Source organism: Dermochelys coriacea, chromosome 19 (assembly GCF_009764565.3).
Source record: "Dermochelys coriacea isolate rDerCor1 chromosome 19, rDerCor1.pri.v4, whole genome shotgun sequence".
NCBI lineage: Eukaryota > Metazoa > Chordata > Testudines > Dermochelyidae > Dermochelys > Dermochelys coriacea.
Genome location: NC_050086.2, coordinates 17563057 through 17704933, shown reverse-complemented (window position 1 = coordinate 17704933; position 141877 = coordinate 17563057). Strand labels below are relative to the sequence as shown.

Sequence of the window (141877 nt, the reverse complement as noted above, 5' to 3'; positions counted from 1 at the left end):
TCATCATGAATAGGTCGAAATATGAACAAGAGGCTGCTAGGCAGCTCTATAACACCGCTTTCTACAAAGCCATTACCCTCTGATCCCACTGAGGGTTACCAGAAGAAACTACAGCATTTGCTCAAGAAACTCCCTGAAAAAGCACAAGAACAAATCCGCACAGACACACCCCTGGAGCCCCGACCTGGGGTATTCTATCTGCTACCCAAGATCCATAAACCTGGAAATCCTGGACGCCCCATCATCTCAGGCATTGGCACCCTGACAGCAGGATTGTCTGGCTATGTAGACTCCCCCCTCAGGCCCTACGTTACCAGCACTCCCAGCTATCTTCGAGACACCACTGACTTTCTGAGGAAACTACAATCCATTGGTGATCTTCCTAAAAACACCATCCTGGCCACGATGGATGTAGAAGCCTCTACACCAACATTCCACACAAAGATGGGCTACAAGCCGTCAGGAACAGTATCCCCGATAACGTCACGGCTAACCTGGTGGCTGAACTTTGTGACTTTGTCCTCACCCATAACTATTTCACATTTGGGGACAATGTATACCTTCAAATCAGCGGCACTGCGATGGGTACCTGCATGGCCCCACAGGATGCCAACATTTTTATGGCTGACTTAGAACAACGCTTCCTCAGCTCTCGTCCCCTAATGCCCCTACTCTACTTGCGCTACATTGATGACAACTTCATCATCTGGACCCATGGAAAAGAAGCCCTTGAGGAATTCCACCAGGATTTCAACAATTTCCATCCCACCATCAACCTCAGCCTGGACCAGTCCACACAAGAGATCCACTTCCTGGACCCTACGATGCTAATAAGCGATGGTCACATAAACACCACCCTATACCGGAAACCTACTGACCGCTATTCCTACCTACATGCCTCCAGCTTTCACCCAGATCATACCACACGATCCATTGTCTACAGCCAAGCTCTACGATATAACCGCATTTGCTCCAACCCCTCAGACAGAGACAAACACCTACAAGATCTCTATCATGCATTCCTACAACTACAATACCCCCTGCTGAAGTGAAGAAACAGATTGACAGAGCCAGAAGAGTACCCAGAAGTCACCTACTACAGGACAGGCCCAACAAAGAAAATAACAGAACGCCACTAGCCATCACCTTCAGCCCCCAACTAAAACCTCTCCAACGCATCATCAAGGATCTACAACCTATCCTGAAGGACGACCCATCACTCTCACAGATCTTGGGAGACAGGCCAGTCCTTGCTTACAGACAGCCCCCCAACCTGAAGCAAATACTCACCAGCAACCACACACCACACAACAGAACCACTAACCCAGGAACCTATCCTTGCAACAAAGCCCGTTGCCAACTCTGTCCACATATCTATCAGGGGACACCATCATAGGGCCTAATCACATCAGCCACGCTATCAGAGGCTCGTTCACCTGCGCATCTACTAATGTGATATATGCCATCATGTGCCAGCAATGCCCCTCTGCCATGTACATTGGCCAGACTGGACAGTCTCTACGTAAAAGAATAAATGGACACAAATCAGACGTCAAGAATTATAACATTCAAAAACCAGTCGGAGAACACTTCAATCTCTCTGGTCACTCGATTACAAACTTAAGAGTGGCTATTCTTCAAAAAAAAACTTCAAAAACAGACTCCAACAAGAGACTGCTGAATTGGAATTAATTTGCAAACTGGATACAATTAATTTAGGCTTGAATAGAGACTGGGAGTGGATGGGTCATTACACAAAGTAAAACTATTTCCCCATGTTTATTTCCATCCCCCACTGTTCCTCAGACGTTCTTGTCAACTGCTGGAAATGGCCCACCTTGATTATCACTACAAAAGGTTCCCCCCTCGTCCCCCCGCTCTCCTGCTGGTAATAGCTCATCTTAAGTGATCACTCTCCTTACAGTGTGTATGGTAACACCCATTGTTTCAAGTTCTTTGTGTCTATAAATCTCCCCACTGTATCTTCCACCGAATGCATTCGATAAAGTGAGCTGTAGCTCACGAAAGCTTGTGCTCAAATAAATTTGTTAGTCTCTAAGGTGCCACAAGTACTCCTTTTCTTTTTGCGAATATAGACTAACACAGCTGCTACTCTGAAATCTGCAGTATTCTGCGCTCCTGGGTTAGCCTGACACTGAAACACCAGGCAGTGAGTGTGGTACTGCCTGTGGCTACCGGGCCACAGGCATCCTGAGCCTCAGCTCAGTTCAGCCTGCTCAGTCCTTGCAGCTGGCACGTGGGGATCCCCTGTGCGCTGTGCCATGTGAACGACCCGTGGTGCTGTGGGGTCCTGGAGTTCAGCGCTGCGCTAGCTGAGGGCTCTGCAGCAAGACGGGTATTTCCCATGGAACCTTTGCGGCTGCTTGGCTCTGCTCACTGCCCCTCCAGCCCTCCTCAGCCGTACCCAGTCCTCGCTTCACACCACTGCAGATGCTATGGAACGGGATGCTCCACGGAGGCGGGTGCACACGACAGACCTGTGCTTCTGTCTGGCTCCCCAGCTAACTGACCCAACCCATGCTGCCTAATGTCACCCCATAGGGACTCCCTAAAACCTGGCCTGGACACAATGCTCATGGGGGTCTGTTTAGTATGCTAGTCCCTTTTGCCCTGCCAGCAATGCAGTCTTCACCACTCCCTCTACTTCCTTCCCCACTTTCCCCTTTGCAGCTCCTTCCATGGCTGGAACAACTGCTGTACCCCAGTGCACCCCACCAATCTGCCATCCTCTCATCCCCCAAACTCCTCATGAAAAGCTGCTTCTCATGCGAGACAAGTTGTCACTAGCCGCATAAACCAACAGGACAGTCGCCTGCTGTGTCCCCTCCAGGTTTCTGACTGAACTTAGATTGCAAGATCCCTGGAGCCTGGACTGGGCCTGTATTAATTCTTGTTCAGTGCCAGCCCTTAATGAACAATAGTGACTCACCTCTGTCCTGAGAGAGCGCCCGTGCCCCTCAGAGCTGGCACTGAGGGATGGCCTAGCACACCCCCGGGGCCAGGGCTGGAATCCACTCTGGGCTCCTGGCTGGCCGTGGGTGGTGTGACCCTGTGGGATTAGCAAGCTCCATTGGCAGGTGGAAGATGACGTTCTTGGGCATGAGTGGAGTACCAAGACATGGGCTTCTTGCTCTGTAAGGCACATTGTGTGTGCCGACTACCTGGCTGAGCCATATTTTCCTCTGGGCAGGGTTTAGGTTCTTGCACTCAGCCCTAGTTCTATCAAACAAAGACTTGCTCTGTTTTCACAAAATCCAGAGCTCCTGGGCATTATTTCACGCACCAGAAAGTAGAAGCCCTCACAGGCAATGAGACCTGCTGTCTCTGATGGAAGCCAAGTCACCAGTAAAAAGGCTCTGCAAGAAACTGAAGGGGTAATTATTAGAATGAACCTGCTGGCTGCTGAGTGGTACCACGTTTACCCCCTCCCCTGCCGCCCATGCACTATCCAGCGGGCACAGGGCTCTGTCCTTCCCGAGGAAAGGCCAGGGATGGGCCTGCTCAGGTGGAGGGGACCTGACTCAGAGGAGCCAGAGGCTGCATGAGAGGAGGAGTAGCCGCCAGCCATGGAGGGAAGGCCAGGCAGCTCTCTGGGAGCTGGGAAAGGAAGGTTGAGAGCTGGGCCGGGCACACCCTTTGCAGGCAGGGTGGACAGCAGGAGGACACAACGCCGAGGGGTTGCAAGTCTCTGATATCCTTGTCCTGGGCTCCCCTATGGTTGTTTTGGTGGGTTTTGTCACTGTTACAGCCTTTACCTCTGGCAGTCCCAGGGAAGTATCCTGTGCTCTGTTCGGTGTGAGTGTGGCGCCGACCCCATGGGTGCTCCAAGGCTCAAGCACCCACCGGGAAAATAGTGGGTGCTTAGCACCTGCAAGGCTGGATTAATCTTTTGTGGGCCCCAACATCCAGACCAAGGCCCCGTCCCCCTCTCTGCCAGTGCTCTGCCCCAAGACCCCTGCCCCGCTTGGCCTCTTCCGCCCAAGGTCCTGCCCTCCACACAGTCCTGAAGCCCCACCCCTGCTCTGCCCTGAGGCCCAGCCCAGCATTCGCGCATGGGGGAGAGGAGCACCCACAGCAAAACCTGTCAGCGCCTGTGCTGTGTGCCCACAGTGCATGGCGCAGCTCCCAGCCGTCAGAGGGGACTGGTATCCCGGCCCTCGTGGCCACACCTTGCAGGAGAGCGGGACAGTCACATAAGTGGGTTGGCCTCGCAGGGTAGCCCCATTCCCAGGGGGTCAGGATAGCCATGAGGCCCTGCTGGAGGGACTACTCCTTCGTGAGCCGAGTGCATGCAGCATTGCATCTGACGAGGTACTGCATCAGCAGGCTCATAACGCTGGATTTGGGGTGAGAGAGGCCAGAGTGAAAGTGGGGGAATGGTCCTGCTCTTGTGGGGAACTTTCCTGGCTTATACACTACCCCAGTGGAAAAAGATCTGAGTCCTTGCTCCCACTCCCTTTACCCAGAAGTCTGCCTGACCTTGAGGGCTCCCCTTCCACTCTCCTGTCTGGCAGAGTCCTCGTAACCCCAAGAAGGCTGGCCCAGGATTCCTGGGGGGCTTGACCCCCAACCTTGTCGTGGTCACTTAGGGCAGGGGCTAGGGTGTCCCTACCCTGAGCTGCTCTCTCCACGCTACCCTGATCCACTGATCATTACATACAGTTCAAAGCAAATACAATTTATTAAACAGCAACCAATTTAAAAAATTAAGAAAAACTGGGAAAGGTGAAAGGAAAACCCGTCACCCCGCGCGGTGGCCCGGGGCCGCCACAACCAGCGTCTCTGGCACGTCAGGGCAGTTCAATCTGTTCCTCACACGTCCCCGGCCCCTGCCCAGGCCCTGGCTGTGCTGCAGGGAGGCTGCGGGTCGGACACTCGCTCTGGCGGTGGCCACACGCCCTCAGGCTCTAGGTGACAGGACCCTTCTTCCCAATGTCAGCCCTCTCCCCCCCCCACCCCCGTTGGGGTTACAATCCCTCCCCCCTGCCCAAGTCTGACCTGCCAGGCGTCTTGGCTGGGGCGTCTCCCTGTGCTGGGCCGGCTACCCAGGGTCCCCCCTCACTCTCCCCAGCTGCCCCCTGCACCCGGCTCCGGACTGCTCCAGTCCCAGCTCCACTCTACCCTAGCCCTGCGGCTCTGCCTCCCTCCCCCTGGGCTGCTTCTCTGGCCCCTCTGGCTCTGATTATTGCATGTCTGCGCCAAGCACAGGTCTGCTTCCTGGGCTCCTTCTCGGGCTCTCTGGCTGGCCCGGCTCTGCTCCCGCACTCAGCTCAGGCCCCGGCTCTCTCCTTAGTTCAGCCCCACTCTTTTCCAGGCAATTCCAGCTCACAGGAGGCTGGGGCCCCCCTGGCCTCCTGACTCCCTTATTAGCCTGCCCACCCTGTTAATCAGGCTGACCTGGAGCACTGGCCTCTCCCCATTGTTCCTGGGGACTGTCAGTCTCAGGGTCCTGATTTCCCATCCACCCTTCCCCTTTCTTTTGGGACTGGGAGCGAGCAACCAAAAAAATCCCCACTGAGTTTTAGTAAGGGGCCAACAGTTGCCTTACATTCCCCCTTGCTAAAATTCTGCAACAGCCACAATATTCACACCAGTACATCCGAGCCCATATTAACAACATGTTAATATATTTATATGACATGATGTGGGTACAATTAACAAAAGAACATTTAACATATTTAACATTCTATGTCTACTTCTTCATACTATACATGTTTCAGAGTAGCAGCCGTGTTAGTCTGTATTCGCAAAAAGAAAAGGAGGACTTGTGGCACCTTAGAGACTAACAAATTTATTTGAGCATAAGCTTTCATGAGCTACAGCTCACTTCATCGGAATGCATACGATGAAGTGAGCTGTAGCTCACGAAAGCTTACGCTCCTGTGCCACACGTCCCCAGGCTCTAGGTGGAGCCTTCTTCCCAGCATTGCCCCCATCTGGGTTACGATCCCCATCCAAGCCTGGCCAGCAGAGTCTCTTGGGTGGGGGCGTCTCCTTGTGCTGGGCCCACTGCCCAGGGTCCCCCCTCACTCTCCCCAGCTGCTCCCCGCACCCGGCTCTGGACGGCTCCAGCCCCAGCCCCAGCCCCAGCCCCAGGCCAGCCCCAGCCCCACGACTCTGCCCCAGCCCTGCTGCTGCTGCTGCTGCTCTGTCTCCAGCCCCCTGGGCTGCTTCTCTGGCCCCTCTGGCTGGCCTGGCCCTGCTCCCCGCTCAGCTCAGGCCCCTGCTCTCCCCTTAGCTTGGCCCCACTCAGTCTGACCCAGGCCATTCCAGCTCCCATGGAGGCTGGGACCCCCCTGGCCTCCTGACTCCCTCATTGCCTGCCTGCCCTGTCAATCAGGCTGACCTGGAGCATTGGCTTTTCCCCATTGTTCCTGGGGGCTGTCAGTCCTGATTTCCCATCCACCCTTCCCCTTCCTTTTGGTTCTGGGAGCTTGCAACCAACACCCCCACCCCGCCCGATGGAGTGTTAGTGAGGGGCCAACAGTCCCCAAACAAGAGCTGGGGCCGCATCGATGCTGCTGTGCTTTGTCTCAGCCTACGGCTCCGAACCCTGCCCTGCGGCCGCATGGCGGATCTGTACGCTGACTCGTGCAGCTGAGGCCTGCACTGGCCCAAGCGAAACTGTAGGGCCAGGGCTGCCTGTGGGTGAAAGGCAGTGAGTGAATTCGGTGAATTCCCATCCTCACAGGAGGTATCTAGTCCAACCCCGTGCTCAAAGCAGGACCAACCCCAACTAAATCATCCCAGCCAGGGCTTTGTCAAGCCGGGCCTTAAAAACCTCAAAGGAAGGAGATTCCACCATCTCCCCAGGGAACCCATTCCAGTGCTTCACCACCCTCCTGGTGAAAATGTTTTTCCTAATATCCAGCCTAAACCTCCCTCTCTGCAACTTGAAACCATTGCTCCTTGTTCTGTAACCTGGTACCACTGAGAACAGTCTAGATCCAACCTCTTTGGAACCCCCTTTCAGGTAGTTGAAAGCAGCTATCGAATCCCCCCTCACTCTTCTCTTCCGCAGACTAAACAATCCCAGTTCCCTCAGCCTCTCCTCATAAGTCATGTGTTCCTGTCCCCTAATCATTTTTGTTGCCCTCCAAGAATCGCTCCAGCCATGCCCCTCCTGTCCCAGCCACACCACTGCCATGCTGGTGTGCTAGGGGCTGCCTGCAGGACGGCATGGGGCTCGTGCTACCACCCCTACACTACCCAGGCCTGGGGTCCCTGCAGGTTCGCTGAGCTGGCTTTGCCACCCCTTTGCAGCAGCTCCATCCTATCGGGGGCTAAACTGGAGCCAAGAATTGAAACCTTTCTGCACCAGCGAGGAGTCAGATAGCGAACAGCTGCCCAACAGCTGACTGCACTGACAGCTTCGGGACACCCTGAACATGGTGCACCTAGAGCTTGCATTGCGGGCCAAGGTGCTGTGCCCCTGCACTGCTGAATCCAGTTCCATTTCCAGCCTGGGGTCCCCGGCAGAGGGGCTGAGCCCCAAGTACTGCAGTTCCCTGTATTCAGTATGGGCCTGATCCTTCCTGGTATAAATATGCTGAAGTCAGTGGCGCTGCTTGTGCCACTGACTGGACTTTTAACAGTGCTGACTGGAGCCGCCAGGGTCCCTTTTTGACCGGGCGTTCTGGTCGAAAACCGGACACCTGGCAACCCTATTGTGAAGGAAGGTGGGTCATTCCAGGGCTGGGGGCGTGATGCGGAGGAGGCAGGCAGGGAATGGAGAGGAAGGGAGGGAGAAGGAGGGTCTTGTGGGGCAGAAGGGTACTCAAAGGAAAGGATCAGATCCTGGGCCTGGGAGCAGGGGAAGGGCCAGGAGCCGGACTCTGATGCTGAAGGCATGGGGCAATCACTGCAGGGATTGTAGCAGGGGAGGGCCCTGGGGTAGCATGTTGGGAGCAAGGAGTGAGGCCACTGGGAGACTGCAGGTGCACTAGACTTTGCTCCTCTTCTCCCTGGAGCCCTTTTGGACTCTCTAGTTAAGCAGACCACCCCTCTCTGCAAGGTGCCAGGCGGAAACAGCTGCTGGGCTCCCCTCAGCAAGCACCGTCCTTCCAGCAGCTCCAAGCACTCACGGAGATGCCCTTTCCAGCTGGCCGTGCAGCCGCCTTGAGGGTTTATCTCCATGCGCTGGGCGCTGCATTTGCCACCTGCAGCTTCAAAATCTAGGTGATCGCTGTGATGGGGTTACGGCAGCGTGCCCCAGAAGCACCCACTTCCCTAATGTGTGAGAGCCCCAGCTGGGTGCAGGATGTCTCCCTGGCACGGCTAGCCCTAGGCTGAATCCTGTCTAACAGCCTCCTCTCCCTGGTGCCACCTCCTGCCTTCCTGCTAGCTCCACCCGGGCTGTGCCCCACCCAGCTCTCCCTCCTTGATGGGGCTCTTTTGACCTGCTCCCTGGGCTTTCCCAGGGCAGGTGGGGAATCTCTGCCTCAGCCACTTGGCACCAGTCAGTTGGGTGCTTGGTGGTGGGCGGCGGCTATGCTGGTGCCCGCATGTAATGGTCCAGGACCTAATGGCGCCTGTACGTAATGGTCCTGTGCGCCTTTGTTCAGCACTCAGAGCCAGGAGGGAAATGCTGAGCCCTGGTGCCTGCACTGCACAGGGAAGCAGGCTGGATTTGTGCTCCGAGGTGGCGTCTGCTGGGGCTGAGGGAGACGGGAGGCTGCAGAGAGGGATCCCCATTTCCCAAGGAGTGTGTGTGTGTCCTGGAGGGGATGTCCCTTCCCTGAAGCAGAGTCCCCACTGCACTGGCCAGTGCAGTGTCAGCTGACAGAGCGTTAATCTTCTCTGGTCCCTCAGCCGTCACCCCCGTGCCTCCACGCAGCCCTGCACGGCACACCCACCAGGCACTGCTAGAAACGTTCCCTGCCCCTTGGTATCCTGCAGCATGGCCTCCGAACTCTCCTCCGTCCCCACCACCTCCTGGCTTGGCTTCTTCACGGATGCAAAGGCAGCCAGATAGTGACGGAGCTGCCAGCTGTGCATGGCTGGAGCCTGGACGAATTGCCAGTCTGGCTCCTTGGGGGCAGCGTTTCACCTTCCTGCCTGGCCTGTCCCAGAGAAGCCGGTCCAGGATCCAGGTGCATGGAGCCCAGGGCGCAAGTGTCTGCGTGCAAAGAGCACAGTGTGAACCTACCAGAGTGATCTGGGAAGGGACGGAGAGGACAGGAGTCATGCCCCAGCCCCTGGCGGGACCACAGGAAAAGCCACAAAAAAGGAGTCTTGCTCCAACTCAGTTGCACCGAGCTGGCTGGGCTTCCTGCAGCAGCAGGGCCAAACTGTGATATGGGGCCTGCCCTAGCTTCATCAGATCCAAGCCTGGTGTGCAGAGCCACGTGTGCATGGGTGTACGCTGGGCCTGGGCTGCATACAGGGCACCACGCTAGACCCGTGGCTGTTGCGAGCAGCACTGCTCAGCTGAGGAAGGGCTGTGAAGCCTGCACCATGCAGAGGCTGGAAAGGGAGGGGTGTTTCCCACAGGCCTGGGAAGACCCAGCAGAGTTCTGCATTCCCCAAACCTTTTGGAGTCCTTCAAATCCCTTTTCTCCTCCCTTCAGGCTGGCGCGATGCATGCGATCCAGTTCTGTCCCACCAGGCACCCCAGACAAGCCGGGCTCTGCTTTCAGTTGGATGCTGCCCAGCTCTTAGGACGAACTGGGAATCAAACCAAAGCACGTGGCAGCCCAGAGCTCACCTTATGCCAGAGGCAAGTGGATCTAGAGCCTCCACAGCTTGGAGTTGGTGCAATTCTGGCTCTAGACCCTAGGATTTGTGTCCAGAGGAGCTTCTGCCAACAGAACCTTTCCAGCATGGGGAGTTGTGCTGTGCATGTGTGTGCATGTTCCTACTCACACAGTTCAGATTGTGAGTGTGTGTGTGTGCTGCATATGCCTGTAAGGGGGGTGTGTGTGTGTGTGTGTGTGAAGCCACGGGTGCCTCAGCTGCATGCACACCTACGCCTGCTAACTCCTCCCTATGTATGTGGGGTTTTTATGTGTGAAAATACGGGAATGTGTTGACTCCCTGTTCAATGACCTTCAAAAATGTCCAGCAAATTCGGCTTGGACAGTGAGCCCAACCAGATGGCCCTTCTCGAGCATGTTGGCCATGCAAACTGGGGTTTTGCTCTTGATTCCTGATCCAAGACAGGCTCATGAAACAACGTATTCAGTATGTGCTACTGGGAAGGCAGCCATGCACCCCAGCTTGCAGAAAGATGCTGGGAAGAGGCCAAGTCTGGGTGTGGAGCGGAGGGGGAGGAGGATGTTACAGAACATTCCAGCCAAGATTTTTTTCCCCGCATTGAAATGTGAAGCATGGAGCTAAGTCTGGAGAATGGAAATCGCAAGCCCTGGGGAGGAGGGGCAGGCGGGAATCCAGGGGCAAAATGGGAGCCAAACATGGAGCCGGCTCAGGCTGTCACCGCGGTGCGCCGTCTCCGAAGGTCTCCAGGAGCTGCTGCTGGAATGTGGGTGTCAGGAGACCCCTGCGACGCCCCTGGGAGCCTGGTACACAGGAACGTGGGGGTGGCCTAACTGCTCCCAGAGACCCAGGGAGAGTTTTACCAGTGGAAATAGAGCAAGGCTAGCACCGAGCTTTGCCCCACAGCCCTGTGTTGTAGGAGTAGCCTCTCAACAGGACAGAGTCAACACCCACCGCCACCAGTGGGCTCTACACAGTGACCATGGGCTGGATCCGCTCTCACTGACACGGGATAAATCAGCAGTAACTCCACTGAAGCCAATGGAGTCAGAGCTGTGCAAAGGAGAGGAGAATCAGGCCTTGCATTTTAAGAGTTCATCTCTCTTTCCCCCTCTCCCCATCTGATTTCTGTCCCCAAATGAAAATCTCAGAAACTGGGCTAACCCCTTCATCACCCCCCAAACTGTCCTCGGCTCTTCACTGGCAACTTTTCACCCCGGTCACTCTCTGTAAGTCATGTGGGACTGCATGCTGTGCTGTGTTTGTACAGCTCCTAGCACCCTGGGGTCCTGGTCTGTCCCTGGGGCACCGAGGTGCTGCCCCAACACAAACAATGAATCATAACAAGCACTGGATTTTTCAGCTGGCAAGGAAAGGCTGCCCTGGGTATTTACCCTTCCCTGCCCCAGGGAGGCCTGCTGCTTAGCCCTGCACTCCCCGCCCCCCGGGGTAAGCGGCCCCACTGAAATGTTGAGTAGGCCTAGGTGGAAGGAGGATGACAATGCAGCAGCTAGAGCATGTCCATGGCTGGCGTCTTGGAGAAATTCACAGCTCGAAGAGCCCGGAGCAACTCCTGCAATCCCAACAGCAGCGTCATACGCATTAACTAGGAATGTCCCGGTAGACCTAGAGCCCCCCACTGAGAGCAAGGCCCCTTGTGCTTGGTGCAGTTCAGCCATGCAGCCCTGAGGGGCCTGTAGCGTTAATAGAGGAGGAGGAGAAGGGACTTGCCAAGGTCACTGCCAGAGCTGGGTCTGGAACCCAGCCCTGCCAGGCCCCTGCCCTGCCTACTAGCCCACCGCTCTGCTCTGTGACTGGGCTGCTGGCCCCACCGCTGCCACTGTATCATTTCACCTGCTTTTTTCTTTTCCCCCTTTAACTCAAGTTCTAACTTTCAACCCCAAAACTGCTGGAGCAAATCATTTGCTGAGACCCATCCTGTGCAGTCCCCCAACGTTAGGGGGAAAGGAGCTCACCCCAGGATGGTTCTTGCTCTCCTGCCCCAAGTTAGGGGTGTAGGAGACTCATCCTGGAATCACTGCCCTGGAGCAGGGACTTGAATTCAATTCTCCCTGCCCCCCCAGCAGCAGTCCAGCCCCCCTGCTATAGGCTAGTCTGCAGTGGGCTGCTCTCAGTCTCTCCTCTTGGAGCTGCTCCCCTCCGTATAGATACTTCCATGTCCATCAGGCCCAGGAGAGGGATGACTCTGCCGCCTGGTGGATGAGGCACTCGATGGAGAGGTGATTTCAGAACCCTCCTCTGACTCGGGCCGAGGGAAGACTTGCAGCTAGCGAGTGCCCTGCTCACCAGGTGACAGTCATTCTCTCGCTCTGCCTCAGCGAGTATTGAAGTCTTTATACAAAGCAGAGCAGCTTCAAGAGGCGCTGCAGAGAGCAGCCCGCCGCAGCATAGCCTGCAGGTTAGGCCACTCTCCTGGGGAGTTTAAGTCCCTGCTCCAGAGTAAGCTTCAAAGGTGCAGATCCCAGGCCAGCACACTAAACACTGGGCTAAAGGACACCCTAGCCCTTGTGACCACAGCTTCCCATTCAGCTGATTAGCCCCTATAGCCCCAAGTCCTTTTCAGAGTCACTGCTTCCTGGGCTTTAGTCCCTCATCCTGTGAGCATCGCTGAGGTATCTTTGTTCCCAGATGTAGACATGACATTTGGCTTATAGTAAAACACATATTGTTAGTTTGTGCCCAGGGAACAAATAACTCTGAAAACCTTTGGGGTGGAGGTGGATAATCAGCTGAACATGAGCTCCCAGGGTGATGCTGTGGCCAAAAGGGCTAATGTGAGCCTTGGATGCACAAACGAGGGAATCTCAAATAGGAGCAGAGATGTTATTTTTCCTCTGTATTTGGCACTGGTGCGACTGTTGTGGGAATATTGTGTCTAGTTCTGGTGTCCACAATATAAGAAGGATGCTGAGAAATTAGAGTGGGTTCAGAGAAGAGCCACTAGAATGATTAGAGGATTAGAAAGGATGCCATATTGTGATAGACTCAGGGAGCTCAACCCAATTAGATTAACAAAGAGAAGGCTAAGGGGTGACTTGATCACAGTCGATAGGTACCTACATGGGGAACAAATATTTGATAGTGGGCTCTTCAATCTAGCAGAGAAAGGTGTAACATGATCCCATGGCTGAAAGTTGAAACTAGACAAATTCAGACTGGGAATAAGGTGTAATTTTATAGCAGCAAGGGTAATTAGTCGTGCAAACAATTTACCAAGGGTTGTGGTGGATTTTCCATCCCTGACAATTTTTAATTGAAGATGGGATGTTGACTAAAAGTTCAGCTCTAGGAGTGACTGTGGGGCAGATCTCAGCCTGTGCCATGCGGGGGTCAGACTAGATGCACGATGGCCATGCAAGTGGCCTTGCATTCTCTGAACAGGGGCATGCCAGAAGTAGCGCCAGGATGTGCTGGGGCAGGAAAGGGAGCAGCTGGAAGGTTCTGGTCTCTGGCAATCAATTCCGGACTGCCAAGAAGCCCATACACTGCCTTGGTAAGGCTGCCATGGGTCACAGCAGCCTCCAGGGCTGACTGAGTTGTTGGAGGCGCTGTATTGGCCCCCCTGATTCTGGGCGAGTGAAAGGGATGTAAAAGTACCTCCTCTCCCCACAGGCTGTGCCCTCTGAAAGCAGAATCACACCCCTTGTCTTTCAGTGGACAAATTGCTAAGTGAACAAATGTGGCTTTGGAGCCATTCTCCTTCAAGCCCCCTAAGGGGTTCCTAGCCTTCCCCACCAGATACTCAGCCCTTCTAGGACACAGAGCAGGCACTTTCCAGCCTGTAGTGGTGCAGGGAGCAGGGAGGCTATCCTACTAGAGCCTTCCATGGCTTTCAAAAGACAGCTGGAAGAAGGTGGCCATGGAAATAAGACACTTGCCCACTGGGCTTCCCAGCTCCTTAGACAACAATCCTAAGAATGCGTATAGCTCCATTGATTGGTGGATCTCAAAGTTCCTTACTAAAGGGGATGAGGAACATCATCCTCATTTTACAGATGGGGAAACTGGGGCACAAAGAGGGCAAGTGCTTCGATGGGTCTCAGGTGTTAGATCCTATTAAAATTACTCTATGGCGTTACCAGTATAATATTATCTGGTCTCTCCATAGAGTTTATTACTCAAAATAATAAGCTGCCAAAACTCCAGCAAACGCAACATAAAAGTACTAAAGTTCCCAACTGCACAAAGTCTAGTGCAGCCCTAAAATGTGCATAGCATGGGGAAATGAAATCTAGCTCCCATGCTGGTCTAGCCAATCGTCAATGCTCATAACTTTAGAGGTACTAAACCAATTTTCCTCAAGCTGGGGGTTATTGTCAAATTCTTGAAAATCAAGGCAAATTTGGTGACTGTATTGTATTGTGTTTGATGACTGTATTATTAACTCTTGGCAGTCTGGAACTTGCTGAGTGTGTGGTGGTTTTATAAGAAATTCTAAACATATGTTATTATTTATTAATTATATTATATATTATAACTACTGAGCACGTTATTTAGGTCAAAAATCCAAGCATTCAAAAGTTAGGAGATTCCAGCTTCCCAGTTGCCTGTGCAACCTTAATTCTTCCCCCTGTGCACTGAGTGTGTATGTGTGTGGGGGGGTTCCAGTGGAAGAACTGGTGTGCAGTTAACGACTATCATAATGTATACATACAAGGGGGCTGAATTCAGGTTACATGGTCAAATGTAAATCTGATATATAACTTTCAAATGCTTGACTTGTCAACCTAAATAGAATCCTAGCAATGTAGGCCTGGAAGGGATCTCGATAGGTTATCTAGTCCAGTGGTTTTCAAACTGCGGGTTGCTATCCAGTACTGGGTCGCAGAATGGAAGGCACTGGGTCGCAGTGGATCCTGTCAGCCCTGCCGACTGGGCCATTAAAAGTCCCATCGGCCGTGCTGCCCAGCTAAGGCACGCTAGTTCCTTCCTGTTCTGACACTGCGCTGTGCCCCGAAAGTGGCCAGCAGCAGGTCCAGCTCCTAGGTCGGGGGCCACTGGGCTCCGCACACTGCCCCTGCCCCAAGCACCGGCTCTGCACTCCCATTGGCTGGAAACCGGACAATGGGAGCTAGGGTGGGGGGGTGCCTGTGGGCAAGAGCCGCACCTCCGCCTAGGAGCCAAACCTGCTGCTGGCCACTTCCGGGACGCAGCGTGGTCTGCGGTGCCAGGACAGGCAGGAAGCCTACCTTAGCACCCCGCTGCGCTGCTGACCAGGTGCCGCCTGAGGTAAGCCCGTGCCCCAATCCCATGCCCCAGCCCTGAGCCCCCACAAACCTGGAGCCCCTTCCTGCAGCCCAAACCCCTCATCCCTGGTCCCATCCCAGAGCCTGCATCCCCAGCCCAGAGCCCTGACCCCCTCCCGTACCCTAATTCCCTGCCCCAGCCCAGAGCCCCCCCCACACCCTGAAACACTCATTCTCAGCCCCACCCCGCAGCCTTCAGCCCCACACCCCAACCCTCTGCCCCAGCCCTGAGCCCCTCCCACACCCCAAACCCCTCATCCCCAGCTCCGTCGGGTCGCGGGCATCAACAATTTTCTTCAACTGGGTCACCAGAAAAAAGTTTGAAAACCACTGATAGTCCACTCTCCTGCACTGAGGCAGAACTAAGTGTTATCTAGACCAGAAGTTCTCAGACTGTGGTCCGCGGATGAGCTCCATTCCAGGTGGTCTGCGGAGAGTTCCCCCTAAGGTGTGGCCCAGGGCGGCCGCACACACGAGGACGAAGGGCCACCCCCCTAATTAGTGGAACCGCGCAGGCGTGGCTCCACTAATTAGGTGCCTGGACCCTGGAGAAGATGCACATGTAAGGTGAGGTGGTGACCTTGGGGGGAATATGGGATAGGTGGGAGGGGGCAGTAGGGTGAGAAGACGGGGTGGGGGAATTTGGGACGTGCAGGGCTACAGCGGCCAGAGAAAGAGGCGACTTTCCCCAGCTCCAGGGCTGTGGATGCAAGGGAGAGATGGCCCTCCTTCCCAGCCTCAGCTTGGGGGCTGCCAGGGCAGGGGAGACCCCCCTCCTTCCAAGCCCCAGCTCGGGGGCTCCTGTGGTGTGAGAGAGAGGGCACATCCATCACATTAGAAAGGTAAGACTACTGATATTAAAATACAAGTTGTGTGTTTTTATTTGTAGAACAAAAAAAAGTAATAATTATTAATTTTTTTATATAGTGCTTTTATCCAAAGTGCTTTACAATAGTTAGCTAATGGTACAAACGACATTTGGAGAGATCATTAAGTGAGCCACCAAGACCCTCAGCAATTTTCAATTAGTCCATGAAAAAAAAAGTTTGAGAACCACTGATCTAGACCATCCCTATTTGTCTAACCAATTCTTAAAAACCTCCAATGATGGAAATTCCAGAACCTCCCTAGGTAATTTGCTTAACTATCCTTACAATTAGGAAGTTTTTTGTAATGTCTAACCTGAATCTCCTTTGCTGCAATTTAACCCTCTGATGTCTTGTCCTGTCCTCAGTGGTTAAGGAGAACAATGTATCACCTTCCTCTTATAACAACTTTTTCCATACTTGAAGATTGTTCAGTCTTCTCTTTTTCAAACTAAAGAAACCCAATTTTTTCAATCTTTCCCTGTAGGTCATGTTTTCTGGACTTTTAATATTTTTGTTGAGGACAGAAAACAAAAATGATTAAAGGTAGAAAATGACCTTGCATGGGTTTTCCTCAACAGGCTCATCTCTCATCTAGTGGATTTGGTGTGTCCAGCGTCACAGTGGGGCTTTCATGCAGGCTGTGGCACCAAGGACATGATTTTTGCAGGCCAACAAACACAAGAGAAGGCTCATGAACACAACGGAGTACATGGTGTTTGCTGACCTGCCCAAGGCCTTTGACAGGGTGAATCGTGAGAGCCTATGGAAATGTCTTCATAAATCTGGCTACCCAGAGAAGATGATTCCTATCATCTGCTCATTTCATGATAGCATGATGGCCAGGGTGATGGAGTGTGGTGACTCATCAGAAGCCTTCCCCTTCACCAAGGGCACCAAACAAGGATGCGTAATGGCTCCAGTTCTCTTTGCCATTGTCTTTCCAGCCATGCTCATTTGCATCCCAGGACTTTGACAGGGGCGCATACATCAGTTCAGATGGACGGGGCTCTAGTCAATCTACAGCGACTCAGGGCCTGTGCCAGGGAAATCAAACAACTATTAAAAGGGCTCCTGTGTGCTGATGATTGTGCCCTCATTGCACACACACACAAGGATATTCAGCTTATCGTGGGGCACTTTGCCTAGGCCTCAAAATGCTTCAGTTCCACACTCAGCCTGACAAAGACGCAGGGCACGTCCCAGCCAGCCCCAGACCGCTGGCCTCACGAGCACCTAATCCCATCATCACAGCTGACAACACTTGGGTGGGAAACCCTGCTGCCTGCGTAGCACATTCCCAGCGTTGCCGCACTGGATGGTGAGATCACTCAGTGCCTGGCACAGGACAGCTTGGCACTTGGCAGGCTCACCCACGGGCTCTGAAGGGAGCATGGAGTCTGCCTCAGAACCAAGATAAACAATCTGCCATGCTATTGTACTCACCGCACTCTACGGCTGTGAGACACGGACTCTTTTCCAGCACCACATCAAACAGCAGGAGAGCTTCCACCCTCACCGCCCAAGATCTATCTGCAGAATCAAGTGGCAGGACAGGATCCCCAACACTGAAATCCTTGACAGGTGCCAAATCCCTGGCACCAACAGCATGCTCATCAGGGCTCAGCTTCACTGGGTCGGACACATGGTCCGCAGGGAGGTTTCCTGTATGCCGAAAGCAGTGCTCTCCAGCCAACTGAGCAGAGGAACCCGCTCTGAGGGTTGACCCATCCTCAGATATAAAGACACCTTGAAATCCAACTCAAAGCATGCACGATGAACGTTAAAACCTGGGAATTTGTTGCAATGGACAGACTCAGATAGAGAGGTCAGTGCCATGAGGCCATGTCCACTTTTAAGGAATGGCATGTGAACTTTCTTGCAGCAAAAGAGAGCATGTCATAAGGTATTGACCATATGACCTTATGACTACCAATGACTACACTTGCAAGACAGACGGACACATTTGCAAATCCAGGATCAGATTCACTTCCCATAAAAACAAATAAACCCAGAACTTAAGTCAACACAAGTGGAATACTCATCCAATGAAGTGATGGGAGACTCCCAACAATCATTTTTGTTGCTCTCCTCTGGCCTCCTTTCTCCAATTTATCCACATCTTTCCTGAAATGTGGTGCCCAGAACTGGACACAGCGCTCCAGTTGAGGCTTTATCAGTGCTGAGGAGAATGGAAGAATTACTTCTCATGTCTTTCTTATGATACTCCTGCTAATACAGCCCAGAATGATGTTCGCTTTTTTTGCAACAGAATTTTATTGTTGACTCATATTTAACTTGTGATCCACTATGACCCCAGGTTTCAGAGTAGCAGCCGTGTTAGTCTGTATTCGCAAAAAGAAAAGAAGTACTTGTGGCACCTTAGAGACTAACAAATTTATTTGAGCATAAGCTTTCTCTAATAAATTTGTTAGTCTCTAAGGTGCCACAAGTACTCCTTTTCTTTTTACTATGACCCCAGATCTCTTTCTGCAATACTCCTTCCTAGGCAGCCATTTCCCATTTTGTATGTGTGCAACTGATTGTTTCTTCCTAAGTGGAGTACTTTGCATTTGTCTGTATTGAATTTCACTCCATTTATTTTAGACCATTTCCCCAGTTTGCCAAGATCATTTTGAATTTTAATCCTATCCTGCAAAGCACTTGTAACTCCTCCCAGCATGGTGTATTAAAATAATGGGCTTTTAGAGATTTTGGCATGTAAACTCCTAGGATTTATTTTTTTAAGAAACACATTTTCTAATATGTACAACTGTACCAGCACCCTTTGGCAGGATTTGACTCCTGAGTTTTCAGCATCTCAGCACACATTGCTACCACACAAGCCACAAGCCTAACTATAGCAGCTACTAGCAGGAGACGGCTATTATCCCAGAAGGGGGAGGGACTGCTACCAGGTGCTCGCTCCAGTGGGAAGCCCTGCTGTCTCTCACTCCCACAGTGCAAGCTGTATGTGGGGGTGGGTGGAGAGGTTCCTCCTCTGTGTGGTGGCTCCAGAGAGGGCCAGGTGTTGAATCTGATGGGTAGAAGCCTAGCTGGGATCTTTTCACCTCCCTCTGGCACCTCCCAGGTGTGTTTCCCATACAGTGTCTTCAGCTGCTTTGGAATCAGAACGTTCCTGTTCAGTTATTACTTTAGCAGGATAACAAAATGCCCCCGAGGAATACAAGCAAGGGAAGGCAAATGATGTTTAGTTCTTTATAGCTCAGCAAAAGCCAAAGGGAATATTAGGGGATAAAGAAAAGGCATTTGCTTTGCCCCTGACAAAGGCTTGCTGTAAACAATGGAAGTGTGAAAGTTTTGCAAAAGAAAGATTTCAAGAATCCTGTATAATGGCAAGTGTTAAGCAACCTAAATGTAGGTGGTCTCTCAGCTCCCCCGATGATATCATAGAATCATAGAAGATTAGGGTTGGCCGAGAACCTCAGGACGTATCTAGTCCAATCCCCTGCTCAAAGAAGGACCAACACCAACTAAATCATCCCAGCCAGGGCTGTGTCAAACCGGGCCTTAAAAACCTCTAAGGATGGAGATTCCACCACCTCCCTAGGGAACCCTTCCAGTGCTTCACCACCCTCCTACTGAAATAGTTTTTCCTAATATCCAACTTAGACCTCCCACACTGCAACTTGAGACCATTACTCCTTGTTCTGTCATCTGCCATCACTGAGAACAGTCTAGATCCATTCTCTGGAACCCCCCTTCAGGTAGTTGAAGGCTGCCATCAAATCCCCCCTCACTCTTCCCTTCTGCAGATTAAATAAGCCCACTTCCCTCAGCCTCTCTTCATAAGTCATGTGCCTCAGCCCCCTAATCATTGTCATTGCCCTCCACTGGACTCTCTCCAATTTGTCCACATCCTTTCTGTACTGGGGGGCCTGAAACTTGATGCAATATTCCAGATATGGCCTCACCAATGCCAAATAGAGAGTAATAATCACTTCCCTTGAGCTGCTGGCAATGCTCCTACTAATGCAGCCCAAAATGCCATTGGCCTTCTTGGCAACAAGGGCACACTGCTGACTCATATCCAACTTTTTGTATATTGGTCCACTGATATTACTCGTGCAAGCACAGGAAGGGTCTGCAAGTGGGTCAAGTGGATCACAGCATGAAGTGTGTGCATGGGTAACCCTACAAAGAGAGCCAAGCCCTTAGCTCAAGGTGTAGGTGCCTATGTTCAGAGATCTCAGGTTCAATCCCAGCAGCAATCTGGGGTATCATTTTAATGCAAATTATTATTTGTTCTTTGTGGTACTATAACACCTAATAGTTCATGATTAATGATATAAAGAGAGAGGCATAAACAAAAGGGGCAGTGTTAAGGTCAAGCTTTTGGCATTTCCTGACTACACCACATTTGATTTCCTCACCTCAATGCTGCTTTCCCACAGAATCTGTTTGGGTTTGTATTTAGTGCAGTGAATGTTCATTATGTGCGCAAATGCACCAGATTATTCACTGCCATTGTTCTTTAGCTCTCATCCATATAACCAGGCTGTGTGCTCCTCCCAGCACCAACTCCAGTCCACTGGCTGGGAAGGAAGGGAGAACGGCCAGGGCCTTGTGTGGTACAGGGCTGGGGAGAGGTGCGTGTGGCTGCAGAGGGGAGCACAGTACAGGGTTGGGGAGGGGGAACGTGGCTGCAGATGAACATGGTGTGCTGGGCTGGAGTGGTTTCTCTGACTCCCCTGGCCCACCTCAACCCCCGAAGGGAGCCCTGGTAGGGCATTTGAGGGCCTGCCATGATCTTTGCGGATCAGGTGTTGATCTAGTACAGGAACAAGTACACAGAACATCTTGAGTACATGCTCCAGCCTTTCCCAGTATTCTGTGGCATCTCCACTCTCCTTAAGCAGGGCTACTAACTGCACCTTGGCCTGGATTGCAGGTGTCTGCGTGAATTCCAGCAGCATATCATTCCAGTGAGCTCACCAGCGAGTTGCCAGCCCAGTTACACTGGGGAGCAGCCATGCCAACCCGGGAGCCCAGACAGACCTGTGTGTGCCGATGCCAGGAGGGAAGTGGATAAGGAGGAACCTTTGAAAGATTCAACCTTTGGAATCTGCTTCCCTGGAGCAGGGAGAGCGAGTAAATCAGGAAATCATCATCACCCAATGCCTACACGCTGATCCTGAGTGGGGCAAGTGCTGAAAGCTGAAGTTGGCTCAGCTGGTAGAATCCTCTGCAGTGTGCAGCTCTCCTGCCCCGTCCACATATGTGGGAAGCTTAGTGCTCACAACTCAAAGAATGAGCTGTTGAGACCCATCTCAGAAGCTAATCACACATAGGCTTCGTGAGCACAGCTGGGCCCTGAGCAGCAGATTCTGATCCTCGTTTTCCCCTTGTCGGGAGGGTGGGGGGTTGGAGATTTGGCCCATGCTCCCGAACAGGCACCAGTGCCATGGCAGCTCCTGTGAGCATGGAGTGTGGGTTCACAGACACACAAACTTTAAGGCCAGAAGGGACTATCATGGTCATCTAGTCTGACCTCCTGCACGTTACAGGGCCCAGAACCTCACTCACCCACAGCTGCAATAGGCCCAGAACCGCTGACTGCGTTACTGAAGTCCTAAAATCATGATTTAAAGATATCAAATTACAGAAAATCCACCGTTAACTCTAGTTCAAACTAGCAAATAACCCATGCCCCACGCTGCAGAGGAAGGCAGAAACATCCCAGGGTCTCAGTCAATCTGAACTGGGGCCAAATTCCTTTCCTTCCGCAAATATGGTGATCAGTTAGATGCTGAACATGGGGACAAGACTCACCAGCCAGACACCTGGGAAAGAATTCTCTGTAGTAACTCAGAGTCCTCCCCAGGTAGTGTCTCATCACTGGCCATTCAAAATATTTGCTAATAACAGTCGTGGATGGGCCATATGCCATTGTCAGCAATCTCATCATACCATACCATCCATAAATTTATCAAGCTCAGACTTAAACAAATTAGATTTTTTGCCCTCCACTATTCCCCCTTAGAAAGCTGTTCCAGAACTTCACTCTTTGGATGGTTATAAACCTTCATCTAATTTCAAGCCTATACTTGTTGATGGTCAGTTTATATGCATTTGTTCTCATGTCAACATTTGCCCTTAACTTAAATAACTCCCACCCCCGGTGTTTATCCCTCTGGTATATTTATTGAGAGCAGTAATATCTCCCCTCAGCCTTCATTCTGTTACACTAAATAAGCCAAACTCCCTAAGTCTCTTCTCGTAAGTTTTCCGTTCCTCTCATCAGTCTAGTAGCCACGTGTTCCAGTTTGAATTTATCCTTCTTAAACAGAGGAGACCAGAATCACACACACTCTTCCAGATGAGGTCTCACCAGTGCCTTGTATAATGGCAGGAACATTTCCCTGTCTCTACGGGATATGCCTCACCTAATGTATCCTAGAATTGTATCAGCCTTTTGCATCATACTGGCGGCTCGTAGTCATCCTGTGATCAACCAAAACACTGAGATCTTTCTCCTCCTCTGTCACTCCCAACTGATACATCCCAAGATTATAGCAAAAATTCTAATGGTTTAGTCCCTAAGTGCATGACTTTGCACTTTGCACTATTACATTTTATCCAATTCTATTACTCCAATTTTCAAGGTCAATCAAATCTTCTTGTACGATTTTCCGGTCCTCCTCTGTATTGGCAATACCTCCCAACTTTGTGTCATGTGCAAATTTTATTAGCTCACACCCAATTTTTGAGTCAAGGTCATTAATGAAAATGTTAATAAATTTAGTCCCAAAATGGATCCCTGAGGAATACCACTAGTAACCTCCCTCCAGCCTGGCCTTTCACCATGACCTGTTGTAATCTCCCCTTTAACCAGTTCTTTCCCCAACTTTCAGTTCTCATATTAATCCTCATCTTCTCCAATTTAAGTAATACTTGTCCATGTGGAACTGTATCAAACGCTTTACTGAAATTCAGGTAGATTAGATCTACTTAATTTCCTTTGTCTTGAAAATTAGTTATCTTCTCAAAGAGATCAGGCTGGTCTGGCACAATCTACCTTTTGTAAAATCAATATTGTTTTACCCCAATTCCCATTTACCTCTATGTCCTTAACTACTCCTTCTCAAATTTATTCTAAGATCTTGCATACAACTGAGGTCAAACGAACAGGCCTATAGTTTCCTGGATCACTTTCCCCCTTTTCTTAGATACAGTTACAGTATTTGCAATTCTCCAGTCATACGGCATGACCCCCGAGTTTACGGATTCATTAAAAATCCTTGCTATTGGACTTGCAATTTCTTGAGCCAGTTCCCTTAATATTCTTGGATGGAGATTATGTGTGTCCCTCAATTTGGTCCCATTAAACTGCTAGAGTTTGGCTTCTACCTCTGATGTGGTAATTTCTACTTCCATATCCTAGTTCCCATTAGCCACCGTGGCACTATCCCTATGCTCTTCATTACCCTTATTAAAAACTGAGGCAAAGTATTTGTTTAGGTGTTGGGCCATGCCTAGATTTTCTTTAATCTCCATTCTATCCTCAGTGCTGAGCTGTCCCACTTCGTCTTTCCTTATTTTCGTTTTATTTATATGGGTAAAGAGCCTTTTACTATTGGTTTGAATTTCTTTTGCAAGGTCCAACTCAGTTTGGCTTTTGGTAGTTCCATGTGTTTCCGTTTGTGCTTGCTTGGCTTCTTAGAGGCCCTGGCTCTGCTGGGAGTTTGGCCCTTCTCCAGTGCAGGTGCTTGGCATTCAAAAGGGCTGCCACTCCCTCTGTGTCCTCAACCCACCCCTACTTGGCAGCACAAAGGATCTGGAGCTGGATGGCTGTGAACAGGCAGGATTGCATGTGCAGAGCACACACCGTTCACACCTGGCTGGGGCCAGCCCTCCAGCTGTGCTGGCAAAAGGCCAGCCTGCAGCAACGAGCGGCTGAGCAGAGCGTCCCAGCAGCTCAAACACCTGGGTGCCCAGCTTTGATCCCGGCCCCTGGGAGCACACGCTTAGATGATAATATAAGAAAGGGCTCTGGAAGGAGCTGCATCCAGCTTCTTCTTGGGCTGGGGGAGGAAGCAATGGGGAAATAATGTACCTCCCCTACATTCCCCCAAATAAACCATGCACACTGTCATGCACTCATGTGTAAATGAGTAGAAACCCCATTGAAGCCAATGGAATTATGTGAGACTAATATCAGGCCTCCCCAGCATTGCAGCTCTTGCGATGTTTGTTTTAAAGTCTCAGCTCCATGACTACAGGAGACTTTCAGCTTCTATCTAAAAGACACGCAAGTTTCCAGCTCTCCTGGTTACAGAGAAAAGCTTGAAAACTTGACCCAATGTGACCGAGTGGCTCCAGAACTAGAAAGCAAATAGACCCCAAATGTATTAATTTTTAAGTCAATCTCCTCATTTTGGGGGCCTGGCTCATGATTTTTGAATGGCTGCATTTGGATGCCACAAGAAGCCAGACTGTTATTTGGGGTTACATGCAGCGTTGCTGTAGTCATGTTGTTTCCTGGATATTAGAGTGATAAGACAGGTGAGGTAGTTTATTTTATTTGGGGTTATGTTACTCAGGGCTTATCTACACTTGAAATGCTACAGCAAAACGGCTGCACTGCTGTAGCACTTCAGTATAGACACTACCTATCCTGACAGGAGGGGTTCTCCCATCAGTGTAGGTAATCCACATCCCAGGACGGTAGTATTTAGGTTGATGGAAGAATTCTTCCATCGACCTAGTGCTGTCTATGCTGGGGTTAGTTCTGCTTAATTATGCCACTCAGTGTAGACCAGGCCTCACAGACACTTCTCATTTGTGCAGCCAAAATAATGAGATCAAAACTTCCCAAGAGCTCCCTCAGAACAGAAATATGCATTTAGCCACATTAATGTGTTCTGGCCCTAGAAGCATTATGTAATCAGTCATGTGACCTTATAAAAATACAATCCCAGATGAGAGAGGCATCGAAGCTGCACAATTTGAATCCAGATCTGGGTTCCACCACCCCCAAAGGTTTGGGGGCATTCAGGTCTGGGGGTTTAGTTCACCCCATTATAAAAATATAGGTTTGTTTACACGATATGGCTCTGGGGCCAGGTTTCAAACATGCCCAAAGCTCAGGGGTGTTTCCTTTGGGCTGATCTGGAATACAGACACAAATGCCTGGCAGCATCACCATTGGTGCTGGGCAGTGCTCTGATCTGAGGTACAAACAGACAGCTTACAAATTCCACATGCTGTTAAACAAATGTAGGATCATTCCATCAGCAATTCAAAGTGGAGGGAGCAGATATTGTGTAGGGGGCTCTGAGGGGTAGAACCAGTAACAGAGACAAAGGTAAAAATTATGCTGAATATCAAGAAAACTTCCTAACACTGCAGTGCACTAGGTGGAACAGACTGTCTGATGGAAGTCGTGGAAACTCCATTGTTTGGGCTATTTAAAACTAGGTTGGACAGTGTCATGAGGAATATGCTCCAGAAATCAATCCTGCCCTGGTCTCTGGAGGCATGGATCTCTGCCTAAAGGACTTTTTAGTCTCTAGTTCTAAGATTCTGAGAAAATGCTGAGAGAGAAAACAATTAATTTTAGATTTCGGACAACAAAAAATATCACAAGGGATTATTCTTATAATAATAATTTATAATGAGCATCTATATAATAATACTATTGAGCTCTTACAGAGCACTTTCATTGGCAGGTCCCAGTATAAAGGGTCTTTCATCCCAAAAGATGCTACGGCACATTACAAACTACGTTCATCCAGCTGCAGTGAAATGCAGCCACCTGCTGCGTGGCCAGGCCTTTCGGCTAAGGTTGCTGAGCTAGTCTCATGGGTACAGGAAAAAGGCAAACGATTGATTTAATGGTTACAACGCAGTGGTCGGAGTCCCCCTTGGTGTGCCAGAGGTTGGTCCTGACAGGCACCACCAAGATTGGAGAGCTCCTGGACTACAACCAGGGGGACTGGGTGGATCCCGGGGTGGGGGATTGGCCAGCACATGGGGCTATCCACCCCTCGTACCCCACAGCACATACTCCAGGAGGTGAGGGCAGCTTTATCGTCTGCCTCTTGGGCCTTCCTTGAGCGGGTCCTGCAGGAGGGTGCTTCCTGCCCACCCCTCAGCCCTGGAGGGTTCTTCCGGATCTTGTCATTGGGCCCCCACCCCACAAGCCCCAGCTGCTCCTTCTACATAACCCAATCTGGCTGCGTGATTTGCAGCTGGTCCATTTTCAAACTGTGCCAAGGGAACAGCTGTACGCGCTCATGCTCCACATCTTTCATTTCCTCAGCCTGGTGTCCCGCCCCGACACCACGAGGCGGGACATGCTACCATCTGTGGGGGTGAGGAACCCTGGTGGGCCAGCCCGTACTCCACCTTGATCCCATGGCCCTCTGAAGATACTAGTTGGCAGCTCCTTCACGGAGCTGTGAGCATGGGAGTGTACGTGGCGCAGTTCACCCGTTCCCTGACACCTGCCCCTTCTGTGGCGTGAGGAGACCATGGCACTCATCTATCTTGAGTGTGCCAGGCTATAGCCCCTTTTCTGACTCTTTCAGAAGCTTCTCCTGAGATTCTGGCTGCACTTTTCCACACACTTCCTGATTTACACCCACTCCCCCATCCACGGCCCCATGAAGTCGAGAGGCCTCCTCCTGGCACTGACCAAGGTGGAAGGTGTTGCATGGGGAGGTGCTCTGCAACCGTGGGGCCTATTTCTGCTCCTCCCTTAGATCACGTATCCTGGCAGCATTCCTCCGCTGGGCCCTTGGGCGCTCTCGAGGAGCCGTGGGCACCGCCTGGGCTTTTCTGCTCGGCGTCCCACTCTGGCTCCCTGCGTTTGACCCTACAACCCTCACTCCTCTTCCTGCTCTGTCATTCGTTGCCCCCCCGACTTTATTTGAACCTTGGCTCTAGTGACGCCTCCCCTTCGGCTGGGGGAGGGGCCTCGCTCCCGGGACTTCGATGGGCGCAACCCAGCGGGTCCTTCGTGTCTCGCGGGCCAAGCCCCTGGGCCAGGCTGCCCTGTCCAGGGATTGCCCCGTCCCCAGACACGGACCCCTTATTACTGCCCCCAGGTACCCGCCCCCGCTGCGCCCCTCCCAGCCCGCTGCGGACCGCCTCTGGGAAAGGGGGAGGGGGCTCTCGCGTGTGGGCGGGGCTTGGTGGGGGAGGGCGGGGCTCCGAGAGTGGGCGGGGTCTGGGCGGCCGAGGGCGCTGCGAGGGGCGTGACTCTGTAGCAAGTGGGCGGGAGACTCTGGCGCGGGGCACTGGGCGGGTCCGCAGCGCGAGGGCGCGGTGGCCCCGCGCTGACTGGCTCCGTTGCCCTGGGTTACTCACCGGCCACCTGACGTCACTGGTGGGCGGAAACCCTGTGCGCGCCAGGCTCCTCTGCCCCGCCCCGTTAGGAGTCTTCCGACCGGGCCAATGGGAAGGCGCCATGGGCGGGGCCTGTGCCGCGTCCTTCCAATGAGAAGGGGGCGGTCGGTTCGGCGGCGGTAACAATGGGCGGCAGGGGGCAATAGCACGCGCCCGCCCGCTGCTCCCGTCAGCCCTGCCCAGGGGCGGGGCACTTCTGGGTGGGGCGGTTGTGGGGGGAAGGGGCAGGAGGTTGTGGGGGGGGAAGGGCAGGAGGCTGACGAGGGGTGGGGCGGCTGTGGGGGGGAAGGGCAGGTGGTTGGTGGGGGGGTTATGGGGGGGAAGGGCAGGTGGTTGGCGGGTGGTGGGGGGGAAGGGCAGGAGGCTGGCGGGGGGGTGGGGCGGCTGTGGGGGGGAAGGGCAGCTGGTTGGCGGGGGGTGGGGGCGGTTGTGGGGGGGAGGGCAGGAGGCTGTGGGGGGTGGGGTGGCTGTGGGGGGGAAGGGCAGGTGGTTGGCGGAGGGTGGGGGGGTTATGGGGGGGAAGGGCAGGTGGTTGGCGGGGGGTGGGGGGGTTATGGGGGGGAAGGGCAGGTGGTTGGCGGGGGGTTATGGGGGGGAAGGGCAGGTGGTTGGCGGGTGGTGGGGGGGAAGGGCAGGAGGCTGGCGGGGGGGGTGGGGCGGCTGTGGGGGGGAAGGGCAGCTGGTTGGCGGGGGGTGGGGCGGTTGTGGGGGGGAGGGCAGGAGGCTGTGGGGGGTGGGGTGGCTGTGGGGGGGAAGGGCAGGTGGTTGGCGGAGGGTGGGGGGGTTATGGGGGGGAAGGGCAGGTGGTTGGCGGGGGGTGGGGGGGTTATGGGGGGAAGGGCAGGTGGTTGGCGGGTGGTTATGGGGGGGAAGGGCAGGTGGTTGGCGGGTGGTGGGGGGGAAGGGCAGGAGGCTGGCGGGGGGGTGGGGCGGCTGTGGGGGGGAAGGGCAGCTGGTTGGCGGGGGGTGGGGCGGTTGTGGGGGGAGGGCAGGAGGCTGTGGGGGGTGGGATGGCTGTGGGGGGGAAGGGCAGGTGGTTGGCGGAGGGTGGGGGGTTATGGGGGGGAAGGGCAGGTGGTTGGCGGGGGGTGGGGGGGTTATGGGGGGGAAGGGCAGGTGGTTGGCGGGTGGTGGGGGGAAGGGCAGGATTCTGCCGGGGGGGTGGGGGGGTTATGGGGGGAAGGGCAGGTGGTTGGCGGGTGGTGGGGGGAGGGCAGGAGGCTGGCGGGGGGGTGAGTCGGCTGTGGGGGGAAGGGGCAGGAGGTTGGCGGGGGGGCGGTTGTGGGGGGGGAAGGGCAGGAGGCTGTGGGGGGTGGGGTGGCTGTGGGGGGAAGGGCAGGTGGTTGGCGGGGGGTGCGGGGGTTGTGGGGGGGAAGAGCAGGTGGTTGGCGGGTGGTGGGGGGGAAGGGCAGGAGGCTGGCGGGGGGGTGGGGCGGCTGTGTGGGGGAAGGGCAGGTGGTTGGCGGGGGGTGGGGGGGTTCATGGGGGGAAGGGCGGGGGGGTGGGGCGGCTGTGGGGGGGAAGGGCAGGTGGTTGGCGGGGGGTGGGGGGTTGTGGGGGGGAAGAGCAGGTGGTTGGCGGGTGGTGGGGGGGAAGGGCAGGAGGCTGGCGGGGGGGTGGGGCGGCTGTGTGGGGGAAGGGCAGGTGGTTGGCGGGGGGTGGGGGGGTTCATGGGGGGAAGGGCGGGGGGGTGGGGCGGCTGTGGGGGGGAAGGGCAGGTGGTTGGCGGGGGGTGGGGGGGTTCATGGGGGGAAGGGCGGGGGGGTGGGGCGGCTGTGGGGGGGAAGGGCAGGTGGTTGGCGGGGGGTGGGGGGTTGTGGGGGTAGGACAGGAGGCTGGCGGGGGGTGAGGGGGTTGTGGGGGGGGAGGGCAGGAGGCTGGCGGGGGGGTGGGGCGGCTGTGGGGGGGAAGGGCAGGAGGCTGGTGGGGGGTGGGGCGGCGGCTGTGGGGGGGAAGGGGCAGGTGGTTGGTGGGGGGAAGGGCAGGAGGCTGATGGGGGGTGGGGCGGCTGTGGGGGGGGAGGGCAGGAGGCTGGCGGGGGGGTGGGGTGCCTGTGGGGGGGGAGGGCAGGAGGCTGGCGGGGGGGTGGGGCGGCGGCTGTGGGGGGGAAGGGCAGGTGGTTGGCGGGGGGTGGGGGGTTATGGGGGGGAAGGGCAGGTGGTTGGCGGGTGGTGGGGGGAAGGGCAGGAGGCTGGCGGGGGGTGGGGCGGCTGTGGGGGGGAAGGGCAGGTGGTTGGCGGGGGGTGGGGGGGGTTATGGGGGGGAAGGGCAGGTGGTTGGCGGGTGGTGGGGGGAGGGCAGGAGGCTGGCGGGGGGGGTGGGGCGGCGGCTCTGGGGGGAAGGGCAGGTGGTTGGTGGGGGGGAGGACAGGAGGCTGGCGGGGGGGTGGGGCGGCGGCTGTGGGGGGGAAGGGGCAGGTGGTTGGTGGGGGGGAAGGGCAGGAGGCTGACGGGGGTGGGGCGGCTGTGGGGGGAAGGACAGGAGGCTGGCGGGGGGGTGGGGGGCTATGGGGGGGAAGGGCAGGTGGTTGGCGGGTGGTGGGGGGAAGGGCAGGAGGGTGGCGGGGGGGTGGGGCGGCTGTGGGGGGGGAGGGCAGGAGGCTGGCGGGGGGGGGCGGCGGCGGGGGGGGGGAAGGGCGGGTGGTTGGCGGGGGGTGGGGGGTTATGGGGGAAGGGCAGGTGGTTGGCAGGTGGGGGGGAAGGGCAGGAGGCTGGCGGGGGGGGTGGGGCGGCAGCTGTGGGGGGGAAGGGCGGGTGGTTGGCGGGGGGTGGGGGGGTTCATGGGGGGAAGGGCGGGGGGGTGGGGCGGCTGTGGGGGGGAAGGGCAGGTGGTTGGCGGGGGGTGGGGGGGTTCAGGGGGGGAAGGGCGGGGGGGTGGGGCGCCTGTGGGGGGGGAGGGCAGGAGGGGGGGGTTGTGGGGGTAGGACAGGAGGCTGGCGGGGGGTGAGGTGGTTGTGGGGGGGGAGGGCAGGAGGCTGGCGGGGGGGTGGGGCGGCTGTGGGGGGGAAGGGCAGGAGGCTGGTGGGGGGTGGGGCGGCGGCTGTGGGGGGGAAGGGGCAGGTGGTTGGTGGGGGGAAGGGCAGGAGGCTGATGGGGGGTGGGGCGCCTGTGGGGGGGGAGGGCAGGAGGCTGGCGGGGGGGTGGGGCGGCTGTGGGGGGGAAGGGCAGGTGGTTGGCGGGGGGTGGGGGGTTATGGGGGGGAAGGGCAGGTGGTTGGCGGGTGGTGGGGGGAAGGGCAGGAGGCTGGCGGGGGGGTGGGGCGGCTGTGGGGGGGAAGGGCAGGTGGTTGGCGGGGGGTGGGGGGGTTATGGGGGGGAAGGGCAGGTGGTTGGCGGGTGGTGGGGGGAGGGCAGGAGGCTGGCGGGGGGGTGGGGCGGCGGCTCTGGGGGGGAAGGGCAGGTGGTTGGCGGGGGGTGGGGGGGAGGACAGGAGGCTGGCGGGGGGGTGGGGCGGCTGTGGGGGGGAAGGGCAGGTGGTTGGTGGGGGGTGGGGGGAGGGCAGGAGGCTGGCGGGGGGGGCGGCGGCTCTGGGGGGGAAGGGCAGGTGGTTGGCGGGGGGTGGGGGGAGGACAGGAGGCTGGCGGGGGGGTGGGGCGGCGGCTGTGGGGGGGAAGGGGCAGGTGGTTGGTGGGGGGGAAGGGCAGGAGGCTGACGGGGGTGGGGCGGCTGTGGGGGGGAAGGACAGGAGGCTGGTGGGGGGGTGGGGGGCTATGGGGGGGAAGGGCAGGTGGTTGGCGGGTGGGGGGGAAGGGCAGGAGGCTGGCGGGGGGGTGGGGCGGCAGCTGTGGGGGGGAAGGGGCGGGTGGTTGGCGGGGGGTGGGGGGGTTATGGGGGGGAAGGGCAGGTGGTTGGCGGGTGGGGGGGGAGGGCAGGAGGCTGGCGGGGGGTGGGGGTTATGGGGGGGAAGGGCAGGTGGTTGGCGGGTGGTGGGGGGGAGGGCAGGGGGCTGGCGGGGGGGTGGGGCGGCGGCTGTGGGGGGGAAGGGTGGGTGGTTGGCGGGGGGTGGGGGGGAGGACAGGAGGCTGGCGGGGGGGTGGGGCGGCGGCTGTGGGGGGGAAGGGGCAGGTGGTTGGTGGGGGGGAAGGGCAGGAGGCTGACGGGGGTGGGGCGGCTGTGGGGGGGAAGGACAGGAGGCTGGCGGGGGGGTGGGGGGTTATGGGGGGGAAGGGCAGGTGGTTGGCGGGTGGTGGGGGGAAGGGCAGGAGGGTGGCGGGGGGGTGGGGCGGCTGTGGGGGGGGAGGGCAGGAGGCTGGCGGGGGGGTGGGGCGGCGGCTGTGGGGGGGAAGGGCGGGTTGTTGGCGGGGGGTGGGGGGGTTATGGGGGGAAGGGCAGGTGGTTGGCGGGTGGGGGGGAAGGGCAGGAGGCTGGCGGGGGGGTGGGGCGGCAGCTGTGGGGGGGAAGGGCGGGTGGTTGGTGGGGGGTGGGGGGGTTATGGGGGGGAAGGGCAGGTGGTTGGCGGGTGGGGGGGGAGGGCAGGAGGCTGGCGGGGGGTGGGGGTTATGGGGGGGAAGGGCAGGTGGTTGGCGGGTGGTGGGGGGGAGGGCAGGGGGCTGGCGGGGGGGTGGGGTGGCGGCTGTGGGGGGGAAGGGCGGGTGGTTGGCGGGGGGTGGGGGGGTTATGGGGGGAAGGGCAGGTGGTTGGCGGGTGGTGGGGGGGAGGGCAGGGGCTGTGGGGGGGGAGGGCAGGAGGCTGGCGGGGGGTGGGGGTTATGGGGGGGAAGGGCAGGTGGTTGGCGGGTGGTGGGGGGGAGGGCAGGGGGCTGGCGGGGGGGTGGGGTGGCGGCTGGTGGCGGGGGGGGGCGGGTCGCTGCCGGAGGCGGGAGTCCCCCGCAGCCCGCCCTCCCCGCCAAGGCGCTGGCCCGCGGGAGGGGCCGGGGGGCGGGGCCGGGCCGGCCGCTGGCCCCGCCCCCCGGAGGTGGTGCGGTGGCGGCGCTGCGGTGCGGCGCGGGGCAGGGCGCAGAGGAGCGGGGCAGCTGCCGCCTCAGCATGGGTCGGTCCGGCCCAGTCCCGGGAGAGAGGCGGCGCCAGCCCAGGGCGGCGGCCGCGGGGGAGGCGCAGCGCGGAGCGGGGGCCCGCGGCGCCGGCAGGTGCTAGGTGCGGGCGTCAGCCGCCGAGCCGCGCTGCCTGGCCGCTCTCGGGCTCGCCTGCGCTGGCCGCCGCTTCTGCCCAGGCGGCGGGATCCGCCAGTCCCGCGCCGGGAGCCGGCCGCTGCCCGGTGCGTGCGGCCGGAGCATGCCCGCCTGGGCTCCGCCGCCCTGCTGCCCACCTGCCGGGGAGCGGGTCGCCCAGCCCTGACCCCCGGCCGCCCCGCCGCGCCCTGCCCGCGCCGCCCCGCCCCGCCCCGCCCCCGGCGCCCTGCCCTCGCCGCCTCTCTCTGCCCCGGGCAGGCGGGAGCCGGGCTCAGCGCGCAGGCTGCCCTGTTACTTGCCCCGCTGACCGCTGGGATCCCCGGACTCGCCCGCAGCCTTCCCGTTGCCTGTGCGGGAGGGCTCGTCTCCCGCTCGCCGCCCGGCTCCGGAGCATCTGTTGCTGACTGAACCACCCCCCCGCTCCCCAGCCTGGCCCCGATGGATGCAGCCGCCCTCGCCAGCCCCCGCCCGCCATGCGCCTCTGGCTGAGCCCCCGGCGCTGGGGCCGTTCCGTGCGGGGGAGCTCCGCGCCCCTCCCTGCCTCGGGAGCCCCCCATCTGAGCTCTCGCGTTACACTGCTGCTGGCTGCTATGGGGCTGGGGCCAGCTGCCTCCTAGGTGCCGGCGCTCGGCTTCGGACTGCTCTGCGCCCTCCCCGCTGCCGGGGCCTCTTCTCCCCGCCCCGCCGCACTCCACGGTCGGCCCGGGGGCTGGCGATCGCCCCCGCCTCCGCCTCTGCCGTGAGCGCTCGCCCCGGTGCGTTCGCCGCCGTCTCTCCCTCTCCCCGCCGTGCGGAGCCCTGCAGTGACTCCGCGGGGGCGGCGGAGCGGGGGGAACATGGAAGAGAGGCGGCAGGCGCATCAGGTTGATATCGACCCGGATTTTGAACCCCAGAGCCGGCCTCGTTCCTGCACCTGGCCGCTGCCTCACCCCGACTTCCCCGGGGAGGAGGAGGACGGGGGCGCGGCGGCAGCCGGTGGCTCCCGCGCCCCCGCGGCCGGCGGAGCGGCAGAGGGCTCGGAGAACACGGGAGCCGTGGCGGATCGCAAAGCCGCTTCGGCGCTGCCTTCGCTGGGGGCGGATGTTGGACAGCTCCGCAAGGCGAAGAACTCGCGGCGCAATGCCTGGGGCAACCTGTCCTACGCGGACCTCATCACCAAGGCCATCGAGAGCTCCCCGGAGAAGCGGCTCACCTTGTCCCAGATCTACGACTGGATGGTCAGATACGTCCCCTACTTTAAGGATAAAGGAGACAGCAACAGCTCTGCCGGCTGGAAGGTACGTACAGCCCCCGCCTGGGGCCAGAACAGTGCCCGCGCCTCCCTGCCCCCAGGCGCCGGCCAAGTTTAATTTACATCTCTGTGTGCGACCGGAGAGGCTGCGTTGAATTAATCTGTGTGGTCAGGGGCTGCGCTTGCAGCTGCCCATTTCCATGCGGGGAGCGGACAAGTTTCTCTGTCTGTACCGTCAGAAATACCTGCTCGGTCCCTGCTTGTGAGCGGAGTTTCATTAAGGCGATGCATGTGGTCAGAGGCTGGGGCCATATCGGTGCATGTGCGGTTAGGGGACGGGCAGGCAGCTTGATCTATTTGTGTAATCAGAGCTCTCGTTTTACCTTGAGCTGGGATGGGGGAGATTTCCCCTCCACATTTGTGCATCTGCATATACGGGAGCAGCAAGTTTTCCCAGCTTCTCTAGGGTGGGGAGAGAGAAAAGGTTCCTGTTGCCTTGTTTGTGTTAGCAGGGAGATCCCTACCCGGCTAACTTGTCTACAGCAGCTCCCGTTCACCTGTTCACCCATTTTGAATGGCCCTCCCCCTTCCTGAAAGCTGGCCGAGGGGTCATTCTCGCACTGGGTTCTTGCTGCCGCTGTGTTATAACTGCCCATGCACCTGCCCACCTGGAAAGGACCCTGGGCAGCAGAAGCAGGGAGGTGCTTGTGTGTGCATGACTCTGTCTCCTGTTGGTGTTAATTGAAACCTGATTCAGATGAATGACACCAGAGACTTGCCCCTTCCCTCCCTTTTTTCCATGTGATTATGTTATAAATCTTTCTTCTTGGGTTGCATTTTAGAGGAAGGAGTCTGAGAACAAGAGGTCTGGGGGAGAGGGGAGAAATGCATGTGTACTTGATCGCATGAGAAGTGCCTGGCTCACCTCTGTCAGATGCTGGCAGGGCTAGTGGCCAGCAGAGCTGGAGTCAGACATGTGACAGCGGTCTTGGCTCCCGGTCTGTCAGGATAAAAATTGGTGCTGTGCTATAAGCGGTCTTTGCCTGCCATACGTGAGCATTGGAGCATTATTAATTACTGTGCTGCCAATCCCCAGCACTGTGGTGCGAGCGAGGGAGTATGGGGAGGTTACATGGACGATTGGGATTTGCCCAGCAGCATAATGTGCTTCTGTTGTGTGGTCAGCAAAGTGAGATCAGGGGAGTCCCGTCCTACAGTTGGAGAGCTAAATGTGCCTGGTTTGCCCAGAGAGATGTCGCCTTGCTAATTGTCTGACGGCACCGAGGCAGACTGCTCTCCAAAGACAGGTGTGCTCCCGAGAAATGGCTTTGTGAGGCTCCTTTCGCTGTACATGTGTGAGTCTTGGGCAGATCAGGATTCAACTCTTGCAGCACGGTGAGGGGAAAGTAGGCACAGAGGTCTTTCCCCTCAGAAGGTGCTGTGCTTCCCTCCCCTTATGTGCGCACACAGCCCTCTGCTCTCTGGATTTGGTTTCACTGGCAGGCTGTTGCCTTTGGTTTGTTAAATATTTCTGTCAGCAACCATCGATTCCCCTCTTACTGTGTTTTCCTGTGGAGCTGTGACACTGGCACTCCTGGAGCCAAGCGGTGGGGGAGAGGCTGTGCTGAGCTCCGTCGTACCTGCCAGCGGAGGCGTTGTCTCTGTCACAGCACCCTGCCCAGTAGGAAAGGGCACTTACAAAATGACTGCCACTTGGAGACACACCTCATGTTAGCAACACTTGGCAGAGCGGAACGATTGCCTTGTGTCTAGATGGTGTCAGTAAACTAGGAGGTGGTTTTCCTTAACCCCTCCCCTAAACCCTGTCACCTCCAGTACGATTAATGGGTAACAAGCAGTGTGTTCATTAATACCAAGGCTGCTGTGGGATATGGGCCAAACTCTGTCCTTGCATTAGCGAACCCAGCTCCTATTGGGGTCAGGAGAAGCTGTGCCCATTTCTGTCCTTGCTGAGCCTACCCCCCCCCCCGCTTCCCCCTAATGACTTGGAGGCTGGGCTGCTCCGTCCCCAGGGGATGTCCCTGGCTGCTCTGAGACCTTTGTGAAGAACTAACTCCAGCAGTGCAGGTGTGCAGATAATATGGAGGTCACTTGTATTAGTGTAGTCCCTGAGGTCCCCACTGAGAACATGCCCCATTGTGCTGGGGTTGTGTAGATGGGCTCTGCCCCAGAGAGCTTATGCTTTACATAGTTATGACAGACAAAAGGAGAATTGTTATCCCCACTCTCCAGAGAGAGGCAGTGACTTGCTCACGCTGACACACAGAGTGCGTAGCAGAGCCCGAAATCAAACTCGCATCTCCTGAGTCTCAGTCCAGTGCTTTAACCTCAAGGCCATCCTCATGGAGAAGGAGCCTAAATAGAACAGAGGAGAATGAGACCATTTTACAGACACGTGCCCAGTAGAAGTTTCCACTGTAAAAAAAGAAAACTGTAGATGAATTAGTATGTGGGGCACTCTGACCAAAGAACACATGAAATCAGCACTTGGGGACTGGTGGCAGACACACCCACTGAAGTATCCAGGGACTGGGAGGGGCCAGAGACAGCACAAGGTGGCTGGGAAAATGTGTCCCACACTGGAAAGGTCTCTGAGTGGTAGTCATTTAGAGAACCACAAAACTCCATCACTGGAGGATGAGAGTGCTTGGCTTCCTTGGGGAACTGAAATGTTATTGGGTGCTCGTAGGCAGCTGCCACGTTACGCCCCAGAGGTGGTTGCATTTCAGTAGTGGGTAAAGAGATTCCATTCCTATCCCTTGTCAGCTCTCTGGGATGTTGTGTTATTTAACGAGTGTAAAAAATGCTGTATGATCTCCAGATATATGGGCTCCTGGAAGGATAAAGGATTCTTGTTGTTGCTGTGGTGGGAGGGGAGAAGGGGGCTTGGGGAGGGTGGGATCAGTGGTGAGGGGTGGGCAAGTTTGCAAACTATGACCTCACTAGAAGGAGACTGAGAGGGTTGAGGATTCAGACGAGCACAGTGGAAGAGCCTTGGCAAGGGCACTCCACAAACCACCAGGGTGGAGCCAGTAATAGGGCTGGGCTTGCAATCGTGCAGTCGGGATGAGCAGCAGCTTTGGCCTTGCAGCAGTAAGGGCTTGAATGTGGCTGTTGCTTTCGCAGCCCAGCCTTGGACAGAGTGAGTGCTAAGGGGTTTCCTGTCTGGAGAGCAGGTGTGTCAGAATTGGGACTATCCCCAGCATTCCCTCTAGTGCACCTTGTTGTCTATACGTCATGGCCCCATTGCAGCCCACGGCTAAGAGACCAGACAACTTCGTAGCATGATGGGCTGTGCTGCTCTGAAGCATCCACTAGGGAGCACTTGTGCATGATGCAGCTTGCACTGCTGCTTCCGTTCCCCACCCGGAGACTGGAGAGCATCTCCTTATCTGCCCTTTGGGGCAGGGAGGGTCTCTCGCCTACCTTCTGGAGAGGGCCACGTACCCTCACAGCGCCGTGTGCACCTTAGTAGCAGCATGTGGAGCCAGGGAGCAAAGATTGTGTTGTGTAGCTGCCAGCCCTGAGGGGGATCGCTGTTTTTCATTTGCATGAAAGGGGCTTCATCTGCAGCACCACCTCCTTGTGGGACCATGTTCTCCCTGGGGAATGACACCCTGAGACAGGCATGCAAGCTGGGAAAGAGTGACTCACCTGGCCAGATGTGGCTGCTGGCAGCCCCTCCTCCCCCCACTGCTCCCCATTTGAGGTGGATGCTATGGCCACAGAGATGATGGGGAGAGGGGGGAATAACCCAGGCAAGGAGCCAGTGGAACCCAGAATGCTGCAGCGAAGCTGGGAGCATGGTTGGAGCCAGGATGGGATCTAGAGCCCCAGCACCTGCCTTGAGGGAGAAGAGAGGATCGTGCACTTGGAGAGGAGAAGTTCTGCTGGGGCCTCTCCCAGCTCTGCTCTGAGGAGCATAGGGCATGCCTGCAGGACTGTGGACTCCTGCTCGGGCCACTGCTGCTGCAGCTGGGGAAGGAGGCAGGAACAAAGGATCCATCAGGTGCTCAGCCATTATTGGACATTAGTAGGCATTTTGTCTGGGCAAACTTATCCGCCCTGCTTGGCCAAGGGATCCCAGGCAGCCGGATGCCTTCCATGTCCCAGAGGATTTGGTAAAGGGATTGAGAGGTGAGTGCAATTTGCTTCCAGGGCCCTGGCCAGAGGGGACCCGTCCCTGTGGATGGCAGGTGGTTCCCGCACTGGCTGATGGCGAGCGGCAATTCTGTTCCTCTTGCCTGGGCTGAAAGCAGAAGGGTTTGTCTGCAGTGTGGCACAGCTGCTGTTAGTAACGACTCGTCTCCTGCAGCCTCCCGATGACATTCAGACCGTGTCTGACACCTCCCACACAAGAACAGCTGTCGGCAAGTCGCCTGCCCAGTTCCCAGTGTTGCACACTTAGCGGGAAGGCTCCATAGTGAGCGTGAATGCAGCAGAGCACCTCTGTGCGGGCCCTGACAGCAGCATTCCCTGGGGCAGATGGCCCTTGTGAATTTGGGAAGAGAAGGGTTTCCAGTATCCCCGAGCCAGGAGCCCTGTGAGGGTACATGGCTCTCCGTCTGTCTGTATCAGGGCACTCTGGACCCACATTCCCTGCCTGTGCTTGCTGTTGGGGGGCCTGTAGCAGCCCCTGCGGGCTTTGGATTGATGTGCTAAGTACCCCTTTGGTCTCCCTGTCCTTCCCGTGGTGTTTGCTGAACCTCTGTCCTGTGCTCCCCCAGTGATCCCTGTGTGTAGCAGAGGGGACCGCTTTCTCCTTTTCTCCAGCAGCCAAAGAAGCAAGGCTGCCATGGAGCTAAGCCAGGCTGCTGGGCTTTCTTGGCTGGGGTCAATGAGCCCTGCGTGTCCAGCAGCAGCCACAACTGAACTGGGGGTAGGGGGTGTGTTGGTGTGCGATCCCTGTGAAGTGCCAGTGTGCCAAGGCTTTAATGCCAGACCTGCTGTCTCGCTTGCAGCACCCCATGTAGTGCAGCAGGGAGCCTGGCCCGGCCCGGTGCTTGGAGCTGGCACGGCGTTTCTCTCATCAGCCTTCTCCCTGAAATAAAGACGGGTTCTGCCCTTTTAATCTGTGGATGCGAGTGGGGGCTGGGAGGGAGCTGCTGAAAGGCTGAAGCATGCACCACACAGTGACAGCCTCTGTCTGCGTCCTGCTTTCTGGGCTTCGCCCCGCACACTGTCCTGTCTGGTCCCTATCCCCAACCTGCAGCACAGCTGCCTTCCTCCCCAACCTGCCCAGCAGAGCCAAGCCTGACTCCCTGGGAATGCCCTCCCCTCGATGCACAGCCCCCTCCACAGTGCTAGTGGTGCTAAGCTCCCCTGAATGCCCCCTCACCTGGCACCAGTGCTGGCAGCGGGTGCACCTGGAGTAGAGGGCAGACAAGCTTGTAGTAATGAGCTGCTCATTGCAGAGCCGCCGGAGGCTGCTCTTCTCCTCCTGCCCCATGCCTGGGAGAGGCATCCTGGCTTTAAAGCGTTTCATTACTGACTGGAGTGTTGGAGGGGGGTCTTGGATAACAGGGCTTTGCCTTTAATTAGCTCCTTGCGCAAGTGTCATGATCCCAGTGCATTGCCCTGAGCGAGGGAGAGGCTGCTGTGCAAAAGGGTAGCTCTGGCCTCATTTCCTGGGTGACTTGCCCCAGGCTACGCAGTGCTAGAACTGGGAGCCAAATCCTGACTCCTGACCGTCTCTGCCCACTGGACATCGCCCCCCACTCAGAGCCAGGAATAGAAGTGCAGGGCTCCTGCTCTAACCGCTAGACCGAACTTCCTCTCAGAGCCAAAAACCGAACCAGGAGCTCCTACTTTAACCCCTTTTGGAGCTAGCAACAGAGCACAGCAGACCTGATTCCTACTCTGCTCTCACCACTAGACATGCAGCATTTCTCCTCCCCATAACCACACACAGCCGTGCCTGGTGCTCGGCAGAGCTATTGTTCGGAAGGGGGCTCTCCAGGATTTGAATACGTCTTTCAGGGCCAGCCTCCTGCATATGGCGACAAAAGGGAAGGTGGCTATCTTTGGGAATCTCTCCTGCACACACAGCTCCTTGGTTGGCCCTGGGCATTCTTTAGCTAGGGTGACCAGATGTCCTGATTTTACAGGGACGGTCCGGATTTTGGGGTCTTTTCTTTATATAGGCTCCTATTACCCACCCCCCCACCCCCATCCTGATTTTTCACGCTTGCTGTCTGGTCACCCTATCTTTAGCATTCACAGCCTTTCCTCCTGCCCCATGCCTGGACCTGACGCATGGCTGTGCACAGCCTTCCCCAGCCCAGGGTGATCGTTTCCATGTTCTGCCCCTACCCGATCCTCAGGGCGGGAACAGCTGCTGGAGCAGCCAAATAATGAGAGCACATTTCCCCTCCCTTCCTGGAGCCCCTTTCATCCAGTGGGCTCACATCACTTTGCAATCATTAACATCCCCTCTAATGGAGGGGTGGCAGTAGCCCTGCCTTACATTTGGGGAAACCGAGGCACAGTGTTTAAATGACATGCCCACAGTCAAAGTTTGGAATGGGACAGAGGAGTCTTGGCTCCAGGTCTCCATTGTATTCAGACCTTTAGGCTGTGCTGCTTCCAGTGGCTAAAGGGGAGCTCTGCTCTGCAGGCCCGCTCAGGGGAACGTCCTGGGGACCCCTGGCGTGCAATGTGAGTGGCAGCACACCCCCTGTGCTGTTATGCCAGGCACGTGTGCTGAAAACTGCTGCTTTTTCTCTGTGCCGGGCAGCCAGTGCCTGTGACTGACAGTTCTGCTTAATTAGGGAGTTGTTATTTTATCAATTCCAAAGCGCTTGAAGTTTTCTGCTCCAGCTCATGCTTTCCACTTGTTAATGGGAAACCGACACCCTCCGTCAAAAGGCAGCAGGTCTGATGTATTCTAAGGCTCTGCCTGCTCCGGGTTGACGTCCAAAATAGAACACTCAGGCAATCAGCTGGTGGATGGCTGCTTGATGTAGCTCTGACAGTGCCAAAAGCCTTAATTTCTGTGTCCTCCCTGTCCCTTGGTGCACTTTGCACACAGCCTCAGCAGGACAGCGCTGCAGTCATAGGCAAGTGGGTGGTCAGGCCAGGGAAGGCTCGCGTAGGGGCAGGGTGGAAACCCCTTTGCTTGGGACATTTCCAATTTGGGCTGAGTAGTGTGGCCCCTCCTACCCTGCTCCAGGGCAAGAGCAAGGTGAGAAATGCAGGGGCCATTATAAAGTGATGGATTCATTTCTGGAGCACAGGGCCTCCTCCCAGGAGGAGGGTGGAGGAATGACAGATAGTCGCCAGCTGCAGCCATTGCCTGCTCCTCCCAGCACAAAGCATCAAGAGCTGATGCTGTGTGCAGAGAAGGAGCCTTTCACTTCTCTGCTTGCTTTGAGGGTGATTTTGGGGCCCTGGGGCTTGGTCCACATGCCACCATGCTGGGTTAAGGAGAGGTGTGATTTTAAACCCGTTCAGTTAAACTGCTGTAACCTCCTGGAAGCTGCTTTCAGGAACTGGTTAAGCCTTTGGAGGTCTGCATGGGGGTTAGCAAAATGGGCTGAAAAGTGCAGCATGGGAGCAGCTATCTCCTGCAGACTCTGCACTGCCAAGAAGTGGGAATGAGGGGCGGACTGGCTGGAGTGAGAGATGGGGCAGGGAGTGAGGGGGAGCTGGAGAGCTGCAGTGCCTGGACTGCCTGTCTCTTGTTGTACCTGTCGCTGAGCAGCCCTCGTGAACCCAGATATTCTCTCCCTCTGACCCCTCCTTGGGGAAACGCCCTCGCCTCTCAGGGGCTGCCAACTTGGACCCATGCTGCACCACCTGGGCCACTCACCAGGCTCCAGCATTGTTTCAACTTCCCATTAGCACCCGTGCAGCGGAGAGCAAAGTTACAGGTCTGGTCACTGTGGAGTCCCCGTGCCTCCCGTACTCCACTCCCCTTCCTCTCCATACGTGGAGATCGTTCCCCAGTGCTGCAGGACGTTAGAGTCCATGGAGAAGAAGGACTTGCAGGGAGCTCCTGGCCATGACTTCTCCAGGCTGTGATTTGGAGGGGAATGGACACTCACCCCCAAAGGGATGGGGTGACCAGAGCTCCTGGCCCCTGTCACTTGGAGGCTCTTCAGGAGCAGGTTTACACAATGCCCCCAGGCATGATCAGAAGGATGTTCCCTGCTCCTAGGACAAGGCTCGGCGGAAGCGGCAACTCCTATGTTTATGGGTCCGAGGCAAAGTGGGGCCATGAACCATCACCCATTTTGCTCCTGCTGGAGCAGGGACTGACAGGACCTAAGCAGTTCTCCTGAGCTCCCGGCGTGGAGTGGAGGCTGGAAGGGACCCAAGAAAACCCTCAATTTTTACTCCTCAAACACGAACCATAATTTGGCAAACAATCAACTCCCCAAATGACCTTCCCTAGATCCAGGGTCTCTCAGTGACTGTGATCCTGGGGGACCAGCAGTGAGCACGAGACCCTGTGGGCTCTGAATCCCTGCTCTGAGCTTTCCCCTCTCTTGCCATCTCCATCGCGGATGGGAATGCTGGGTTGAACCCTCCAGCCAGTCACCCAATTCCCTGGGGCTACTAAGGCATAGCAGATGGCTCTGATTGTTGTGGTGATGGGTCTGTGTCCCTCCCTGCAAGCTAGGACCAGGTTGAGGTGATTTGTTCCCATGTCCCACTGCTGACGTCAGGAGAAATGCTCCCTTCTGCAGCCCAGGAAGATCCAGGCTGGGAAGTTGCTGCCCTCTGCGGATCAGCTTTTGTCCTTTCTCCCTGGGGCAGTCACATCCCTTGGCCATCCCTTGGAGATATGTGTTGGTGACAATGTCTCTCGAAGTGTGGGGGAGGGATGGTGCCAGCTCTTCCTAGACCCTGGGGGTTTAGCTGTGTGTGTGGGAGGCCCTTAGCGGTGGCAGCTGGGGTATGAGCGCAAGGAATCCTTGCTGGTAGGGCTCCTTTCCTCCCCACAGCATTTTTCTGGGCTCTCGGAAAGAGGTTTTCATCCTCTTTTCCCTTCTGCGTTGCTTCTCATGCAGCGCTAACTGCTGAAGTAACACAAACCTGCTAAATGGTCCAGCTTTATGATAACATAAAAATGATACTACAGCAGTGAGTGGGGCTTTATTAACCCCCAGGGAGAGGCTCCAAATGAACAGCTTGCTCTGCTCTGAGCTCTTTTTTTCCTTTATTTTTAATAACCACTGGAATATAAACTACACTTCAGCTGCTGGGGACTAGAAGGAGCACTCCCAGGAGGTCGCTCTCCAGTCTGCTACTGCCTCTCCCCGGCTCTCGCTCGCTGCAGCCTGACACGGGGAGGCGAGTGCCAGATTCCTGGGCTGGGAAATGGATTTCCTGGCATTTGGAATCTTACTTATAAGGCCTTGTAAATATTTTGGGTGGACTCTGATCAGTTCAGTCTCAGCACAGTGGCTGCTCTGAGCTCCTGGACGCAGAAGGGCCCAGGTCATTAAAGGTGCTGAGGTACCAGGAATGGGCCCCAGGATCTGCTCCATGCTGCCGCCCTTTGGACTGTGATTTCCTAGTGACGCTTCCTGCTGGGAATAGTGTCTGCACTCTGCCTACTGCTCTAGGGCCACATTCTCAGCTGGTGTAAATCACCATCAGTCCATTGAGGCTCATGGGGCTACATCATTTTACTCCAGCCAAGGATCTGGCCTCTAATTATAGATATCCTCAGTGTGGGCAGGGAGGGGAGCAAGAGGAAATCAGGAAATAGCAGGGAAATAGTACCATCCTCCCTCCACGCACGATGAAGCTGGTGTGCTTAGATCGCTGGGCTGCATTGTGTCCCAGTGCTGGCCTTGCGCTACGTGGGGTGCTGCAAAGAGCCTGGAGAGAAGCCTCACAGACACAGTGTCCCATCCCCCCAGTGATTCACGGCACGTTCCCACCGAGCAGCATGGTCCATCTCCCGGCAGGCCAGCGGTAACGGCAGAAAGGCAAGGAGTGTGGATTCCTTTAGAATATGTGGGGCACATACCTTAGCAGGCAACAGATCCTCCCCGACTGCCTATGGAAGGGTGGGCTGCTCCTGTTCTCCAAGTGCCCATCAAAGGTCAGATTTTAGGAGCCACCCCCGTTTACTTCTTGCATCACTCCCACCCCCACCTCCCAGTGCTGGTACTCTGGTACTGCCACATATAATTGTTGCCCTTTCCATTAGAAGGCCCTGTTTTCAGCTGCTTATAGCTTTGCCAAGCATGAGCTGTTTGGGCTGAAACTTTCCACTCTGGGTGTCCACCTCAGGCGGAATGTTTTGGAAAGTTTCAGTGAAAACGGTTCAGCTGTTTTCGAGAATGAAATGAGGAAAAATACGTTGTTTTGCTGATGTTAAAAAAAACCCCTTCTGTTTCTATAGAAGGGCTAGCACCTCATGCTTTGTAGCCGGGACTTGGAGTTTGTCGGGGGCTCGGCCTAGTGGCAGGGATGGCGTCTTCTACTGTTCTCGTGAAGAGACACCCACATTTGGCTCAGTTATAAACTGCTGAACAATCACAGTTTGCACATGCTCAGTAGAGACTTGTTAGAACTTGGCAGCTAAATTCTCTGTAGATTCCAGCTGCACTCGGCATGCTGCAGGCCAGGGCTGCAGTGGCTGGACAGGACTCCCCGGCAATTGTGTCTCCCAGCTGTTTGGGACCGATGCAACGTTGAGCACCAGAAATGAGGGTAGGGAGAGGTGTCCTCTGTGCTCTTACTGCTGTCCTGGGGCAAGGTGCGGGAGGAGGCTCGCCTGAGTGATGGCTGCAGAGGGAGGGAATACGAGCTGGGAGCCGTGGACGGAGTCGGTTGGGAGTAGCAGCCTGGGAGCCAGTGGGGAAAGACTGAGATCAGGCAAGGACCTGGTCGGAGGGAGACTAGGCCAGGGTAGGGGATGAGGAGACAGGACGTTGGCCAGAGTGAAAGGGGTCAGACGTGGAGATACCAGCAGCAGGAGAGGCTGTGGCCCATACTGCAGAGGCCTGCACGGTGGATTCCCCGCTGATGACCCTTGATGTCAGTATGATGCCATGTGATGGAATTGGGGGGGGGGGGGCAGTTTGCTTTTTTAAGAACCTAGGAAATGAGATACAATAAATGACATTCAGAGAACATTAAGGTGGCAAGTCAAGGTCTCCAAAGGTAGGGAATGGCCAAGTGGGGCTGCTCATACCGCCTTTCTGCCATTGACACGAGTGCAGCAGGTGGATTTCTTCCTTACAAAGAGCTCCCAGAATACCTTGCAGCTGCCCTTCTTGCTTGTGGAGGCTGCCCTGGGGCCATTTGTGCTAGTGAGCCGGGCTCCTTGTGGACCCTCCTGCACTCAGCCCCAGCTCATTGCCCAGGCCCCTCTCAGACAGTTACAGCTTTTGCTCACCAGGGTGGGAAGGGTGGAACCTCTGAGCTCAGGCTAATGCATGTGGTCCCGCAAGCAGACCAGCTGCCTGGCCCTCACTGCAAGGGATAGGCCCTGTGCCCCTTTGCTGCTGGTGCTTCAGGTCCCCGGGAACACTTGAGTGAATATCCACTTAGTGCCGGGCCGCAGACTCAGCCTGGGTGTATTGCTGCCTTTCCATCCCTGCTGCTGTGCCCCCCATGGCAGCACCCTGTTGGGAAGCAGGTTGTTGCCCACATAGCTGTTTGTTTCCCCCTCCTTGTCCCTGTCGGCAGTGGGCTGTCCTGTTCCTGCTCACATTACGTTTAATTAGCTAGATGCTTCCTGTCCACTCCTCTCGCCTGCTGAAGGTGCCTGGCTATTGTGAGGTGAAAGACACATTGGGTTACAGAAGGACACTTGGAACAGGTCACCCGCTTGCTGCTGAAGCTCATTTTGGACAGCATCTGTTCATTATTATGTGTTGGCTTGGCCGCTTGCCAGCAGGGCGAGCCCAAAGCCCAATACAGACATTGCTTTCACCTGACAGAGGAGAGAGGCTGCTTTCCTGTCTCTGCCTCACCCCAGGAAGGGGAAACACAGGCGCTCACAGTAGAACCAATTGGGATCAGGGCTCCGTGGTGCTGGGTGCTATGCAGTCAGAGGAAGGCATGGGCCCCCTCCCCTTGCAAACAGGGAAAGCTCAGCTTCCCAGAGCAGGGAACAGCAGCAGCTAACGCCTCCCCACAAGCCCCTCATGGAGATAGGGGAAACTGAGGCACAGAGCAGCAAAGCCCACATTTAGCTGAGGAGGGGCCCCAGGATTGTTGGCTCCTTGCTCTAACTCCCCACGTGGGTTAATGTCTAGCAGGGAGGGCTGAGCTCTTGCAGCCCTCTGTCTCACACTCTCTCCATTGCCTGAGCACCCGCCACGCCAGCCTGTCTTCCCGTTCTCTTCCCAGCGTCAGCATCGGCCAGTCTCTGGTTCGGGAGAGCTGCACCCTGTGCCGTTGTCTGGAAGCCTCATCATACACCTCAGTCTCTGCACTCTTCCCCGGCTGTGTCCTGGGGGCTGGGGACAAGGCGAGCTTTCCTAGCGTGGATCCTGACAAGGCTGAGGAGTCGAGGGAATGGACCAGCCCTGCTCCCGGTTGAGTACCTGGCTCTGCATCTGCTGCTCAATGCCTCTGGGGCGTTGTTATAGTGGGATAACCTGGAGATGTGGCTCATCTCGCTGCTCCCCCAGGCCCTGCATGTCCCCCGCAGCCCTGCACGGAGAGTGGTCTCGAGGCCTCTGGGAGCCAACACAGTCGTGGTTGTTGTGCAGGACTGGGGGATGATGGTGGGGTCCCTGTTTTCCTTTGGTGTGGGGAGAAGGCCAGGGCAGTCACTGGGCTGGGAATTCCAAGCTCTGGGTCTGTCCCGCTGCCCATGTGGATCTGAGAGCAGTGGAGGCCAGAACGTGTGTTCAGCAATGAGAGGGGAAAGACTGGAGCTGCTTGGTGTCTGGGCTGAAGCAATGGAGAGAGGCCTGAGCAGGGCCAAACCCAGGCCTGGCCTCAGCAGCCCCAGCCCCGGGGAAAGTGAATGAGAGCACTCCCCTCCCCCCCTCGAGTGATGCACACACACACCCACAGCAGAGTGGCACCCTCAGTGTGGGAGAGAGCCTTCCTTTGCAATGTCACTTCTGCTATCACAACTAGCTGCCTTTGCCAGGGCCCATCACCACAGTCTCTGGGCGCTCAGCACAGAACTAGTTACAACACATCAGTCTGATACACATTCAGTACAAAGTAAATACACCCCACATGGTCATGCCTCCCTCACGCTCACTAGGGCAGCCTCCTGTGTGCACACATTGTCATACTGCACACACAAATGTGCACACACTCACCTGAATGCCCTTGCTCACACACACTTGGACACACACTCTAGCACTCTTGTGTGCACACACAACACTAATACCCTCATTAGTGCACACAAGTACACTTATACACACATTACCCACTGAAATGCCCATGCGTAAACAAGCACATATTACACATTCCCCACATGAGCACACACAACATACGCACCACCATCTGTGTACGCACACATACACCCAGCATATTCACCCCACGGGCTCACGACCGCCATATATACACGTTCACCCCTGCCCCCTTGTGCATGTACACACCACCCCCATCTATCTGTATAATTGCTTAGTGGGTGTGCACAGAAGTTACTGGTAAATATTGTGACAGTCAAACTGGGAGAATAATGCAGCAGGCTGGCCCTTAACCACACCTCCGGCTGGGCTGGCCCCACCCTCCTCTGCCCCTCACCCTTTCTTTGGGGGGGCTGTGGAGGAGAGTTCCCCGTCTCTTCAGGGGGCTGAGAAAGGAAGAAGGAGCCTTTTTGTAGAGCTGTGGCTATCAAAGGGGCTGGAGCTCAGGGGTGCTTTTGAAGAACACGCAGTGTCTCGGGGAGCTCGAGGGAGGCCGAGACAGAGAAGCCGAGCAGACACCTTTGATTTGCTCAGAAAAAAAGGGTTCTTAGAAGCCACCTGGCATGATGCCAGCGATTGAGACGCGCCGAAGCAGACATGCCAAGCAGTAATTGCAGACAGACTCGTTCAAAAGACGAGATGTTTATTTTTAACTTGTGTTAAGGTAATGCATGGATCTGCAGACTGCAGGTTCAAAAGTTCACTGTCCCCAGCCCCCCCACGCACCCCCAGCGTTCCCTGGATTTGGTCTTGCAGTGAACGTACAGTGTTCCTCTGCCCCAACGCCCTCGCGTGCGGGGCGGCTCGTCTGGCATTTCTCTAGACACCCCGTTCCTCTTCTGAGCAGCCTTTGTTGTCTCCCAGGGAGTCTGGCTCCTTTCATGTGGGGTGGGAGGAGCAGGCCCTCCGGGAACTGAACTCCAGGGAGGAGCCTCAGACTCCAGGGTCCGGAGGAGATGGGAGCGTGTGGGGCTTTGCCAGCTCGGATTCCTGCCCTGCAGAGTGGGGCCTGCAGGCTCTGGTCAGCGCTGCTCCCGGCTGGCCAGTCCTGGCATGGAAGGTGCTAAGGAGCCATTAGAGCCCAGAGAGGTCTCATGGTTTATCAGCAGAGGGAAGGGGTGGGGGTCGTTGGGAGCTGGGCTTGATCAGGTCGCAGGGATGTGGGCCGGTGTGCAGGGAGTATGACTGGGAACCAGGAACTTGACATTGACTCCAGGGTGACCTTATGCAATTCCCTTGCCCTCTCTCTGCCCTGGCTCTGCCCCCTGTAAAAGGGGGACAATGCTCGTTACCCACCCCAGGCACAGGCCCCCTTCGTTAGTATGTGTCTGATGCTGGGGACAGGCCCGCACCTCTGGGCGGATTGGCTCTCGCAGAGGAGGCAGGTAGCAAGGCCCCCTTGCTCAACAGCTCCCCCCCCCCCCCAAATGGGCTCATTCACTCATGTCTGACGCTGGCTTTTATCCAAGGGCAACTGGCTGTTCAGCCTCCTGCTCTCACCTGACTTCAGGGGCCCACAGCTTTTCCCACCTAGGCCTGCCCGCTAAGCCCGTCCCTGGGAAAGCATCTTGTCTTTCACACTGACGGTCCTGAGCTGCCGCCCACTCTTCCCCCCCCCCGCCCCATTAGACAGTAACCTGGCTGGCGCGGCTGAGAATGAGGACTAGCTTTCCCCTCCGCCCGCCGGCAGGACTGTATGGCTGAAGGCACAGAGCCCCGTAACATGTCCGTCTTAGAATGGCTGCATACCAGACAGCAGACCAGAGAACCAGACCCTCCGCCTCCAGGAGATTCCCGCTGTTCAGGGTGCTCTCCCCACCCATTTGTCCCCTGTCTGGTGGGGAGAAAGAACCTTGATCCCAAAAAATCTCAGCTTCTTAGTGCAGAGAGTGATGCCTGTTCATCATCATCATGTCAATCTGACTAGTCTTTGTCACCCTGAGAGATCCCAGTGCACTTCATGGCTGTGCCCTCCTCAGCGTGCTGCAGCAGGGGCCGGCAATCTCCTTGACGATGTCTTGGCTTGAGTGCCTGCTCAGGCAGCGCTTGTGCAATATGGAAATGCAGCCACCTCTGGGGGGCTGGGCAGCAGACTGCAGGTTTCACAACAGTGGGAGGACGAGGGGGAGTTTGGGGAACCCAACTTCTATAAAAAATGCTCTCGTACCTTAAAGGGCACAAAGGCTCACCCGCAAAGATCCCACATGGCCAAGTGCACAGAGCTTGGTTTATCAATATCGAAGTGGTAGCACTGAACAAGCTTTGCTAGGAGCTGAACCCGTGGCTCTAGGCATCACAAGCCTGACACTTATTGAGACCCTGCTACGTGTGGGTTGTTCGGCCAGCATGATGACTTGATGTGCTGAGCACTCAGGTGCCCCGTGGGGTACTATGGAGCTGTTGGCTCATGCAGTGGATCAATGACCATATTGTCCCATTACAAAGATTTAGGCCCAGTACGAATTGTGTGCACAGCGTACGCAAATGCAGTGCAGTTTCAGAACCTGCATGTGCAGAGATGTCCAGGTAGACATCAGCTGCGTGCTCTCTCACCCAGTTATGTGTGCAACTGGACTAGCGGCTTGTGCACATTCTGTGTGTGCCGAGGCAATTCTGAAAACCTGGCTCTGAATATTTTCGCTTTTTATTTTAAGTTAAAATACATAAAGCTCATCACTGGACATGATTGCATCTCATTTCTAGGCCAATTCCTTCAGTCTCCCTCAGATTAATCACCTCGATGGAGACAGAGATGTAATCAAAGGCATTATTAAGTGGCTAAATAGTTGACCAATCAGTGCCAAGAACAGGAATGTGATAATGAGGCTCTGTCAGGTCTGTCTCTGGCCCCAAGAACATCTGATCAAATATTCTAAAAGAAATCTGGAGCAGAAATGCTTTATGATGCACCGGATTTAAACGTGCAATAATAATAATGAATAAACTACAATCCATTCCTCTTCATTAGCGTCCTATCCAATCATCTCAAAACATTTGACAAACATGAGTTAATTACACCTCCCAACAATCCTGAGATGTAGGGGGAGTGACTGTCTGTCCGTCTATCCTCTGTTCCTTGGCTGGTCATTGTCAGCAGTATCCTGGATGTTCTCCAGACTCAGGGTTCTCCTTGGTTTTGTTGAGGCGTCATTTCCTCTGGTGGCCCTGGCCCTCGGGGTGAGTATGATGGTGCGGATGACATAGCTAGTTTGCCTGGTGTGGGTGGCATAGTTATTCCCTTTGAAATGTGTCAGTCACTTCCTGTTTGGATTCTACTTCTCTCCCCCTTGAGGGGAGGGAGCCATTTGGCACTCCTGCCAGGGCATTCCTTCTGTTGCCATTTCCTGGTGCGTCGCACTCGTGTAACTACTTTGGGGTTAACTTGCCTTCAACTCAAGAAGCTTCTTAGATGTTAGCACTAAGGGCGGTGATCCTCTGCTTCCAACTCGCTGCATCTGGTGACCCGAATGGAGCCTGGGAGGTGTGCTGCCATATTCTCGTCCAGCTGAACAAGGAGCCCTGGAATCTGCCCAATTTTTTTTATCTAGGTCTTTGCTGTTTGCATCAACTTTCCTGCTGACCCACTTGAGTGCGCGCAGTAGTGCTTGAGCTGATAAAGTAAAGAGAAGTGCCAGGATGAGTCACGGGTGAATTGCAGACCATTATCTGTTATTAGCTCACCTAGGATCCCATGGTGAGTAAACCATGATTTACAATAGGGTGTTATTGTGATTAGGGCGATGATTAGTTTATGGTAGTGCCCACAATGTGCTGGGTTCTTCCACACTGGCAAGCAGGCCTGGCCCTTGCCCTGGGGAGCTCATAACCTGTGATTACAACCGTGCAAGTGTTAGTATATTGTTACTCAATGTGTTGTGAATCAGTGCAATGTAAATTGAGAAAATATCATAGGAATCCCCTATGAATAAGAAGTCACATTCCCCATTTAATTCAAAGAGACCTGCACCAACCTGGGGCCAAGAACCATCAGGAAACATGACTCTACAATCAACCACATAATGATGTGTGAAAGTGGTCACGTGGACCCTTCTTTTCAAAAGTGCTAAGCACCCATAACTCTAGAAGTCAGTGGGAGCTGGTGCTGCTCAACTGATTAGGCCTTTTAAGCTGGGGCTCTTTGTCATCCTTTGAGTGATATGTGTACAGAATAGCTGCTCATTCAACGGCTTCTGTCCTGTGCTGTAAAACCACACTGCATGAAGTCTGAAATGCTGTGCATGATCTAGGTGCTTACCTGCGTACTGAGAACAGAGCCCCAGAGATGCTATTCTAGCCAGGTACCAGCCATCCAAGATAAGGCAGCCAAAGAAATCAACAATTGATACAGGAAAGAGAAAGCAAAAGAACCACTGAAACCACATGAAATTGACTTTGTATTTAAGACCCACCTGTATTAAGCATCCAGTTTTTGCTGGGCCCTTGGATGGCTGCCTAATGCAGGCTCCTTTAGTGTGTGTGCACGTGTGCGAGTGTGTGTGTATTTTAACAGTAATCCCTGCAGTTCTGTATTTAGATAAGGAGAATCAACCTGCATGCTTCAGTGCATAAACTAAATGCCAAAGGGGAGAGGAACCCCCCCATACCTGGACAGTGCTACTCAACGCTAGGTGGCTTATAATAGGGGAGTTTTGCCCTCCTGTTGAAGTATCATTGGACACCATCAGCTGTTGGAAGCAGGTTGGTTGCATGGTCTGATGTTGTACAGCAAGTCCTATGTTCCTAAACACTAAGCAAATACAGCTGCCAGTATTTGGCAGCTTAACTGTCACTGAATGTGGGGGAGTCCGGGCCCTGCACCCCTCTTCCTGGGATTCTGCGATTCTGCGACTCTCAGCCAGCCAGTAAAAGGGAAGGTTTATTGGACAATAGGAACACAGTCTAAAACAGAGCTTGTGGGTACAACCAGGACCCTTCAGTCAAGTCCTTCTGGGGGGCAGGGAGCTTAGACCCCAGCCCTGAGGTTCCCTGCGTTCTACCACCCAGCACCAAACTGAAACCAAACCACCCCCCAGCAGGCTCTCCCCTGCAGCTTTTGTCCGGTTTCCTGGGCAGAGGTGTTACCTCCCCCTCCTAGCTCAGGTTACAGGCTCTCAGGTCTCCGATCCCCAGTGAAACTCCCCTGCCACATTCCCAGGTCAACACTCCCCCCTCCCTGCTGCTGCTGCCTCACATCTCCTTGCTGCGTCACATCAACAAATAGGACTTGTGCTATCAACCCCTTGGTTGGGGTCTCCAGGTGAGAGGAGCATCTTAGTTGCCATGCCTCTTTAGCCCCTCCATACCCTGTACCTGGGATGCGGGGTACATGGAGAGCTGCAGAGAGGCAATGAACAAGCTTGTTCTGGAGTGACAGGCTGATAAGCCCCTCAACCCCTCCCCTCTTTTTAGACTGTCAAACCTACTTCTGTCCCAGGGCTGTGAGAGCATTTTATTGCTGCGTGCTTGATGGCTGCTCCCGGTTCCTCTGCTGCTGTGATTTATCTCTGCACTTTGCACTGATTGGATTAGAAGTTTAAATGCTAAGAGTGCATAACAATATATTTTTCTTATTAATATTAAAAAATCATTATTGGATTTTTTATAGTTCTGTTTTGAATTGAATCCCCATGTTTGATTTATTCTCTCTCCTAGAGTAGAATTTAATGCTAATAGGAACAATCATTGCTTTGTTTTGAGGCTTTGACTGTTTGGAAAACTTTCACTGCAAAGGGAAATTACAGCATTATTAAGAGTCCATTAAAACAGGGTTTGTCCATTGCCGGCTGATACCTGCAAGCTGGAGAGAAAGCAAAAAAGTAAAGACAAAGAGCCTGTTTTGCAAGGCTTTCTCCCCCCGCCCTTCCCAGGGTGTCACATAATTATCATGGCAATTATTATAATCAACTCTATTATGTTACAGGTATTAATTGCAGGTCCCACTGGTGAAATTTCCTATGGGACGCCCGGATAATAATGTGTGTAAATCATGGTGGAGCATGATTTTATGTTAATCAGTAAAAGGAGAGATTGTGTGTCTTTGTGGTTTGTTTTTATTAAGTGAAGCCTTGTCCTCACTGATAAAAAAGGTAGTTTCTTGTCTCGGGTGAACTAGTGCTCATGAGCTATCCCGAGGGAAAAGCCCAGCGAAAGCCAGGTGCTTTGGTTTCACCAGGAGGTAAACAAGGCGAACTGTAAACTGGTGCTAACCTAGCCTGGCCTAGCTACTGTGCACTAAAACGGATGTGTCTGGTCTGCGCTGTGTTTTTACCTCAGGACAGCTCATGTGCATTACAGTGAGGTGAAAACTGCACCTTTTCAGTGATGTAGGGAAAACTGAGACCCACTGAAAGGGGCCTCAGGTGCAAACCACATGTGTGCTGTTAAAATGCTATTCCCCATGCAGCCAGTGCGGGCACCGATTCTGCAGTTGGATCTACTCTGGCAGACCCTTGTGTCTGCACAGGACCCCATTGGGGCTGCCCACATCGATGCAATTGCAGGATTGAGACTAGCCCTGGGGAGTATTCCAGAGGGAAATCTTTATTTCCTTGCTTTCCATCGCATCGGCTCTTGGGCTTCTTCCTGCATCGTACAGCATTTGGACAATGTGAGCAGGCCGGTTGGGTCTGTAGACTGCCTGATTGCGCGACTGCTGACGCTGAATTCGCAGCACAGTAGAGGGGAAGGCTCAGCCAAGCAGCACTCTGCTGTCAGGGATTTTGTTAAAGCCGTTTCTCTTTAGATTGCAGTTGATGTGAACTTTTTTAAAACAAATTCTAAAATTGAAGTCTAGACCCCTTGCTCTGCGTGTGCCTCTGTAAATGTGTTATCTGTGTTACAGCAGCCCCTGTCGGTTCCTCTTTGTGGTCTGTATTTGTACAATGTCTAGCACAGTGGGTCCTTGTCTATGACTGGGGCTTCCAGGCAATAAATAATAACAGGCCCCAGCCGAGATTGGAGCTCCATTTCACTGGACACTGCACAGCTCCATGGGAACAGACACTCCCTGCTCTGAGGAGCTTAGAGGCAAAATAGACCAGAATGAGGTTGCAGATGAGACTTACCCAGAGTCATGGAATCATGGAATACCAGGGTTGGAAGGGACCTCAGGAGGTATCTAGTCCAACCGCCTGCTCAAAGCAGGACCAATCCCCAATTTTTGGCGCAGATCCCTAATGGCCCCCTCAAGGATTGAACTCACAACCCTGGGTTTAGCAGCCTAATGCTCAAACCACTGAGCTCCCCCTCCCCCAGCAAACTGGTGGCAGAACCAGGAACAGATCCAAGGTCTCTGAAGTCCCAGGCCAGTGTCCAGTGCCTGTGACCACGGTGCCTCTCCAGTGAAGCCAGCTTTGGTGGACCATCTGGAGAGCTGGTGTGGCCCTTTCGGATAAGAAGCCAGGCTGTCTGCAACGGGCGAAAGGGGTAGGGTGGCTAACTTCCTGGTTGCAGAAAACTAAACGCTTTTGCCCTTCCCTGCCCCTCCTCTGAGGCCCCACCCCCTGCTCATGCCATCCTCCCTCCCGTCATCGCTCACTCTCCCCCACTCTTGCTCATTTTCACTGGGCTGTGGGGTGGGGGGGTGGGGTGCAGGCTCCGGCTAGGGCTGTGGGCTCTGGGGTGGGACCGGGGATGAGGGTTTGGGGTGCAGGAGGGGGCTCCAGGGTGTTGGGGGGTGGGCTTGGGATGTGGGCTCCGGAGTGGGGCCATAAATTAGGTATTCAGGGTGCGGGAGGGGGCTCTGGGCTGAGGCAGGGGGTTGGGGAGTGGGAGGGGGTGTGGGCTCCAGCTGGGGGTGTGGACTTTGGGGTGGGGCCAGGGATGAGGAGTTTGGGGTGTAGGAGGGAGCTCCAGGCTGGGGGATGGGGCCTAGGGGTTTGGAGTGTGGGAGGGCAGGGGGCTGGGGTGCGGGAGGGGGTGAGGGGTGCGGGGTCCTGGTGGCACATACCTCAGGCATCGCTTGGAAGTGGCTGGCATGTCCCTCTGGCTCCTAGGTAGAGGGGTGGCCAGGGAGCCCTACACACTGCTGATGCCTGCAGGCGTCGCCCCCACATCTCCCATTGACCATGGTTCCTGGCCAATGGGAACTGCAGAGCTGGTGCTTGGGGCAGAGGCAGCGTGCGAAGCCCCCCTGACCGGCCTGCGCCTAGGAGCCGGAGGGTCATGCCTGCCATTTCTGGAAGCTGCGTGGAGCTGGCTAGCACGCCTGCCTTAGCCCTGCTGTGCCACCAACCGGACTTTTAACAGTCTGGTCCGCGGTGCTGACCGGAGCCGCCAGGGTCCCTTTTCGAGCAGGCGCCTGGCGACCCGAGATAGGGAGCTGTGTTCTCTGTGCAGCCTGCCCCTCCCAGATGTACTTCCAAGCCAGCTGATGCATGTCACCGTTCAGGGAGTGAAGAGCAGGCCTCAGGAAGGTCAGAGGTCACGTTTGGTTTGGAGAAGCATCCAAAAGTTTGGTCTGCGTAGGGGCAGCTTTATTTGAATGATCCCTCTTGGCTGTGCCAAGGGCTGGAGACAAGCGGCAGTAGATTACTCCCACGGCTTCTCCTGCCATGGCCTGTCGGCCGGTTCCAGCCTGCCCAGTGGAACATGCTGGTTTGGGACCGTGCAGTTCAGCTCGAAGTGTGGGCGTGAGTCAGCCTAGGCTGAGTCTGGGTCTTTCCAAACCGGTGCCTGCAGGCTCGACCCAGGAACTCTTCTATCACAATGTTATTCCTTTGCTGTTCGGGTGGCCAGATCTGTCCCTGCTAATCCCAGCGGACAGGGGCCTGCATCTCCTCTGAGGGCTGAGTGGGGTGGCTCCTGTGTGGCTGCATGCCCCGCTGCCACTGCAGTAAGGGGGGACATGGGGCCCAGCACATCGGTGCAGCGAGCTGTGCTGGTCTCCAAGGCGTAGGTCTGGCACAGGCTGTGGTGTGATTGAGTGGGTGGCCTTTGGGGAGCCAGGACCCTTCTGGGGCAAGTGGAATGAGCCTATGTCTCCTGCCTTCCAGCTCCCCAAGGCCCTGTCTGATTGTTTCCTCACTCTGCTTCCAAAGGACGTGGGGCAAGAAGATTCCCTCTAGCTCTCCAGGGGCTCCTGACAATCATCTGACTGAAATATGGCTGGGGTATCTTTTGAACCCAGCTAATTCACTCTCTTACTCCTTGGTCTGGGAGACCTGACGGAGCTGGGCTCTCCACAAAATAAGAGGAAGGGATGGAGCCTAGGGTGCTCAATGCGAGGGAGAGGGACGCTGCTCTTTTTCCAGTGCAGCTGGGTAGCAGTTACTTTGTGGTCCCTTTTTCTCTCCCTGGAGTGCTGATTCCTCCGATCCCCTGCTGTGCCCACGACCTCATTCCTATGCCGCCAGCAGCCAGCTCCTTCGCACGCGCGGCTGCCCCGATAGCTGGCTGGCGCTGGGCCGCCTGCTCTCAACTGCAGCCAGGCTGCCTGAGCTGCTCCTTGGCAGCCTCCTGCCTGCCTTGAGGGAGTGCTGAGTAGCTGCCAGTAGGCTGCCAGGGGCAAGAGGTAGAGGGGGTTAGGTGCCCTGTCCAAGGCCTAGCAGCGGACCGAGTGTCCAGCAGGGAACTGGGCCACTTCTGGGGGGGGCACGGCCCGAGACGCCCGTGGAGGAGGGAACGGACCCGGGACGCGTGCAGGGCAAGGCCAGGCAGCCGGCCTGTGGCATCGAGCAGCCCACGGCAGCGGTTTGCCTGGAGCTGAGGCTCATGCGGGGTCAGTGCGCGGTGGTGGCCGGCCGCACACACGGGGCAATCGCGAGTGTGGCCTGCACACACCCAGCCGGCCCCACCTCCGGGAAACGCCGAGACGCAGCAGGGGTGACGCTGAGCTGCTGTGGGGAATCACAAGTGAGGGTCAGAAATCTCAGCGGCAGCAGCCAACCACAGCCTCCCAGCCCCCCCCCCACCTGCAACCTGCTCCCCCAGCCCCCCTCCCCAGCCCCCCCACCTGGAACCTGCTCCCCCAGCCCCCCTCCCCAGCCCCCCCACCTGGAACCTGCTCACCCCAGCCCCCCTCCCCAGCCCCCCCCACCTGGAACCTGCTCCCCCAGCCCCCCTCCCCAGCCCTCCCTACCTGGAACCTGCTCACCCCAGCCCCCCCACCTGGAACCTGCTCCCCCAGCCCCCCTCCCCAGCCCCCCCACCTGGAACCTGCTCACCCCAGCCCCCCCACCTGGAACCTGCTCCCCCAGCCCCCCTCCCCAGCCCCCCCCACCTGGAACCTGCTCACCCCAGCCCCCCTCCCCAGCCCCCCCACCTGGAACCTGCTCACCCCAGCCCCCCTCCACAGCCCCTCCACCTGGAACCTGCTCACCCCAGCCCCCCTCCCCAGCCCTCCCTACCTGGAACCTGCTCACCCCAGCCCCCCTCCCCAGCCCCCCCACCTGGAACCTGCTCCCCCAGCCCCCCCACCTGGAACCTGCTCACCCCAGCCCCCCTCCCCAGCCCCCCCACCTGGAACCTGCTCACCCCAGCCTCCCTCCCCAGCCCCCCCACCTGGAACCTGCTCACCCAGCCCCCTTCACCCAAAACCTTCTCACCTGGAACCTGCTCACCCAGAGCTTAGGGTGCTAGGGGACAGGCTGCTGGTGTTGAGGGAACCCTAAATGGCCTGCTCTTTGGTGCTACCTGGAAGGAAAGCAAGCAGCTAGGGCCTCAGGGACTGATGGTGGCTTTGGGTTGTCTCAGCCATCTCTCTCCATTGTCGCTGTCTCTGCCAAGGTGCTGCCTTCCCTGTTAATCCGACTCAGCTACTTGTTGGAGCGTTTCAGTCGCAGAGCCCCAGCTCTGCTCCAGCTGCTCCATTCCAGCTGTCCCTGCACGCACAGGCAGAGAGGGGAATGGGGCACACAGTGCCCCACAGAGAGCTAAGCCTGTGGGAGGTGTCGGGGCGGGGAGTGCAGACACAAGGGACTGCTTGGCAGTAACCTGAAGGGGAGGGTGCATTTCCCACACTTTGCATGGTGGTCCAGCTGCAGCACTGCCCTTGACTTTCAGGGCCCAGGTCTCCATTGGGCTGTCCCCCTGCCAGGTGGGGGAGGGACAAAGGTGGCTTTAAGCCCCTTTTCTGCTCACCATATTCTTAGGTTTCCTGGGGTTGCTCTAACTTAGCTCTAGCAGTCCCCCTAGGGGCCACCCACCAACCCCCCCATGTGCCCAGACTGTACTGCCTCCCCCCCGACACCGGCTACACCGCAGGGATTCCCTGGCAGTGGTTTCCAATCCTTGCTGCCACTGGAGCAGTGTAAAGGGGCCAGGTGCAGCAGAAAATCAGACCCCTGTTAATGTGCTGCATGAGCTAAGGGAAGCACCAGTCCCCCTTTCTCCCCCAGCCCCATGCAATCAGGCCCTGGGACAGTCATAGGATTGCCAACTCTCCAGGATTGGCCTGGAGTCTCCTGGAATCAGCATTAATCTCCTGGTGACTATTGAAAGCAATCTGGGAGATGTTAAGAGGATATTTTAAGAAAATAACATTACGTCATATGGGGGGGGGGGGGGAATAGCTTCAGTCAGAGTTGGCAACCCTAGGCAGGCATCATCTTAGCCAGCCTGAGAGCAGGCTGTGAGTCGCGTTTTAGGGCTACAGTAATTCATTATGGGATTGTCAAAATCATGCAGCATTTGGAGAGAGAAGCTCATTCTTCCCTGTGTGCTGTGCAAGGAGAAGGCCATTCCAGCAGGCGCTAATTGTTCTGCTCTGGCTCCCGCCTCCCTTGCCTGCTGCCCTGGGCTGGGTATGTGGGTAAATGCACCCGACAGCCCAGGCCTGGCTGGGTTACACGTCTTCAGTGTAATATAGTATTACGAGTTGATTAGCCTAGGGAAATTGGCTGTCCTTTCTGCCCCACCCTATGCCCCTCTAGCTTGTTAGTGGGAGTGGGCGACAGGGGATATGCCAACTGTGAAATCTCCCAGCCTCCCCTGGGCTCCCTGGCAGAAAAAAAATGAGGATCGTTCTCCCCAGCAGAGGATCTGTAGCCATTGTCATTGCCTGGGGGATTGTGATCTCTGGGTACAGGGGACGGGAGTCTGGAACCCACTCACCACCCACCCTGTTACTCGCACCACAGACCAGGAGGGTCCAGGCAAACCAGCTTGGGCTGACACATGGACATCAGTGCCTATGCTGTTGTGTGTGCGTCACCTGGGTATCTGGTGCTGCGGGTGGCTGGGTCTCTTCGCATGGTGCAGGGGATGAGGATGGTTTTCAGTTAGGTGCAATGTGAGATTTTTTAGATCCTTGTGGCAGGGATCTTGTCTTTATTTGTGGCTTGTACCACTCTGAGCACCTGTCTGCATAGGGCACATAAATCACAGTGATGAATTATGGCTCGAGGCTGGCACTCACTGAGCTACTGGACAGAGTTCCTGTCCCCCTCTCTCGCCTGCCATTCATTCCAGGGCTGAGGGGTCTTCAAGCCCACTTCAGCCCTTGCAGGGTGGCCTAGGCCACAGCACATGTGAGCTTGTGCTAGTGCCTCCGAGTGGTGAAGCTGGGGAAGGCTGCCTCACAGCAACACGCCCCGGTTTTGTTGCTAAAGTTTGCGGATTCCATTCCCTGACACCCTACCGATGCACTTGCGTGAGCCCTGCAGTATCTGCATGTGGCAGTAGGTTGCTGAGTGCCAGAGTCCCTCCTCATGCTGCTTTCCCACACTGTGCTGCCATTTCTGCAAATAGTTTTTCCACCACGGAAAGTGTTGTGGCAAATGCACTCAGCAAAACAGAAGGTTTTTAACCATCAGAGGAGTGAAGTTTTGGAATAGCCTTCCAAGGGAAGCAGTGGGGGCAAAAGATCTATCTGGCTTTAAGATTAAACTTGATAAGTTTATGGAGGAGATGGTATGATGGGATAATGGGATTTTGGTAAGTAATTGATCTTTAAATATTCAGGGTAAATAGGCCAAATCCCCTGAGATGGGATATTAGATGGATGGGATCTGAGTTACCCAGGAAAGAATTTTCTGTAGTATCTGGCTGGTGAATCTTGCCCATATGCTCAGGGTTTAGCTGATCGCCATATTTGGGGTCGGGAAGGAATTTTCCTCCAGGGCAGATTGGAGAGGCCCTGGAGGTTTTTCGCCTTTCCCTGTAGCATGGGGCACGGGTCACTTGAGGGAGGATTCTCTGCTCCTTGAAGTCTTTAAACCATGATTTAAGGACTTCAATAGCTCAGACATGGGTGAGGTTTTTCGTAGGAGTGGGTGGGTGAGATTCTGTGGCCTGCGCTGTGCAGGAGGTCGGACTAGATGATCAGAATGGTCCCTTTTGACCTTAGTATCTATGAATCTATGAAAGCCCTCAGTATAATGAGAAAATGAGGTGCATCACTGCCTGGGCTGGGATACACTGACGCATGGCAGTCTCTTTATCCCATGGAAGGAACTGATGCGTGTGGTCTCCGTGCTCACCCAGGATTTATGGTATCAGCCCCTCCCACCCTGGGTCAGGAGAGTGACACTCCAGATTTGAAGCTCAGAAGTGGTCTCTGGACTCCCAGCCCTACCAGCTAACTTCTGCTGATCTTGCCATAATGGGCACCTTTTCAGCAAGCCTGTTGAATCACAGACCTGTGTGCGTGCCCAGGACCCTGTATGTTGCACACTCACAAAACCTCCGTGCAAATATGGGTGAATGGGCAGCACACGAGCCTTGCACGTGCAGAGAAGCAGGGCCACTGAAAAGCTGCCCTCAAGGCTTCTGCTGAGAGCTGGATAAAGGCTTGAAGAAACCTTTGTTGGCCGGCAGTGTGTCCTCAGGAGCCCGCCCATCCGCAGTGACCATATGGCAGAGGTTTCCCAGCACCCAGTTCACAGCCAGCTAGGCAGCTCTGGAATCCCAGCAATAGGATCCACTCAAACCTCCCTGTGTATTTCTTGGCTGACCTGCTGTCTTTTTTGCTGCATCCTGTAGTCTGAGCGTGCGAGCCAAGGAGTGGCTATATGGGAAGGCTGCATGCCAAGCTCTTAGGCAGCTGTTAGACCATAGGATTTATGGCAGGATGAGGCTGCACTTGGTTAATGATGGTGGCTTCAGGTTAATTTTTGAACACCAGCCCCTTGTTTGGACTAAATGAGCAGATTTGTCTTCCTGACCCTGAGAATTCCCAACAGGATCCAGACATTCCACTCCCAGTTCTTCCCTAGCACCAGCCATCCTTGTTGCCCAAAGCACATCACAAGTGTTCATGGATTCAGCCTTGCAACCCCGATCTCCAAGTTGGGGAAATGGAGGCACAGAAAGTGTAAGGATCTGGGTTTTAAACTAGTTAGCTCTGCAATTGCATGTGCTGCAGATGTGCACAGCTGCTTACGTGATTTGTGCATACAAATAACATGACAATGTGTGTTGATCAGGTACAGTAACATTATTATGATCACTTGCACACTCAGATATCCAATGAACATGTCACGCACAGTGGTCTCACACAAGGGGGGGGTCCCACTTTTCCATGCAGAATTGAGCATCTAACTTGTTATAAAACTGAGGGGCTTGTTTGACATCATACTGGAAACGTCAGCAGGACCTGGGATCCGGCCACCAGCCCGTAGATTCATAGATTCAGATTCCAAGGCCAGAAGGGACCATTGTGATCATCTCTGACCTCCTGCACAGCACAGACCAGAGACCTGCCCCACAATAATTCCTAAAGCAGAGCTTTTAGAAAACACCAATCTCGATTAAAAAATTGTCGGTGATGGAGAATCCACCACAACCCTTGATAAGGTGCTCCAACGGTTAATTACCCTCATTGTCAAAAATCGACACCTTATTTCCATTCCAAATTTGTTTCGTTTCAATTTTCAGGCATTGGATCATGTTAACCTTTCTCTGGTAGATTTAAGAGCCTGTTATTAAATATTTGCTCTCCATGTAGATACTTAGAGACTGTGATCGTCACCCCTTAACTTCTCTTTGTTAAGCTTAAATAGATTGAACTCTTGGAGTCTATCACTATAAGCCAGGTTTTCTAGTCCTTTAATAATTCTTGTGGCTCTCTGTTGAACTCTCTCCAATTTATCAACATCCTTCTTGAACTGTGGCCATGGGAGCTGGATACAATATGCCATCAGTGGTCACACCAGTGCCAAATATAGACGTAAAATAAGCTCCCTCCTCCCACTCAATATTCCCGTTTATGCATCCCAGGGTCCCGTTACCGCTTTTAGCATTGCACTGGGAGGTCTAAATCTTTTTCAGAGTCCCTGCTTCCCAGGATCAAGTCCCCCAGCCTATAAGTAGTCTTTGTTCCCAGATGTTACATTTACATTTAGCCATATTAAAGCACATACTGTTTGCTTGCATGCAGTTCACCAAGCGATGCGGATCACTTCATATCAGGGACATGTCCTCTTCTTCATTTACCACTCCCCCAGTTTCTGTGTCATCTGCACACTTTGTCAGTGATGGAGCCAGCGGTGACCAGCCATCATTCCTGTGAGATCCTCAGTGCCGTCTCTCTCCAGCTACCTTGGCCTAGTTTCTTTCATAGGTTGGAAGCTCACTGAAGGGGCCTTGACTGAGACTTTTCCATGCAGTCTAGAGGGTTTAGGCACATACCTGCATTCACTTTAATGGAAGACGTGTCTGAATCTCCTAGACAGCCTCGAAAATCTCACTCCTTGTCTTTGATCTGCCTCAAGTGCCCTGCATGGCATAAACCATGATCATACATGGTCCCTAAGGCAACAGCATAGCCTAGTAGACCAAGCAAGGACGAGGAAGCAGGACTCCTGAGTTCTCCCTTTTTCGCTGACTCAGTGTGTCCCCCTCCCAATGCTCTTGCTGCACCCACACACTCTCCTACTGCTGTCCCAGCACTCCAGGAGGCCAACTGGATGCTGCTGTTTTGATGGATTTACCCAACTAAGATGGGAGTGTTAGGTGACAGCTCCCAGTCCGTGTGCACCCCTCTGATTACTTGCCATCCAAGCAGCTCATTGGCCCCCATCCAAGCCCGGTCCAACGAGCAGAACCGATTCAGGTCCTGCCTGCAGAGGGAGGGCAGCTAGCAGTGGTTCCTATAATTACTGTTATGCCCTGAATAATTCATAGCATCATGAGTCCAGTGAAGTCGCCCTCCCCTCCTGAGCTTATGGGGGCCTCTGCCTCGGAAGCACTGGCTGAGGCTCAGGGCTGCATCAAGCACAGACCAGAGGGCCGAAGGACCTAATGCAAGCTGGGCTGCACCTCGTGGCTGGGGCAGAAGGGGTGAGATGGGAGGCCTTAGGGCAAAATGTGATCCACCTAAGGCAGCTTTCCTTCCATCCAGCAGGGACTGGTGCCCTCTGCCCCGGGGGGCGGGGGAGCATGGCGCGAGTGACTGGGATGGGGCGGGCAGTGTCCACCCTGGACAGCACCTGCTGCTTCCATCACCGGCCACCTAAGGCAGCTGAGTAGGTGCTGCAAGGCGCTGGGAAGAGGGACTGTTCCTCACGCTGTGACTGACTCAGTGTGGCTTTGGACAAGTCACATCCCTGTTCTGTGCTTCCATTCCCACTGTGCAGGGGGAATAATGCTACTGCCCAGGGGGCTGCATTTGTTACTGTGGCCAAATAATTCAAGTCTGGGGGACTTCAATAGGAGCTGCAGCTGCTCAGCCCCTCTGAAAACTAGGCCAGTTATTTAGGCACCGAAATGTGCAACAAGGGGCCTGGGTTTTGGCCCCCAGGTTTGGCTATGGAATCTCCACCAAAGCACTCCAAGCTGTGGGGCTGGGTTACCTAGGCAGGTGGTGGAGTCTCCTTCCTTAGAGGTTTTTAAGGCCCGGCTTGACAAAGCCCTGGCTGGGATGATTTAGTTGGGGATTGGTCCTGCTTTGAGCAGGGGGTTGGACTAGATACCTCCTGAGGTCCCTTCCAACCGTGATATTCTATGATTCTATGGAATGACCCCAGGACTGAACTAGCCCCATGTTGCTCTCCGAGGGGTTTATCCTATGACAGGGAGAAGTGGGCGGGGTTTTGGGAGGGGGCAGCAGGAGCACATGCTGGAAGGAGGGCTCCTGGTGCAAAGCGTCTGGGCACTGCTCCTTGCCCAGCGTCCCGGCAGCTGTGAACTGTGAGGGGTTAACAGGAATAAAGCCCGTGTGAAACTTTCAGTTTTGGAGCTGCAGTCAGAAACTGCATTTGTAGCCTCAAGTGGCCGCCTTGAAGACAATCCAGACCTGTCTGGGAGCCGTCTGCTGCTAAAACCCTTTGATCCACTTACTGTCCTCTGGGGAGCTCCCTGCAATAATGGTGCTAATGCCCCCATGGCGACAGGGGCTTAGCTGCCAGACAGATGCAGGCGTGGCCCCTTCCCTCTGCCAAGCCATAAAGCAGCAGCAGAGAGAGAGAGAGAGAGAGATGGGGTCTTCTTTTGTGACAGACTGAGGACGCCACATGGGCTTAACCCCAGCGGTGCTGGAAGCCTGGATAAATGTGTCTGGAGCTGGAGACACCTGGCAGTTTCATCTGGGAAGGGTAGTTTGGAGAGGGGTATTCATCATCATTCATCAGAAATGAATTATCTCCAGATGCTATTTTCAGGTAGTTTTAGATATGAAAGAACAGTAATTAGAGGAGTTTTACTGCTGGAAGAACCTCTGCTGGGCGGTCCTGGCAGGGGGCTCCATTGGGCAGTCATGGCAGAGAGCTCGTTGGCAGTTGGTGGAGCTCCATTGGGTGGTCACAATGCGAGCTTCCTTGGGCAGGCATGGTGGGGAGCACTGTGGGGTGGTATTGTGGGGAGCACCATTGGGTCGTCATGGCAGAGAAATCCATAGGCGGTCACGATGGGGAGTTCTTTTGGGTGGTCGCAGTGGGAAGCTCTTTGGGGTGGGTTGTAGTTGGCAGCTACATTAGGTGGTCATAGCTGAGCGGTCAGTGGGAACCTCCATTAAGTGGTCATGGTGGTGAGCTTAGCCACGATGAGGAGCTCCATTGGGCAGTCCCAGATGGACCTTCATTGTGTGGTTGCATTGGGGAGCTCCATTGGTTGGTCACAGTGGGGAATCCCATTTGGCGATCATAGCAGGTTGAGAGGTTCTTTTGGGGACTCATGGTGAGAAGCTTCTTTGAGAATTCACAATGGGTAGCTCTGGTGGACAGCCATGGCAGGATGCAGGGCTCCATTGGGCGGTCATTGCAGGGGAGATGTAACGTAGATGGTCATGATGGAACATCTCTTGGGGTCTAGTTTATACATTGGCATTATGGTGAGATCTCTTATTGCTCATCTGGTCCCTTCCCCTGCCTCGGGCCTACAATGGGATTTTAGATAGTTTTGTACAGGAGGTGGGGTGAGTAGAGCTGGATGGAGTAGGATGACATAAGAACTACTCCCCATTGGGGAGGCCTTGAACGGACCCTATGGATTGTTGTCTAGGCTTCATTTCTGAGCTCCCCTTGATTGCATCTTGCTGCAGGATGTGGAGGGGAGGAATTAGGATACGTATGATCTCCCTGAGACCAAGGACATAGATTGCTTGTGGGATGGGATCAGGGAAGATGGAAAAGCCCATTTGTTGTAGGGAGTAGGGATCTTTGTCCAGGAGGGAAACACGAGGTCAGAAGGAGAGCTTTCTCCATTTCCAGGAGGTGTAAAATATTTCCGCAGAGAAGGGTTTATTGAAGCTGGAGGGACGACATTAATCCCAAGCCATGGCAGACAGAAGTCTCCAGGAATGCAGACTTGGGGCTCTCTTTGGGAATGTTCCTGAGACAGCAGGATCTCTGCATCTGTATGGGGATGAAATGCTGAGTTGAGCCCATCAGTAGATAAAACTACTGCACCTGTCCTACCTCCCGAATCCCCTTTTCCTACCCCTCCTCTGCCTGACCCCTCAGAGAGTGTGTGGAAGATCTGGCATGGCCTGCATTAACACAAGGGACTTCATGCTGGGAAAGAATGAACCTGAACTGGGTTGTGGGTGTGTTTCTATGTGAAATGGGCCCAGAATGGCCATACTCAGATGAATCTATATTTCTGCTTCCTTTGGGTGCCCAGAGCCTTGAGAGAGGCAGGCTGTCACAGAATCACTGGGCCATGCTCTGGAACTGCTTCCTATGAAGCCAGTCAGGACTCTGGGGAAGTCTCCTCTCTGTGAGCAGCCTGTCTTCAGGACAAGCAGTTTACACAACTTCCACCTTCCTGGGGATGACCTCCAAGGATTCAGTATCCCCGTCCACACCGTGCACTTCCCACAGCGAGTCCATGCAGGCGGGGTCCTGGGGAAGCCAGAGGGAACTGCACCCCAATTCCGCAGTCAGACGTGACTCTCAGCCAGCCAGTAAAACAGAGGTTTATTAAACGACAGGAACACGGTCTAAAATAGAGCTTGTAGGTACAGAGAACAGGACCCCTCAGTCAGGTCCATTTTGGGGGGCAGTGAGCCAGACAACCACATCTGCACTTCACTCCACATCCCCAGCCAGCCCCGACTGACTCCCCCTCCAGCCCCTCCTCCTCTGGGCTTTGTCCCTTTCCGGGCCAGGAGGGCACCGGATTCCTTTGTTCTCCAACCCTTTAGCTCTCACCTTGCAGGGGGGAAGGGCCCAGGCCATCAGTTGCCAGGAGACAGAGTGTCGGCCATTTATATATACTGGCCCTTTGCTCTGCAACAATCACACTCCCTTATCCCACCACCTAGAGACTTAAGAAATGCCTAGGGGAAACTGAGGCACCCCTACAGTATTCAGAGGAAACATTAAGAACAGTCCCACTTCATCACACAGCCTCTCAGAGGTACATGAGCATTGCAATAGCAGAGTGGGCTTGCAGTAATTCCTATGGGTACGGAGGAAGGTGAATGTGCTTGGCTTGTGTGTAAAGAGTGATGCCGCCCTTTGATGAACCCCATAGAGAGGAGAAGGCACCTGCTAATGCTGTTGCTTCTGGGAGTTCTGCCTTCGCTCAAGTGGCAGAGGCCCTGTGTTTTCTGAGCTGAAGATCTAGCATTTGAGTCCTGGCTCCCTGTGGAGTGTGCTGTGATTTTCCTGGTTGCTGTCTGTTGTCGAGGGCCCTGTCTGTCTGTGTTAGGTGCCTGCGATTCTGCCCCAGGCTAGAAGAGCTGGGGTGGTAGTTATTTATTTATTGACTCCTATGTATTCAAAGCTAAAAAGATTTTAAAAGTGTGGAACAGTGTGAAGTGCGCTCCAGGATTAAAGGTCCCAGACTCTATACACCTGGACAGGGGTTCCATTATCTGCCCTTCCTCCTTGTGGTTCCCAGGGTGGCCTGTCCCTTCCTTTCCCCTACACAGGCCCTGTGGCCTGCCTCGTGGCTGTCCCTCCCCTCCCCTGGCACAGCACACCCCTCCCCTTCTTCGGTGCAAGCTTGGTGGCTTAACCTTTCCCCTGTGATTCCCGTTGCCTGTCCCTCCCCTCCCCTGGCACAGGCTCCGTGGCTTACCCCTCCCCCTGTGTGGACCCTGTGGCCGGTCCCTCCCTCTGTATGGGTCCTGTGAACTGTCCGCCCCTCCCTGTGCAGGCTCTGTGGCCTGTCCCCACCTTTCCCCAGCATGGCCTGGCTGTCCCCCTTTTGTATGAATGCTGGCAGAGGATGCTAAGGTTAGAGGTTGGGGGCTGCGAATCAGGATCTCTCTTCAATGGCCCTATTTTGCTTTTGGGGGCATACAGCTGGTGTCCACGTGGTGCTCAGGAGTGGGGGGTAAAGAGGTCCCCATGTGGAGTGGGGCATCGCTGGGGGCATTGCCTGCCTGCTCTGATGGAGCCGAGGTGCCAGCCCTGGGAACAGATCTCTGACACGACAGTGGGCTGGGGCTGCCTCCAGCACCGTACAGCGCATGGCCAGGCTCCTGTGGGGATCATGTCACTGCCTGTCACCCTGTCACCCGTCCTTGCTACAGCTGCGCCCTGCATCCTTGTGCACGAGTCTGGGCTGGACAGGTAGGGAGACGGCTTCCTAGAAGGTTACAGGTGTTTCCTGTGGCACCGGACCCTTGCCTCCGAGAGGCTGGGCTCCACACCAGCTCATTATGCCAAGCACTACGGCTGCCATCACAGCTGGTGGGGACAGGCTCAGGCATGGGGCGAGGGGCCGGAGGGAGCACCGAGAGGGGGTGATGAGGCACAAAGGAGAAGGGCCTGGCAGCTAAGAAAGGAGAGGCCAGGGGAAGGGAGATGGGACTGCTAGGCGATGTGGCCCCCAGTAGAGAGCATGGTGGGAATGTGGGAAGGGGAGAGGGGGCTGATGGGGCAGAGGTGTGAAGGGAGGTGACTCGGTGAAGCTAACAAAGGCGCTATTGAGTGACTGGGCTTGGCCGCCCAGCTTTGTGCGGAGCCGGAGGCTGGCCAGGAAAAACAGGCCTGGAGCAGGGAGCACACTGTGTCCCTGGCTGGAGCTGCGTAGCGCTCGGTACATTCTGTTGTGCAGGAAGTTGGCAGGAGAAGGAGGCTCTGCACATCTGACCCTGGCTGGGAGAGACTCCCGGCCCCCGGGCGGTGCTCCCTCCTACTGCTCAGCTTGCCATGCCTAATCGGCTGCATAATGAGCTCCATTCAGGGCAGCAGGACCCCCTGCAGCTGGGAGGCAGAGGGGGGACTAAAGCTTGTCAGTTCTAGGTCAGCGTTGAGGAGGAGGAGGCTGGGGAGTCAGGCTGCAGACAGATCGGGTGCCTCTCCCAGGAATGTGAGGGTGGTTTGCAGGCTGGTCTGCCCGGGCATCAGCATCTAATTCAATTAAAACTCAGTGTCCCAAAGCTGGAGAGCCCAAAAGGAGCACAGAACAGGGGAGCCGATGGGACCCTCCTGGGCAGCAGGCACCTGCAGGGAACTGCCACCTCTGGGGGAAGCCACAAGCTACTGTCCTGGTGCTGCTCCCAACACCCCAGACCTGCAGTCAGCAGGACGGAGACAGCCTGTCTTCTGGCATCTCTGCATGGCAGCTTCATGGCTGAAAGCTGCAGAACTGCCTGGTTGGACTCGCTGTTCCTGGGGGACACTCACGGGGCTGGCACCAGGGCCAGTGGTTTTGGCTGTGGAAGTGAAATTGCCCATTGGAGGATCCCCTGTGTCAAGCTGCAGTGGGAGAAGGGCACGTGGTGGGGTGAGGTGGGGATAGGCCAGGGACTGTGTGAGCCCTGCAGAGTGACGGGTTCACTGCAGGCAGGTCAGCAAAGCTGGTCCATGCTAAAGCTGCCCATTGTTCTACCCACCTGAGCCGGCTTCAGTCCTTGTTACACAGAGCCCGCGTGCCCCGGCTTCAGTCCTTGTTACACAGAGCCCGCGTGCCCCGGCTTCAGTCCTTGTTACACAGAGCCCGCGTGCCCCGGCTTCAATCCTTGTTACACAGAGCCCGCGTGCCCCGGCTTCAGTCCTTGTTACACAGAGCCCGCGTGCCCCGGCTTCAATCCTTGTTACACAGAGCCCGCGTGCCCCGGCTTCAGTCCTTGTTACACAGAGCCCGCGTGCCCCGGCTTCAGTCCTTGTTACACAGAGCCCGCGTGCCCCGGCTTCAGTCCTTGTTACACAGAGCCCGCGTGCCCCGACTTCAGTCCTTGTTACACAGAGCCCGCGTGCCCCGGCTTCAATCCTTGTTACACAGAGCCCGCGTGCCCCGGCTTCGATCCTTGTTACACAGAGCCCGCGTGCCCCGGCTTCAGTCCTTGTTACACAGAGCCCGCGTGCCCCGGCTTCAATCCTTGTTACACAGAGCCCGCGTGCCCCGGCTTCAGTCCTTGTTACACAGAGCCCGCGTGCCCCGGCTTCAATCCTTGTTACACAGAGCCCGCGTGCCCCGGCTTCAATCCTTGTTACACAGAGCCCGCGTGCCCCGGCTTCAATCCTTGTTACACAGAGCCCGCGTGCCCCGGCTTCAGTCCTTGTTACACAGAGCCCGCGTGCCCCGGCTTCAGTCCTTGTTACACAGAGCCCGCGTGCCCCGGCTTCAATCCTTGTTACACAGAGCCCGCGTGCCCCGGCTTCAATCCTTGTTACACAGAGCCCGCGTGCCCCGGCTTCAATCCTTGTTACACAGAGCCCGCGTGCCCCGGCTTCAGTCCTTGTTACACAGAGCCCGCGTGCCCCGGCTTCAATCCTTGTTACACAGAGCCCGCGTGCCCCGGCTTCAATCCTTGTTACACAGAGCCCGCGTGCCCCGGCTTCAATCCTTGTTACACAGAGCCCGCGTGCCCCGGCTTCAGTCCTTGTTACACAGAGCCCGCGTGCCCCGGCTTCAATCCTTGTTACACAGAGCCCGCGTGCCCCGGCTTCGATCCTTGTTACACAGAGCCCGCGTGCCCCGGCTTCAGTCCTTGTTACACAGAGCCCGCGTGCCCCGGCTTCAGTCCTTGTTACACAGAGCCCGCGTGCCCCGGCTTCAATCCTTGTTACACAGAGCCCGCGTGCCCCGGCTTCAATCCTTGTTACACAGAGCCCGCGTGCCCCGGCTTCAGTCCTTGTTACACAGAGCCCGCGTGCCCCGGCTTCGATCCTTGTTACACAGAGCCCGCGTGCCCCGGCTTCGATCCTTGTTACACAGAGCCCGCGTGCCCCGGCTTCAGTCCTTGTTACACAGAGCCCGCGTGCCCCGGCTTCAGTCCTTGTTACACAGAGCCCGCGTGCCCCGGCTTCAGTCCTTGTTACACAGAGCCCGCGTGCCCCGGCTTCAGTCCTTGTTACACAGAGCCCGCGTGCCCCGGCTTCGATCCTTGTTACACAGAGCCCGCGTGCCCCGGCTTCAGTCCTTGTTACACAGAGCCCGCGTGCCCCGGCTTCAATCCTTGTTACACAGAGCCCGCGTGCCCCGGCTTCAGTCCTTGTTACACAGAGCCCGCGTGCCCCGGCTTCAGTCCTTGTTACACAGAGCCCGCGTGCCCCGGCTTCAGTCCTTGTTACACAGAGCCCGCGTGCCCCGGCTTCAATCCTTGTTACACAGAGCCCGCGTGCCCCGGCTTCAGTCCTTGTTACACAGAGCCCGCGTGCCCCGGCTTCGATCCTTGTTACACAGAGCCCGCGTGCCCCGGCTTCGATCCTTGTTACACAGAGCCCGCGTGCCCCGGCTTCAGTCCTTGTTACACAGAGCCCGCGTGCCCCGGCTTCGATCCTTGTTACACAGAGCCCGCGTGCCCCGGCTTCAGTCCTTGTTACACAGAGCCCGCGTGCCCCGGCTTCGATCCTTGTTACACAGAGCCCGCGTGCCCCGGCTTCGATCCTTGTTACACAGAGCCCGCGTGCCCCGGCTTCGATCCTTGTTACACAGAGCCCGCGTGCCCCGGCTTCAATCCTTGTTACACAGAGCCCGCGTGCCCCAGCCAGCCAGTGCACCATGGGGAACAGCTCAGTTCCCTGCCCCAGGGGCCAGCAGTGTTTCAACTACGCAGCTGAGACAATGCCCAGTGAGGCACGAAGCGATCCCCCCAACTTCCACCTCAGGCTGGGCCTGGCCATTAGGGGGTGGGGGGACAGGTCTCAGGCAGATAATGGCACTGATCAGAGACGCAGAATCACTCTACCCACATGCCTCTTCCCCACATACCCCAACCTGCCTCTCCCCTTCCCCTGCCCCCAAACTCTGACACACTCACCTCAGCCCCCCACACAGTCAGCCCTGTCCCTCTCCCATCCCCAAGCCCTGACACACTCACTCCAGGCCCCCCCACAGTCAGTCCCACCTCTCCCCCTGCCCACAAACCCTGACACACTCACCCCAGCCCCCCACACAGTCAGCCCCACCCCTGCTCCCAAACCCTGACACACCCATCCCTGCTACTCCTCCTGCCCCTGCCCCCCACAACTGTCCTATTGTTTATATACATGCCTTCATCCTTCCTATCACTACCCCCCTCACCCATCTCTACACCCCCACCCCTGCAGCCTCCCCAGCATTATGCCTCCCACACCCTGCCCATGGCCAGGCGCCTGCTTCCGGCCCCTGCTGTTCCAGGGAAGGCTGCTTGTCCCTCCCACTCCGTTCTAGGCCCTGCAGCTAGGCCAGGATTCAGCTGCTGGCCCTTGCGTTACTCCCCAGCCTCCAGCGAGCGGCTCCCAGGCCTCTGGGTGTGCCAGGCCCACGGGTGCCAACAGCATATTGTCTTCCCATCTCCCATTGTCCCACATCTGGCTCTGGCCATGGGCCTCAGGCCACACACCCTGGCTAAGCACCAGGCCATGACAATGCCCTTTGTGTGGGGTTTGAGCTCCTCTGGTGCAAAGAGGCAGAGTTCCCCTGACGTGCCAATGAAAATGCCCCTGGCACAAGAGGGGCTTGGAAATTTGTGGGTCCCATGCAGCCAGGCCAGGATGATGGCCCTGGAGCTCTTGCTGCTCAGGTGTGGGGCACCAGGCTGCAGTGGCACTTGGGCACCTCCTGCCAGCCATAGTGCTCCTGACATTGACTCTGAAGGAAGCAAAATACCTCAGCCTCCTAGCTGGGGCTGGGGGAGGCAGCTGCGACAGTAACGCCACAGAGGGCGAGAGGAGTCACTTGTGGGAAGTGGGCAACAACAGAGGGAAGGATCTCTGCACCAGCCTGTGCTGTGCACTCACGCTCCAGGCACTTCATCCCCTGAGGTGTCCCGTGTGAAACCGCTCAGGGACCTGGGGTGGGGCAGACCCCGCTGTCTCTGGCTCACTGGTGCACATGCAGGTCAGGAGAGATTGAAGGCTTTTCCCATCCAGTGGCTTATGGGAAATGTGTGTGCTCTCCAGCGTGCCCACGTCACAGGTCCCCCAGCACCGGGGATGGGCCCCCTGGCTGTTCGGTCTCAGCAGAATGGCCAGGGACTGAACAGGTCTCAGAGACGAGACACCACTCTCACCTCTGAAGAGGTCCTGCCAGGTCAGAGGTGTGTTAGTGGGGGCAATTTGTGTGGGAAGCTAGCACCTGCACCATTAAGGGAGGCCTCCATCAACCAGCCATGCCTGGCTGCTTTGCTGGGGGAGAAGCTAGCAGCTGGGAAATGTGTTTGGAGGCTCTGAGAAGTGTCTATGGAGCTCTACAGCAACTGTGGCTCTGTATAGTGGTGCTAGATAAACAGGATTTCAGGTCTCGCTCACACTCTCCTTCCCAGGATGTCGCTGCCATATGCAAACTGTCTCCTTAGTGCAGGCTTAGCATGAGGTGTAAAAACACCCTCTAACAGAAGCACTAGAAATCCCGGAGAGGAGAGTACGTTGTGTGGATGTTTAGGACAGTACTTTACAGTTGACACAGGCCTGAACCAAATCCCATTTCTACACAACTAAAACCAAAAGGAATAAACACCTGCCCCCCAACAATAGCAAAACATGGAACTAGCAGAACTTTATCCATCGTCCATGTGCTTGTGTGTTATTCCCGGTCCCCAACCCTTTGTCTGTTCATGTGTCTTTTATACTGTGAGCTGTATTTGTGAATTGCCTAGCATAGTCTCTATCTCAGAGTTTTATGCTGTTTCTCATCACTGTAGCCACCTTCTGTGTGAAATCAATAGCACTAGCGCCATCTCTGGATCTTCTCCTTTTCTGGGGTAAAAACTTTGCCTGGGATATGATCGATCCCAGTTGAGGACTTTGGGTGCTATTGAATGTAGTGCTAAGAGTAGTAAGAACAGCAGTCCTGGATCCAAACCCCAAACCTGGGAAAGTGTGAGTTTGGAGCCACACTTTGTGCCTGACCCCTGCCTTTGCAATGGATCAAGCCAGATCTCTGGATCCAAACATTCCTGTCCTGGGGTAAGTCTGAATCCAGACCTTGCGAGACAGACTCATCCCTGATCTCACACATTCCACCCAGGGAGCAAAAAGCCTCTTACAGACGTTTGTTCCTTAAGCCTCACTTTGAGGTTGGACTTGGTATCGTCCCCTCTTACAGGCAGGAAAGGAGGCACAGAGAAGATAAGTTCAAAATTAATTATAACAACAATTCTGGCAGGGATATTAAACCCTGTGCTTCAGGCTTAAACCAATCTCTGACTGTGAGAGACCAGGGGTAGGACTGTTACACCTGCATCAGTGTTAGATGGACCTCAGGGCTGATCCGCTCTGGCAATTCCTGTGTTCCTAAAATCCTCAAAAGTGTCCATTAATCCTGAGACAGCTTCAGCCTTTGAGTTTGGTGCCTCAGTTCTGGGGGCCCTTCTTAGGACACCTTCAGATTTCTCTACCCAAACTAGTCACTTTTGATAATTCATGCCATGGTGATGTATCTGGTGCCATACAGTGAGTAGGCAGAGGTAGGACTAGAATGCTGACAGCCTGATGCTTAGCTGCCTGCTCTTAGAATATGGTGTGTATAATACAGGGGGGAAAAGGAGGTGGGATTTCAGTGTGTTTTCCTTCCTGTAGCTCCTAAATAACTCAATTCATGCTGGCTAACTGGTCCTAGCAATCCTGTTTCTACACCCACACTGGGGCGTTTCCAGTCATATCTTGGTTCACTTTGGAAGAAGTGAAATGATTTTCGTATTGGGACTGGATTTATCTTTTGGAGGCTGACATCTGGATCTCCAAGGCTCCTAGAACTGAAGGGACATCATTATGTCTGACTAGCCCCTGCAGGGTGTCTGTGCAGCTGTACACAGAGAGAATGACTGCTTCTCTTTAGAACAGCATCTCAGTGCCACTGGGTTGCACAAGGAACCAGCTGCTAAGAGAGGTTCAAGATGATGTAATTTTTGCCATTACAGGTAAAGCTTCAAGTCCCCTGTGTGGCCAACTGTTGAGATCCTCTGAGACGCTGACAGATGTGTAGGTTGTTGTGTTCCTGTTTCTCTGCTACATCCTAACTGGAATAATTGCTGCACCCCTAGGTGTGTCTGTTGTCCCTTGTAGGACTTTTTTGGGATGTATCAAGGCTCTGCTGCTAATCCATCCCCTCTAGGCGGTTGAGCAGCTGCTATGGGAAGCCAGAGGCTGCTCCACTGCCACGTGTTTGAACTGGAGCTACTTTTACCCCAGGATTCATTTGTCTAATGGGAACTGCCCACCTCATTTTGCTTCCAAGCCTGGTTCCATTTGTAGCTTTGCCAACTTGCTGCCCCCAGACATAGAATTAGTCATCCATGTCTTTGTACCTCTTTTGGCAATATCCCTCGCACTGACCCCATATGTGGCTGCAGGCGGGACATGGTGCATGCAGAATCCTGCATCTCCCTGCACAAAGTCAGCCTGCTGGACTCACCTGCTACTGCGGCTTGCGGGTGGGGTTTGGTAAGCAGTGGGCTACGGCTGGCCGGGGGAAAGACATTTCTGTACAGTGGTGACACCCTGCCAGAGTGAATGGCCACAAGTCCCACATGCCCTCCCCCATGGGGACAGCATGCTGGGATGCCTGCAGCCCCCTGAGTTTGGGATATCTGTGGAAATGAACGACTCCGTTTTCCTGAACTGAGGAGTGGAGCTAATCATCCCCTGGCACCTCTGCAGAGTGAGTGCTCGTTGGTAATGCACTCTGAGCCCCTGTCGTTAATATGATGATCACTCCAGGGCATTTCTTGCTTGTGGGGTAGTAGCCCAACACATAGGACCAGACAGCAAGTGTGAAAAATCGTGACGGGGGTGAGGGATAATAGGAGCCTATATAAGAAAAAGACCCAAAATCGGGACTGTCCCTATAAAATCGGGACATCCGGTCACCCTACCAGCACGAGGCCTGAGGCTGGGGGAATTAGAGCCAAGAGGTGCTGAGGCTGCAGGGTAAGGAGCTGTATCGAGTATCGTGGTAGCGACCTGCGCACTAGCTGAGTGAAAAGGCAGGGGAAGCGGAGAAGACAGCACATGAGTGGAGAGCTATTTGGAGAGGGAACCTCCTGGCCCTAAGTCTCCCTCCCTCCCTGCAGGTCGGCCCAGGAGAGCAACCCCCGTGTCCCCTCATGTGTGGGGATGATGCCCAGCAGATCATGAGCTCCACACTTCGCACCCACTGCACTGCCCTGCACAACCGGGAGCATGCCTGAGGGGTGGGACAATGACTTGGATCCCTTCCTTCCCCCCGCACAGCACCCCCAGTGGTGTTGTGAAACCCCGTGAACAGCCAGTTCCTTTAGGATTAACTGACATAAAAATAATAAATAAAATAACATTGAAAATCAGCTCCGCCTTCACTTACCTGCCGGGATCTTAACTCAGAGCTCTGTGTTTCCTGGCAACAGTGGATGGCATCCCTATCACCTAAAGCAGAGAATTTCCTTGCTTGGCTTCAAGGTGCTTGCGATGTCATCAGCCGTTTCCCGGGTAACAGAGAATCCGGACGCCAAGTCCTGGCAGGCAGGTAGAGGAGGAGCTGAGTTTCACATCCCTTTCTTTGCAGCTGTATTTGCTTCTCTAAAGTTGACGCATCAGTTCTGTGACCTGTTCACTGATGAATGGGGAGTGGTTGTGCAATTGCCCCTCTCTGCTCCACCACCCTCACTCCATGCAGGGTCTGGTCAGGGCTGCAGCTGGGGGCATGTCTGAGTGTAAGGTGCCACAAGTACTCCTTTTCTTTTTGCAGAGGAGGAGAGGTTGCTACTTCTACACTCAGTGGGAGGATGTAAAGCTGGATAAGGAAAATAAGAATTGGGCTTGTGCCCTTTCTGATGGATAAAGGAAGTCTGAAAGTTCAAGAAAACAAAGTGTGTGTGTGCAGGAGTGGGGTGGTTTTGTTTGTTAGAAATTCAGGCCTGATCTATCCTGTTTTCCCTGGAAGACTCGAGAGATGACCGGAGAACTGGTAGATCTCAGGCCTGGTCTATGCTTAAACCTTTTGCCAGCATAACTATGTTGGTTAGAAGTATAAAAATAACACCCCACTAACCCACAGAGCTATGCCAGCAAAAGCCATAGTGCAAACCACCATACTGGCAAAAATGTCCTTTTGCCGGCTGAACGTATTCATGAAGGGAATTAGTGTAAGCTCTACCAGCAAAAGAACTCTTTTGCCAAGATAAGCTGCATCTCCACTAGGCGGGTTTGCCAGTGTAGCTATAGCTGCATTCCTGTACCGGCAAACTGCTTTGTAGCAATGAAAATTGATTAATGGGCTAGGAAAGTGATTTTCATCCCACTGTTAGGAGTTGTCTTTGACAGCACCTCTAACCTCCAGTAACAGCAGGAGATGAATTTCCTTTGGTTCCAGATTCAGTGACCCCATCCTTTCAGGTGAGGGAATCCAGAGCTCTGGGTTCTCCAGCAAGGCCTGCCTTGATGATCCCAGTGTTTCGAAGTTAAGAACAAGCAGAAATTAAATGAGGCTTTTTTCCGGGGAGAAGTGAAATAGGGCATCAGCCTGATTTGTAGTGTCCTTTTGCTGTGGCCTTTAAGGCACAGTGTCAGCCTTGCCACTGAATCCCTGGGCTCTGGAGGCTTTAACGGTGACCCATCGAGATGGGATGGGGGTATATCCCCATGCCAGTATGTTGCTCTGTTGTTCACACCTGGGTACGTATCTCCAGTTGAGGACCTGGCCCTTGAGCAATGGCCTTTCCCCCGGCTGACTCCCCTTTCCTGGTCCCTCTCAGCTCCCCAAGGAAATGCCGGTAACAGAAAGTGGCCTGCGGGTAGCAGCCATTTTGTGCCTGTTGTTATGTAAGTGGATTTCTTGGTCATTTCAAAGGGTTTAGCTGTGTTCCGGGTCTGAGTCGCAAATCCCACCTCTCCTAATCCAGGTAGATCTGTCTCTGAGAAGCTCGGCGAAATCCTGCTTAGCCAGGGCACTCTGGGTTTAAACGCTCCTGTCCCTGGGCTCGAGGGGGACAAGTGAGAGGCAAGCCCCAGCACATTCACACAGACTCACCCAGACATCAGGGCACCTGGGGATGCTGCCAGCTCATCAGGGCTCTCAGAAAATCCCTTACTTGGGCAGCATTTGACAGCCCTGCCTTGCTGCCAGCATTTGACTGGCCCCCAGCAGTGATGGTGGGGCTGGGCAGGTTATATTGGGATCAAACCAGAGCTGCATGCTGCAGCCACTGGGAATTCCCCAATGGATCCTGTGCTCCCTGCACTGTACTGTGCTCCAGGGGATTTCCCAAGCCTGGGAGACAAGACCGGCCGGTGACGTCCCTCTTTTCCAGAGGCAATCCCTCACCTTTCACTGAGTCCAAGCCTGCCACGGGGCGCTTCCCAGGAGAAGTGGTTCTAGGGCACAGGAACCGAGGTGTCACTGTAGCAGCACTCCTTGGTCAGAGACTGGCTGTGTCATATGTTCATATCCACATGTGTGGAGGGCCAGTGTGCATGGGAAGAGCTGCGCGTACACAGAGTGTATATACAGTGCACACACAACGCAGAGAGCCAGCAACCCGCTCAATGTTCCCTTTTCTAAACACACCTCTGTGTGTGTGCACATGTAAGAGTGTGACCTCAGAGACTAACAGATTTATTTGAGCATAAGCTTTCGTGAGCTACAGCTGTATGCTCAAATAAATTTGTTAGTCTCTAAGGTGCCACAAGTCCTCCTTTTCTTTTTGCAGATACAGACTAACATGGCTGCTACTCATATAAGTCTCATGAGGGTGTGTGTTTGTGTGTGCAGGCATATGGACATAGCTGTGTGTGCAGCAGATCTGCGGTGTCGCAGGTGGAGTGTGTTAGGGATGTACTGTGCTGGGCTGCCCTGCCTGGTGTCATGCCTTGTTGGGTGAGGTCTTACAGGAGGCGATGGCATAGGTGTGGGAACTAAGGGGGCTCCCCGCTTGCTTCCTGCATTGCGTGAGGGGGGAGGGCGGGCTCCCTGTGTGCACTCCATGGTGTGCTCCCTGTCCCTGGGGGCCAGTGAAAGGCCATCTGGCCCCCTCTGAGCACAGAAATATGTGGTGGGGAGGGCAAGATGGAGGTTGGGCTCTGGGGAAGATCACCCAGCTCTAATGTGCCCCATGGCCCCCTTTGATTAGCCTTAGCCCCTCGTGGGCAGCTCAGGGGGTCAGTGATAAGGCACAGCTCAGCACAGTGCCTGACCTGGGAAGCCAGTGAAAGGGGTGAATGGGACACTAGGAAGGAGGAATGGGGGCCTTCCCAGTGGCGTGGTGGGGCTGAGTGACAGGACCACCACTGCCTGTAACCTTCCAGCACCTGGCCTGGTGGGCACGTGTGAGGATCTCTCAGAGCTGGGGAGCAGTCATGGTCCTTGGGGTTGGTCTCATTCCCTCCTGGTGCTGCCAGGGTGGGGGCAGGACTGGGGCTAGGTCTACAGAGCAGCAGTGCTGAAGCTGCAGTACTGTCTGGTGTTTCCTTGCTGGAGCCTGGAGGGTTAATCTTCTGCAGCTATAAATGGCACAACCCCCCTGCCCCCTACCCCCCGGGCACCTGGGCCTGACTGCGCAGCAGCTGATGTGCATGTGGGCGGATCCCCCCTTCCCCACTCTATGAATTATGAGTAAGCCCTGGCTGGTGAGACCCTGGTGAGAGAGGCTGAGGGGGTGGAAGGGGGAGGTAATTAACAGGTGCAAAGCAAGCTGCTGCCCATCAGGTCAGCTGAGTCACTGCAGGGATGTGTGTGCATTTGTCCATGTGGCCAGTATATGTGGGCTCTGGATGTCCATTCATGTGTTTGTGTGTGGCCGTGAGTGGGTGTGAGAACATATGTGTATGTGAGGGGAGTGTGTACGCAGGGGGGGGTCATGCACTGTGTCAATGCATGGGCTATGCGGGAGGGTCATGGGTGTGGGGGGGTAGGGGAGGTCGTGCACTGTGTCATTGCATGAGCTATGTGGGAGGGTCATGGGAGTGGAGGGTCGAGGGGGTTGTGCACTGTGTCATGCATGGGCTATGCAGGAGGGTCATGGGCGTGGGGGGCCGGGGGGTCGTGCACTCTGTCAATGCATGGGCTGTGCGGGACGGTCATGAGCGTGTGTGGGGGGGTCATGCACTGTGTCAATGCATGGGCTATGCAGGAGGGTCATGGGTGTGTGCGGGGGTCGTGCACTCTGTGCTGTGCGGGAGGGCCGTGGGAGCATATGAGTGCATACACGCACAATCTGCTGGATGCCAGAGGTCTGATAGAAGGGGATAAAAGATCGCCTGCTGGCGTGGGCCCCAGCAGAGGCCATGGACCGTGCAGAGTTGGCTCTGGCTTCTCAGGGTGAGGTGGCCATTGCAGGTCCGTGCTCTTGATCCTTGGAAGATGGGAGCTTCAGCCTCCTCCCCTCAGGGAGTGCAGTTGCTTTTTGGCTTGTCTTCAGCACCAAATGGAAAATCCTCCCCACCCGCAGGGCTCTCCTGGGCTTGACTCGGAGCCTGCCAGGAGCATGCTGGCACCCAGAGCAGTGCGGCTGCTGAGCAGGGAAGCCTGACTGCTGCTGGCTTTACCGGCCAGAGGAGCGAAAGCCTTCCAGCATACCAGGGACCTCTCCAAATTCCCCTCGCTGCCAGCACGCGGGGGAGGGGAGGGAAGGGGAAGCTCACATGCACAAGCACGCTAACACTGTCAAACTCATTACACTCCCAATTTGCTTCTTGTGGAGGGGCAGAGCTGTTTCCATGGTGTATTGTGCTGACCAGGCTGCTGGGGAAGGGCCTGACATCTCACTCAGGGAGGCTCTTGCATGCGGGAGAAAGGAGATGTACGTGTGGGGGCAAGCATGCACACACACACACACACACACACACACACACACACACACTGGAGTGCAGGCAGAGCTTGAGGATTTAATGGAATGGCAATATAGCAAACCTCTCTGCCTTAGTGATGACTCCCTGGGCCAACCAGCCAGGCTGGGGCAACAGGAGAGTGGGGTTCTATTCCCAGCCTCCCACTGACTCACTCTGTGATCTGGTCATGGCCCCACTCTGTGCCTCAGTTTTCCCATTACCCTGACCCTCCTCCCTAGTTACTCCATTAGTGTGTGCGGTGCTTGAACACGAGTGCTGGCCCTCCAATCCCCATTACATGCCCAGGACACAATTGCCTCCTCTGGGCTCTGCAGCAGCCTCCTGCACCAGGGCTTTGGGATCCTTCAGTCCAACAATGACCTTGTTTTGCTTGTGTGACTTTGGTCTGTAGTGCATGTGCTCGGGGTGTCATGGTCTCAAGACGGAATAATCACGTCATGCGCAGTTCATCACTGCTGGATGTTTGGGGGACGGGGACTTCTCTCCCACCCTCCCCCCTCTCTGAGGAGGGCCACGTTGTGGCTGGGGATGGTGATGGCCCTGGGCAGAGACTAGAACCAGTCCGCTGAGGAGCTGCTAACTGGGCTCCCTCAGTGCGAGCATCTGGGATTTGCCACAGTGCCACTGCTCCCCCTGCTCTGAGCGCAGGTGCATGCCTGGGGGTGACATATGTAACGTGTGCATGCATGAGTGTGGGTGCACATTTGTATGTGTGTGTAAATGTGTATGTGTGCACATTTGTATGTGTGTGTAGGTGTGTGTGTGCGTGCACGCACTGAGGAAGCAGCTGAGCTCTCTCCCTGTGTGGGACGAACAGTCGTGCTTTGCCGGGTGCTGCCACTGGCGCTAAGCCCTGTCACCCTGTCAGTGGGGACCAGGGCTGGCGGCCAGGTGCTGCCCCAATACCCTCCTACTGCCAGAGAGATTCTGACAACTGCCGACCTGTCCTTACCCCCCACTCCCAAATGGTGCTCGCTGCCAGGAGAGGGTATTAGCCCTCTGTGGTGTGGGAGGGGGGAGGCTGTTCCCATTCCCCTCCCTCCCCTATGCAGTGCCAAGGGATTGCATGGCCTCTTCCCCAGGCAGGGGTCAGGCACAGCTGGCACCCACAGGTATTGTCAGGGTGTGGGGAATTGACAGCCACTTCCTAGCCCTTGAGCAGTTTTGGGAGGAGCCGTTTTCTGCCACTGAAATATAACTAGCCATCTCGACCCACCTTGGCCCCAGCAGGATTGCCTGGTCCTGGCATGTGACAACACAACAACTGTTTGCCCCAAGTCCATGGCTGGGGTCTCTGAAGTGCAGTAGCCCCCCCCATGTCCCATCTCCAGCACTATCCACTATCTGGCTGACCCATCTCTGCCCCACTCTCTCCGTGGTGCCTTGGCCAGGGGGCTTGCTGACAGGCAGCGTGTCTGGCATCCCTGGAGCCTGTGGAGCCAGCACTGGGGACCCAGCTCTTTGGCCTGTGCTCTGGGCAGCAGGGCGCTGGGTAGCCGTGCTGCATGCTCTGGGTGCATGCGGCGGTCAAGAAGGGGCCGGGGCTGGCTGGGTGAACCCGAGCTGGCGAGGCTGAGTGGAGCTGGCAGGCGGCTTGCACAAGCAGCTCCCAGTTCCCGTCCAGGCAGGACACCAGCTCAGGGCTCGGCTCACTAATGGCTTCACCTTCTGCCAGCCGGGGTGAGGCCTGTGACTGGGGGCGCAGGCTTCAGGCTGCCGGGGGCGGGGGAACAGAGTCACAGGTGTAGGGCTCCCCTTTCCCCAACTGGCCCCTGCTGCCCCTCCTACACCAGCACCCCAGCTGGGGTCCCCATAGCTGCAGGGTGACCTGCTCGAGTGTGGCAATGAGCAGCCTTTCCCCTGCCCCCGCTGAGGTCCTGCAAGGATCCTCCTGGCCCTGGAGAATGGCCTCAGGGAGGCAGTCCCCTGCCAGCACCCCAGCAGTCTGTGCCGTGGCTGGAGCCGTGCCCCAGGTTGTGGAGCGGCCTGCGGCTCTGCCAGGAGCAGGTGGCTGGCTCGGCCCCTGCCGGGCTATTTCCTTTCCCACTTAAACGGGAATTTTCTGCTTTGCAGTGTCTGATCCCAGTGTGAGCGACACTTGGGCCGAGGCTGCTGCAAGGAACCTGCCAGGGCAGGGCTGCTTGTCTCCCCAGGGTATACGCCTTGGGGGCAGCCGGTAAAACCTGACACTTCTAGATGGGGGGTCACCCTCAGGCCTCACTGGAGCAACACAGGGCCCCATTTCCAGCAGAGAGAGGAGTGTTGGGAGTGTCAGGGCTGTCGGGCCATGGGCAGAGAGGACGTGCATGCATGGGAGGTGGAATGGGGGCTGGAGGCATGTCGGAGGGTGTACATGGGGCTGTCAGGGTCTGGGAAGGGCCCATCTGGTAGTGATAGGGAGGGGAGTCTGTGAGGAAGTGATGTGGGAGGGGTGGATGTGGGGCATGAGTCTGTATGAGGGAGGGGAGTCTGCATATCCAGGAACATTGCAGACCCATGAGTGGGGCTGGCTCCTATGCTCAAGGCTCACAGGCATAGTAGGGCTGTGGGGTGCGATGGGTACATGCCAGGCCATTCAGCCCCAGAGGCCTGGGTTCTATTCCTACCTTAGAGTGCAGGCAAAGTGTAATTCTGAGTCTTGCCCTCATCTTTGTCAGTGCCCCTCTGAAAGCCCTACGGCTTGCTGTGTGCGCTGCCTGCTGGTCTCTGCTTGAGAGAACACAGCCAGGTGCTTTGGGTTGTGATCCATACAGGCTTGGGGGCTACTGGCCAGGAATGAGGTGTGCTGGCTGGGAGCCTAGCATGGGAATAGAAAAGATGTGGCTATATTTTTAATTCAGGATTGAGGGGCTTTGGCAGAGCTGTAATAAATCATACTCATCATAACTAATCTGACATGGAGAGAGTATCTTTCATCCAAAGCAATCTAAAGCATAACAAACTTAAACAAACTCACCAGGCATGACTTTATCCAGCACTGAAGCTCCTCTGGGGTGGAGCATGGCTGCTGCTTAAGAGTGCACAGCAATGCTGCAGAGAAGTTTAGGTCAGGCTGTGAAGAACAACAGCAGATCCAAATGAAACTGCAAGTGTGATTTAGACTGAAAGGGTGCAACAGAAACTGAAATGTATCCAGGAATTGGGGCTTAGGGACAGGCCCCAGTGCGGTTTGAGAAACCCCTAGCCCTTAATTTCAATAGACTATTCAGAGTCACAAAACGTGGTTTAAGAGTAGCAGCCGTGTTAGTTTGTATTCGCAAAAAGAAAAGGAGTACTTGTGGCACCTTAGAGACTAACAAATTTATTAGAGCATAAGCTTTCGTGAGCTACAGCTCACTTCATCGGATGCATTTGGTGGAAAATGCATCCAATGAAGTGAGCTGTAGCTCACGAAAGCTTATGCTCAAATAAATTTGTTAGTCTCTAAGGTGCCACAAGTACTCCTTTTCTTTTTGCGAAAACATGGTTTAGTTCAACATGCAATTTCCTCCCTAAATTGAAACCATTGCTTTGAAAGGGAGAGTTAGTTCACATCAGGTATTTCTAACTAATCAGAAACCTGTGCTGGTCTGGCATGTATTGATTGGAGGTGATTCTTGCCCTGCTTCTGGGACAAGCAAGGGAACAGAATAACGGAGGAGGTAGGAACCGAGGCTGTGCGGTTTGCTAGCGCCAAACAGAACGGGAAACCCAGCTGGGTGGAAGGTATCAATTCGTTTCCCAGGCAATTTAAAAAAAATTTTTGTTTTGCAAAATTTCTCATGAAAAGCTTTTGCTTTTTTAAAATCAAAACAGGGACACGTCATTTTTTTTCAAAAACTGAAAAACATGTTTTTTGAAAACCCCATTTTTTCTGAAAGCTGAAAATTGTTACCAAAAAGAAAAAATCTCTTTCCCTTTTTTGGTGAAAAACTTGAAACTTTTGACTAAAATGAAAATTTTCTGCAACATTTTTTTTCCATTTTTGGGGAAAAACAACCATATTTTGCTAGAAATTGTGCTGGAAACTCCTTCAACTGCAGTTTGTCTCCCTAGCTAGGGTCCCTGTTTCTGAGTAAGCTCCCCATAAGGCAGGCAGAATCCCGCACCCCTGGGTGCTCTTGGGAGGCGCTTGCCCGGCTGACGCCCGTGGTGTGTTGAGCTGTAGCTGGGATTACTTGCTTCTTGAGGCACCAGTCCACTCTCGTGGGAGGGAACGGATGTTGTGCCAGCCAGCAGGAGGTAACAAGGCCCCTACCCTTCTGTGGGGGCAGCGGCATCCTGATTCCAGAGAGGCTGAGTGCCCGCAGCTGCCATTGGGCTGCACTTGTAACTACAGGTGGGAGACATTGCTCTGCGGGAAAGCCTAAACAGTGATGTTGTCCCATTGCCGAGTGAGGGAAGGCTCTCCTCCCCGTTTGTGCTGAGCCAGCTTTCCTTGTGCAGGCGTCTTGCTCTACAGCAGCCAAACCAGCCAGTTCACTGACTGGGGACTGTCACTGCCAAAAACAGCACTGGTGGTTTTCAAGGCAGCTCCATGGCTGCCATCAGCCTGCAGCTGTGTGTTCCAGGCAGCCGGTGGCACTGGTTGGAGCCTGCCTGGCCAGGGAGAGGAAGAGCGAAGAAGAGGCCAACCCTGGCTTTGGAAACCATCTGTGCACCTTGTATTGTGGAGCAGAGTGGGGTGATACGGGGCGCGGAGGTGAAGGGAACAGGTCTCTCCGCTTGCTGCCCCTTAGACATGCTGTCAAGGGCCATTGGCAAATGCTCAGTAAGGTTTGGCTCCTGTTGCCAGGTGGCACTAGGTAGGCGTATAGGGCACCGAGCAGCTGGCCACACTCCTAGCCGTCACAAACCTCTATCACCTTGGGATTGAACAGCCTGGTGCATCAGTGCTGCCAACCTGCACAGGGAGAGCTGGGTGTGGGGCTATGCAGGGAGCTGTGGGGGTTAATAAGGAGGGGAGAGAGAGGGACTGGCCATCTGCCTGTGTGTTTATGCTGTACTCCTCTCCATGGTATCCATGTGCCATGCAATGTAAGGAAGAAAAGGACACTAGCCGAGCAGCGCATGCTCCAGGGGTTTTGTGACCTACTGCATGGCCCAGTGCCCAGCGTACTGTGGATTCTTGGAAACCATCCAGTTCAAATGTAGATCACAGCCTGGAAACTAGCACTGGGCCAGCCTACAAAGAACTGGTTCAGATCAGCATCCAAAAGACAGGATGCTTTTCCAAGCCGCTCCAAGCTGGAAATTCCACAAGAGCCGGCTTCCTTGGGACACGTCTTCTCCCTCCTCCCCATGGGACTGGGGAGAGACAGGAAAAGAACTCTGTTCCCTGTAGTGCTATTTCTGCTCCTGCTCTGGCCAGTTCACAGCAGCAGGTACATCAACTGTAAGCTCAGTCGTTTTCAGACTCAGGGGCTGGTCAGGTCAGTGCGAGGGTGCAGGCTGGGTCTGACCCAATTCAAGGGAAACCCAGGCAAACAGAACTTTACGGTGCACCCCCAACCAGGGGAATGTGCCTCAGTATTTACTCTCTAAGTGTTGTATATCCGCCGAGGGCAAATCGTCTGATCAACCTTTTGGTGCCGCCGTCCAATCAGAACTGATGTTAACACATTTCTGAGCCCTGCCATTGGCTGAGGTGGAGGCTCATTATGGAGTCATAGAAATGAGGGCTAGAAAAGCCCTCTCACTTCAGATGTAGTCCACTTTCCTTGGGACCCTATGGTCCATGGTCCAGGGCTTTGTCCAGCCTTGCTGGAAACATCCCGAGCAATGGGGCTTCCATCCTTTTCCTGGAGAGATGGAAAAGCCCAGCAGCTCTCACTCTCACGTGGCCAGACTGCATTACATTTCAACACCAGGGAATCCAACTTGCCACAGGGAAGTCCCAAGAATCTGACTGGTGGCTCAGTTGCTTCTCATTTTCGTGATCTAATCCTCTCCTGGCTGAAAAGAGGCTGTATTAGTGTCAGACCCTATGAATAGCGGTAGCTAATGGGGACCCTCCTTTAGCTCAAGGAGGAGAAGTCTGGGTGCTTCATGCCTGAGATTAGGGGTTCTGCTCCCCATACTGAACAAGCAAGATGCTCTTGAGTGCAGGGTGTGCACATTCAACACACTTCACTTATGCACAGTGACTTTATAAGGTGCCACCCTGATGACCGCTGTGCTGGGAGCCCTTCAATTCCTTGGGTTTGTCTCTCCCTCTCTGGATCCCTCAGCCTTGGGGCTACACAAATTTGACATGGGGGGCAGGTGTGTTTCTGCAGCCTGGGCAGCAGGGGGCATGTTCTCAGAGTGTACGGCTATCAGTGCTGCCAGCCCACCGGCCCCCAGGTGTTCAAGTGCTTTGCTCTGCCCCGAAGCTGGCGCAGCTGTTTGCCATCCAGCAGCTGCTCTTGCCAGCTCAGGTCAAACAACAAAGAAGCAGCCGAAGCTCCAGGGGTTTTTCAAATCAGCCAAGGCTCTGGGACAGGCCATGGGAGCTCAGAGCCGGGTGACCAAGCCCTCTGCAGACAGCTCCTGCATGCTGCAGCCTGAGAACAATGCTGAGGAGGTGAGGAGTGGGGTCTGGCGTCCAGAGACAAGAGCACCTGCAGTGCCGTTGGCTTTTCTTGGGGCTGTGGGCGCCAGCACCTCTGGAGATCAGTTTCCTAAGATGAGCTGGTTGCAGGTTCCCCTCCCACACTGGCCTTTGAAGCCCTTCAACCCCCTCCCTGCACCTTGAAGTGCCCCTGCTGCATCTTTTCAAACCTGCCTCTCCCTGTAACAGCAAACAAACCAGCCGCAAGCTCCAGTTTTGAGGTGGGGGTTCCACACCCCCACTCCCACATCTCTTTCTGTGGCTGGGTTCTGGAGCCCCCCTTCCCCCCGTGTACTCTTCCCTGGCCCATTGGCCCTAGAGCTGCTGAGCCAAGGCACAGGGGAGGGTGCCAGTGGGGCATTAGACAAGTACCTGAGGAAAAGGGAGCACTGCCACTTTAATTATTTGGCTGCAGTAAGAACTTGGTGTGGAGAAAATTGAACCCAGGGGAAAGAATACTGTAATTTCATGCAAAAAATACATGGCAGCTGTGTGTGATTTACTGCAGCTATTTTGGTGGCCAGCTCTGGGGTGTAATTAGAGTAATCCTGGGGCAGTAGCGAGTGGAGAGCGGTCTTTCCGTACCAGGGGAGGGGCCAGGCTGGACTCTGCCTTGGTCATTTGGGGGCAATGTGTCATCCCCTGGGGTTCCAGCTCATACATCTCTCACAGGGCTCTGGCTGTGCAGCAGCCACGGTGACACAGCGCTCCTGGCCCCAGGTGCATTTACAAGCAGAGCCGTGTGGCTACCAACAGCACGGGATTGATGCAATACACCTGGGTGGGCCGTTGTGGGGTTCTGTGCCCCTCCTAGCACACCTCGGGTACTGGGGGGCTAGCTGGCAGCAGGAGGGTCTGGAGCAGGGAGCACAGAGCTTGGGGTCAGGATGCCTGGGTTCTCTCCCAGACTCTGGGTATGTCTACGCTGCCAAAAAAAGACCCCACGGCAGCCAGTCTCACTGAGCCCAGGTCAGCTGACTCAGGGTCACAGGGCTTGCGCTCCGGGGCTAAAAGCAGCAGTGTAGTCATTCCCACTCAGGCTGGAGCATGGCTCGGAGACCCCCCCCCACCAACCGGGTTTCAGAGCCCAGGCTCCAGCCTGAGCTGGAACGGCTACGCTGCTCTTTGGAACCCCAGACGTGAGCCCCGCAAGCCTGAGGATGTTGGCGCAGGATCCGAGACTCACTGCAGGTGTCCCTACGTCACTGTATAACTAGGGCAGATCCCTGCCGCTCTCTGAGCCTCGCTTTCCCCATCTGTAACGTGGCGGGGGGGATCTGCCACTGTCCCAGCCTGGGATAGGGCTGGTAATCTCTGAATGGGAGTTTCAGAGTAGCAGCCGTGTTAGTCTGTATCCACAAAAAGAAGAGGAGGACTTGTGGCACCTTAGAGACTTTACCATCCTGGGTACTGGCCCCGTGTCCTGGGGCACACTCTCTGCTGTTAACCCGCTTAGCGCCCAGCTCTGGCAGTTTGAGCTTTGTCATGGTGAGTGCACGGCTGGGATTTCCCAGAATGCCCAGGAGCTGGCTGCTCAGGGAGCTGGGGGGAGCAGGTAGAGAACATGTTTTCCAATTAAAAATGCAAAGGCTTTGTGATGTGCCTGCGGACCCGCTGTGCGCCTCCCAGCTGCTGAGGGAGCAGAGAGGGCAGCGGGTAGGTGCCAGCACACGGTGCTCCTGCCCCAGGCAGCCCTCTGGCCGCTAGAGCAAAACCCTCCTGTTCCTGTGCTTGAGGAAGGAAAATGCTCCCAGGGCGGCCCAGCTCCAGGAGCACACCAGGGTGGGGCCCCGGGGCTGGGGAGCGGCACTAGGCTGGGTGAATGTCTGCCATCACCTTGGGCCGCTTTGCTTTTAATCCTGGGATGTCCCCCCTTGCCAGAGCCCCACAGAGCCCACCCGTGGCAGGCCAGCCCTGGTATTGAGGAGGAGCACGAGGCGGCACCATGCCCACGGAGCCCAGTCCCTTCCAGGGGATGGCTCTGGGCCCAGCCTGTTCCCTACAGCCCGGCTGTCACTGGAGTCTCTGCCCGGATCCCAGAAATGCTGCCAGGCAGAGTCCTCGGTGCACAGATGGGCGAGCCATGTGTGGCGCTCGCAGCCTGACCACGGCCCCGGCTCGGTGGGTCCGGACGGACCAGTCCAGCGGGAGCGTTGGTGGGTGTGGTTGGCCTGGGGGAGGGGAGGCTCTGAGCTTGGCAGAGTTAACAAGAGCAGCCCTATCGGCTTCTGCCCCACGGGAATGTGGCTTTCAGGCTGTTCCCTCCAGGGCTGGTGATGCTGGTGAGGGCCCCCAGGAGACAGGAGCTTGAGCAGCTCCCCAGAGCCAGCTGCAAGCTGCTCCCATTGCAGTGCTCCCAGGACTCTCCCCTCACCCGCCCTTTGCTGGATCCACATCTCCCACTCATGGCAGTGTGGCTGGGCCCTTCTCCTGCCGTCATGGCTCAGGGGGAGGCAGGGGAGTCTTGCAGGATGCTCAAAGGATGGCAAAGCCGCGGCCACTATGATTCCTGCTGGAAGGAAATCCCTGCCAAGCTGCACCAGTCACAGCACTCCCTGCTGGCAGACAGAGGCCAGGCAGTACCTACGGTGGAGAGCCGGTAGAAAGTGCCGAGTTCTGAGATGTGCCGAGGCCTCTGTGTGCTTGACCTGGGGTCCCAGGAGATGCCAGCAGCCTGGCTCACCATCGAGAGGCCTTCCCCAGGGAGGAGCAATGCAATTGCCTGGCCAGCTCGTCTGCGCTCTGCTTGGGAGGGGTGTGCCCAGGAGCAGTGGAGAGCCGCAAGGCCGTGTGCCATTTGGACAGCAGGGCCCAGGTGGCCTCAGCAGATGGCAAGTGTGTCCAGCCAGCTCCTCCCAGTGTTTCCTCTCACCGTAGTGTCACCTCCGTGTTCCCTGGGCTAAGCCAGGTGCTTTTCCTGTGCACCCTAATGTCTCTCCAGCACGGCACAACACTGGCTGAGCCTGCTGAGGAGGAGATATACCTGCGAGCTGGCTGCACGGCAGCCTACAGCAGTGCACGAATTGTCTGGAGCTGCAGGCAGATGTGGAGCAGGAGGGCAGAGACACCAGGGCCTGGCAGAGCCTGCGGGAGAGGAGGAGCTGTTAGCCATCATGATTCTCCAGGAGGAATGAAAGCAGCTTCTTGCTGCCCTGTCTGCTCCTGCTGTCCCATGGGATTCAGTGCAGCTGCGGCAGGTGAGAGCTCTGGGATCAGAGCCATGACCATAAGGAGATCAACTGGCAGTGCAACCCGAGCCCTCTCCTTTTGGCCGTAGGCACCCCGTGGTAATTGAACCCCATGAACCCCACCCCACAAGCAACAGGAACTCCGGGAGCCTGGCGTAATGGAGACAACAACCCCCTCAGCTCTGCTTTGTTTGGCCTCCCTGCCGACTAACCTTCGTCCATGCCATGGGACAAAGGGCGGCGGGGCCCCCCTGGAATGCTGGGGGCCGATCTCTGTGTTTGAGATACACAATGACCGGGGGCCGATCTCTGACTCCCCCCTTGTGCCCTCGGCTTGCCTGACTCCCCGTGCTGCAGCCCGCGTGCGGAGGGACCCTGTCAGTGGGCCCAGTGCTGTGTGTTCCTGGCTCGGCAGCCACCGCATGTGCCGCCAAGTCCGGGTGTCAGCCAGGGGAGCCCTGCCACTCGCGGAGTTAAAAATAGCTGCGAGGAGCGGTGCTCACGCGGCTAACCAGCCGCCAGTCGATGCCTGCCTGACAGCTGCTCATCAGCGGTTAGCCCGCCGTCTCGCTGCTCCCAGGACTCGGTGGCTGTCTGACAGGGCGTCCCCCAGCAACCAGCCGACCCTGAGGCTGCTGGGCTGGGGGCAGCCCCCCACACTAGTCCCCCGAGCACACAGCAGGCGAGAGGGGCCTGGGGGCCAGGCCTGGCTGGGCGAGCAGGCCAGGAGACTGGCGCTGGCTCAGCACGGCTCTGGCTCCTTCTCCTGCAGGGACATGGAGCTGGAGCCGGGTTCAAACCGTCCTTGGCTCACCCACATCGAGCACGCCCCGTCCTCACACCAACACCGCTATCCACAGCCCCCCATCCCTATACACCCCCATCCTCACTAACACCCGCACACCCCCATCCTCTCACAGACACCCCCATCCTCACCCCCCGACCCACACCCCATCCTCTCACAGACACCCCCATCCTCACCCCCCGACCCACACCCCATCCTCTCACAGAAACCCCCGTCCTCACCCCCCCACACTCCATCCTCTCAGACACCCCGTCCTCACCCCCCCACTTATACCCCCATCCTCTCACAGAAACCCCCGTCCTCGCCCCCCCACCCACACCCCCATCCTCTCAGACACCCCATCCTCACCCCCCCACCTACACCCCCATCCTCTCACAGAAACCCCCGTCCTCACCCCCCCACCTACACCCCCGTCCTCACCCCCCCACACCCCATCCTCTCAGACACCCCGTCCTCACCCCCCCACACCCCATCCTCTCAGACACCCCGTCCTCACCCCCCCACACTCCATCCTCTCAGACACCCCGTCCTCACCCCCCACCTATACCCCCATCCTCTCACAGAAACCCCCGTCCTCACCCCCCCACACCCCCATCCTCTCAGACACCCCGTCCTCACCCCCCCACCTACACCCCCATCCTCTCACAGAAACCCCCGTCCTCACCCCCCCACCTACACCCCCGTCCTCACCCCCCCACACTCCATCCTCTCAGACACCCCGTCCTCACCCCCCCACCTATACCCCCATCCTCTCACAGAAACCCCCGTCCTCGCCCCCCCACCCACACCCCCATCCTCTCAGACACCCCGTCCTCACCCCCCCACCTACACCCCCATCCTCTCACAGAAACCCCCGTCCTCACCCCCCCACCTACACCCCCGTCCTCACCCCCCCACACCCCATCCTCTCAGACACCCCGTCCTCACCCCCCCACCTACACCCCCATCCTCTCACAGAAACCCCCGTCCTTGCCCCCCACCTACACACCATCCTCTCACAGACACCCCCATCCTCACCCCCCGACTCACACCCCATCCTCTCACAGAAACCCCTGTCCTCACCCCCCCACCCACACTCCCATCCTCTCACAGACACCCCGTCCTCACCCCCCCACCTACACCCCATCCTCTCACAGACACCCCCATCCTCACCCCCCACCCCCACACCCCATCCTCTCACAGAAACCCCTGTCCTCACCCCCCCACCCACACTCCCATCCTCTCACAGACACCCCGTCCTCACCCCCCCACCTACACCCCATCCTCTCACAGACACCCCCATCCTCACCCCCCCACCCCCACACCCCATCCTCTCACAGAAACCCCTGTCCTCACCCCCCACCCACACTCCCATCCTCTCATAGACACCCCCGTCCTCACCCCCCCATCCTCTCACAGAGACCCCCGTCCTCACCCCCCCACACTCCATCCTCTCAGACACCCCGTCCTCACCCCCCACCTATACCCCCATCCTCTCACAGAAACCCCCGTCCTCGCCCCCCCACCCACACCCCCATCCTCTCAGACACCCCGTCCTCACCCCCCCACCTACACCCCCATCCTCTCACAGAAACCCCCGTCCTCACCCCCCCACCTACACCCCCGTCCTCACCCCCCCACACCCCATCCTCTCAGACACCCCGTCCTCACCCCCCCACCTACACCCCCATCCTCTCACAGAAACCCCCGTCCTTGCCCCCCACCTACACCCCATCCTCTCACAGACACCCCCATCCTCACCCCCCGACTCACACCCCATCCTCTCACAGACACCCCCATCCTCACCCCCCCACCCCCACACCCCATCCTCTCACAGAAACCCCTGTCCTCACCCCCCCACCCACACTCCCATCCTCTCATAGACACCCCCGTCCTCACCCCCCCATCCTCTCACAGAGACCGCCGTCCTCACCCCCCCACACTCCATCCTCTCAGACACCCCGTCCTCACCCCCCCACCTATACCCCCATCCTCTCACAGAAACCCCCGTCCTCGCCCCCCCACCCACACCCCCATCCTCTCAGACACCCCGTCCTCACCCCCCCACCTACACCCCATCCTCTCACAGAAACCCCCGTCCTCACCCCCCCACCTACACCCCCGTCCTCACCCCCCCACACCCCATCCTCTCAGACACCCCGTCCTCACCCCCCCACCTACACCCCCATCCTCTCACAGAAACCCCCGTCCTTGCCCCCCACCTACACCCCATCCTCTCACAGACACCCCCATCCTCACCCCCCGACTCACACCCCATCCTCTCACAGACACCCCCATCCTCACCCCCCCACCCCCACACCCCCACACCCCATCCTCTCACAGAAACCCCTGTCCTCACCCCCCCACCCACACTCCCATCCTCTCACAGACACCCCGTCCTCAACCCCCCACCTACACCCCATCCTCTCACAGACACCCCCATCCTCACTTCTCCCCCCATCCTTATACACTGTCATCCTCACTCACAGACCCACACTCCATCCTTATACACCCCGATTGTCACACGCCCCATCCTCACACACACACACTCAGCCAGGTCAATGTTTCGGCTCCCCCCATCCTTCCAGGGCTCCCCCAGGAGCTGCCATCACGGCCTGCCTGGAGCAGCTGAGGAGTCTGGTTGCAGACGGCAGAGACCTGGGTGAAGTGACACGGCGCCTGGGGGCTGTCGGCAGGGCTGGGAAGCAGAGCCCAGAGCCGACCAGGGTTGGCAGGGACTGGGGGGGACACGTCTTAAGACGGAGCGTAACAGAGACCGTCCGCCACCTGCTGAGCTTCCCAGCAGCTGCCTCTCCTGGGGCCTCCAGGCTGAGACAGCTCCAACCACGGCGCACCACCCCAGCAACAGGCACCCCACCGGGCGCCCCAAGAGAAGCGCTTGGAGTCATTATCTCAATTGTGCATATTTCGCTCTAATGAGCCCTTTGGAGAGAACGTGGGGCCGGACAGACGGTGCTGGGGGCAGTCCAGGAGACAGAGCTTCGATGGGCGAAGCAAAGGGATTACACTGTTACACACTCCACAATCCCTACCTGTCCCCTGCATGCAACGCACATCCACCCAGACACACCTGTGCCACACAGCATCCCCTGACACACACACCCAGACACACCTGTGCCACACAGCATCCACTGACATGCATGCCCAGACACACCTGCACCACACAGCATCCACTGACACACACACACAAACACCTATGCACACACAAACACTCCTGTACCCACACAGCATCTCCTGAAACACACACACAGACACACCTCTGCACACACAAACACACCTGCACCATGCAGCATCCTCTGACATGCACACACAAACACACCTGCATCCACACAGCATTCCCTGACATGCACACACACACACACACACACACCTGTACCATGCAGCATCCCAACATACACACACTTGCATCCATGCACCATCCCCTGACACACACAGACAGAACACACCTGCACCCACGCAGCATCGCCTGACATGCCCATGTGTACCCAGTCACAGACGCAGTGCACTTTGACACATACAAACACACAAAAATGATCCGCTACCGTGCTCACACACACCCAGCTGCACACCTGTCCTTCTAAAACTATCCTTCATAAAGGTGTTGAGCCACAGCATCCTTCTGTCTGCCCCGTGCCTGCCTCAGTGTGGGTCTGTATCACCCTTGAGCTGGGATCGGGCAGGAGATGGCCCCATCTGGAAGGGGTACTGGCCACAGAAAGCCTGGCAAAGCCTTGTCCCCCTCGAAGGGGCAGTGGTTTGGAGATGCCATTAGAGCCGCTCACCTGGCTTGGGCACCTGAGATCGGACCCACCCAGTCCTTGAGGCAGATGCACCATGTAGGATGGGAGCTGATGGGGCCTTTGACAAGAACTTGTTGGCTGCCTGCAGGGCGGGTGGCCAGAGCCTTCGGCAGCTCATGGCTGCAGCCTGTCAGACTCTGGATTCCTCAGGGCTTGGTAGGATTCAGGTCAAGGCAGCAATGCCAGGGACTCTGAGCAGCAGATCGCAGTGCTGACCCTGTACTGGCCCTCCAGGGCTAAGCTATGGATCCCCCTGGGCTGGCCTGCCTGCTGGGACCACCTGCATGCCCCAGGGACCACCTGGAGGATTTCCTTTCCCAGCCCTTTCTGTCCTAACTCAGCCTTGTAAGTGCAAATGAAAATGCAGCAGCAAAGTGCCCAGCAACCCTGCGGCCAGTCCAGGGGTCCATGCCAGCCATGGCAAAGGTGGGCTGTGCAGGCCACATCGCAGGGCCCCATACGCCCGTCCCGGCCCAGGCAGAGGGAGAGACCGAGCGAGTGAGAAATGTGTGCAGACGGGGCTCCGCTAGGCTGCAGTGGTGCTGGTCAGTGAGCCAGTCCCCACTGGGAGGGATCTCTTCCTCACCCAGCTGGTGGGAATTGGGCAGAGCGGTCTCCTGGCTGGGATTGGGGCCTCTGGGGCCAGCTCCACACCCCCTGCCTGTGGCTCTTTTGGAAAAAGCGAGCTTGCTCCCTTCCCCGCCATCCTGTGCCCGTAGCAGCATCTAGGGCTGTGCAGCTTGCCAGCTGAGAACGCCCTGCACAGCACTGCAGCCAGCCAGGGAGGACGTGAGGATTAAGAAGGACGTTCCCCCCTTTGTGCCCCCAGGTGTTGGGCCTGGCAGTGTGACACTCCTCCCCTGTGGCACATGCCGGGCGTATCATCAGTGATGCCGTGCCCCTAACACCACTCATCTGGCACCGATTGCAAACCTCCCCTGCTGTGACTCCTGGCTGCGGCTGGAAAGAGCCATCACCTGACCAGAGAGCTGGGTCACCAGGACCTGGTCACGCAGCCCGAGCGGGTGAATCCAGCTGCAGCTGGGAGGGGGAAGGAGCCTTCTGCTACAAAGCCGCCCTGTGTTCCTCCTCCCTGGCAGGCTCGGGGAAAGGCTGGCTCACATAAAGATGCCTTGTGCTGGGGTGGCCAGCTGGGGGGATGCTCCTGGGACAGCAGGTGAAGGCAGTGTCTGGAGAGCGACGGGGTGCATGGCTGCAGCTGCGGGGTCCTGGATCCCCTGTGGGGGCATGAGGACTTTGCTCCCCCGGCCCGGGATGGCCCATCCCCAGTGATCGGAGTGCTGCCTGTCTGGTCTGTTTTCAAAGGGGCCATTGAGTGATTCTGCCTGGCTACAATAAATCCACTGCCATGGCAACAGAAACACTCCCATTTCAGACCTTCTTAGCAACCAGTTGTTTGGCCACACTGGTAACCAGGGCGGGTGGAGTGTCTCTGGCTATCCACATCTGTGAGCTGGGATCAGCATCTGCCCAGGCTGGAGACCTGCCTGCTCTAACGGAGGGGGGCTAGCGAGGGACCTCTGCTGGGGCAGGTTCCTCCAGATCTGCCCCCTTCAGGAGTTTCCTGCCCCTCTCTCTGGTGCAGAGGCAGAATCCTGGCCTGGACAGACCCTGCTCTGAACCCATGTGGCAGTTACCAGGTTCCCACGCCTACTCCCTCATGGAACATGCCTGGAGGGGCATGATATGTTCCCTCTCTCCCTGCTGTGGGGGGTGGCGGTCACTCGGGTACAGTGATGGGAGAAGAGGACCCCTCTGCTGAGTGAGTTGTCTGCTGGCAGGTCTCCCCCGCCCCTGGCATGGTGTCACTTTGCCATGTGTGTCGCTGCATGGGGCTGGGGACGGGACGGGGGCTCTCTGGAGAGCTCTGGATCCTGTCTGACCTGCAGCCGGAAGATTGCTGTGACTGGAATACTGAGAATGCACAAGCAGACGAGCCAGAGTCTGCGGAGTCTCCCGCAGTGCTGCAGGTGCCAGGCTGTGCCCTGTAGCCCTGGGGGAAGCACAGGCTGGAGGTGGGGTGGGCGGGTGCTGTGGTTTGATTGGCGTCAGCCGGTTATCCTGTTGGTTTGGAAATTGCTCGTAGAGCTCGAGCTCATGAGCTAAATTTGAATGCAGCGACAGGCGTGGCAGAGCGTGACACCTGCCCGGGCAGGGGCCGTGCCAGTGGCAGGGAGACCTGCCCACAGACAACTCACTCAGCAGAGGGGCCCTTCTCTCCCGTATGGGAAACAAACCTGCAGATGCCAAGTCCGCAGGCGTGGGGAAGGCGGCGCCTCTCCTGAGAGCCCTGCAGTTCTGCCGGCTCTGCTGCTTGGGCGACTCGGTCTCGGGGTTTTACCCAACAGCCACCTAGGGCTGGTTGAATCTGGTGGGACTCCTGACCCCGAGCAGCCAAGAACTGATCTGGCTAGGTCAGGCCAGGGGAGCCCAGCCCAGTGGGGCAGCACGTTCCGTCCCAGCAGGAAGGATGCAGGTAGTGGACACCCGACTGGCTCTTGGGGACGTCCAGCCACTCCAGCTGCCAGCTGCTGCACCGGGCCCTTGAGCCAAAGCCCAGTAACCAATGGAAAGACTCTTACTGATGGCAGTGGGCGTAGGATCAGGCCCTGTATCCATCTGGGTTACATGCTCTGTATGTTGTGTCCATCTTGAGTATCGCCCCCTTCTGGGTCACAGCCCCTCGCTGTCCAGCCCCCAAAGGACCTTGGCAGGCCCGCTAGGCTGATTCCTCTCCTGCCAGGAGACACTGTCCTCTGTGACCCCAGCATGACCCAGCATAAGTGCGATGAGAAGTGTAGAGCGGGATAAGGAGCCGGGGATGGGGCGGGGCAGGAGGGGACTGGGTGGTTTGGGGGGCACGTGCTACTGACTTGCCGTAGGATGACGTAGGTGATGGCCAAGGAATCACCTTCCCCCTCTCTGGAGCCGGCGCAGACCCAGTTGGAGCAAGCAGCAAGCCAGCCTGTGCAAGGCTAGCAGCCGATTAGCCACCTGTGGGACTGAGTCAGGGCAGGTGCTCAGCCCAGCTCCTAGAGGGCAAGTTCCACATCACAGCTCCCACCATCCCAACTGGCCCTCAGTCCACCCTGGCTGGCCCTCGCCGCTGAGGGCAACATGGGCCACGTTGCTGGCACCTCTCTCTCCCCTAGAGAGCATCCCGGTACAGCATGTACCAGCCAACTGCAGCCTGGCTCAGCTGGGCGGGGGGCGCTCGCTCGCATGCAGAGCAGCATGTGCCCATCACTGCTGGGAGTAGTGTGACCAGACAGCAAATGTGAAAAATCGGGGCAGGGGTGGGGGGTAATAGGAGCCCATATAACAAAAACACCCTAAAATCGGGACTGTCCCTATACAATCAGGACATCCGGTCACCTGAGGTGGGAGGAGGACTCCGGGCCAGAGGCAGCAGTAGGATAGTCTCACGCCGTGCCTGTCTAAGGGGCTCCAGTGATCATGGGGTGGCTCAGCAGCAACTCCTGCCCCAGGCTCTCTGCCCAGGAATGAGTTCAGCTTCCCGGCTCCACGGGAGGGCAGGTTGGACCATCCCCAGGCCACAGGAGTGGGAAGCGAAACAGAGAGAGGCAGGAGGGCTGGCCCTGCCAGTCAGCAGAGGATGGCAGCTCTGCTGACTCCCAGCCTTGTAGTGAATAGTCTGTGGTTCCTGATGCACGGCCGCTGGCCGGATCCTGTGCTGGATGGAGCACTGGGGTCTCATCAGGTGTGGCTGGAGGAGCCAGCCCAGACTTGATGGCCCGATGGTCTGTGCAGCACAGCGAACCTTGTATGTGTCCTGTGTGTGTTGTCACGTCATGTTGTGGCCCAGCCCTTTCCCTCCCCCCCTCCGTTAGAGGTGCTAACGATTTGCAAGCCAGGCTCTTGACTGACAAGAGCGCGCACCAGTCCGTACTGCGTGACAAGCAGAGAAATGCTCTGGACAGGCCTCTGCTGACACACTGGGCTGCTCTCAAGCAGGAGCTGGGATCCTCATATGTCTGCCACCTGCGATACAGGGCTCTGTGACTGACACAGGCCGGCATGCTGCTAATGGGCATTTGGTTCAATTATCAACATGTCAGGCTGGCTTGGATCAGGCGATGCACTGACCCGAACCTGGTAGCTGCTGCTCAGCAGCTCAAGGCAGAAAGCTGGCTGCGTGCAGAGGCAGAGCACAGCCGTCTGCGGACAGCATCACGCCTTGCACCGCCCAGCCGACTGCCCTTGTGCTCCGGCTGGTGCCTTATAAACCCTGCTCCCAAAGGGGGGCAGGAATTGCGGCACGCTGCACAGGTGAAATTATTACCCAGTAGTGCTGGCTGTGTGGAGAAGCACTCCCAGCTTCCTCCAGTGAGAGGTGCTGTAGGGGAGGGTGCAGGAGGTTATGGGGAAGTGCAGTCTCAAGCCTCACCCAGCAGGGAGCGCTATAGCAGGTGGTGCAGGAATGCTGGCTTTGGGGAGCTCAGCAGGGGGTGCTCTTCTCATTCCCTCTCGTGCCCCAAGCTTGGCCCTGGAGGAACTGGAGTTTGGGGCAAAGAGTAAAAATGCATTGCTCAGCTCCCAGCCCCCACCCACCTGCCTGATTAATGCAAGCTACCCATGCATACGCCCCCTCCCAGCCACAAACTTCCCCCCAGGGACTAAAGCCTTCCCTTCTAGCTGAGGAACTGACCTCTCCCCCACCCTGACCACCCTCTGTCCTCAGCTTCTAACTGCTTGCTATACGCTCCGCTGGCCAGCAGCTCTCTCCTGCAGCTACCCAGCCCATCCCTCTGGTGCCTCCTCTCCCCACCTCCCTCCCCACGGCCCCAGTCCCAGCATGGCCATGCTAGCCCTCAAACCAGGCACTGGATCCATGAGCCTTTTGATAGCACCTGTGATATTGGGAGGAGGCTGCATCTGGCTCATGGCAGCCTTGCTAACCCCCTCTCCCCTCAGCTACCACAGGCGAGAAGGATGAGAGGGAAATGCTAACTGTACTCAGCCCTGTGCACAGATCTCCCAGCACCTCCGTGATTGCTATAATTAATGAATGCTGGCCATATGCACAGGAGGGGGCTCTACCCTGGGGATCTGGGACTCTGGAATGGGCTTGGGGGTCATGGTGGAGAATCAGCTGAACATGAGGTCCCAGTGCGACACTGTGGCCCAAAGGGCCAATGTGCACAACAGAGAGCAGGTATCAGTGGTTCAGAGTCAAGCTGGAAGGGCATCCCAAGTGAGGTCCTGCAGGGATCGGCCCTGGCGCTAGTTCTGTTCAAGATTTATATAATGGCAATGATTTATATAATGGCATAGAGATACACTGATAAAGCTTGCAGATGATACCAAGCTGGGAAGGGCTGCAAGTGCTTTGGACTATAGGATTAAAATTCAAAAGGATCAGACAAACGGGAGAAATGATCTGAAGTAAATAGGATGAAATTCAAGAAAGACAAATGCAAAGTACTCCACTTAGGAAGGAACAATCAACTGCCCACATACAAAATGGAAAACGACTGCCCAGGAAGGAGTACTGCGGAAAGGGATCTGGGGGTCATAGTGGAACACTAGCTAAATACGAATTGAGCATAACACTGTTGCAAAAAAGCAAACATCATTCTGAGCTGTACTAGCAGAAGTGTTGTAAGCAAGACACGAGAAGTAATTCTTCCGCTCTACTCTGCGCTTCTCAGGCCTCAACTGGAGTATTGTATCTAGTTCTGGGCTCCACATTTCAGGAAAGATGTGGACAAATTGGAGAAAGTCCAGAGGAGAGCAACAAAAATGGTCAAAGGTTCTAGAAAACATGACCTATGAGGGACGATTGAAAAAACTGGGTTTGTTTAAGTCTGGAGAAGAGAAGGCTGGGGCAGGGGGATATGAGAACAGTTTTCAAGCACATAAAATATTGTTACAAGGAGGAGGGAGGAAAAATTGTTCTCCTTAACCACTGAGGTCAGGACAAGAAGTAATGAGCTTAAATTGCAGCAAAGGAGGTGTAGGTTGGACATTTAGGAAAAACTTCCTAACTGTCAGGGTGGTTAATCTTGGAATAAATTCCCTAGGGGAGGTGGTGGAATCTCTGTCACTGGAAATTTTTAAGAGCAGGTTATACAAACACCTGTCAGGGATAGTCTAGATCAATGGTTCTCAACCAGGAGACTGGAGCCCTCTGGGGGACCGCGAGTAGGGCCAGCATTAGACTCACTGGGGCCCAGGGCAGAAAGCTGAAGCCCCACCACATGGGGCTGAAATCCGGGGCCCCAAGCCCAGCCACCTGGGGCTGAAGCTGAAGCCTGAGCAACTTAGCTTCACGAGACCCCCTGTGGTATGGGGCCCTGGGCAATTTCCCTGCTTGCTGCCCCCTAACACCAGCCCTGCAGAAAACCAGTTATTGTGGCACAGGTGGGCTGTGGAGTTTTTATGGCATGTTGGGGGGGGGCCTCAGAAAGAAAAAGGTTGAGAACCCCTGGTCTAGATAATACTTAGTCCTGCCATGAGTCCATGGGACTGGACTAGATGACCTCTCGAGATCCCTTCCAGTCCACTGATTCTATGATGCATAAACCGGGGAATCTTGAGTAGGGTCGTGAGGTTATTTTTCCTCCATATTTGGCACAGGTGCGACTGCTGCTGAAATCCTGTGTCCAGTTCTGGAGTCCACAATTCAAGAAGGCTGTTGATAAATTGGAGAGGGATCAGAGAAGAGCCATGAGAACAATGGAAGGATTAGAAAACCTGCCTGATAGTGACGGGCTCAAGCTACTCAGTCTATTTAGCTTATCAAAGAGCTGGTTAAGGGGTGACTGATCACAATCTGTACATACCTGTGTGGGGTACCTGCGTGGGGAGCAGAAAGGCTCGTCAGTCTGGCAGCACAGGGTATAACATGATCCAGTGGCTGGAAGTCAAAGCCAGACAAATGGAGATTAGAAATGATGTGCACATTTGAACAGGGAGGGCAAATAAACTATTGGAACAATGGACCAAGGGCAGGGGTCAATTCTCCATCACTTAATCAAGACAGAATGTTTGTCTAAAAGTTCTGCTCTAGTTCAAAGGGGAATTAAGTCAGGGAAGTTCTCTGGCCTTTGTTGTGCAGGGGGTCAGACTAGTTGATCATAGTGGTCCCGTGTGGCCTTCGAATCTATGAATTATCCATATTGTAGAGATGGAGACACCGAGCCGCAGAGTAGGGCAGGGACTGGGCAGGGAATGGCTGATGCCCCATCTGCAGTCACAGCGTCTGCTCCAGCAGCTCCTCTCCCAGGTACCCTCCCCTCCAGCTGGACAGTGAAGCTAGGGAGGAGAGAGGCTGGGGTAATTCGACTCCCCCAACCCACCCTCCCTGCTGATGCTCTTCTGGGCAGGGACTGTGTTGTGCCCTGGGCTGTGATGCGATGGGGCCCTCCAAATAATCACGGGCTCTTGTTCAGTGCCATACTGGGAGAAGACGACAGGTTGTTTATAGTTTCTATCCCTGTCGTGCCCCACTGCACTAGGGGCTGCACAGACCCAGAACCAAAAGCCAGTCTCTGCCCCAGGGGTGAGCCTGACCCAGAGCCCAGCAACTCTCCCAATGAGCTGCTCTCTCCTCCTCCCAAGCACCCTGCTGTGGCCAGGCTGGGACACCTGCCCCCTTCTGGTTCCAGGGGGTGGCTAGAGGAGCTTGGGGGTTTTAGGTTGCTCTGGGGCATAGCACCACTGCATACTGGGCTCGGGTCAGCTGCCCTCGCAGGCTGCGCTGGGTGTGCCGGCTGCCCGAGGCAGCGGTGAAGCCCCTTCGCCTGGTAGTCAGGGGTTCAGAGCTGGGTCTTGGTGGCCAGCAATGGTGGGGCCTGTGCTGCTGGTGGGCCCTGACCCCACCTAGCAGGCTGGGGTGTTACTGGAGCTGGGTGCCGCACCCAGTGCTCAGCTCAGGGCCATGGGCCACCAGTACCAGATCTGTCGAGTGGGGTGGGCTTTGCACTGCATCCTGGTGATGCTCAGCTGGCTCCACTGCGGTGTGTGCAAGCCCTGAACTCAGAGTGGGATTGGGGGTGCTGAGTTCCAGTGGCAACTCCATTTAGTGTAAATGGGGCTCTAGCGTGAACCCCGGCATCCTGGCCAGCCTCTGCCTGTCTCAAATGCCTCTCTAGTTACCACCGGGGTGGGATTTGCCTTCACTGCCTGTCCTAAACTGTTGTGTGAGGTTGCTGAGCACTGTTAATGCTGTGCTTCACCCCAGAGATGGCTGCATTTCAGTAGCTGACAAGGTGCCCTAGGTAGCCCTTGAGTGTGGAACATTAAATTCTCTCCATGCAGCCCTCGATGCAAGTTTGGGGCATGTTTCCAAGGCTGCCAAGGGGTCTTTCACTATGGAACTAGGAGATATTAGTCTGGGTCGAGCTATATCTTTACAGCACCCAGTGCAGCGGGGCCTCTGGGCCTGAGTCTAATGCAGATAATAATGCTCAGGGCTTTCTGGGGCCCAGACTGGACTCCTGCTTCCCTTCCCCTATCACCTTGTGGACAGAACTGTACCTCATCCTATGCTGTGAAGATGGTGCCCAGAGACCATGGTGATGGGTACCTCAGTGATGGATATCCATTGGATAATGCTGCCCTTATCCACTCCCCACTGGAGGAGTTACCAGTGGGGTGAGGAGCACAGAGGGGTGGGGTGAGGCTGTAACAGGCATTGTCTGAGGATTGGAGAGGTGGGGCTCCCCACCGTCAGTACCCTGCCATTGCCCAGGGTGCAGTGTGCCCAGCCCTGCCATGTGAGCGTGGTCCCCGTGGGCAGGAAGGCAAGTACTGTAGCCGTGGCACCAAGTCCTGGCTGCAGGGCCTTTCCTCCAACACCTACCACTTTTGTGTGCAAAGCGAACAACCAGCCATTAGCCCCCGGAGCCGCGCGTGCTGTTATCCGGCCAGGCTCAGACGAGGAGTCTCATTAGCGGCCTGTCACCACTTTCTCTCATTAAGCAGCACACGCGTACAAGCAGGTAAAAGGCTCATTAGCTGGCACGACCAGCAGCCGCGCCAGATATGCAGACTTGGTGGGCCCCTGCCAGTGGCCAGGCTGCTTGGACAGCTGCTGTCTGGAGGAGGAATCGGCCGGTAGGATCAGGACTTTCTGGGAAACCGGAGCCTTTCTCTGAGCACGTCCAGGGCTCCTGGAGCTCCTCAGCCAGAGCTGAATCCCATCCCTCCCCCTGCTGCACACTTGGCAGTGGTGGAGGCAGGAGCACGTCTCTGCCCCTGGGGTCTACCAGGAGGAGCCCTGTCGACGGGCTGTTTCCCAGAGCGGTCAGCTGGCTGAGTAGCCGTGTCTCGGGTAGCGTGCAGGGCATCCGAGCCAAGTGCAGACGCTGCCAGCGCTAGGTCGGGCCGGAGTGCTGAGCCCGCTGCACTGGGCACCTCACGGGTGCTGCTAGCAACGGCATCGAGCTCTGCGGCCCCAGCAGCAGCTTGGCTCCACGTCGCACAGCTATTCACGTCTCTCAGCGCCACTCGCCGGCCAGGCTGGCAGCGTGGACAGGAGCCACAGCTTGGGTAATGGCTGCTCGAGCCCAGACGCCGTCTCCATGGCAACTCATGCTTAGCGGGCTGCCCAGTTATATTATTACCGTAATGCCTAGCAGCCCCCGTCGGGGCCTGGGCATGGCACAAACACAGAACAAGATGGTTCCTGCCAATGGGCTTGCAGTGTAAGTGAAGGCGTTCCCCTGCGTTTCCCCACGTAGGGAATCCCACCCACATTCGGGCCCCATTTGGAGCTCTCTGTAATGGGTCGCAGGGCTGTGTGGAATGGGGTCTCCCTCTGCTGGCTGGGCCCATCTAAAGGATAATGGCCTGCTGCTGCCGCCAGGCAAAGGAGCCTCTCCTGTAGTTCAGGTGGTGGAGGCCCTGTCCTGAAGGGCCCGTCCTGTTCTCACTCATGACCAGGGCGGGGAAGGTCTATTTATTAACCTGGCTGTGACTGTACCGTGTGAGGGCTGGCCCTGCCAGTCAGCAGAGGATGGCAGCTCTGCCAGAGGTGTGAATGTGTCTTTGGGGAACCCTGGTGGGGATGCAGAGGAATCTTTCCGCAGTACTCCAGGCTGTGCCCTGGGAGCACATGGGGACACGGACCATCTGGTCTCACCTCTGGCTGCTCCTTGTCCCTTGGGAGATTTGGCCAGATTCATAGATACCAAGGTCAGAAGGGACCATTCTGATCACCCAGTCCGACCTCCTGCACAGCGCAGGCCACAGAATCTCACCCACCCACTCCTACGAAAAACCTCACCTATGTCTGAGCTATTGAAGTCCTCAAATCGTGGTTTAAAGACTTCAAGGAGCAGAGAAGCCTCCCTCAAGTGACCCGTGCCCCATGCTACAGAGGAAGGCGAAAAACCTCCAGAGCCTCTCCAATCTGCCCTGGAGGAAAATTCCTTCCCGACCCCAAATAAGGTGATCAGCTGAACCCTGAGCATATGGGCAAGATTCACCAGCCAGGAAAGAATTCTCTGTAGTAACTCAGATCCCACCCCATCTAACATCCCATCACAGGCCATCACAGATGGTCCATATGGGTCTGTACGGCTCCATTCTCCTGCCCGCTCCTCAGCAGCTCCTGGTGGCCGGACTGTTTCTCTCTCTCCCCTTGTTGTCAAGTGAATTTGGTGCAGGGGCACCATGGAGCCGTGCAGTAGACTAGCTTGCCTCCACCCACCGTGTGCTCCCGCTGAGCAGCAGGGAGTGGGGCTTGGTCTTCGCTGGGCCTGCCAGCCAGGGGACTCACAGTGGAGCTCGTAGTTCTGGAGAGAGCACATGCTAGGAGCTGGATTAACAGATTTTAAGGTAGTCAGGGACCACTGTGAACATCCAGTCTGACTTCCTGCATAGCGCAGGCCAGAGAACCTCAGCCCGTAGTTTCTGCATCAAGCCTGTAAATTCTGGCTGAGCTAGAGCAGATCTTTCAGGCAGAGACGTCCAGCCTGGAGTCAATGCTTTCTGGTGATGGAGAATCCAGTAGTCTCTAGCTAAGGGCTTGTCTTCACTGCAGTTAACTTGAGTTATAACTCGAGTATTGCCCCTAACCGAACTGCCATCTTCGCACAATCCCTCTTTCCTTGGGGCAGCAGTGCATGGTACTCAAGTTGTCTGTCACAACTCGTCAGCTGGTAACACAGTCAGTCTGTGCAAATCAAGTGTTTGTCCACAGTGTAGCTTCACTCATCTGAGCTAGGCTGACTCAAGAGGAATTGTTGCGTGTAGATACCTTGAGTTAACTCCACAGTGAAGACAAGGCCTAAGTTGCTCCAATGGTTAATTCATATCACTGTTAAAAATGTGAACCTGGTTTCTAGCCTGAATCCATTTATCTTCAGCTTTTGGTGCCTTTAACTGCTGGATTAGAGACATCTGCTGTCTCAGATCTCCTCCTCTTGGAGATCTGTGCAGATTGGGATCAAGTCACCTCTTAACCTTCTCATGGATGAACTAAATCAATTGAAAAGAACAGGAGGACTTGTGGCACCTTAGAGATTAACAAATTTATTTGAGCATAAGCTTTCATTAGCTACAGCTTAGTCTCTAAGGTGCCACAAGTACTCCTGTTCTTTTCGCGGATACAGACTAACACGGCTGCGACTCTGAAATAAATCAATTGAGCTTCTTTAGTCTCTCGCTGGCAGGCAGGTTTCCAGACCATGGCTCGTTCTCACAGCCCTTTTCGGAACCCTTTCAAATTTTTCAACATAATTGTTGCTGTGGGGACAAGAGACCTGGACACGAGACCCAGGCCACAAGCCAAGGGAACAGCCCCTCCCTTCTCCTGTGTAATACTCCTCTGCTCATATGACTAAGGATTGAGTTGCCTTGTTGCTGTCACGTTGCACTGGGAGCTCCTGGCCAGCTGGTTATCTCCCGGGACCCAGCGTCCCTGGCAGAGTCCTGCTCTCTGGGATACAGAGGCCCCTTTTGTAAGTGTGACCTGTGCTCTTTGTACCTTGCTTTGGGCTGGTAGAACACATTGTTCGGCTGAGCCCACCTTACCCAGGGACTCAGGACGCCATGGCCCATCGTTATTTACCGCGCCATCGGTGGCTAGGCCATCTGCAGACGTTCCTGGCCCTGCTGTGAGACGTCCTTCCAGAGCATTGACAAAGCAACTGACGAGTGCTGGGCCGAGGTCGGGGCTTGCCGCAAGCAGCTTGCTGACTGGCATCTGGATGGGGATGCATTTTGGTCACTGCTGACATGAGCAGGATTTGAACCAGACCCCACGTGCTGCAAGCACCTGCCAGCGCCAGGGAAGTCTCACGCTTGGCACAGTGCTCAGCTTGGTCCTGCGAGCAAACACCTCCCTCCTCGTGGAGCTGACGGGCACTCTGCCCATCAGACACATGGGACCGCCCTCCAAGCAGGCCCTGCCAGCTCCCTGCTGAGCCCCGAGACCTGTGGCATGCAGGCGCTGTGAGCTCCACCTCCATGCGTCACCCATCCCCACCCCCCGACTCCTAGCTCACACACACGCACACACACACACACACACACACACGCCAGCTGCTGTAGCCTGCATTCCCCCGCTGAAGAGAACCCCCCTTCCCCCGCCCCCAGGGCCTGGCCCGCCCCATGCAGCAAGGGGAGGCCGGGCCCCACCTCGGTCTAGACCAGCAGCTGCTTCCCACCAGTTCATCTCAGGACACGTGAGGATGAGCCAGCAGCCCTGCTATGTGTGGTCACAGGCTCTCACGGGGAATCTCTTTGGTCAGGGTGACGTCTCCAGGCAGGGAACAGCGAAGGGGAGGGTGTGGGGGAGGCTGTGCATCGAGATGGGCCCCTCGGTGCCCCAAAGTGCAATGCCGGTCTCTCAGCCCCCTTGCTAGCTGCCGGGGGAGCAGGCGCTCCCGGATCCAGCTTTATTAGCCAAAGCACAACCCACCCTGTCCCTGGATCCTGGAGCCTGTCTGTGGTGGAGCCGTCAATGCCCCAGGAGGTGGGCAGGGGCTGGCCAGGGGTGGGAGCACTGTGTCACTCTTCCATGGCAGTTCCCTTGGCCTGGTACGTTGGGGACCATCCGCTCGGGCTGTCAGGACAAGCAGGTGAAAGGAGTTGCTCCTGGGAAGTTGGTCGGGGGCCGGGCAGCTTTGTGGGTAGTTCTGGTCGCTGGCTTTGTGCCTGTCCCCAGCTCTGAATGGCTCGTCTGGCTCCGGCTAATCCCAGCCCTTGTGCTTGCCAGAGAGTTGAGGCTGAAACCAGGAGCCTCCAAAAGGAATGTAAATTGAGGCACCTAACTGAGGCTTTGTCTACACTACACAGCTTTCAGCGACATGGCCGTGTCAACACAGCTGTGTCGCTAAAAATCGGGCAGTGTAGCCGCTTTTGTCAGCAATTTTGCCGACAAAATACTTCTACTCCCCAATGAGCGGCATTTGTGTTGTAGACAGGATAGTGCTCCTGCCCACAACGCGCTGTTTACACACACTTGTTGCAGCAAAATATTTGTCTTTGGGGGCGGGGTGGGAGGGGGGCTTAGCACCTCTGGATGACAAAAGTTTTGTCACTCAATTGCCCGTGTAGACATAGCCTAAGTAACTAGCTTTCCAGAGGTGGTAAGCCGCAACAGCTCCTCCTGCCTTGCAAGGGAGGCAGGGCTCAGTGGCATGGACAAGCAGCTCACACCCGCCGGTGCCAAAGGGTGGATGGATGGGTGGGCAGGTGCCCAATGTTAGGCACCATATTTGCAGAGTCTGATCCCAGGCTCTTGCACCGTTCCCGGCCCTGCGGCTGGCTAGCCACTGCATCCTGCCCGGGTCCCAGCCGCAGGGTGCTCAGTGGCACTGCCCCAGACGGGTGTCTGTCCTGGCAGAAGGATGGTGAGAAAATGGACAGCTCCTTCCAGATGCAAATTACTAGTCAAGCCACTCATCAGAACAATGGGTCCGGCTAATCCTTTCACAATGGGACTAATTGCTAATCAGACCGATTTCACACTGGCTGTTTCCCTTGACAATGAGGCTTCTTGGAGAACAGCTCAGGGGGATGGGGGCTTTTTTCCTGGCATGCACGTCTCCCTGTGCTGGGCCTGCTGGCATGGGAGGTGTGGGGGAGGCACCATTGGGATTAGCGCCTTTCCGCTCTCTGGAGTGTCTATCCAGCCCCCTGGGGATGCAGGGCTGATGGAGCGGGTGTGAGGCAAGGCATATGGGATGGCAGCTGGGGATTCTGCTGTGCTGGGAAACCCGCCGGCAGCCTTCGCAGGGGCCTGCCTACCTGCATATCCCTCCAACCTCCAGCTCCTAGGGCAGCTGCCTCTCCCGCCTCCCTCTCTGCTCTCTACACTGCTGGCTGCCAGGGACCTTCCTAGCCAGGCCCAGAGCCTCTCCTCATGAGTTGGCTGCCCAGAGCCAACATATCTGCTGCTGCAAGTGATAATACCCCTGCCCGCTGCTGCCTGTGTCAGCTAACACAGCCTAGCCTGGCAGTTCTCCCAAGGGCTATTTCACCTGCCACTGGCAGGCAGCCACCTCTGAGGTGGAGTACAGCACCTGTATAACAGAGCACAGCAAAGCCATTCAGCAGTTTAGGACAGGAAGTGGCACCATGCTATCAGTAATGACCCCAAGTGCAGGAGCTCCCTGAACATTTCACTTGGCCAGCACCCCCAGCCCCATGCTGGGGTTTTCCTGGGTGCTGATGTGGGGAGCAGTGCCCCCCTGCTGGGTCACCAGCCGCAGCTTGCTCTGCCCTGTCCGTTTCCGGCCAGGTGCAGAGCCACCTCCTGGCTGAGCTGCGGCCCCTGTCAAGGCTGAGGCTGCCCTTTGAGCTGTGGGCATTGCCATCTTCTGTGGTTCTGGCTACGAGCCGGAGAGCTGGCTGCGCAGGCCCCCTGGGGCTCTCCCAGCCAACTCGGAGCTGTGCTGGGGGAATCCCATGCCAGCGACTCCCTGGGCAGGCCGTGCTACACACCACATTTTCCTCCCATGGCCTGTGGCCGTGTGGCGCCTTGCCTGGTAAGAGCTTTGTGTGCCTGGCCATCAGTGCAACCAAGTGACGCCTTGGAGGTGCTCACCGTGTGGGGGAGATGCCTGCACTTCTGGGGTTGCCCAGGCCCCCCCAGGAACCCTCAGGTCGTGCCAAAGGCCCAGAGCCCATTCATAACCTAGCTGGCTAGGAGAGACTTCTGCCTCAGCAAGACAGCCGGGCATCAGGGCAGGGGCAGTGTCTGATGGGGGGGAGGGAGGGCTGGTGTCCAATGGTCTCAGGCTGACTGGAGATCTTTGAGGGGCTGCATCAGTAAGAGGGAGCGGGTGTGAGGGGGCAGGAGAGGGGTCAATGGCCTGGGGCAGGCGGCAGTGACAGGGGAGAGGCTGCTGGGGAAAGCTAAGGCATCATTGCTGTGTCTCCTCATGCGGATGTGAAGGGGGCGGAGGGGGGCAGCAGCGAAAAGCCGAGGGTGTCATTGCTGTGTCTCCTCGTGTGGCTTTGGTTTGTGTTTGTGACTCATGACGCACCTGCTGATTGAAGCTGTGAGAGGCAGTGTGGACTAGTGGTGAGTGCACAGGCCTGGGAGCCAGGAGTTTCTTGGTCCTGATGTGCCATGTGACCTAGGGCGAGCCCTTCCCTGTGGCCAGACGTTGGATACCTGCCGTTGGATGGTTAATTGGCTGGAGTCGCTGCAGGTGCAACGTGTTTGGTCAGTGCCATGTGTCTTTAGCACTCAGCCCAGTTTGCCCGCAGGAGCAGTGCCGGCCCCAGCAGCCACTGGCCCAGCCTGTCCCCCTGCCCCCACACACACACGCTGGCTCCCGCAAACAGCCTGCCCTCGCTCCCTGCTTTGTGGGCTGGCCGGAGCTGTTTGCCCATGGCAGAGGTGCATCTGTGTCCTGGTGCATTGCTAAGGGCTGGGCGTCTCATCCTGAGGACGCTGCTGTGGGCAAGAAGCAACCAGGCTTCTTCCAGTCCATTAATTAAGCTCCGTGTCCCTGTCCCTGCCCCCGCATCCTCTCCCTGCAGAGCCCAGCTGCCCTGCCACGAGTGCCCACCCACACGCAGCAAGCAAAGTGCCTCAGGGCTCTAATGAAGCAGAGTCCTGGACGCGGTCGGCACTGAGTCCCCAGCTCGGCTCAGCTACAATTAATTGCAGTTTCCTTTTTGCTCTTAAAGAACCTTTTCTGAGGAAGGAGGCAGCAGCCTCCCCGCACTGATTGGCACCGAGCTGCTCCCCTTCCTGCCCCCTGGGCTGGTTCCTCAGTCTCAGGCAGGGGAGGGGGCAGCACCCCATCCCAGCCAGCGCAGCAGCCTGCCGGGCCTGCTGCCAAGTGCGGATGGGTTTGGGTGCCAAGTTCGGGGAGGGGAGAGATTTCCAATTGTTGGAATTGCCTAAAAAAGGAGAAAGGCAGCGGCTGGAAGTGGAAAGCTGAAGCCAGGGGCTCGGGAAGGTATTTGATGCAAAGGCCCCGTTGTAAGTACTGCAGGGGAACCCACGGTTCCATCTGGCCTCGGCATTACCTTTCAGCCCCCCGGCTAAACCCCTAGCCCAGCCAGCAGCGATTCCCTGTCCCAGTGGAGGAGGTGGCTTTTCACCCACCCCAATCCACACCTTGGGGCACCAGCATCTCCTGCATGACTGCTTTGCAGAGACGAGTGAGATGTAGTCGCCTCAGGCTGCATTGGTGCCATTCACAGGCCGCAGGCTCTGCACCTGCCTCTCCCCCCCCGCTTCCGCACCTGCTAGGTGCTGGCAAGGTGATCAGGTGTCTGTAGTTCCCCATAAATTGTGCCACACCTGTCCCGGTCACTTCCTGGCACAAAGGAGGTGGCAGCTCAGGCAGGATCTGTCTTCCTGTGTTTAGGGGGCAGGGCCCCATCCTGCCAGGTGCTGAGCGCTCCCAACTCCTGCTGAACTCTGGGGGAGCCAGTGCAGGGCCAGCCAGAAGCATGTTGGGGCTGGAGCGGTGTGGCCCAGACGGTGGCTCCTGTATTCTGCCCCAGACCATCCCCATGCCTGGCTCCCAACGGAGAAGCACCTGAGAGGCTTCGGGGCACTTGGGATCCCTAGTGGGGGTGCTAGCGCCCGCCTTGGGACCCTGCCCCCCGTCAAAGCAGCAAGTGCACACAGGCTGCTGCCGCGCCTCTCTCCCCGGCGCCGGGGGTGCCGTCATTCGTGCCTGGCATGGCTGGCAGTGGGGGCAGCGGTACCGCAGTGCTCTGCCGCAGGGTGCTGCGAGAGGTGCTGCCAGACTGAGGCAGCGGGGCCCGCTCTGCAGAATACACCGAAAGAGGGACCCCACCACACCGGGGGGCCAAATGGGGCAGTGCAAGGAGCCAGCCTGGCAGTGCTGCAGTGGGGGGTGGCATCAGTGCCTCCAGCTCGCTGCATTGCCAGCTTGTTGCCCTGCCCCAGGTGTAACTGCCGCTCACTAGTTGGCCTAAGTGGCCTTGGAGGATCCAGCCAGCCAGGGGTGCTAGGGGTGAAGCCAGGGAGAGGGAGCAGCCTCAGCAGAGGCCCGGGAGCAGCTTTGGCATCAGCCCTGAGAAGCGTCTGCTGGGGCCTGGGTGAGGGGACGGGTGGCTGCGTGGGTCTGGCCTGGCGAGGGCAGGGCAAGCTGGGGCTGGGGCTGGGACCACACTGTGCGAGCGAGTGGGAAAGAGCATCCTCTCCAGCATGGCAGTGCCGTTCCCTGGAGCTGCCATTGCCTGTCTGGTCTCCCGCGGAGCGGAGCAAGCTGGGCATCCCGCTGGGCAGCCCGCCCAAATCCCTCCCCTCTCCCCCAGCGCCCCTCAGCCTGGAGGAGCGCCAGGCACTGCGATGTCCCTGGCCCTGCAGCCGCAGGCTCCTCTGCCCTCACCTTGCCAGGCTGGTGCCGGCCAGCCATGAAGGGAGGTGGTATGGGACGCTGGCCGGAGCTAGCCAGGTGCACAAGTGCATGAGGGCCCATCCTTGCAGCCTGATGCCAGTCAGGGCCTGCCTGAGCCATTCTCAGTGGACTGGCATCCACACCACCGACACTGCCAGGCACTTCGCTGGCAGCATCAGCAGGGAGGCTGAGGGCTGAGCGAGTTCTGGAGACTGGACTCCCCTCTCACCCCTCGAGACTGTAGTGCATTGGTGTGGCCATGTGCAGAGCTTGCCCTGGCATCCCCCTGCCTGAGGGGATGCTGTATCCTACCCCTGTTCAGGCTCTAGCAGTTCTGGGGATAAGACCCCTAACTTAGGGTTAGACAACAAAGCCCCACCTCTTGGCAGCTCCTGGCTGAAGCTCAATCCCTGAGCACCAGTGCCCCGATTAGAGGGTGACAGGTGGTCTGTAGACCAGGAGCCTTGCCCACCCGAGGGCACTTTGTGCTGTTGCTAGCAGCAGTGGGGCTCTGCTGGTTGCAGTGCGGCAAGCCTGGTCATTGGCGTTGCAGTCAGGGCATGCGTTAGCCTATCTCTGCCAGCTGTTGCAGGTGTCTGGCCAGCAGGACGCCCCACACTCCTGCTGGCGGCAGGGCTGGCTCAGGGTGGCATCAGCGGAAGAAGTTTGCACCATGTCCCTCGTGGGGCCCAGGCTGTAGAGCACAGTGCTGCCTCCCAGGTGCGCCCTGCATCTCGCCCAGCGCTGAGCATCAGGGGCTGCCACAGCCTGAGGAGCCACTGCGCCCCCGGCCCAGACCCCTGGGCGGCTGAGCACCAGCCCCTCGGGAGCGTCTCTGCTATGTCGGCCAGGATGGGCCAGGCTCTTAGCAGCAGCACAGAGACATCGCCTGGTGGGACAGGGATTCCCTGCGGAGCTGGCCTGTGCGATGCCAGGAGGGCATGGCTGGCCCCAGGCACTGTGTGCCAGCAGGCAGACGGGAGGCTGGAGTGAGGGCAGAAGGCAGAGAAAGGGGACTGGGGGGCAGGAGGCAGTGGGCCATGGAGCTGGAGGGGAGGGCAATGGGGGAGAGGAAGGGGATAAGGAGGGAGGCAGAGTGACTAGCCCCCTAGGTGCTCTGGGCTGGATGGGGCGTGTCTCCCGGGACTGATTAGTGCCAGTCCTGCTGCCCATGGCCGTGTGGCTCCTGGGGACAGCCAGCAGGCTGCGAGGGAATGGAGGGCCAAGGCGCCCCTCGCCCATGTGCCCCACAGATGCCCCTAGCAGTGGCAGGTGTTTCCCACTTGGGTGCCCTGGCCTGAGTCCGTCTGGACTGTGGGGCAGCCTGGCCAGGTGGCACAGGGGCTGTTCCGTGCTGAGGGCAGGCTGGGAAGGGGTTAATGGCCAGCCCATACCTGCAGTTGCATTTTAAAGATGTGAAATTAAAGCCCATAATTTATTCTCCCCACACACGAAGGAGCAATTAGTTCTAAACACGGCTTAATCAGTCAGCGCGAGATTGATTTCTGTAGACTTGGATTTGGTGGCTGCTGGCGAGGAGCCAGGCTGGGAGCAATCTCCAGATAAATGAAGTGCGGAGAAGGAAGCCATTACATAATCTGATGGATGGGCCCGGAGCTCGCACGGCTTCTCATTAGTATGCCACTCGAGGCTGGCAGCCGCACCAAACTTCTCCCAGGCACCTCGGCAACTTCCTTCCCCCTCCCCTGCTCCTTCCCCAGCTGGGCTGGCCTGGGGCTAACCTCTTTCCCTCAGGGCCGGGACAGACACCCGGACCCAGGAGCCTGTTCAGCCACAGGCAACCCTTCTGCAAACTTTGTGATGTTCCCATCTCTCGCTTCCAGCTGGTGCAGCATGCCCCCTGCCTAGGCCCGAGAGCTGGTCTCTTCCACCCTCAGCTCTCTGCATTGTGCTGGGCACTGGGCCTGCTACAGAGGAACCACCTTTATCCCCATTCACAGACAGGAAACTGAGGCACGGCCAGGGCACATGACTTCCTCCAAGGTCACACAGTGAGTTGGCGGCACAGCAGCATGTAGAACCCAGGAGTCCTATCACCCCTCCCCTTCACCCCAGACCAATATCTGAATGGAAAAAAAACGAGGAGTTCTTGTGACACCTTAGAGACTAACAAATTTAGTCTCTAAGGTGCTACAAGTACTTCTTGGGGTTTTTTTGCTGATACAGACTAACACAGCTACTACTCTGAATCTCTGAAAGGGGCTCTCAAGGCAGCGAGGGGGCAGAGGGGCTCATTAGGGAGCAAAGCGCAGCCCCCGGCTGTCTGGTGGGGCCAGGTGTGAGGCAGCCTTGGGGAGCATTCATCATGCCACCTCCCAAGGGCCCGGCGTTCTGTAGCATCCCCACAAGTGACATGTGCTATTGGCGGCTGCAGGGTGCCCACTGGGAATTCCATGGGCAAACTCCCCCGAACTCTGAGGAATAATCCATGGGTCACAGAGTGACGGTCCCCACCTCCCGCATGCATCATGCCTGGACTTCCCTGCTGTAGCATTGAAGCATGGGGGGTGAGCGGAAGAGCGTGGCCCTGCCTGTTGCTCCCCCTCAGAATGGAACCCCGCATTCGATGGCGTCGGAAATGCATCCGCGGGTGAGGACAGTGCTGGTGTGGCACAGCTGGGAGAGCCTTTGTGTCCTGCCTGTCCACGTGGCTCCCGTGTTCTCTGTCCAGGGTTTGGCTGCGCCCTGGGGGAGTCTAATCACACCAGCTCTGGGAGGCTGTGAACGCAGAACCAGGACGCTGCAGCATCAGACGGGCTCCTGCTGCAAGCGGGCAGCACTGAGGTGGCTGCAGAAGCACCTGGCACCAGGATTCAAAAGTGCTGCTGAGGAAAAATCAGAGTCGGATACCACCACGCCCATGCCTGTGTTTTGTGCTGTCCTCAGGAGGCTGCAGGGGAAGGAGCCACTCGGGGGGAGCCAGGCAAGCAGCATCTCACCCTCAATAGCCAAACTCTGCATTTGTTGGCAGGAGAGATGGGCCTGAGACACGGGCCCCAGAACTCACATGCTCTGGGCTTCAGGCAGGTCAGGATCACACCTCATATTTAAGGGGAGGATTGGGGGGCAGGAGAGGATCCCTGCTGGGGACGGGATCCCCGTAAGGGTTTGCAAGCAGCCCTCGTGCCAGGTGTGTGATGCCGGGGGATGTGCGCCTTGCCCAGGGGCAGACCCTGATCCGCGTGCAGCATGCGGGTTCCTGGTGTGAGCGGAGCCCAGGCAGCTGGCTGCTGGCCAACTCTTCACGCCAACTTGCTTTGAACAGCCGCCATTCTTGCCGTGGAGCCGGTCCCTGGGGGACATGCTGTTGTATCTGCGCTGGTGCGTTCAAGATGGCTGGGCTGACCTTTCCTGCATGTGGGGGTGGCTCCCGATTTGCTGATACAGATGATGGGCTGAGGGAATTGGAGGGAGCTGGGCCTGAGTCCCCTGGGCTGTAATGTCCCCACTGCCCTGGCCTAGGGCTGGGCCAGGGGGGACCCACCCACCCTTAATGGGCCATGCATATGTACCCACACACCTCCTGGGTGTGGTGCTCTGTCCCATCTCGTGGCACCAAGACCACTTAGAGAGCGAGCAATTGATGGGTCTGCTCTACAGCCTTAGCTAGTAGCCAGTTGGCTTTTAGCTCATGCGGTAGAGGCTGATTCATTTAGCTCCAGAGGTCCCAGGTTCAGTCCCGTCCGCCGACGCCCAGGGTCTGTCGGCATTACACGTAGATTGAGCGCAGCTAGGCTCCTAGCTGCAAGGTCCATGAGCCTGCAGGTCTCTGCAGCCCGACTTGCCGCTGGGGCTGAACTCCCCCCAGAGCCAAGGCCCATCCCACACCTCAGCACCTTCTGCCCCTGGGCCCGGCCCATTGCTCAGACCTGCCCCCTCTGCCAGAAACACAGAGCCCCAGGGTACTCATCAAAGCAGACCCTGCCCACCACGGCACACGCTTCTCCTGCAGGGAGAGAACGAGAGAACAAAGCACATGTGACTGCGGTGCAGTCAGTGAGCGAATGCGCTGCGGGAGCCGTCCGACGCACCGGTGTCAAACCTGGCTAGAGTAGTGCCGTGTGTGCTGGGAGCCAGTCTAGAGGCTCACCTTTGCCCCAGGTTGGGGGGTGGCCTGGGTGAGCGAGGAAGGAGGCAGCTTGCAGGAGCTTTGGAAATGTTTTCTTTCTTCCCTCCTGGTGTGGGGGAGGCACGGCGTTCGCCGGGCAATAGTAGCCAGGGCTGGTGAGAAGAGTTTGAAGCCAGCCCGAGCACAGGAACAGGGACTCCGTGCCCACCGGGGAGGCTGGTAGAAAAGGTCTGTCTGCCAGGCCGGTGAGGGACTTGGCATGTGCCCGGCGCCAGCGAGGCAAGCGGGATGGGTGCTCTGGGTCCGAAGAGGACTATGCATGGTGCTGTGGTGGGAAGGGGGCCCCGAAGGAGGGCTCCAGGAGTCTGTGCTGGGGGAAGGGGGTTGAGAGTGGGACCAGGGAGCCCTTCTCACGAGGCCCTGGTCGCCAGAAGCTCAGGGCCTGGTTCTGATGCCAGTCACGATCTGACATCAGTGTCCCGCCATCGGCTCCAGCGGAGCTGCTCCTGATTTACACCAGTGTGAATGCAGAGTCGGGCCGGAGGGCTGTTCCTGTCCAGTAGCCTTTGTGCAGTATGGGTTGGGCATCTCAGTGCTGCTCCTGGGGGGCAGCCCTCCCCGTGGCACCAACAGGTCCCCTTGCTGCAGCCACAGCAGAGAGGCCAAGGAGTGAAGGTGCCGTGGAGCGCCATCGCCCAGTGGTCCCTTGCCCGGCCAGGCTGAGGCATCTGGCAGGCTGGGGTGAATTCTTCCAGCCCTGCCCCTGTTGTAGGGGGGTGTGGTATAGGCTCCTTTACCCTGGCTGTCAGAGCCCTTGCTGAGTGCTAAATAAATCCCCGGCTGCCCAGGCTAGTGCATGTCAGCGCACATGTGCGCCGCTCCAGCAGTGCACCAAAGGAAGACGGAGAGAAACCCCCCAGCTCTTCCCAGCCATAGATCTTAAAGCACTTGTACCAAGGAGTCAGTATCATTATCCCCATTGTACCAATGGGGAAACCGAGGCACATAGTGGGGCAGTGACTTGCCCAAGGTCACCCAGCAGGCAGGTGGCAGAGCAGGGAATAGAGCCCGGCTCTCAGGGGTCCCAGTGCAGTGCTTTCTCCACACACACCATAGGGAAGCCCCCCTGCTAGCCGCTAGTCCCAGGGGCAGAGGTGCTGGGGACTCTCACTGACAGAGGCTCTTTGTTTTGTCTCTGCAGAACTCGATTCGGCACAACCTGTCCCTGCACACCCGCTTCATCCGCGTGCAGAACGAGGGCACTGGCAAGAGCTCCTGGTGGATGCTGAACCCCGAGGGTGGCAAGACGGGCAAGCCGCCGCGCCGGCGCTCTGTCTCCATGGACAACAACAGCAAGTTCCTGCGCATCAAAGGGAAAGCCAGCAAGAAGAAGCAGCTTCAGGCGACTCAGGAGCGTGGGGAGGAGAGCCCGTCCTCCCAGCAGGCCAAGTGGTCTGAGAGCCCCGCCTCCCACACCAGCGATGAGTATGACACCTGGGCCGACTTCCGGACACGGGCCAACTCCTCGGCCAGCACGCTGGGCGGGCGCCTCTCCCCCATCATGTCCAGCCATGAGCCGGACGAGCTGGAAGAGGACGACGGCACCCCATCCTCCCCGCTGATGTACCCCAGCCCCTCCAGCACCATGTCTCCCTCCCTAACCAGCAGGTGCTCCGTGGAGCTGCCTCGGCTGACCGACCTGACCGGCACCATCAGCCTGAACGAAGGGCTTGGTGAGAGCCTGCTGGACGACCTGCAGGACAGCTACAACATGAGCCCTTCCCAACCGCTGCCCTCAGGCGGCCTCAGGCAGAGGAGCTCTAGCTTCACCTTCAACTCCAAGTGCTCGACGCTTGGGGCGGCCACTAGCACGTACTGCGGGACCATCTACAGCCAGCCCGCCATGAACCTGCTGCGGCGTCTGCCCATGCAGACCATCCAGGAGAACAAGCAAGCTACCTTCTCGCCCGCCAGCTCCTACCGGAGCGCCTCGCTGCAGGACCTGCTCTCCTCCATCTCCTACGTGCACAAGGAGAGCATGGCTCAGGGCGAGCCGCCCCTGGCTCAGGCCGGCGTCCTGGCACCGTCCCGCAGCCACAGACAGAGTGCCCTCATGTGTGGAGGCGGGGAGCTGGGCTTGTCCTCTTACACCACCCACTCGGCCTCCCTCATGAAGAGCAACACTTTGTACCACCCGTCACCAGCCAGCCACCACCCTGCTGTCAGCAACAGTGCCTTACCCACTCCTATCAGCCTTATGAGCTTGCCTAGTGACTCCTGCAGCATGGCAGCCATGCCCCACCATGGGCATCTCCATCCCTACGTCAATACCCAGGGGGCACACATGAGCTTGCTGGATTCCCTCCAGGGCCCTTACCAAGGGGCAATCCACCCCCCTGTTTTGGGCCAGGACAGGTTCCCAGCAGACCTTGACCTGGACATGTTCAACGGCAGCTTGGAGTGCGACGTGGAGTCCATTATCCTCAATGACTTTATGGACAGCGATGAGATGGACTTCAACTTCGACTCGGCTCTGCCCCCGCAGAATGGCCTCAACATGGCCACGCTGCCCAGCGCCCCTCAGCCCCCCAACCAGAGCTGGGTGCCTGGCTGAGATGAAGCCGGACGCTTCCCACCAAGGAGTCACATGGGGAACAGTGAAACAGACTTTTTTTTCCTTTCTCTTCTGCCTTTATTTGTTCTGACGGGCTAGAGCCATCTGTTAAACCTGAGAGCCACCCTGACCACAAGCCACAGGGTGACAGATCCATATGGGCGCAGGACACGGCCCCGCCAGCCAGTCCAGATGTATCACCTGCATTGATGTGTGCGCCAGACTAGCTAGCTCAGGCTCTGCTGGGGAGCCCCAGGCCCACCCCAGTTCTCTCCCTAGCACAGTAAAACAAAAGAGAAAGCACATCAGGTGTGGACATAAAGGCAGTCTGGTTAATTGCACGCCCTGTCCCTCCTCCACCCCTGGGGGGTTCCCAGCAGAGGCAGTGCAGAGTCTGGACCCAAGGCATTCGCTTTCCAAATTGCCCCATCGGTGACTGGCCCCCCCTTTGTGCTCGTGTTTGGTTTGGTTCTGCCCAGGATGGACAGTGGGTGGCAGCCCTGGAGCAGAGGCACAATGACTGCAAAGGCCCTTGTTTTCCAGGGCAGGCTCAGAAAATTCAGCAGCAGCCATCAGGAGCGGTGGCTGGCTCAGAGGAGGCTCCCCCCCCCCCGCAGTCAGAGTTAGCGTCAGCCTGCAGCCCCTTCCACTCACTCATCCTATAGCAGACCAGTGGATTTCCATGTACTGTTTAAGCCTGTTCTAGAACCTGATATAACCCCGGGGTAGCTGGAGAGCCAGGGAAAGCCTCTGAACTCTGGAGCTAGCAGCTGTGGCCGCCTGCTGGCAGCACCCACGCGCACGGGGCTCTCTCCAGAGTTTGATTCTGGATTCTGAGCCAGTTTGATCTCAGCCAGCTTTGGGGATGGCCACATTTTCAATCATCAGAGCCTGAAAAAATCCCAACCCACCGACAACTGGCAGCTGTCTGTATACAACATGCCTGGTGCCATGCACAGCTGGTGTGTGCACGGGTGGGGGCACAGGTGTGCATGCCCCTGCATGTGCAAATGCCGGCTTTGCAGGTGCGTGTTTTGCAGGTCCAGGAGCCTGTGTGAGGTTTGTGGCCGCCTATTGGGAGGGGCATGCTGCTAGCCTGGATCCCTGCTGGAGAGGTAGGCTGGGGGAGATTAGAGAGTGTGTGGGGGAGTTATTTATTTGATTTTATGCACTCTCTTGCCGTTGAATAATCACCTTGTTAGAAGAGCAAACGGGAGAGCCGTGCTGGGAGCTATGCCCTGCACTGGGGAGGCAGTCCACAGGCAGCGCGTGCTCATGGGAGATGGCAGTTAATAATCAGGGATATGCAGAGGGTTGGGAGATGATTGCAAAACCTGGATCTGGCTTGTGATGCAGAACATCCCCAGAGTTTGAGGTGCTCAGCGCCGGGGCACTGGACCTCCCAGTGGGACTTGGGGTTCAAACACTTGTTGCCCTCTGCAGAGCTCACTGTGCCCCTGTGTTTTCAGACCATTTAACCCACTACCAGCAAACCCTTCCCTCCCCTGCCCCATGGGTCGGTATGCAGGCTCTGGGCTGGTGCCTGGGGGCTGCCAGTCTGTCAGGCAAGGGAGAGGTGCTATTGCTCCCCACACCAGGGAGCCACTGGGGCTAAATGTCAGGGTCTAGCAGCAGGGCCCTCCAGGAGTCAGCATGCTTTCTGAGCACTGCCCATCTGAGCTGGATGGGCGGTGGCAGCAGTGCAGCGAGCATGAGCGGGCACAGTAGGTGCTCAGCATTTGGGGACGAGCCAGTTGGAGGGAGCATCCTTCACATTAAGTGAGAAGGGTGCCAATCCCCTTGCCTCTGCAATAGTGCCCAGAAGAGCCAGGAGTGGGCCCGGTGCTCAGCTGAAGGCTGGCAGCTGCAATGCAGGCACAGCTAGGCAGTGGGCTCTGCTGGCCCCCAGGCCAGGCAAGAATCCCCGTACAGCGGGGTTTTGTTCAACAACGACGGGCCTGAGCCTTGTAGACAGTCCCTGTCTCTCTAACAAGTCAAGCCCAAACACCATCTGAGCTCTGGGGCTGGAACTTTTCCTTGGGGGTCCAGCTCCTCCTGAATTGGGGCCCGGCTCCTGGCTCTGAAATGAAGACACACGTTGTTCCATGGCGCTTTGCTCTAAGTTCCCTGGTCCTTTGGACCATGAGCCTCGAGCGACCTGGGCGCAAACCCCTGGGTGGGAGCCAAGGTTTGTGTGAACTCTGACTGTAGGACACAGGTCTGGTGCTTCCCAGCCGGGGGGAGGAACATTAATCTCCCAAACGATCTTCCAGGGGCCCCAAAGTATAGTCAGAGAGGCCGAATTACATAGTGAGCGACCCATCGCTGAGCAGTGAAAGTGACAGTGACAAACTACTGATGCTAGAGCCAAATTTTACTTTTTTAAACACCAAGATTTCCTGGGTCTAACCAGGCCTGGGCTCCTGGAAGGCTGGTTGTGACCTCCAATTAATTATTACCTCCAGCACACATACCAGCCCCCCAAGAAAGGGACCCTAGAACTGGCCCTGGCATAATCCCATATAGTCGGGAACTGGGGGCTCCCTGACTCCATGGGGCGGCCAGGCTTCAGGGGTCTCTAGCCAGGTGGTGTAGAAAGCACCTGGAGCTCCCTGCATTGGCCCATGAGCCTGTGGCTTTGTCGTCTGGGTTCAGGCTTGTCTCCCACAGGAGCTGTCAGCATAGGCACATCTGAAGGGCAGAGGAGATCCCAGCTGCTGAGTGGGAGGAGATCCCAGCTGCTGATGGGTCCCCATCCCTATGCAAGGTGGATCCCCGAAGGATGCTGCCCTCCCCGGTTGGGGCTGTCCCATGCCCCTGCCCTGTAGCCCCCCTCCTTTCTCTGTGAATGGCCCAGAAGCACCAAGCGCTATCAGGCACAGAGAAAGGGATGGGTTTGTTAAAATCCCCATCTCTCCCCTCCAGCAATTCTCCCAGCCCCGGACATCACAACCAATGCATCTTCCAAGGGCCAGGCAACATGCCTGATGGAGGCCATAGGAGACGGAGCAGCTGTTCCTTGCCTGGGGCAGAGTGGCATCCTGTGGTGGGCATACATCATGTCCTCTTGCCTCACCTGACCAGGGTCCATCAGGTATCCGGCATGTGTCTATGGTGGGGAATAACAAAGGAGCCCATTGATGTACCATTGATGTTTGCTCCAGGTACATAGAGGTCGTAGTCTATTTATAAAGACATTATTACCAATTAATTAATTAAGTTTACATTGTTGGATCATGTACAGAATTTAATATATTCTATTCTAGATATTATTTCTCAGAGGCTTTTTAAAAAATTATTATTATTTGGTCGATAGCATTCATTCATTCATTCATTCATTCATTAATTCAGTTTCGACACTCCCATTCTGTTTTCAGACGTATTTAATTCATTGCAGAAAGAAATGACAGGTGGCTATGAAATACCCAGCCCCCTTGCCCTGCCCTAGCCTGGGGGCGTTAAGGAGGGTTAGAGAGGAGGAGTGCGGCAGGGTGCCGTACTTACCGTGGGGCTGGGGGCTGCAGGGCTGGGACCACCTACTAGCACCAGGGGTGTTTGGGAAGCAGTGCTGCCCTGTGTGAGAGAAAGGAGGGAGCTACCTCCTTCCAAACACCTGATCTTCCAGGCACATCCCCGGCAGCACAATAGAGGATGGTGGCGTTAGGCACTGGATGGCAAATGCCATCGGCATGTGGCATCAGGCGGTCACCTCGCCCGCCCTTCCCAGCCCCAGCCACACACTTGGGGCTTTGGATCCAGCACCACCCCCCTCGGTGGCAGGGCCAGCTGCACAGACTGGCACAGTTCTTGCCAGGCTTGGTTCTGCTGCAAAGTCTCTGCTCCTCTCGGGTGCTTTCGTTCCTGCTTTGGGAGAGGAGATGCAGAGGGGAGAGACGGAGCCTGGTGCACAAGCTCTGCCCCTCTGTGGGAGACACGCCATCATCTGGCAGGGAACCCCAGCCCAGGGAGGCCTGACTCTGTCCTGGGGTTGGAACAGGCTCACTGGGGTGCTTGGTGCTCAGCATCAGGCCCCGTCCCCACTCCTGCTCTCTGCCAGTCTCAGGGACTTTCCCTGGCCTCTGCAGGCTGGGCGCCTCGACCTGCCCCAGCCCCCGGAGCTCAGTGCTAACTGGGCCTTAGAGTTTACATCCCTTCCCAAAAGGAGATGGGGAGAGGGACAGAGATGCCCCGGGAACCCCTTGGCCTTGTCCAGCCCTGAGCATCCATTGGTACTTAGAGGAAGCAGCCGGAGGCCTCAGTCAGAGAAGAGCCCCCCTCCCCGTCCCGGCTCCCGGCATCCCCTGGGCCTGCTCCCCTCGCCCCGCCCCACCGTGTGTTTGACCAGGGAGGCCAGCCCCGGGCATGTTGTTTTGCGAAGCTGTCTGTGGTTCGTGACTGTGGGGTTGTTGTGTGTACGGTGGAGTTGTGTTGGTAAGCATTGTGTGTGCCGTCGTTGTGCAGTGCGAGGGGTGTGGTGGCGGACAGGGAGCTGGGCAGGGCAACCCATCACCCTGAGTGCCCAGCAACACCCACGCCCTTGGGCCTATGCGGGGGAGTTTAGGTGCAGGGCAGGAGGAGCCCGGGCAGGAGCCAAGGGACCAGTGACCTGTGCAGCACCCCCAGTGCCAGAGCAGGCAGAAGAGAGCAGGGCTGTGCTGGGGGCAGCGCTGCTCAGGGATTGGGATGGAGAGGGGGCCAAGGCACATGGGGATAGATTAGGTGTGGGGGGGAGGGTCAGTCATTCCCTTGCAGCTCCATTTCCATCCTGGGCCCTGGGCCCCCGGTCTCCTGTATGCAAGGGTCAGATGATATGTGCACAGGTCTGATCTGGGCGCTGGGCACAGCCTCCTGCTCCCCACCTGTCTAGAGATTGGGGCAGGAGAACTGGTCTCCTTGGTGGAATTGCTGCTAGTTCTGACCCCGGTCAGGGCTGCCAGCAACCCCCCCACTGCAGCTGGGGAGCATGGGGCCCCCGACGGCCCGACACGCTGCAGAACTGGCTCTGTGCCCTGCTGCAGTCTGTGCAGGCCCAAGGCAAGGAGCCATGCATGAGGCTCTCTGGCCTGCGAGCACATGGCTGTGCTGTCTGCACTACGCAGCCTGTTGTCATGTGGCTTGGCCATGAGTCCACGTTTAAACACGGCTTCAGTGTCGCGTCCAGGGAGTCCTAGAGACGGCTGGGCTGCCCTGCCCAGCCACGCTGCGCCTCCACATCAGTGCCAAGCCACCAGCTGCTCAGCTCCTAGCATGGCTGGGAGCACAGGGAAGGAGAAGGCCAGTTCTTTGATTTGAAGAAATCAGCGGGGTTATTTTAAATCTCCCTCAGGACATGAGTCCCCAAGCACAGCCCATACCCAGCCCCCCCGGGAGACTCCTCTTCTGAACTTTCCACCCAGTTCCCTAGCGCACTGTCCCCCTCTGCCCCACGCTCCCAGCCTGGCTCCCATGTCTGGCCTGGTGGGGCCTGGCTTCAGTGACTCAGCGATGGGCACACAAGCAAGGAGCAGTCCGAGAGCGGAGCTGGCTCCCCGGCGGGGACAGGGCTCCGCAGAGAGACTGGCTCCAACAGTTTCCTTTATACAGATGTTTCAGTTCATTCTTTCCCACGTATTTATAACTGTACAGACTTGGGGGGAGGGTTTCGGACAGGCTGTCATCTCTCACCGCACATATATTGTAGGCAACGTAACCTTCTTGATTGTGCTATTAGAGTTTGTGTATGTGGCAATGTAAAGAACTGTGTATAGTGCATTGTACAGCATATTTTCATGAATAAAATTGTTTTAAATATTACAAGTATGGCCAGCTGACTTCCGTGCTTGTGTGTTCATGCATGTTTGTGTGTTTGCACACATGTGTGTGTGTGCACATGCATGCACATGTGTGCATATCACTGTGTGTGTGTGTGTGTGTGTGCAAGAGATGGAGGGGTCAGTGAATGTGGTGTACCAGAGAGGGAGTTGGAAGATTAAAGGTGGGGACAAGTAAAATAATCAATACTTGGGAGCCCTATTGTTTTGTTCCTGGCAAACATCCCGAGACGTTAGATAAAAACATTGACACTCTTCTGGAAGGCTACAACATTTAGTTGGGGTTGGTCCTGCTTTGAGCAGGGGGTTGGACTAGGTACATCCTTCCAACCCTGATATTCTATGACTCTATATTTCTATGATCACACAATTTTATTTCTTAGAATTTAGAACAACAAAGCACCAGAACTCAAAACCAGAGAAAGAGAAAGCAGGCTGCTCCCTAAAACAGAGAGGCCCAATTCACCCCAGCTAGCTGGCTGGCTGCAGACTGACTCTGCTAGACCCAGATCCCCTGTTTCTCTCTAGCTTTCCCTTGCCTACAAGCAGACCCAGGAACCCCCTTAGAACGTAAAGGGATAGCTTACAATTTAACACATTTTACAACACACCTCAGCTACCAAGGAGCCTGTGTGACCCTTGGGCACTTGGAACTAAAGACCAAACTGAGAGTCAAAAGAAGGCCAGGTCATTGAGGCAGGAAAATGGGGTCTCCAACACCCCAGAGGCTGGGCTGGACCCATGAGTGTCAATCACAAGACTGGGCAATAGATGAGAATCAGTAAATTGCAGCATTTGTGTAGTGGGGACCTGTTCCCCACAATGAGACAGCAGCTGCGTGTGCAGGCAGCGCTGTGGGCTGGGCAGCGGATGTGAGTGGCAGGCCCAGTGGGCCCAGAGAAGTGATCACTACACCAGTGACATGTGGCCCCTTTCCCACTATGCGGCCATAGATCCCTCTCCCTACCTGGGCCGGCTCTGAGCACCAGTGAGATTCTGCTGCCATCTGTGAAAAGATGGAAGCCAGCCATACCGATAGCCCCTTCTGCCAGGACAATGCCCCTCATGCCACCTCCCCATTTACAGACAGGTCCCCCTGCTATCCACTCACGCCAGATCCCCATTGGTAGACAGGTTCCTCTACCAATGCACCCCCCACATAGCACCTCCCCATTGAAAGCCATGTCCCCCGTCAACGCCCCCTCACGCCACCTCCCATTGACAGCCACCTCCCCCTACACCCTCCCTTGCCACTTCCCCATTGACAGCCACGTCGCCCTGCCAACGCCCCCTCACACCACCTCCCCGTTGACAGCCACGTCCCCCCGTCAATGCCCCTCATGCCATCTCCCCATTGACAGCCATGTCTCCCCTTCAACGCCCCTCACGTCACCTCCCCATTGTCAGTCATGTCCCTTCTGTCAACACCCCTCATGCCATGTCCCCATTGACAGCCACGTCCCCTCTGTCAACGCATCCTCACACCACCTCCCCATTGACAGCCACCTCCCCCTACACCCTCCCTTGCCACCTCCCCATTGACTGCCACGTCGCCCTGCCAACGCCCCCTCACACCACCTCCCCGTTGACAGCCACGTCCCCCTGTCAATGCCCCTCACGCCACCTCCCCATTGACAGCCATGTCCCCCTGTCAACGCCCCCGCGCCACCTCCCCATTGATAGCCATGTCCCCCCTTCAACGCCCCTCACACCACCTCCTCATTGACAGTCACGTCCCCCTTTCAACGCCCCTCACGCCACAACCCCATTGACAGCCACGTCCCCCTGTCAACGCCCCTCACGCCACCTCCCCATTGACAGCCACGTCCCCCGTCAATGCCCCTCATGCCACCTCCCCATTGACAGCCACGTCCCCCTGTCAACGCCCCTCACGCCACCTCCCCATTGACAGCCACGTCCCCCTGTCAACGCCCCTCACGTCACCTCCCCATTGACAGCCACGTCCCCCTGTCAACGCCCCTCACGTCACCTCCCCATTGACAGTCACGTCCCCGTCAACACCCTTCACGCAACCTCCCCATTGACAGCCATGTCCCCCTGTCAACGCCCCCGCGCCACCTCCCCATTGACAGCCATGTCCCCCCTGTCAACGCCCCTCACGCCACCTCCCCATTGACAGCCACGTCCCCCTGTCAACGCCCCTCACGCCACCTCCCCATTGACAGCCACGTCCCCCTGTCAACACCCCTCACGCCACCTCCCCATTGACAGCCACGTCCCCCTGTCAACGCCCCTCACGTCACCTCCCCATTGACAGTCACGTCCCCATCAACACCCTTCACGCAACCTCCCCATTGACAGCCATGTCCCCCTGTCAACGCCCACGCGCCACCTCCCCATTGACAGCCATGTCCCCCCTTCAACGCCCCTCACACCACCTCCTCATTGACAGTCACGTCCCCCTTTCAACGCCCCTCACGCCACCTCCCCATTGACAGCCACGTCCCCCTGTCAACGCCCCTCACGCCACCTCCCCATTGACAGCCACGTCGCCCTGCCAACGCCCCCTCACACCACCTCCCTGTTGACAGCCACGTCCCCCCGTCAATGCCCCTCATGCCACCTCCCCATTGACAGCCATGTCTCCCCTTCAACGCCCCTCACGTCACCTCCCCATTGTCAGTCATGTCCCTTCTGTCAACACCCCTCATTCCATGTCCCCATTGACAGCCACGTCCCCTCTGTCAACGCATCCTCACACCACCTCCCCATTGACAGCCACCTCCCCCTACACCCTCCCTTGCCACCTCCCCATTGACTGCCACGTCGCCCTGCCAACGCCCCCTCACACCACCTCCCCATTGACAGCCACGTCCCCCTGTCAATGCCCCTCACGCCACTTCCCCATTGACAGCCATGTCCCCCTGTCAACGCCCCCGCGCCACCTCCCCATTGATAGCCATGTCCCCCCTTCAACGCCCCTCACACCACCTCCTCATTGACAGTCACGTCCCCCTTTCAACGCCCCTCACGCCACCTCCCCATTGACAGCCACGTCCCCCGTCAATGCCCCTCATGCCACCTCCCCATTGACAGCCACGTCCCCCTGTCAACGCCCCTCACGCCACCTCCCCATTGACAGCCACGTCCCTCGTCAACGCCCCTCACGTCACCTCCCCATTGACAGCCACGTCCCCCTGTCAACGCCCCTCACGTCACCTCCCCATTGACAGTCACGTCCCTGTCAACACCCTTCACGCAACCTCCCCATTGACAGCCATGTCCCCCTGTCAACGCCCCCCGCGCCACCTCCCCATTGACAGCCATGTCCCCCCTGTCAACGCCCCTCACGCCACCTCCCCATTGACAGCCACGTCCCCCTGTCAACGCCCCTCACGCCACCTCCCCATTGACAGCCACGTCCCCCTGTCAACGCCCCTCACGTCACCTCCCCATTGACAGCCACGTCCCCCTGTCAACGCCCCTCACGTCACCTCCTCATTGACAGTCACGTCCCCGTCAACACCCTTCACGCAACCTCCCCATTGACAGCCATGTCCCCCTGTCAACGCCCCCGCGCCACCTCCCCATTGACAGCCATGTCCCCCCTTCAACGCCCCTCACACCACCTCCTCATTGACAGTCACGTCCCCCTTTCAACGCCCCTCACGCCACCTCCCCATTGACAGCCACGTCCCCCTGTCAACGCCCCTCACGCCACCTCCCCATTGACAGCCACGTCCCCCGTCAATGCCCCTCATGCCACCTCCCCATTGACAGCCACGTCCCCCTGTCAACGCCCCTCACGCCACCTCCCCATTGACAGCCACGTCCCCCTGTCAACGCCCCTCACGTCACCTCCCCATTGACAGTCACGTCCCCGTCAACACCCTTCACGCAACCTCCCCATTGACAGCCATGTCCCCCTGTCAACGCCCCCGCGCCACCTCCCCATTGACAGCCATGTCCCCCCTTCAACGCCCCTCACACCACCTCCTCATTGACAGTCACGTCCCCCTTTCAACGCCCCTCACGCCACCTCCCCATTGACAGCCACGTCCCCCTGTCAACGCCCCTCACGCCACCTCTCCATTGACAGCCACGTCCCTTCTGTCAACACCCCTCATGCCACGTCCCCATTGACAGCCACGTCCCCTCTGTCAACGCATCCTCACACCACCTCCCCATTGACAGCCACCTCCCCCTACACCCTCCCTTGCCACTTCCCCATTGACAGCCACATCGCCCTGCCAACACCCCCTCACACCACCTCCCCGTTGACAGCCACGTCCCCCCGTCAATGCCCCTCATGCCACCTCCCCATTGATAGCCATGTCTCCCCTTCAACGCCCCTCACGTCACCTCCCCATTGTCAGTCATGTCCCTTCTGTCAACACCCCTCATGCCATGTCCCCATTGACAGCCACCTCCCCTCTGTCAACGCATCCTCACACCACCTCCCATTGACAGCCACCTCCCCCTACACCCTCCCTTGCCACCTCCCCATTGACAGCCACGTCGCCCTGCCAACGCCCCTCACGCCACCTCCCCATTGACAGCCACGTCCCCCTGTCAACGCCCCTCACGCCACCTCCCCATTGACAGCCACGTCCCCCTGTCAACGCCCCTCACGTCACCTCCCCATTGACAGTCACGTCCCCCTGTCAACGCCCCCGCGCCACCTCCCCATTGACAGCCATGTCCCCCTGTCAACGCCCCCGCGCCACCTCCCCATTGACAGCCATGTCCCCCTGTCAACGCCCCTCACGCCACCTCCCCATTGACAGCCACGTCCCCCTGTCAACGCCCCTCACGCCACCTCCCCATTGACAGCCACGTCCCCCTGTCAACGCCCCTCACGTCACCTCCCCATTGACAGCCACGTCCCCCTGTCAACGCCCCTCACGTCACCTCCTCATTGACAGTCACGTCCCCGTCAACACCCTTCACGCAACCTCCCATTGACAGCCATGTCCCCCTGTCAACGCCCCCGCGCCACCTCCCCATTGACAGCCATGTCCCCCCTTCAACGCCCCTCACACCACCTCCTCATTGACAGTCACGTCCCCCTTTCAACGCCCCTCACGCCACCTCCCCATTGACAGCCACGTCCCCCTGTCAACGCCCCTCACGCCACCTCCCCATTGACAGCCACGTCCCCCGTCAATGCCCCTCATGCCACCTCCCCATTGACAGCCACGTCCCCCTGTCAACGCCCCTCACGCCACCTCCCCATTGACAGCCACGTCCCCCTGTCAACGCCCCTCATGTCACCTCCCCATTGACAGTCACGTCCCCGTCAACACCCTTCACGCAACCTCCCCATTGACAGCCATGTCCCCCTGTCAACGCCCCCGCGCCACCTCCCCATTGACAGCCATGTCCCCCCTTCAACGCCCCTCACACCACCTCCTCATTGACAGTCACGTCCCCCTTTCAACGCCCCTCACGCCACCTCCCCATTGACAGCCACGTCCCCCTGTCAACGCCCCTCACGCCACCTCTCCATTGACAGCCACGTCCCTTCTGTCAACACCCCTCATGCCACGTCCCCATTGACAGCCACGTCCCCTCTGTCAACGCATCCTCACACCACCTCCCCATTGACAGCCACCTCCCCCTACACCCTCCCTTGCCACTTCCCCATTGACAGCCACATCGCCCTGCCAACACCCCCTCACACCACCTCCCCGTTGACAGCCACGTCCCCCCGTCAATGCCCCTCATGCCACCTCCCCATTGATAGCCATGTCTCCCCTTCAACGCCCCTCACGTCACCTCCCCATTGTCAGTCATGTCCCTTCTGTCAACACCCCTCATGCCATGTCCCCATTGACAGCCACCTCCCCTCTGTCAACGCATCCTCACACCACCTCCCCATTGACAGCCACCTCCCCCTACACCCTCCCTTGCCACCTCCCCATTGACAGCCACGTCGCCCTGCCAACGCCCCTCACGCCACCTCCCCATTGACAGCCACGTCCCCCTGTCAACGCCCCTCACGTCACCTCCCCATTGACAGTCACGTCCCCGTCAACACCCTTCACGCAACCTCCCCATTGACAGCCCTGTCCCCCTGTCAACGCCCCCGCGCCACCTCCCCATTGACAGCCATGTCCCCCCTTCAACGCCCCTCACACCACCTCCTCATTGACAGTCACGTCCCCCTTTCAACGCCCCTCACGCCACCTCCCCATTGACAGCCACGTCCCCCTGTCAACGCCCCTCACGCCACCTCCCCATTGACAGCCACGTCCCCCGTCAATGCCCCTCATGCCACCTCCCCATTGACAGCCACGTCCCCCTGTCAACGCCCCTCACGCCACCTCCCCATTGACAGCCACGTTCCCCTGTCAACGCCCCTCACGCCACCTCCCCATTGACAGCCACGTCCCCCTGTCAACGCCCCTCACGTCACCTCCCCATTGACAGCCACGTCCCCCTGTCAACGCCCCTCACGTCACCTCCCCATTGACAGTCACGTCCCCGTCAACACCCTTCACGCAACCTCCCCATTGACAGCCATGTCCCCCCTTCAACGCCCCTCACACCACCTCCTCATTGACAGTCACGTCCCCCTTTCAACGCCCCTCACGCCACCTCCCCATTGACAGTCACGTCCCCGTCAACACCCTTCACGCAACCTCCCCATTGACAGCCATGTCCCCCTGTCAACGCCCCCGCGCCACCTCCCCATTGACAGCCATGTCCCCCCTTCAACGCCCCTCACACCACCTCCTCATTGACAGTCACGTCCCCCTTTCAACGCCCCTCACACCACCTCCTCATTGACAGTCACGTCCCCCTTTCAACGCCCCTCACGCCACCTCCCCATTGACAGCCACGTCCCCCGTCAATGCCCCTCATGCCACCTCCCCATTGACAGCCACGTCCCCCTGTCAACGCCCCTCACGCCACCTCCCCATTGACAGCCACGTCCCCCTGTCAACGCCCCTCACGTCACCTCCCCATTGACAGTCACGTCCCCGTCAACACCCTTAACGCAACCTCCCCATTGACAGCCATGTCCCCCTGTCAACGCCCCCGCGCCACCTCCCCATTGACAGCCATGTCCCCCCTTCAACGCCCCTCACACCACCTCCTCATTGACAGTCACGTCCCCCTTTCAACGCCCCTCACGCCACCTCCCCATTGACAGCCACGTCCCCCTGTCAACGCCCCTCACGCCACCTCTCCATTGACAGCCACGTCCCTTCTGTCAACACCCCTCATGCCACGTCCCCATTGACAGCCACGTCCCCTCTGTCAACGCATCCTCACACCACCTCCCCATTGACAGCCACCTCCCCCTACACCCTCCCTTGCCACTTCCCCATTGACAGCCACATCGCCCTGCCAACGCCCCCTCACACCACTTCCCCGTTGACAGCCACGTCCCCCCGTCAATGCCCCTCATGCCACCTCCCCATTGACAGCCACGTCCCCCTGTCAACGCCCCTCACGCCACCTCCCCATTGACAGCCACGTCCCCCTGTCAACGCCCCCGCGCCACCTCCCCATTGACAGCCATGTCCCCCCTTCAACGCCCCTCACACCACCTCCTCATTGACAGTCACGTCCCCCTTTCAACGCCCCTCACGCCACCTCCCCATTGACAGCCACGTCCCCCTGTCAACGCCCCTCACGCCACCTCCCCATTGACAGCCACGTCCCCCTGTCAACGCCCCTCACGCCACCTCCCCATTGACAGCCATGTCTCCCCTTCAACGCCCCTCACACCACCTCCTCATTGACAGTCACGTCCCCCTTTCAACGCCCCTCACGCCACCTCCCCATTGACAGCCACGTCCCCCGTCAATGCCCCTCATGCCACCTCCCCATTGACAGCCACGTCCCCCTGTCAACGCCCCTCACGCCACCTCCCCATTGACAGCCACGTCCCCCTGTCAACGCCCCTCACGTCACCTCCCCATTGACAGTCACGTCCCCGTCAACACCCTTAACGCAACCTCCCCATTGACAGCCATGTCCCCCTGTCAACGCCCCCGCGCCACCTCCCCATTGACAGCCATGTCCCCCCTTCAACGCCCCTCACACCACCTCCTCATTGACAGTCACGTCCCCCTTTCAACGCCCCTCACGCCACCTCCCCATTGACAGCCACGTCCCCCTGTCAACGCCCCTCACGCCACCTCTCCATTGACAGCCACGTCCCTTCTGTCAACACCCCTCATGCCACGTCCCCATTGACAGCCACGTCCCCTCTGTCAACGCATCCTCACACCACCTCCCCATTGACAGCCACCTCCCCCTACACCCTCCCTTGCCACTTCCCCATTGACAGCCACATCGCCCTGCCAACGCCCCCTCACACCACTTCCCCGTTGACAGCCACGTCCCCCCGTCAATGCCCCTCATGCCACCTCCCCATTGATAGCCATGTCTCCCCTTCAACGCCCCTCACGTCACCTCCCCATTGTCAGTCATGTCCCTTCTGTCAACACCCCTCATGCCATGTCCCCATTGACAGCCACCTCCCCTCTGTCAACGCATCCTCACACCACCTCCCCATTGACAGCCACCTCCCCCTACACCCTCCCTTGCCACCTCCCCATTGACAGCCACGTCGCCCTGCCAACGCCCCTCACGCCACCTCCCCATTGACAGCCACGTCCCCCTGTCAACGCCCCTCACGCCACCTCCCCATTGACAGCCACGTCCCCCTGTCAACGCCCCTCACGTCACCTCCCCATTGACAGTCACGTCCCCGTCAACACCCTTCACGCCACCTCCCCATTGACAGCCATGTCCCCCTGTCAACGCCCCCGCGCCACCTCCCCATTGACTGCCATTTCCCCCCTTCAACGCCCCTCACACCACCTCCTCATTGACAGTCACATCCCCCTTTCAACGCCCCTCACGCCACCTCCCCATTGACAGCCACGTCCCCCTGTCAACGCCCCTCACGCCACCTCCCCATTGACAGCCACGTCCCCCGTCAATGCCCCTCATGCCACCTCCCCATTGACAGCCACGTCCCCCTGTCAACGCCCCTCACGCCACCTCCCCATTGACAGCCACGTCCCCCTGTCAACGCCCCTCACGTCACCTCCCCATTGACAGCCACGTCCCCCTGTCAACGCCCCTCACGTCACCTCCCCATTGACAGTCACGTCCCTTCTGTCAACACCCTTCACGCAACCTCCCCATTGACAGCCATGTCCCCCCTTCAACGCCCCTCACACCACCTCCTCATTGACAGTCACGTCCCCCTTTCAACGCCCCTCACGCCACCTCCCCATTGACAGTCACGTCCCCGTCAACACCCTTCACGCAACCTCCCCATTGAGAGCCATGTCCCCCTGTCAACGCCCCCGCGCCACCTCCCCATTGACAGCCATGTCCCCCCTTCAACGCCCCTCACACCACCTCCTCATTGACAGTCACGTCCCCCTTTCAACGCCCCTCACGCCACCTCCCCATTGATAGCCACGTCCCCCTGTCAACGCCCCTCACGCCACCTCCCCATTGACAGCCACGTCCCCCGTCAATGCCCCTCATGCCACCTCCCCATTGACAGCCACGTCCCCCTGTCAATGCCCCTCACGCCACCTCCCTATTTATAGCCAACTTTTGCTTCCATGGCCCTCACTTGCTCATGTGCAGCTGCAGCACCCCTGCCAGTTATTCCATCTCCAATCGCCTCATGGCTGGAAGCCTGAAGTGGTGCCTCGCCTTGGGTAGGCCTCTGCCCTGCAGCGATCGTCACCCTTTGGGACTTCAAGCTGCAGTTCAGCACTTAGCCGACTACACTGAGCACTGCAGCAGGGACCCTCTGCTTGCCAGCTGAAGGCTCACTCATGGACTGAGCTCTCCGAATTCAGTGCCCAATTTGAAAGCTGGGCTCCCAATTGTTTAAATCTCCCAAACCGGCCAGAAAGCAAAAGGCAGTGTGAATGCACTGAGTGATGTGTGCCGCACGTCGGTTTCATGGCCCCGAAGAAGCACTGTGATCAGCCGCTCAGCTCCCCTGCAGAATGCAGGCTGGGAACGGCACCGAGCGAGTGCTGCCTAGAGCCTGGCCCTGGTGGGAGAGTCAGAGAAGTTTCTGTTCCTGTAGGTCCATTTCTATAAAGACTCCCCCATCCTAGTCATAAAAACAGCCTGTAAAACTGGAGTCTGTCTTAACCTTGCACAGAAGCTGGAACCATCTGCCAGCGAGTGAAACAGAAACATGGTTCCACATGATCTTGACATTTTTATTGACATAATTTTTTTATGGACTTTAACTTTTACTGATGACCGCCTCTATCACAGCAGTCACCAGCCTCTCTCTGCCGACTGGGGACTTCGCTGAGCTGAGCTGCCCACTGTGAGAAACTCCTGAGTCTCTGCACTCACTGCCCTTCCAGTGGCGCGTCTGGGCGTTTCAGCAGCGGGGGTTAAAGTTACCTACATGTTTCCATTTGAACTGCTCTCACGGAGAGTCACAGCTTCCTGAAACGTTCTCCTTACGGACTGATTTTTTTTTCCCAGTCTTGAGATGAATTTTTCAAAAGCTCATAGGTAAGCAAGGAACTCAGGGGCAGATTTACCAAGGGATGCCAAGAGGCATGAGAGGGAGTTTCAGAAATGCCTAAGTGAGTTAGGCAACTAACTCCCACTGACTCTCCGTGACTTTGGCCCCAGACAGCCAGATTTCAAAGGTATTTAAGCTCCGGGCAGGTTCAAAAGTGCCTGAGCCTAACTCCCATTGAAGTCAATAGAAACCCCTACTCAGTGCTTCCCTACCTTTGTAAGTCTGGCCCCAAGTCACTCTTGGAAATGGGAATTAGGCTCCCAAGGCACTTGGAAGGGTACTGTTACTCTCTTCTCTGAAAGAAAATTTGTGGGGAAAGATTGAGGGGGAAACCCCCCCAAACACCAACAATTCCCAGGGATAAAATATTTTAAATCAGGCCTGGATAACTTGCACCCCAGAGTCCTAAGGGAGTTGGCTGAGAAGAGCTCTGGCCTGCTGCTGTTCAGTTTTAATACATCTTGGAATACCAGGGAAATCCCAAAGACTGGAAGATTGCTCATGTTGGGCCGATATTCCAAAAGGGCAAGTGGCATGACCCAGTAACTACAGGCCAGTTAGCCTGACAGCAATCCTGGGCAAAACAAGGCAAAGCTGAGACGTGGTGTACCTGATAAAGAATTAAAGGATTGGAATGTAATTCATGCAGATCAAGATGGTTTATATGCAATACGTCTTGTCAAAGAAAGCTGGTATTTCTTGATGAGATTACAAATTTGAACAATAAAGGTAACTGCATCGATGTGATGTTTGTAAGGCATTTGACTTAGTGGTGCATGACATTCTGATTAAAACCCACCACTCTCAAATAGCAATAGCGCTCACGTTAGTGGTTTAAGAACTGGCTAACTGACAGACCTCAGAACGTCGTGGTCAGTGGGGAGTCATCATCGAATAGGGGTGTTCGAGTGGGGCTCCACAGGTGTGGGTACCTGCCTTAATGTTATTCAACAACTCAGCATGAGTGCCCAGTGCAATGCTTTGGCCAAAAAGGTGTATGAACAGATGTAGAGGCAGGGAGGTGGTTTCTCTTGGTCTACAGCATTGGAGAGACGGATCCTGGAATACTACATCCAGTTCTGGTGGCCACATTTTAAAAAGGATGTTGAAACATTGGACATGGTACAGAAAAGAGACACCAAACTGATTCAAGGGCTGGAGAAAATGCTTCTCAGTGACAGACACAAATAACTCAATCTCTTTGGTTTATCAGAAAGGAGACTGAGAGGTGGTTTGATTAGTGTGTAAGAACATTCCTGGGGAAAATAATACCAGGTGCTACTTAAGGGTTCTTTACTCTACCAGGGAAAGGCAGAACAAGAACCAATGGCTTGAAGATGAGGGCAGACAAATTCAAATTAGCAATAAGACACATTCTTACCACTGAGGGTGATTAACCACCGGAACTAACTACCTAGGGAAGTCGTGAATCCTCCATTTCTCTACATCTGCAAGTCAAGACTGGATGCCTTTCTGGGAGATTCATAGATTCCAAGGCCAGTAAGAAATGATTGTGATCTGCTAGTTTGACCTCCTGCCCAGCACAGGCCAGAGAACTTCCCTACATTAATTCCTGTTTGAACTCGAGCAGTCTTCTCACAAATCATCCAATCTCAAATGTTTCTAGTGATGGAGACTCCATCACAAGCCCTGTGAGTTACTCCAAAGATTAAATCGTCCTCACGGTTAAAAATTGTACTTTATTTCTATTCTAAATTTGTGTAGCTTCAGCTTCCAACCTTTGGATCATATTATATCTTTGTCTGCTAGACTGAAGAGCCCTCTACTATCAAATTTCTGTTCCCCATGTAGAAACGTATAAACTGTGCTCATATCATCCTTAACAAGGATTAGATTAGATTACCATTGTGATCCATTCTAACCTTATGAGTATGATTCTATTATTCTCTTTGGTAAGCTAAATAGATTGAACTCCTTGAGTCTATAGCTCTAAGTCATGTTTTCCAATCCCTCAATCATTCTTGTGGCTCTTCAATGAACCCTCTCCAATTTATCAACATCCTTCTTGAATTGTGGACACCAGAACTAGACACAGGATTCCAGCAGCAGTCACACCACTGCCAAATACAGAGTTAAAATACCCTCTCTACTCCTACTTGAACTTTCCCTTGTTATACATCAATGGATTGTGTTCAACCTTTTGGCCAAAGCATAACTCTAGAAGCTCATGATCAGCTGATTATTCACCATGACCCCCACATCGTTTTCAGAGTCACTGCTTCCCAGGATAGAGTCCCCCAGCCTGTGAGTGTGGCCTCAGGGGTGAAAGCGACCTGGTACGGGCCGGTACGGCGTCCTGGTAAGAACCCGCACCAGCCCGTATGCAGCCCACATTAAAGCGCTGCCACGACAGCGTTTTAATGTCCCTGCCCCTTTTGCTTCCCCCATCGGCAGCCCTGCTGGTAGGGGGGAAAGACAGCAACGACCCTGCAGGGCTTTAACATCCCTGCCCCTTCTGCCCTGCCCCCCACTCCGGCTGCTGACGGGCAGCGGGGGCAAAGGGAGCAGCTGCCCTGGGGCCAGCGATTTAAAAGGGCCCAGGGCTCCGGACGCCCCTGCTGCTACTGCGGCTCGCTGGGGGATGGTGACCCCCAGCCCTGCCCCTGCCCGGGGCTGGAGCCGGCCCCGGCCCTATACCGGTAAGTGTCTGGAGTTACTTCACCCCTGTATGGCCTACATTCTTTCTTCCTAGATGTAGACATTTACATTTAACCCTATTAAACCACACAGAGTTTGCTTGCGCCCAGCTGACCAAGCAACCCTGATCCCTCTGTATCCATGACCTGTCCCCGTTATTTACCACTCCCCCAATATTTGTATAATCTAGAAACTTTAGCAGGGATGGTTTTATGTTTTCTTCCGGCTTGTTGATAAAAATGTTAAATAGTGGAGGGCCAAGAATGGATCCCAGCAGGACTTCAGAAGAAACACACCCACGCGATGATGATCCCCTTGTGCAGTTACATTTTGAGACCTGTCAGTTAGTCCGTTTTTAATCCATTTCATGTGGGCCATGTTGATTTTATGTCATTCTAGTTTCTTAATCAAAATGTCAGGGGGTACAAATTCAGACGCCTGACAGATGTCAGGTATATTATATCAACACTATTCCCCTTATCAACCAAATCTGCAAGCTTATAAAAAAAAGATAGCAAATGAGTTTGACAGGATCTATTTTCCATAAGCCCACATTGCTTGATATTAATTACATTACCCTCCATTAATTCTTTGTTAATTGAGTCCTGTAACACCCATTCCATATTTTGCCTGGAATCAGTGTCAGGCTATAATCGTCCTGTTTACTCTTTTAAAATATTCAAACATTAGCTTTCTTCTAGTCCTCTGGGACTTCCCCAGTGTGCCAAGACCCCATATTGAAAATCAGCATTAATGGTCCAGTGAGCTCCTTAGCCAGCCCTTTAAAAACTCTTGGATGCTAGAACTGCTGCTTTAAAATGCCTAACTTCAGTAGCTGCTGTTTAACATCCTCCTTAGTTACTGCTGGAATGGAACGTATTTCATCATCATCATCTGGTCGGAACACATCATCTGGCTTTGGCCCAAATACAGAACAGAAATGTTTCTTGACCACATCTGCCTTTTCTGCATTAGTATGGATGGTTCTACCATACCCACCTAGGGCTGACCAATGCCATGACTAGGGTTCCTTTTGTTCCTATTGAATGTTAAAAACTCCTTCAGAGTCACACGCAAGTCGTGGGGCTCAGTGCAGGTTGACTGGGTGAAATTCTATCAGCTGTGATATGCGGGAAGTCAGACGACATGATCTACTAGTTCCCACTGGCCTTGAAATCTATGAAATCACACCCTATCTCATATCCCTTCTGCCCCCTACCCCCATCACCACCTTCAGCTGCCTACTCCCCCACCTCCCTTCCCATCACCACCCTCCTCCACCTCCTCTCTCAGCCCCCACAGCACCACCTTTGGCTGCTTCCTCAGCCCTTCCCCACGTCCCAGTAGTTTGCCTTGCCCCAAACTCTCATTGTGCTTCTCAGGTCTGAAGCACCAACAGCTACCGTTTTGCCCAGCCAGCTGTGGTGTGACCCCTGCCCTCCTGTGTCTTTGCCCCCCACTGCAGTGACACGCTCAGTGGCTCGGAGATCAGATGCATCAGTCCATAGGGGCGCTGCAGCCCCCTCCCTACCCGGGCTGTAGTAACGCTGACCCATGGCATCAGGTAACAAACCACTCACTGGTGCCATTGTCCAGATGTCTGTGTCCTGCTCTCTAGCTCAGGAAAACAACCAGCACCGCACGCTGCCCCGGGCTCTGCCTTTCGGCACAGGTACGTGGATTTACCAGCCTCTGCGCTCACTGCCACCCTGTGAATAAACGGCCATTTTCTGCAGTTAAAAATAAGCGTCTCTGCGCTGGGAATAAATGGTCTCATTTCAACCGTGGAAAATTTGCTTCTGACAGTAGAACAGTGACTGTTGTGCACTTGTTGCATGGCTTCCATTCCGCAGCCGACTCTCAGGATCAATAGTAAATGGCTGAGGGTGATCACGCAGCAGCTGTGTTGCTCTCACATGGGAGCAGCTGCACTGGACACAGACACAGCCCTCACATGTTCCTAGTCTGTTAGCAGTGGGGAGAGGTGCTGCAGTTACAGCTCAAGGGATTGAAACCACCCTTAGCCATCAAAGACACCGGCTGGGCGTCCCCCACCCCGCTGCCACAGCCCCCTGAGCCTCGCTCTCCCTCTGGGACCGAGGCCCATCCAGGTTCCATCACCTGTCCAGCCGTCTTAGTGCTGGGATCAGAGCTAGCCATGGGCGTGGTTCTGGGACGGGGGACGCCGGTCTGCTCTGAACAACTCCTTTCATGTAGATCAGTGACTGGGCTGAGTGGCCTGAGCTGGACGTGCAGCAGCTTCCTAGAGCTGACCGGCTCTGGGGATGGAAAGCCGAGGAGGGGGAGCAGGCAGAACTTTGCAGGCAGAGCCCATAGCCAGGCATGCAGCAGCTGGCACACGACTTCCCTCCACTGCCCACGAGCCGTTCAGGCCGGTGCCAAAGCTCTCCCCACCCCAGCCCAGTAAAAGCCATGGCTGGCAGAGAGGAGACGCCAGACTGCTGTGCCATCCTCCCAGCCTCTTCCGGCCTTTTGGTGAGCTGTGATGCTCTGCTCAGCAGCACCATCAGCAAGAGCCATGGGCTGGGCTGTGAAGGCGCCATGCATGGCCCACAGCCTACGGCTCCACGGCCTGGGCAGCATGCCAGGGTGGAGGGGAGAGCATTGGAAAATCATTGCTCTTGGCTGGAACGAGCATCAGCTGCACCTTCCTGCCAGGACAAGCAGAAGCTGTTTATTGGCAAGCGTTTCCCAGGGCTGCGTGACGGGGCCAGAGCCACATACCCCTGGTTCAGTGTCTTTGTAGACTGGTAGCCAACAAGGCTGCCGACCCAAAGGAGCAACAAGGTTGCTCGCCATCTCGTTCAGCCACGCCCCACACAGTGCTGGCCAGCCACTCCAGTGCAGTGCAGCGCAGGGGCCCGGGAAGCGGGGGGAAGGCGCACAGGTGCTCAGCGCACGGGGACAGGCCACAGAGTCACACACTCAGAGCGGGGAGGGCACGGAGCAGGAAGCAGGAGATGGGGACAGACGGGATTTGGTGTGCGGGGAGAGGGAAGAGGCACAGGAGAGTGTGAGCGGCTGGGCGAGCTTCAGCCTCCTCTGGAATAATGTGGGACGCCGGAGGTCGGATCTGCAGAGAGGGTGACGTGGCTGGGGCATCAGCCAAGGAAGATGATTTTAGCTGAGGAGCGCCTGGCACGTGGAGAGGCAAACCAGAGGGAGGAGGTCATGACAAAGCCGGAAGGTCCAAGTGCTCTAAGGCATTTAGGATCCTAGTGCCCACTGGAATCAGTGGGTGCTTAAATACCTTTGAGGCTCTGGGCCTGTGTCTAAGGATTTAGCAGCAGAGAGGGAGTGGCAGGGAGGGACCTTAGAGCTCTCATAGTGGAAGGAGTCACAGGTTTGGAGAACACCTGGCTGTGGGCAGGGGGGAGCAGGAGGAAGCCGAGGTGACCCTGAGGTTAGGAGCGGCTGTGCTCCCATCTCACTCTGGGCCACCAAAAGCCCCTAGGTGCAGCTGCCAGAGGGCCTTTGCTGTACCTGTCCGGCATTGTGACTGGGGCCT

The 141877-nt window shown here is 56.7% G+C and overlaps 1 protein-coding gene across 1 annotated transcript; it reads left to right on the top strand.

Annotated features, from left to right (window-relative positions):
• Window positions 1–32164: 32164 nt before the first annotated feature.
• On the top strand, window positions 32165–125178 carry FOXO6 (forkhead box O6). The gene is made up of 2 exons (XM_038378018.2): window positions 32165–33644; window positions 117967–125178. The coding sequence occupies exons 1-2, from the start codon at window positions 33204–33206 to the stop codon at window positions 119377–119379; spliced, it is 1854 nt and encodes a 617-aa protein (XP_038233946.2). The 5' UTR covers window positions 32165–33203; the 3' UTR covers window positions 119380–125178.
• The last annotated feature ends 16699 nt before the right edge of the window (window positions 125179–141877 follow it).

Coding starts and splice junctions, on each gene's coding strand:
- FOXO6 (XM_038378018.2), top strand. CDS start 33,204: ATGGAAGAGAGGCGGCAGGCGCATCAGGTTGATATCGACCCGGATTTT. Junction 33,645..117,966: donor ACAGCTCTGCCGGCTGGAAG/GTACGTACAGCC, acceptor TTGTCTCTGCAG/AACTCGATTCGGCACAACCT.